This window comes from Nomascus leucogenys, chromosome 20, assembly GCF_006542625.1.
Source record: "Nomascus leucogenys isolate Asia chromosome 20, Asia_NLE_v1, whole genome shotgun sequence".
Classification (NCBI taxonomy): Eukaryota; Metazoa; Chordata; class Mammalia; order Primates; family Hylobatidae; genus Nomascus; species Nomascus leucogenys.
This window is the reverse complement of record NC_044400.1, coordinates 33,912,640-34,056,818: the sequence shown is the minus strand read 5'-3', so window position 1 is coordinate 34,056,818 and position 144,179 is coordinate 33,912,640. Positions and strand designations below refer to the sequence as shown.

Here is a 144,179-nt window from a genome sequence, read left to right as displayed (position 1 = left end):
AGGCAGGCGGATCACGAGGTCGGGAGTTCAAGACCAGCCTAGCTAAGATGGTGAAACCCTGTCTCTACTAAAAATACAAAAATTAGCCGGGCATGGTGGCAGGCACCTGTAATCCCAGCTACTTGGAAAGCTGAGGCAGGAGAATCACTTGAACCCGGGGGCGGAGGTTGCAGTGAGCTGAGATCGGGTCACTGCATTCCAGCCTGGGGGACAGAGCAAGACTCCATCTCAAAAAAAAAAAAAAAAAAGACAAAATGGCTGAGTACTTTCTGAATTCACACTTAGGATGTCAACACAGACTATATGTCTATAATATACTTATTATAGCTTGTGATTCAAATGCAGCCATGGATGGTTCTTACTACTGTAAAAGGTCTCCGTCAGTGGATGGTATTATGACTTGGTATATTTGATCCTATTCCCTGGAAAAAAGACTCTGGAGATGAAAAGTTTGGGAGAAGTGCTCCTGGGATCAGCTCCTGGGGAAATGTAGAAACTGGAATTGGGAAGAGAGAAAAGCTGAACTACAGTGCAGGTGCAACAGAGGGCTCAGGTTATCTCACATGGAGCTATGGAGCTGGAATAGCCACCTTGAGATAGGGTTCCATGCTTTTCTAGTGCTGCATCTACAGTAGACAGATGCAGACCATCTCTGAAGAGGAGGGATGACATTCAATCAGATGACTGAGTTGCCCTCTAGTTGAGGGCCACTTTCAGAGAGCAACTCAATAGAGAGCTTTCAGCCTCCAATATTCCCAAAAAACTAGAGAAACGAGTGCCTCCACCCTAAAGGAGAGCTATGGTTGGCATACTACAACATCCACCAATGTGCCCCTTTTTTCACTTAGATGCACTTTTTCACATAATAAGTTTTGGAATAGCTCTTCCAGGATTCTGATGGGTCTCTCTTCTAGAACAAACTTTCAAGAGGAAGACTAGTAGAAAAAGATACAGCTCCTACCATTGTAACTAGTCTCAAGGTCACAAGTGACGCTCATGTTTTCCTGCTTTCCTTCTGGATTCCTCAACCTGAGCTAGCACCTCTGCTGGTCTAAGTGATTTACCTTGCGGGTGACCCAGAACTCCATCTCTAAGGGGTCTGAACCCCTATCATCATCATGCTCTTCTCAGAGATGGCTGTTCAATTTGTCCATTTACCATCAAAATTGGGCAAAGCATACAAAAGAAACACAGTAGGTGACCTAACTGCAAACATAGTCTTCCCTGCCCCATGATGTGACAAAAGCCCTGATAAACAGCCCTCGTGATTATCAGAGTCAAGCACTTCTGCCAGGACAGTGACTTCAATCCTAGCCTGCTGGTCTCTTGACAAGAAGGGCTTGAAGTGAGTGGGCGGCAGTCACTGCTTAAATGTTAATCTCACAGAGAATTCTGGAGTTAGGATGTCCTTCAGAATGATCGTACTTTGGGTCACAGGGGCCAGGCTGCTACAGTCAACATAAATCAGTCATTAGATGCAGGCTGCATGAAGGGAGAGGATATGACCTTGAGGAAGACCCTCTAATTGGATGAGGCCGACTAATGGAGAGAGACTCAGTGAAAGTTGTTAACCACTGACACTCCGAGCAGTGAGAAAATGAGTGCCTCCACTCTGAAGGGTGATCTGAATGGCACATCACAGAATCCACTACACTTGATCACAAGTCCTTTAATTTGTTCTGTGAAGGCTATTGCTATGAATGCTTTAAAAATTATTTTATGGCCAGGCATGGTGGCTCATGCCTGTAATCCCAGCACTTTGGGAGGCCAAGGTAGGCAGATCACCTGAGGTCAGGGTATTTGAGACCAGCCTGGCCAACATGGCAAAACCCCAGTCTCTGCTAAAAATACAAAAATTAGCCAGGTGTGGTGGCAGGTGCCTGTAATCCCAGCTAGTTGGGAGGGTGAGGCAGGAAAATCGCTTGAACCCGGAAGGTGGAGGTTGCAGTGAGCCAAGATCGAGCCACTGTGCTCCAGTCTAGGCAACAGAGTGAGACTCAAAAAAAAAAAAAAAAAAACTTACCACCTGCCCTCTATTTGCCTGAAATTGCCACCATAGATTCTCTTCTGTCTTCAAACCCCAGTGCAGGCCAGGTGAGGTGGCTCACACCTGTAATCCCAGCACTTTGGGAGGCCAAGGCGGGCAGATCACGATGTCAGGAGTTCAAGACCAGCCTGGCCAACACAGTGAAACCCCGTCTCTACTAAAAATACAAAAATTAACTGGGCATGGTGGCACGTGCCTATAATCCCAGCTACTCTGGAGGCTGAGGCAGGAGAATTGCTTAAACTAGGACCCAGGAGCTGGAGGTTGCAGTGAGCTGAGATTGCGCCACTGCACTCCAGTCTGGGCTACAAAGAGAGACTGTCTCAAAAAAAAAAAAAAAGGTGAGTCATGAATGTTTTGTGATGCCATGAAATAAAGTAGTGCATGAATAAATATGGGAGAATCTCAAAAGGACACAGAGCCAACCAAAGTAGTACTCAATGCCCAAATCCAGACCAATCTGAGAAATGAACTAAACAATGAGAGTAATGGATAATCACACATAGAATTTTTTTAAAGTCCATGATTACATGCTGATATGAATAAATAATTGAATAAATAAATTAATAGGAGAGATATGAAGGAAGAAACAGCCCTGCCTTGTGGAAGAATACCAATTATAAATGTAGAAGGGGCTGGGCACCGTGGCTCGCACCTGTAATCCTTGTTCTATGGGAGGCCAAGGTGGGCGGATCACCTGAGGTCAGGAGTTTGAGGCCAGCCTGGCCAACATGGCGAAACCCCGTCTCTACTAAAAACACAAAATTCAGCCAGGCATGGTAGCGCACGCCTGTAATCCCAGCTACTCAGGAGGCTGAGACAGGAGAATTGGTTGAACCCAGGAGGCGGAGGTTGCAGTGAGCTGAAATCACACCACTGCACTCCAGCCTGGGTGACAGCGCAAGACTCCGTCTCAAAAAAAATGTAGAAAGAATAAGAGAAATGTAAAATAACCATGGTCCAAAAGATCCTCCCACCTCCACCTCCGGAGTAGCTGGGATTACAGGTATGCACCGCCATCCCCAACTTTTTTTCTTTTAGAGACAGGGGTCTTGCTATGTTGTACAGGCTGGTCTCTGACTGTTGGGCTCCCACCCAAGCCTCCCAAAGTGTTGGGATTACAGATGTGAGCCGCTGTGCCTGGCCAAAAAATAGTGTTTTACATTGGAAACACCCAGCAGATACTACCTGAAACAAGAGATGAAGATTGACCTCCCACAGCTCCCCTTGTGCGTGCTCCTGCATAACTCACACTAAAGAACCATGAGCAAAAGAGATCTTTAAAGGATTTTTAGAAGCTGAATATGTGGGCAGTTTGGGAGCATATTTTTTGTTTAATTAGATGAACAGAAGCCACAATTTCAGGCAAATAATGAGCAAGAAATTTCCCATCATTTTGGAAGTTTATTACAAATCCACTGAACAGTCTGAAATATGTGGAATTGAAACTGCCTTTGCAAAAATTGTAACAGTGAGAAAAGTGTGGCAGTGACAGAGACCTCACCTAACCAACACTATCTTGCTTCTGACCTCCAAGCTGCCCTTGTTCATTCCTGGGCGTAGGACAAACTAACTTTGGGAGGAACTTAGTTTACAGTTTAACTTTCAAACCAAGATGGTAACAGCCCTTTCCCCAGACAAACCTCCTTTTTGCCTGGGGACCAGATGGCCTTCGTAGAACTAACAAATTAGCCACAAGTTTTGCAACTTCCTGCTGGGCGGGGTGGCTCATGCCTGTAATCCCAGCACTTTGGGAGGCCGAGGCGGGTGGATCACCTGAGGTCAGGAGTTCGAGACCAGCCCGGCCAACATGGTGAAACCTCATCTCTACTAAAAAATACGAAAAAAATGAGCCAGGCCTGGTAGCAGGCACCTGTGATCCCAGCTACTTGGGAGACTGAGGCAGGAGAATCGCTTGAACCCGGGAGACAGAGGTTGCCATGAGCCGAGATCACACCAATGCACTCCAGCCTGGGTAACAGAGCAAGACTCCATCTCAAAATAAATAAATAAATAAATAAATAAATAATGCAATTGGAATTTTTTTTTTTGAGACGGGGGTCTCGCACTGTTGCCCAGGCTGGAGTGCAGTGGCCCAATCTCAGCTCACTGCAAGCTCCGCCTCCCGGGTTCAAGCCATTCTCCTGCCTCAGCCTCCCAAGTAGCTGGGACTACAGGCGCCCGCCACCACACCGGCTAATTTTTTGTATTTTTAGTAGAGATGGGGTTTCACCACGTTAGCCAGGATAGTCTCGATCTCCTGACCTCATCATGTACCCTCCTCAGCCTCCCAAAGTGCTGGGATTACAGGCGTGAGCCACCGTGCCCAGCCGCAATTGGAATTTCAATTTACAATAATCCATTATCCTCTCAAAATCATTTTTTTTGCACAGAATAGGTAAATGAAGTGGGGAATCACTAATTCCACATCTTTGTGTTCTTTAATGGTGATATGAATCTCTGAAATTTCCCAAGGGATGCTATATTGCTTTTGAAGGGGTGTGGGGGCAATTGCAGGCCTTCCACTTAGCACTTCCTACCATAACAGCAGCCTTCCTTCCATGGGTTAGAAAGCCAATGTGAGGATTTTACCAGTTATTGAGTATAGAAAAAAAAAATACAGAGTGGGTTCACAGACCGCTAGACTTACTGTGGGATGAACTTAGCCGATAACTCCATTTATCATGACTCCGAAAGTCGCCACTTTGACTAGTGTGGAGACCCTAGTGACTCCATCTTGGACGCTAATTTCCATGTTGACTTCTGATTAACCCACGTCCTGGGAATGCCTCCAGGATTTCCACTTTATTTACTGTCTTTAGTGTAAGAGCATGTCAACCTTGATGTTATCAGACAAATTACAGGCTATGACTCATACACTCTCCTTGGAGGGTTGCCTTCAACTGTCCTGCACTTTTTTTTTTTTTTTTTTTTTTTGAGATGGAGTCTCGCTCTGTCACCCAGGCTGGAGTGCGATGGGGTGATCTCGGCTCACTGCAACCTCCACCTCCCAGGTTCAAGTGATTTTCCTGCCTCAGCCTCCCGAGTAGCTGGGATTACAGGCATGCGCCACCACACCCGGCTAATTTTGTATTTTTAGTAGAGACAGGGTTTCTCCGTGTTGGTCAGGCTGGTCTCAAACACCCGACCTCAGGTGATCCGCCCTCCTCAGCCTCCCAAAGTGCTGGGATTACAGGCGTGAGCCACTGCGCCCAGCCAACAAGTTGATTTTTTTTAAGAGATGGGGTCTCATTATGTTGCCCAGGCTGATCTCGAACTCCTGGACTCAAGCAGTCATCCCACCTTGGCCTCTCAAAATACTAGAATTACCAGTGTGAGTCAACATGCACAGTGCCTACAGCCCTTTCAGGAAACAATTAGAATTTGAAGTCTTACAGTTTTGGAGGTCAGGAGTTTAAAACGGGTTGACCAGCTGCATTCTTTTTGGAGGCTCTAGGGAAGAGTCTGTTTTCTTGCCTTTTCCAGCTTCTAGAGGTTGTCCGCATTGCTTGGATCATGGCCTCACACGCTCCAATCTCTCCTTTGTTGTCACATGTCCTTCTCTCTCTGACCTTCCTGACTCCCTCTCATGAGGACCTTTGCGATCACGTTGGCTCCACATGGATGATCCAGGATAATCCCCCCATCTAAGATCCTCAGCTTAATGACATCTGCCAAGCCACAGATTCCCGGTTTCTACTCCAGGGAGTAGGAAGTGGACTACATTGGATTCCTCAGGACATAGCATCAGTTAAGAGACAGTATCCAGCAATCCCTGACAATTCTGGATATTTTCCTTTCTACAATACATAATCACTATGGTAAAAGGCCACAGATCTCCCGTGGCAAGGCAAGGAAGAAGAGGCCATTTGTCTGTGTGGCCACGCTGCAGGGTCATTCTCCCCGGGGCTTTTCCTCCCCTTTATTCAAGCAGCGCTAAGTCTATAAACTGGCTCAGGTGTGAGAATTGGATGAGCGATAATGACCCTACAATCAGGTCTGGGGACTCCATAATTATAACATTTGCACTTATTCAGCCAGGTGCGGTGGCTCATCCCTGTAATTTAAGCCCTCTGGGAGGTCAAGTTGAGTGAATCGCTTGAGCTCAAGAGTTAAAGACCAGGCCTGAGCAACATGGCAAAACCCTGTCTCTACTGAAAAAATAAAAAAATTAGCTGAGAGTGGTGGCACATGCCTGTAGTCCCAGCTGCTCTGGAGGCCGAGGCTCTGGAGGATGGCTTGAGGCCTGGGAGGCAGAGGTTCCAAGATCATGCTACTGCACTCTAGCCTGGGTGACAGAGCGAGACCCTGTATTGGGCGGGGAGGCGGGGGGGAGAACATTTGTACTTCCTAATATCAAGTAAGGCCAGGCGCAGGGACTCACACCTGTGATCCCAGCACTTTGGGAGGCTGAGGCAGTAGGGTCACCTGAGGGTCAGGAGTTCAAGACCAGCCTGGCCAATATGGTGAAACCCCATCTCTACTAAAAATACAAAAGTTAGCTAGGCATGGTGGCACACACATGTAATACCAGCTACTCGGGAGGCTGAGACCGGAGAATTGCTTGAACTGAGGAGGCAGGGTCGCAGTGAGCCAAGATCACGCCATTGCACTCCAGAGAGAGCGAGACTGCGTCTCAAAAAACAAAACAAAACAAAAAAAGTAAGACTTTAGTGCAGTTCCCATATGTTTTATGCCTAGGGACATCACAATCAGTGAGACATCAGGGAGAATATCTTGAGTAAAGCCATTCTGATTATTGTCCATCCATGCGTACTGTCCACTATGATAATGATGACCCTATTTCTTTTTTCTGTTTCTTTTTTTGGCTAGTCAAGAGACGCAGTGGGAGTGGAGAAGGAACAAATAAATCTGTAACTGGCTGTGATCAACTGGTGGTAAACACCACTGCACATGGACCAGCAAGATGACCCTGTTTCTAATGATGCTTGGCCTGTACTTGGCCTCTGACACTCTAGAAACTAACTAGCAGCAGTCAAAACCACAGTTGCCTTTTTTGTTTTATGTGTATGTTTATTTGAGACAGGGTCTTGCCCTATCACCCAGGCTGGAGTGCAGTGATCATAGCTCACTGCAGCCTCAAACTCTTGGGCTCAAGTGATCCTCCTATCTCAGCCTCCCAAGTAGATGGGACTATAGGCGTGTGTCACCATGTAAAGGTAATTTTTTTTTTTCGTAGATACAAGGTTTTGCTATGCTGCTCAGGCTAGTCTTGATCTGCTGGGCTCAAGCCATCCACCTAACTTGGCCTCCCAAAGTGCGGACATTACAGGCATGAGCCACCGCGCCTGGCCAAGGAGCTCCTTCTTTACACTGTCAGGTACCAGGGCTCTGCCTTTTGGAGTGATTTCAACCACCAAGTCATAAACAGTAATGTGCTCCAGTCCTTTCTCTTTAATTACTTTTACAGTTCCAGCCACATTCAACTAATTTAGCTCTCAGCAACTCTTTGAGGTGTTTTCTTTCTGCAGTTTCTATCGACTTTTGGTTAACTGCTGCTTTCATCTGCACATCTTTTTTTTTTTTTAAATGGAGTCTTGCTCTGTTGCCCAGGCTGGACTGGAGTGTGATGGCACAATCTCGGGTCACTGCAACCTCCACCTCCCAGGTTCAAGCAATTCTCCTGTCTCAGCCTCCAAGTAACTGGGATTACAGGCGTCCACCACCACACTGGGCTAATTTTTTGTATTTTTAGTAGAGATGAGGGTTCACCATGTTGGCCAGGCTGGTTTCGAACTCTTGACCTCAAGTGAACCACCCGCCTTGTCCTCCCAAAGTGTTAGGAGCACAGGCATCAGCCACTTCGCTGGCTCATCTGCACATCTTTATCTTGCTAACCATATACTCTTTGGCGGACTGGACTAAGACCCTCACTCTAGTCACATGCTTTTATTTATTTATTTATTTATTTATTTTGAGATGGAGCCTCGCTCTGTCACCCAGGCTGGAGTGCAATGGCATGATCTTGGCTCACTGCAAGCTCTGCCTCCTGGGTTCAAGCAATTCTCCTGCCTCAGCCTCCCGAATAGCTGGGACTACAGATGTGTCCCACCATGCCTGGCTAATTTTTTATATTTTTAGTAGAGATGGGATTTCACAGTGTTAGCCAGGATGGTCTCGATCTCCTGATCTCGTGATCTGCCTGCCCCGGCCTCCCAAAGTGCTGGGATTACAGGTGTGAGCCACCATGCCCAGCCTTATTTTTATTTTTATTTTTATTTTTGAAAAGGAGTCTCGCTCTGTCTCCCAGGCTGGAATGCAGTGGCTCAATCTTGACTCACAGCAACTTCCGCCTCCTGGCTTCAAGCGATTCTCCCACCCCAGCCTCCCAAGTAGCTGGGATTACAGGCGCCTGCCACCATGCCCGGCTAATTTTTGTATTTTTAGTAGCTGGTTTCACCATATTGGTTGGCCAGGCTGGCCTTGAACTCTTGATCTCAGGTAATCTGCCCGCCTCAGCCTCCCAAAGTGCTGGGATTAGAGGCGTGAGCCACCACGCCCAGCTCTTCTGCACATCTTTACCTTGCTAACCATGGTCTTTGGCTGCGTGGACTTAGACCCTCATTCTAGTTACATGCTTTTAAAGTATTGTTGGAAACGTGCAGAACAGCATATATAATGTGCTACTGTTTCTGTAACGAAAGGGAACCATATATATACACAGATTTGCTTGTAAGCATGTCGGCAACCTTGGGAATGACACACTAGAGCTGGTAAGATTGGTTTCCTCCAGAGAGAAGTAAGAAAGCAAGAGACAGAAGTGGGAGGACTTTGCCATGTACACACATTTATAATGTGTGAATGCAAGGCCTATTTTTTGTTTGTTTTGTTTTGAGACAGAGTCTCACTCTGTCACCCAGGCTGGAGTGCAGTGGTGCAATCTCGGCTCACCACAACCTCCGCCTCCCTGGTTCAAGCGACTCTCCAGCCTCAGCCCCCCGAGTAGCTGGGACTATAGGCACAAACCACTGCGTCTGGCTAATTTTTTAATTTTTTTTTTTTTTTAAGTAGAGATCGGGTTTCATCATGTTGGCTAGGCTGGTCTTGAACTCCTTACCTCAGGTGATCTGCCCGCCCTGGCCTCCCAAAGTGTGCTGGGATTACAGGTGTAAGCCATCATGCCTGGCCTTTTTTTTTTTTCTTTTTGAGACAGAGTCTCACTCTGTCACCTAGGCTGGAGTGCAGTGGCACGATCTCGGCTCACTGCAACCTCTGCCTCCTGGGTTCAAGCAATTCTTCCTTAGCCTCCCAAAGTAGCTGGGATTACAGGCATGCGCCACCACACCCGACTAATTTTTGAATTTTTAGTAGAGGCGAGGTTTCACCATGTCGGCCAGACTGGTCTCGAACTCCTGACCTCAAGTGATCTACCCACCTCAGCCTCCCAAAGTGCGGGGATTACAGGCATGAGCCACTGCGCCCGGCCGCAAGTCCTGTTGAAAAAGAATAAAATGTGAAACATAAAATAGAGGGATTACTGGGTTTTTTGTTCCTGGAAAGCCTGGGCTCTGATTGGCCTCTTAATGAGAATCAGGACTAGGCCCCACCGAACCATTAAAAGACAGGTTCAATGGTGGCCCTTGGGAACAGCTGGAGGCAACAGCCTGGCACTGGGTGCCTGCCTGCCCCTACTGATCCATCTGCTGAGAAGCCACCTGGGGGGATAATGGAATAATAAAGGACCCAGCTTCTCTGGGGACCCTGGAGCTCATTGTAGCAAGTTAGTGTTGGAGAAAATTATCCCTCTTAGGGGATGCTTACTGAAGTATTTTATAGTGAAGTAACTATGCCTGAACGTATATTCAGTTCAGCGGAAAAAAGTGGGTGTATACAAATGTACACAATTATATACATGTATAGGGGGATGACTGAGGGCACAAGAAACGCAGATGTCCAAAATATTAAAAATGGTTGAACCGGCCAGGCGTGGTGACTCACACCTGTAATCTCAGTACTCTGGGAGGCCGAGGCAGGAGGACCACTTGAAGCCAGGAGTTTGAGACCAGCCTGGGCAAAAAAAAAAAAAAAAAGTGAGACCCCATCTTTACAAAAAACAAACAAACAAATGATCAGGTGTGGTGGCATGGACTCTGTAATCCCAGCTACTTGGGAGGCTGAGACAGGAAGATCTTTTGAGCCCAGGAGTTTGAGGCTGCAGTGAGCTGTGATTGTACCACTGCACTCCAGCCTAGCCTAGGTAACAGAAACTGTCTCAAAAAAAAAAAGGTTGAATCTAGGTGGATGGAATATAGCAGGTCATTATACTTTTTTTCATCTCTTCTGTGATGTTTGAAAATTTCAAAATAAGATGGAAAAATAAAAATATTTTAAGTACTTCTGACAGTAAGTTTAAAGGACAAAGTCAAAACTAAACATAATGCAGGACACTGTTTCATCCTAGGGAGAAGCCTAGATAAGACTGGATATGTACATTTGCCCATTTGCCCATTTGCTCAGACTGGTTGCTTTCTAGATATACCCACTGTAACTGTTTGTCAAACTCTGGGTTTTGTTTTGGTTTTTTTTGTTTTTTTGAGATGGAGTCTCACTCTGTCACCCAGACTGGAGTGCAGTGGCATGATCTCAGCTCACTGCAACCACCTCCCAGGTTCAAGTGATTCTCCTGCCTCAGCCTCCTGAGTAGCTGGGATTACAGGCATGCGCCACTACACCTGGCTAATTTTTGTACTTTTAGTAGAGACAAGGGTTCACCATGTTGGCCAGACTGGTCTCGAACTCCTGACCTCAGGTGATCCACCCGCGTGGGCCTTCCAAAGTGCTGGGATTACACAGGCGTGAGCCACTGCGCCTGACCAAACTCTGGAGTCTCCATTAAGGAAGTGCTTGGGTACTGATGGTGAGGCCAGGCTCAGCCTAAGCAGTCATAGATGAATGTTGCCAGTGGCCAGAGAGAAAAAACAGACCAGGCAGGGTAAATCAGGTAGGACATGCTTGCCCAAAGGATACCAAAGGACATCAGTGCATTTAGAGATACGGTCAAGACATGAGCTCCCTTTTCCAGGACAGCTGATGATTTAAGCTCCTGGACCCCCACTCTGTGACAGTGTGGCGCCTCCTTCTCTTCCTCGTTCTTGGAGATCCCTCTAGAGGCCAGAGTGTGCCACTGACACACAGGGAGTGCAGGAGCTGAGCTGCACAGAGTTCTCTCTGGGATGACCTCTCCTACAAATGGGGTTGGTTGGTTGGAGATTTAGGAGTGGTTGTTTCCTACCAACTGAAGGTATCATTCTGGTCTTATGGGAGCATGGAATTGCTCCAAATGTTGAGCAGGTGCCAGAGTGGGAATGCTAAGGAAAACCAAGGGAGTGGCGAACCTAATTACTGGAAACTGGCAGACGGGCTCTGCAAGGATGCACTGCGGGAGGTGGATGTGTTCCATATGGCCACTGACGGGGTTAAGTGAGCGATGGAAATGCGGACATCTTCGATCTAGAAGGCCATGTGTGGCACTACAAACGCAGGTCATGAGCCAGGCGTCAAAATATGGAATGATATGGTCAGGGAAGCCACAGAAGTGGGGCCAAAACCCTCAGGAGGCAGGAATATGTCCACGGGACGTGAGACTGCAGGAATTCCCATTCTGTACTGCTGATGCTATTAGCTGTTTTTCTTTTTCTTTTTTTTTTTTTTGAGACAGAGTCATGCTGTGTCCCCCAAAGCAGTACAGTGGCACAATCTTGGCTCACTGCAACCTCCACCTCCCAGGTTCAAGCTATTCTCCTGCCTCAGCCTCCCTCTTGCCACCATGCCTGGCTAATTTTTTGTGTATTTTTTTTAGTAAAGACAGGGTTTCACCATGTTGGCCAGGCTGGTTTCAAACTCCTGACCTCAAGTGATCCACCCGCCTCGGCCTCTCAAATTGCTAGGATTACAGGCATGAGCCACTGCTCCCGGCCTGATGCTATTAGCTGTTTTTCTAAGGGCGATCGGCTTCTTGGGTGGCCTTGTGGCCTTGGGTGGCTAACATGCCTTCTGGCTGGTGCAAGGCAGTCCTGAAGTCACGGCACTGTGGGTCATTGCCTGGGCCACGTGCCAGAGTAGGACCACTACGCTTGAGCTGCACTGCCAGAGCAGAGATGGAAAATGAAGAGGCAGCCTCAGGAAGATATCAAGTCAATGTTAGGACCAAAGAAGTACTCAGTTAAGAGACTGGTCAGAAGGAGAGTCCTGGTAGTCACCAAAAGGAGGGAAGCTGGAAGAAGCAGATAAGACAAGAATCAAGGTGAAGCACAGAGGAGGCAGGGCCTGAGTCTCTAAGAATGGAGCTGTAGAGATGTCCTTAACCTTTTATTTGCCACAGACCACCTTTGACAGTCTTAAGAAGCCTAGTCATCCTTCTCAGAAAAATGTCCTAGGCTGGGTGCAGTGGCTCACACCTATAATCTCAGCACTTTGGGAGGTCAAGGCGGGCGGAGCACAAGGTCAGGAGTTCGAGACCAGCCTGGCCAACATGGTGAAACCCCGTCTCTACTAAAAATACAAAATATCCGGGCATGGTAGCAGATGCCTGTAGTCCCAGCTACTCGCAAGGCTGAGGCAGGAGAATCGCTTGAACCCTGGAGGTGGAGGTTGCAGTGAGCCAAGACTGAGCCACTGCACTCCAGCCTGGGTGACAGAGCGAGACTGTGTCTCAAGACGAGAAAGAAAGAAAGAAAGAAAGAGAGAGAGAGAGAGGGAGGGAGGGAGGGAGGGAGGGAGGGAGATGTCCTTGAGTGTGTAAGACAAAATATATAGGGCTCCAAAGGGAACAAATTATATACACACATGTTTATTATCAAAATGTATGAAAAACAAATCTGGGTTAGGCACAGTGGCTCATGTCTGTAATCTCCGCACTTTGGGAGGCTGAGGCGGGTGGATCACTTGAGCCCAGGAGTTCAAGATCAGTTTGGGCAACATGATGAGACCCTATCTCTACAAAAAAAAATTTAAAATTAGCTGGGCACAGTGGCTCACACCTGTAATCCCAGCACTTTGAGAGGCCAAGGCGGGTGGATCACCTGAGGTCAGGAGTTCGAGACCAGCCTGGCCAACATGGTGAAACCCCGTCTCTACTGAAATCCAAAAATTAGCTGGATGTGGTGGCGCATACCTGTAGACCCAGCTACTTGGGAGGCTGAGGCAGGAGGATTGCTTGAGCCGGGAGGTGGAGGTTGCAGTGAGCCAGTGTCGCTTCACTGCACTCCAGTCTGGGTGGCAGAGGGAGCCCCTGTCTCAAAGAAAGAGAAAAGAAGAGAGGAGAGGAGAGGAGAGGAGAGGAGAGGAGAGGAGAGGAGAGGAGAGGAGAAGAGAAGAGAAGAGAAGGAAAAAGGAAAGAAAAGAAAAAAGAAAGGAAAGAAAGGAAAGGAAAGGAAAGGAAAGGAAAGGAGAAAGGAAAGGAAAGGAAAGGAAAGGAAAGGAAAGGAAAGGAAAGGAAAGGAAAGGAAAGGAAAGGAAAGGAAAGAAAGGAAAGGCAAATCTGTGCATAGTAATACCTATGCTTCTTTATCAATTTTTTTTTTTTTGAGATGGAGTCTCATTCTGTTGCCCAGGCTGGAGTGCAGTGGTGCGATCTCAGCCCTCTGCAACCTCCGTCTCCCAGAGACAATTCAAGTGATTCTCCTGCCTCAGCCTCCTGAGTAGCTGGGATTACAGATGCGCGCCACCAAGTCCAGGTAATCTTTTTTGTATTTTTTTTTGTAGAGATGGGGTTTCACCATGTTGGTCAGGCTGATCTTGAACTCCTGACCTCGTGATTTGCCCACCTCGGCCTCCCAAAGTGCTGGGATTACAGGCATGAGCCACCAAACCTGGCCCTTTATCAATGTTTTAAGGAGCAAACTCTATCAGTAAATCTAATAACCAATATACCTCCAATATAGTGATGATTCCAATTTGTATTTTGACACAGAGTTTGTGCAATGTGATTTGAAAACACATGTAATTTCTATGGGTGACAACGTTACAGGTACTGCTAATATTACCAAAATCTGTTCTTGTATTTATAATGGAAGGAAACGGCAATTTTCAGAGACATTGATGAAAATTAATATGAACTTTTTTGCCATCCAAGTTCACAGACCCAGTTGATCCTATCTCGACTCCTCCACTTTAGAACAGTGCTCTAGAGTCTTTAACCTACAGAACCCAAAGCCATAGAGGCCGTTTCTTTTTCTTAGTCCTTCCCTGGGAAATGTGGGACCAGGGTTCCTCTAAGTATGCCTTGTGGAAGGTTGTACTTCAACTGTCTTGCTTCAGAGGGAGAGGCAGAAGCTTTCCTTTTTCTAGCTCAGTATTTTTCAAACATTTTGACCTATACCCCATAATAAGAAATGCGTCTTGGCTGGGCGTGGTGGTTCACGTCTGTAATCCCAGCATTTTTGGAGGCCGAGGCAGGCAGATTATTTGGGTCAGCAGTTTGAGACCAGCCTGGCCAACATAGTGAAACCCCGTTTCTACTAAAAGTACAAAAATTAGCTGGGCGTCATGGCACATGCCTGTAGTCCCAGCTACTTGGGAGGCTGAGGCAGGAGAATGGCTTGAACCCGGAGGCGGAGGTTGCAGTGAGCCAAGATCGTGCCATTGCACTCCAGCCTGGGCGACACAGTGAGACTCCATCTCAAAAAAAAGATAAAGATAAAAAGAAATGAATCTTGTATTGACACCCAGTACACATACTCACAACTGAAATTGCAATTTCAGAAAATAATATTCTACTCCATATAGCACATTAATTTGCTAGTGTTGTCATAACAAAATGCCACAGACTAGGGGGCTTAAGTAACAGAAATTTGTTTTCTCATAGTTCTGCAGGCTGGAAGTTCTAGATCAAAGTCTCAGCACAGTTGGTTTCTTCGCCTCTGTCCTTGTGGTAGCCACTTCCTCGCATGATCTTTCCTCCATGTAGTTGGATGCTCCTGAAGTTGCTCTATGTCCAAACTTCCTCTTCCTATAAAGACATGGTCAAACCGGGGAGGCAGAGGTTGCGGTGAGCCGAGATCGCAGCATTGCCCCAGCCCGGGCAACAAGAGCAAAACTCCGTCTCAAAGAAAAAAAAGACACCAGTTAGATTCTATTAGGGCTTCCCCTAATGACCTCATTTTAACTTAATCAGCTAAAAGCTCTGCCTCCAAATACGGTCATATTCTGACGTCCTGGGGCTAGGACTTCAACATATGAATTTAGGGGGAACATCATCCTACCCATAACATATAGTAAGGAAAACAACTATATTTACATAAATATATATATATATATATTTTTTTTTTTGAGACGGAGTCTCGCTCTGTCACCAGGCTGGAGTGCAGTGGCACAATCTCGGCTCACTGCAGGTTCTGCCTCCCGGGTTCACGCCATTCTCCTGCCTCAGCCTCCTGAGTAGCTGGGACTACAGGCGCCCGCCACCAAGCTGGGCTAATTTTTGTATTTTTAGTAGAGACAGGGTTTCACCGTGTTAGCCAGGATGGTCTCGATCTCCTGACCTTGTGATCCGCCCACCTTGGCCTCCCAAAGTGCTGGGATTACAGGCGTGAGCCATCACGCCCGGCCTAAAAATATTCTTTTTTTTTTTTTTTTGAGACCGAGTCTCGCCCTATAGCCCAGGCTGCCATGCAGTGGCATGATCTCGGCTCACTACAACCTCTGCCTCCTGGGTTCTAGCAATTCTCCTACCTCAGCCTCCCAAGTAGATGGGATTACAGGTACCCACAACCACACCTGGCTAATTTTTTTGTATTTTTAGTAGAGATGAGGTTTCACCATGTTGGCCACACTGGTCTCGAACTGCTGACCTCAAGTGATCTGCCCGCCTCGGCCTCCCAAACTGCTAGGATTACGGGCATGAGACTCCATACTCGGCCACATTCTTCTTTTTTTTTTTTTTTTTTTGAAGAGCCTCACTCTGTTGCCCAGGCTGGAGTGCAGTGGTGTGATCTTGACTCAGTGCAACCTCTGCCTCCCAGGTTTAAGCAATTCCCCTGCCTCAGCCTCCCGAGTAGCTGGGACTACAGGCGTATGCTGCCACATCCATCTAATTTTTTGTATTTTAGTAGAGACGAAGTTTCGCCTTGTTACCCAGGCTGGTCTTGAACTCTTGAGCTCAGGCAGTCTGCCCACCTCAGCCTCCCAAAGTGCTAGCATTACAGACGTCGCCCAGGCTGGAGTGCAGTGGCGCTATCTCAGCTCACTGCAAGCTCCACCCCCCGGGTTCACGCCATTCTCCTGCCTCAGCCTCCCGAGTGGCTGGGATTACAGGCGCCTGCCACCACGCCCAGCTAATTTTTTTGTATTTTTAGTAGAGACGGGGTTTCACCGTGTTAGCCAGGATGGTCTCGACCTCCTGTCCTCATAATCCACCCACCTCGGCCTCCCAAAGTGCTGGGATTACAGGCGTGAGCCACCATGCCCAGCCCAAAATATTCTTTAAATACAGCAGTGTCTTAGTCCATTTGGGCCACTATAACAGAATGCCATAGACTGGGTGGCTTGAAAAACAGACTTAAAAAAAAAAAAAGACAGGGTCTTGGCTGGGCTGTTGGCTCTCGCCTATAATCCCAGCACTTTGGGAGGCCAAGGTGAGTGGATTGTTTGAGGTCAGGAGTTTGGAGTTTGAGACTAGCCTTGCCAACAAGGCAAAACCCCGTCTCCACAAAAAATACAAAAAAATTAGCCGGGCTGATGGCATGTGCCTGTAGTCCCAGCTACTCGTTAGGCTGAGTTGGGAGGATCACTTGAACCCGGGAAGTTGAGGCTGCAGTGAGCCGTGATGCTGCCACTGTCTCAAAATAACAAACAAAGAGACAGGCTCTCTCTACATTGCCTAGGCTGGAGTACAGCGGCTATTCACAGGCATGACCATAACACACTGCAGCCTGGAACTCCTAGACTCCTGCCCCAGTAGTAGCTTGAGACTACAGGTGCACGCCACCACACGTGGCTAACAACAGACATTTATTTCTCACAGTTCTGGAGGCTGGAAGTCCAGGATCAAGTCGTTAGCAAATGCAGTGTCTCCTAAGGGTGCTCTTCCTGGTTTGCAAATGCCATCTGCTCCTTGTATCCTCAAATGGTAGAGAGAGAGATGGATCATCTGTCTTATGACTCTTTTATAAGGGATCTAATCCCATAATAAGGGCTCTGCACTCATGACCTCATTATCTCCCAAAGGCCCCCCTCTGAATCCCATCACAACGGGACATAGGAATGTGAGGAGACACACAACCATTCAGTACATAACAAACGGATAAATCCACTCTCTTCCACTGGGAAAAAAACGTTTCTTATATATTTTATAGTTATATATTAATGTATATATTACAATATATTTTCTATATATATTGTAATGAGTGTCCTTGCTTCTTGATACATTCAGTACAGCCTGAAACACATGGACAATACACCATGCACAAGAGCCAGGACTCGCTTTTGACTTTAATCAGGTCAGGGTCGCCTTTGTATTTGACTTGGAAGGTCACTGGAAACAGTGATAATAATAACACTAAAATCTTTCTACTTGAGAGTTACATTTTTTCATCTTAATGTTTCATAATCATTCTTCAATGTAAATAAGAAATCCGCTTGTTCTTCAGGCTCCACATTTAATTCAATTATCAACACGTGGATACTTTATCTCAATATTTTTCTTTAATGTTTCACATTTTTCTTGTGGAATGGCAAGAGCCAAAGTTAAAGACAGATAATGTGAGATGTAACAATACCTCCCATTTTGTTTATTCAACCTATCTTCATTGTAATATTTTCTTCATATTGTAGCTAAGGCAATCATCATTTTATTTTTTTTTTGTAACTTAGTGTAACAATAATGTCCTTTGAGCCCTTAAATATCCTGAATATGATAAATCATGCTTCCCGGCCCTGTGTGGTATGTTGCAATGGTGCATGCCTGTAGTCCCAGCTACTCTGGAAGCTGAGGCAAGAGAAACGTTTGAACCCAGGAGGCCAAGGCTGCAGTGAGCCCAGATGGCGCGCTACTGCACTCCAGCCTGGGCAACATCTCAAAAAAAACAAACAAACAAACAAAAACAAAAAAAGGCAATTGTTTAGAACAAGAGATCTTGCTAAAATCTTTTTTTTTTTAATTTAAGGGTCTTTCTAATTGATAGGATTCATCTTTTGGCCACTGGTTATTAAAATTTCCCATGGTGTACTCATTCCAATAGTGACTCAATTCAATAAACTTCTTCATGGAAAACATAGAGATAGTTTTCCTGGTTTAGCATAAGTTTTTACCATGTAAACTAGGTGTTTCCTGGAGAGGGTATCAAAGAGGCAGTCCTGATGATCCAACCCCCCCCACTTCAAGAAATTCATTCCCAGGAATAGGCTAAGATGGCAAAAGACTTGTTGCCACAAAAGGTTAAGGATGGTGCTTGTGCACACAATACCTCTAGTACCCCAATTTGTGGAGGGCCACCAGTCACGGACCCATTAATCTATGACACCCCGTAGGTCCTCCTAGGCTTGGACTTCCCCAGGACTAACCAGGAAATAAGAGTTGAGATGACAGACTCTTACGGATTGGAACAAAGAGTGTGCTGGTTAAAATCTTACATGTCTTGGCCGGGCACGGTGGCTCACGCCTGTAATCCCAGCACTTTGGGAGGCTGAAGTGGGCAGATCACGAGGTCAGGGGATCGAGACCATCCTGGCTAACACGGTGAAACCCCGTCTCTACTAAAAATACAAAAAATTAGCCAGGCATGGCGGCGGGTGCCTGTAGTCCCAGCTACTCGGGAGGCTGAGGCGGGAGAATGGCGTGAACCCGGGAGGTGGACCTTGCAGTGAGCCGAGATCTTGCCACTGCACTCCAGCCTGGGCAACAGAGTGAGACTCCGTCTCAAAAAAAAAAAAAAAAAAAAAATCTTACATGTCTCCAGGTTCTCAGCCATTTTTAGATTGGCCACCTGACATCACCCAAAAATTATACCTTTCAGATGGTGGAGAGCAAGAGAGTGTTCCCACTTGGTCACAAGTCAAATTCTCAAGGACCTAAAACAAGATGAGACTTTTCATTTTGAGGACCACCAACAAAGTTTATCTAAATAGATGCCAGTGTGGTCAGAACCACAAAACTGACCAGTGTGCAAAGCCACCTGGAATAATGGGGTTACGGGGTTTTAGGCCATGTTCTACCCCCATCATATCCCTCTTTATGACAGAACAACACAGAAAGACTATGGCAAATGACAAGACTATTTCTGGGAGGAAAAGGGTCAGACAATAAGAATATTCATACCAAAAATATCCAGTCTCTATACCCAACTAGTCACACAAACCTTTTTCTCCCATCTGTAAATCAAAGAAAATGACTGAGGTAAGTCTGAATATTTTAGGAGGCTTACTTGCCAAAGTTAAGGACACTCCCAGGAAAGACCTTAGGTCCACAGGAAAAACTGTGGTCCATGCTTTTTCCAAAAAGAGTCTAAGGGGTCTCGATATTTAAAGGGAAAACGGAGAGTATTGGAGAGAGAAGAAGTAATTTTTAAAAGGATATGCGTAGGTTAAGAGGCAAGTGCCTGCATCCTTTTGAGTCTTTGATCAGCCTTTTTGTTGTTGTTGTTTTTTTGAGACAGAGTCGCTCTGTCACCCAGGATGCAGTAGAAGTGGAGTGGCATGATCTCGGCTCACTGCAATCTCCATCTCCTGGCTTCAAGCAATTCTCCTGCCTCAGCCTCCCAAGTAACTGGGATTATGGGCATGTGCCATCATACCCAGCTAATTTTGTATTTTTAGTAGAGACGCGGTTTCTCCATATTGGTCAGGCTGGTCTCGAACTTTGAACCTCAGGTGATCTGCCCGCCACGGCCTCCCAAAGTGCTGGGATGACAGGCAGGAGCCACCGTGCCCGGCTGTACCTACCCTTCTTCATAGGGGAGGGAGGACATGGGAATGTACACAATTCTTTTGAAGGGCAGTAAATGATGATTAGGGAGAATGAATGGACAAGGGAGATAAAAATTAACTTACAAATGATTCTGTTTGGAGTTTGAATGAGCCTCAGAGGCACGCGTTAATCTTGTGAAAAAGTGTATCCAGGTATAGGTTGGTGCAAAAGTAGTTGCGGTTTTGGACCATGAATTTTAAATTATTATAACTAAGCTCAAACACATCTTTATTAATCAAAATAGGAACCATTACAATCAACACGTATTTGTCAATGAGAAACAATTTTGTTTATTCCTGTAGCATAAAAATCCATGCTTCAGGGCCAGGCGCGGTGGCTCATGCCTGTAATCTCAGCACTTTCGGAGGCCAAGGTGGGTGGATCACCTGAGGCTGGGAGATCGAGACCAGCCTGACCAACATGGAGAAACCTCCTCTTTACTAAAAATACAAAATTAGCCTGACGTGGTGGTGCATGCCTGTAATACCAGCTACTTGGGAGGCTGAGGCAGGAGAATGGCTTGAACCGAGGAGGCAGAGGTTGCGGTGAGCCAAGATGGCACCATTGCACTCCAGCCTGGGTAACGAGCAAAACTCCATCTCAAAAAAAAAAGTTCATGATTCTTAGAAAGCATTTTCTGCATCCTGCTGGTTATGGAAGCATTTTCCTGCAAAAAGTTGTCAAGATGCTTGAAGAAGTGGTAGTCAGTTGGCAAGAAGTCAGGGTAATGTGGCAGATGAAACAAAACTTTATAGCCCAATTTGTTCAACTTTTGAAGCCTTGGTTGTGCGACATGAGGTCGGGCATTGTCATGGAGAATTGGACCCTTTCTGTTGATCAATGCTGGCTGCAGGCGTGGCAGTTTTCGGTGCGTCTCATTGACTTGCTGAGCATTCTTCTCAGACCTAACGGTTTCGCCGGGATTCAGAAAGCTGTGATGAATAAAAAAATAATAGATGTTGAGCTGGGGCTGGATCATGGCGGATGGGAGGGAGGACTAGATTGCAGCCCTGGACACAGCAGTGTGTGGAAGCTTGCACTGTGAATTTTAGCTCCAGATCCACTGCAAGAACAGACCAGCAATCCTGAGAGGACCCACAGACCCTCTGAAGGAAGTGGACTGCTCCTGCAGGACCTGGGAGACACCCCAATACTGTGAGTGCCCCAATCCCAACCACAGAAGAGGGAAAGGGAGACCCCCCCACTCTCCTGAATATACACCCCCTACTGGAGAAGCTGAAGGTCTGTTTGCAGGAGAAGTTCCCGACTTTACCTGGAGCTGAGTCAAGTTAGAGCCAAGCTGAGTGAAACACAGGGGTAGAGGAAGCAGCAGAAAGGCCCTGGTAGCTCGCTGGGTCCCCAAGCAGCCCATTCCTGCCTGGCACCATAGGGATCCATTAGGAGGGTGACCAGAGGAGCAAGTGAGAGGTAAAGCCAGCTGGACTTCTGGGTTGAGTGGGGACTTGGAGGACTTTTTTGTCTTACAAGAGGATTGTAAAATGTACCAATCAGCACTGTGTAGCTAGGATTGTAAAATGCATCAATCAGCGTTCTGTAGCTAGCTAGAGGTTTGTAAAATGCACCAATCAGTGCTCTGTAAAAGCGCACCAATCAGCGCTCTGTGGCTAGCTAGAGGTTTTTTAAATGGACCAATCAGCATTCTGTAAAATGGACCAATCAACACTCTGTAAAATGGACCAATCAGCAGGACGTGGGTGAGGACAAATAAGGGAATAAAAGCTGGCCACCCCCCGCCCCTCAGCCAGCAGCAGTAACCCACTCAGAAGCTTTGTTCTTTTGCTCCTCACAATAAATCTTGCTGCTGCTCACTCTCTGGGTCCATGCCACCTTTAAGAGCTGTAACACTCACTGTGAAGGTCTGTGACTTCGTTCTTGAAGTCAGCAAGACCAAGAACCCACTGGAAGGAACCAACTCCGGACACAAAGGGGGTAAAACTCCACAGGGAGAAGGGATTCTCTAGCTGAACTTAGTAACAATTTGAACCGGGCGAGAAGCCTCCTGGCCAGAACTGGGGTGGCGGGTGGAGGGGGCGGGTAGGGTGTGAATCTGGCAGAATTCACAGGCAGAGGAAGAACTAAAGCCCAATTCTTTCACAATTGGGAGGTGGGAAGCCATGGGCAAATTTTCAAGCCCATTTTACCCTCCACCTGGAAACAGACTTGGGGCTATTGCAGGGGGCACAGTGAGAGTGAGACTGGCCCTTCGGTTTGCGTGGGACCAGGGTGAGGCCTGTGACTGCTGGCTTTCCCCAACTTCCCTGACAACCTGCATGGCACAGCAGAGACAGCCATAATCCTCCTGGGTACACAACTCCAGTGACCTGGGAGCCTCACCTCCATGCCCTACAGCAGCTGCAGCAAGAACCGCCCAAGGACAGTCTGAGCTCAGACGTGCCTAGCCCTGTCCCCACCTGATGGTCCTTCCCTACCCACCCTGGTAGTGGAAGACAAAGGGCATATAATCTTGGGAGTTCTAGGACGCTGCCTACCACTGGTCCCTCTCCACACTGCTACAGCTGATGCTTTCTAGAAAACGCCACCTCCTAACAGGAGGCCAACCAGCACAAAAATAGAGCATTAAACCACCAAAGCTAAGGACCTTCCCAGAGTCCACTGCACTCCCCCGCCACCTACACCGGAATAGGCACTAGTATCTATGGCTCAGAGACCCATAGACAGTTCACATTACAGAACTCTGTGCAGACAATCCCCAGTACCAGTCCCGGACCCTGATAGACTTGCTGGGAGGCAGACCCAGAAGAGAGACAACAATCACTGCAGTTTGGCTCACAGGAAGCCACATCCATAGGAAAAGGGGGAGAGCGCTACCTAAAGGGAACACCCCGTGGGTCAAAAAAATCTGAACAACAGCCTTCAGCCCTGGACCTTCCCTCTGACAGAGCCTACCCAAATAAGAAGGAACCAGAAAACCAACCCTGGTAATATGATAAAACAAGGCTCGTCAACACCCCCCCAAAAATCGCACTAGTTCACCAGCAGTGGCTCCAAACCAAGAAGAAATCCCTGATTTACCTGAAAAATAATTCAGGAGGTTAGTTATTAAGCTAATCAGGGAAGGACCAGAGAAAGGTGAAGCCTTATGCAAGGAAATCCAAAAAATGACACAAGAAGTAAAGGGAGAAATATTCAATGAAATTGATAGCTTAGGCTGGGCGCGGTGGCTCACGCTTGTAATCCCAGCACTTTGGGAGGCCGAGGCGGGCGGATCATGAGGTCAGGAGATCGAGACCATCCTGGCTAACATGGTGAAACCCCGTCTCTACTAAAAATACAAAAAATTACCCGGGCATGGTGGCGGGCGCCTGTAGTCCCAGCTACTAGGAGAGGCTGAGGCAGGAGAATGGCGTGAACCCAGGAGGCGGAGCTTGCAGTGAGCCGAGATTGCGCCACTGCACTCCAGCCTGGGTGACAGAGCGAGACTCCATCTCAAAAAAAAAAAAAAAAAAAAAGAAATTGATAGCTTAAAGAAAAGACAATAAAAAATTCAGGAAACTTTGGACACACTTTTAGAAATGCAAAATGCTCTGGAAAATCTCAACAATAGAACTGAATGAATAGAAGAAAGAAATTCAGAGCTCAAACACAAAGTCTTCCAATTAACCCAATCCAACACAGACAAAGAAGAATAAGAGCATATAAACAAAGCCTCCAAGAAGTCTGGGATTATGTTAAATGACCAAACTAAGAAAAATCGGTGTTCCTGAGGAAGGAGACAATTCTAAAAGCTTAGAAAACATATTTGCAAAATAATCGAGGAAAACATCCCCAGTCTTGCTATAGACCTAGACATCCAAATACAAGAAGCACAAAGAACACCCGGTAAATTCATCCAAAAAAGATCTTCACCTAGGCACATTGTCATCAGGTTATCCAAAGTTAAGATAAAGGAAAGAATCTTAAGAGCTGTGAGACAGAAGGAAGCACTGGGTACCACATAAAGGAAAACCTATCAGATTCACTGCAGATTTCTCAGCAGAAACCCCATAAGCTAGAAGGGACTGGGGCCCTATCTTCAGCCTCCTCAAACAAAATAATCATCAGCCAAGAATTTTGTATCCAGTGAAACTAAGCATCATATATGAAGGAAAGATATAGTTGTTTTCAGACAAACAAATGCTGAGATAATTTGCCATTACCAAGCCATCACTACAAGAACTCTAAAAGGAGCTCTAAATCTTGAAACAAGTCCTGAAAACACATCAAAATCTATCTCTTTAAAGCATACATCACACAGGACCTATAAAACAAAAATACAAGTTAAAAAACAAAAACAAAAAACTAAGTACACAGGCCAACAAAGAGCATGATGAATGCAACAGTACCTCACATTTCTATACTAATACTGAATGCAAATGGCCTAAATGCTCCACTTAAATGATACAGATGGCTGGGCATGGTGGCTCACACCTGTAATCCCAGCACTTTGGGAGGCCGAGGCGGGTAGAGGGAATGTTGAACACCTGAGGTCAGGAGTCCGAGACCAGACTGACCAACATGGTGAAACTCCGTCTCTACTAAAAATAGAAAAATTATCCGGGCTTGGTGGCACACATCTGCAATCTCAGCTACTAGGGAGGCTGAGGCAGGAGAATCTCTTGAACTCAGGAGGCAGAAGTTACACTGAGCTGAGATCATGCCATTGCACTCCAGCCTGGACAACAAGAGCAAAACTCCATCACACACACACAAAAAAAGATACAGAACAGCAGAATGGATAAGAACTCACCAACCAACTATCTGCTTTCTTCAGAAAACTCACCTAACACGTAAGGACTCATATAAACTTAAAGTAAAGGGGCGGGAAAAGGCACTTCATGCAAATGGACACCAAAAGAGAGTAGGGGTAGTTATTCTTATATCAAGCAAAACAAACTTTAAAGCAACAGCAGTTAAAAGAAACAAAGAGGGCCAGACTCGGTGGCTCACACCTGTAATTCCGGCACTTTGGGAGGCCAAGGTGGGCAGATCACCTGAGGTCAAGAGTTTGAGACAAAGCAAACAAAAACATAAAGTGGGGAAAGGACACCCTTTTCAACAAATAGTGCTGGGATAATTGGTTAGCCACATGTAGGAAAATGAAACAGGATTCTCATCTTTCACCTTATACAAAAAGCAACTGAAAATGGATTAAGGGCTTAAACATAAGACCTGAAACTATAAAAATTCTAGAAGATAACATTGGAAAACCCCTTCTAGACATTGGCTTAGGCAAGGATTTCATGACTAAAAACCCAAAAGCAAGTGCAATAAAAAGAAAGATAAATAGCTGGGACCTAATTAAGCTAAAGAGCTTTTGCATGGCAAAAGGAACAGTCAGCAGAGTAAACCGACAACCCACAGAGTGGGAGAAAATCTTCACAATCTGTACATCTGACAAGGGACTAATAACCAGAATCTACAATGAACTCAAACAAATCAGTAAGGAAAAAACCATCCCATCGAAAAGTGTGCTAAGGACGTGAATAGACAATTCTCAAAAGAAGATATACAAATGGCCAACAAACATATGAAAAAATGGCCACCATCACTAATGATCAGGGAAATGCAAATCAAAACTACAATGCAATACCACCTTACTCCTGCAAGAATGGCCATAATCAAAAAATCAAAAAACAGTAGATGTTGGCGTGGATGTGGTGGTCAGGGAACACTTCTGTACTGCTGGAGGGAATGTAAACTAGTACAGTCACTAGGGAAAACAGTGTGGAGATTCCTTAAAGAACTAAAAGTAGAACTACCATTTGATCCAGCAATCCCACTACTGGGTATCTACCCAGAGGAAAAGAAGTAATTATATGAAAAAGAAACTTGCACATGCATGTTTATAGCAGCACAATTCACACCTGCAAAATTCTGGAACCAACCCAAATGCCCATCAATCAATGAGTGGATAAAGAACTGTGATATATATATATATGATGGAATACTACTCACCCGTAAAAAGGAATGAATTAATAGCATTTGCAATGACCTAGATGGACTGGAGACTATTATTCTAAGTGAAGTAACTCGGGAATAGAAAACCAAACATTGTATGTTCTCACTGATACATGGGAGCTAAGCTATGAGGACGCAAAGGCATAAGAATGATACAATGGACTTTGAGGACTTGGGGGGAAGAGCGGGAGGGGGACAAGGGATAAAAGACAACATATATGGTGCAGTGTATACTGCTCGGGTAATGGATGTGCACCAGGATCTCACAAATCACTACTAAAGAACTTACTTGGGCCAGGCGCGGTGGCTCAAGCCTGTAATCCCAGCACTTTGGGAGACTGAGGCGGGTGGATCACGAGGTCAGGAGATCGAGACCATCCTGGCTAACACGGTGAAACCCCATCTCTACTAAAAATACAAAAAATTAGCTGGGTGTGGTGGCAGGTGCCTGTAGTCCCAGCTACTCGGGAGGCTGAGGCAGGAGAATGGCGTGAACCCAGGAGGGGGAGCTTGCAGTGAGCCAAGATCATGCCACTGCACTCTAGCCTGGGCGACAGAGCAAGACTCCGTCTCAAAAAAAAAAGAACTTACTCATGTAACCAAATACCACCTATACCCCAATAACTTACGGAAAAAAATAATAATGAAAAGATAACTGAAAAAAAATAGATGTTGGCATGGCTGTGGTGAACAGGGAACACTTCTACACTGCTGGTGGGAATCTACACTAGTACAACCACTGTGGAAAACAGTGTGGAGATTCCTTAAATAACTAAAAGTAGAACTACCATTTGATCCAGCAATCCCACTACTGCATATCTACCCAGAGGAAAAGGAGTCATTATATGAAAAAGATACTTGCACATGCATGTTTATAGCAGCAAAATTTGCAATTGCAAAAACGTGGAACCAAATAAAATGCCCATCAATCAATAAGTGGATAAAGAAACTGTGGTATATATGGCTGGGCACAGTGACTCACAGCTGTAATCCCAGCACTTTGGGAGGCTGAGGCAGGCAGATTGCATGAGGTCAGGAGTTCAAGACCAGCCTGGCCAGCATGGTGAAACCCCGTCTCTACTAAAAATACAAAAATTAGCTGGGCGTGGTGGCAGGCGCCTATAATCCCAGCTACTCGGGAAGCTGAGGCAGGAGAATTGCTTGAACCTGGGAGGCAGAGGTTGCGGTGAGCCAAGATCATGCCATTGCACTCCAGCCTGGGCAACAGAGCGAGACTCCGTCAAAAAAAAAAGAAGAAAGAAACTGTGGTGTAAACATAGACAATGGAATACTACTCAGCCATAAAATGGAATGAATTGGCTGGATGTGGTGGCTCAGGCCTGTAATCCCAGTACTTTGGGAGGCTGAGGTGGGCAGATCACAAGGTCAGGAGATCAAGACCATCCTGGCCAACATGCCGAAACCCTGTCTCTACTAAAAATACAAAAATTAGGCTGGGCACAGTGGCTCACGCCTGTAATCCCAGCACTTTGGGAGGCCGATGCAGGAGGATCATGAGGTCAGGAGATCGAGACCATCCTGGCTAATATGGTGAAACCCCCATCCCTACTAAAAAAAAACAAAAAATTAGCCAGGCATGGTGGCAGATGCCTGTAGTTCCAGCTACTCAGGAGGCTGAGACAGGAGAATCGCATGAATTTGAGAGGCAGAGGTTGCAGTGAGCCAAGATCATGCCACTGTACTCCAGTCTAGGCAACAGAGCAAGACTCTGTCTCAAAAAAAAAAAAAAAAAAAAAAAAAAGGAATGAATTAATGGCATTTGCAGTGACCTGAATGAGATTGGAGACTATTCGTCTTTTTTTTTTTTCTTTTTTTTGAGATGGGGTTTTGCACTTGTTGCCCAGGCTAGAGTGCAGTGGTGCAATCTCGGCTCACTGCAACCTCCACCTCCCAGGTTCAAGCAATTCTCCTGCCTCAGCCTCCCAAATAGCTGGGATGACAGACATGTGCTACCACTCCCAGCTAATTTTGTATTTTTAGTAGAGATGAGGTTTCTCCATGTTGGTCAGTCTAGTCTCAAACTCCCGACCTCAGGTGATCCACTCACCTCAGCCTCCCAAAGTGCTGGGATTAAAGGCATGAGCCACCACTCCTGGCCTCTGGAGACTATTATTCTAAGTGAATTAACTCAGGAATGGAAAACCAAACATTGTATGTTCTCACTCATATGTGGGAGCTAAGCTATGAGGATGCAAAGGCATAAGAAAGACACAATGGACTTTGCAGTCTCGGGGGAAAGGGTGGGAAGAGAGTGAGGGATAAAAGACCACAAATTAGGTGCAGTGTATACTGCTCGGGTGATGGGTGCACCAAAACCTCACAAATCACCACCAAAGAACTTACTCATGTAACCAAACACCACCTGTTCCCCAATAACCTATGGAAATAAAAAATAATAATTAAAAAGAAAGAAAGAAAGCTATAGTGGATCAGACTGGCAGAAGACCACCAAAGAGTGACCATGACCTTTTTTTGGTGCAAGTTTGGCTTTGAGAAGTGCTTTGGAGCTTCTTCTCGGTCCAACCACTGAGCTGGTTATCACTGGTCATTGCATAAAGTCCACTTTTCTTTCTTTTTTTTTTTTTTTTTTTGAGAGGGATTTTCACTCTTGTTGCCCAGGCTGGAGTGCAATGGCTTGATCTGGGCTCACCGCAACATCCGCCTCCTGGGTTCAAGCAATCCTCCTGCCTCAGCCTCCCAAGTAGCTGGGATTACAGGCATGTGCCACCATGCCCAGCTAATTTTGTACTTTTAGTAGAGACGAGGTTTCTTCATGGTGGTCAGGCTGGTCTCAAACTCCTGACCTCAAGTGATCTAAACTCCAATTTTTACTGTCATAATTGAATTGAGAAATGGTTCACCACAGTTGCATAGAATAAGAAAAGATGACACTTCAAAACGACAGTTTTTTTAATTTTCCCTCAGCTCGAGAGGCACCCATTTACTGAGCTTTTTCACCTTTCCAATTTGCTACAAATGCTGAACAACCATAGAATGTTCAATGTTGAGTTCTTCGGCAACTTTTCGAGTAGCTGTGAGAGAATCAGCTTCAATGAGTGCTCTTAACTGGTCATTGTCAACTTCTGATGACCGGCCACTATGCTCCTCATCTTCAAGGCTCTCATCTCCTTTGCAAAACTTCTTGAACCACCACTGCGCTGTTCATTAGCAGTTCCTGGGCCAAATGCATTGCTGACATTGTGAGTTGTCTCCATTACTTTACAATCCATTTTGAAATCAAATAAGAAAATCACTCAAGTTTGCTTTTTGTCTAACATTATTTCCACAGTCTAAAATAAACATAAAATAAGCAGCAAGTAATAAGTCATTAGCAAAAAAATGAAGCGAGAAATGTGTGCTAAAATGATGCATAACATAACTATATTTATTTATTCATTTATTTATTTATCAAGACAGAGTCTCCCTCTGTTGCCCAGGCTGGAGTGCAATAGCACAATCTCAGCTCACTGCAACCTCTGCCTCCTGGGCTCAAGCAATGCTCCAGCCTCAGCCTCCTGAGCAGCTGGGCTTACAGGCACCCACCACCACACCTTTTTGTGTTTTTAGTAGAGGCAAGATTTCACCATGTTGGTCAGGCTGGTCTCAAACTCCTGACCTCAAGTGATCCACCCAACTCGGCCTCCCAAAGTGCTGGGATTACAGGCATGAGCCACCATGCCAAGCCTATAACCACATTTATTTAAGAATGAATTCCAATATCAAATGGCAAATTCCAAAAATGCAAAAACTGCAATTACTTTTGCACCTAGGAATTCAAACATCCCTAGGTCTGAAATGAGATTTCAGTAAGGGGTTTAGAAGGCAATTGTGTTTCTTTTGACAAGAAGCTTTTTTAGTTTAGATAAGAAAATTTCAGAGAGAGTTCCTCTGTGCACTTTGGGGGAGAGGAGGGGAGAAAGAACAATACAAGATTAGAGGGTCCTTGACAAATGGGATCTAATTAAACTAAAGAGCTTCTGCACAGCAAAAGAAACTACCATCAGAGTGAACAGGCAACCTACAAAATGGGAGAAAATTTTTGCAACCTTCTCATCTGACAAAGGGCTAATATCCAGAATCTATAATGAACTCAAACAAACTTACAAGAAAAAAAAAAACAACTCCATCAAAAAGTGGGTGAAGGACATGAACAGACACTTCTCAAAAGAAGACATTTATGCAGCCAAAAAACACATGAAAAAATGCTCATCATCACTGCATCAGAGAAATGCAAATCAAAACCACAATGAGATACTATCTCACACCAGTTAGAATGGCCATCAGTAAAAAGTCAGGAAACAACAGGTGCTGGAGAGGATGTGGAGAAATAGGAACACTTTTACACTGTTGGTGGGACTGTAAACTAGTTCAACCATTGTGGAAGTCAGTGTGGCGATTCCTCAGGGATCTAGAACTAGAAATACCATTTGACCCAGCCATCCCATTATTGGGTATATACCCAAAGGACTATCAATCATGCTGCTATAAAGACACATGCACATGTATGTTTATTGCAGCACTATTCACAACAGCAAAGACTTGGAACCAACCCAAATGTCCAACAACGATAGACTGGATTAAGAAAATGTGGCACATATACACCATGGAATACTATGCAGCCATAAAAAAGGATGAGTTCATGTCCTTTGTAGGGACATGGATGAAACTGGAAACCATCATTCTCAGTAAACTATCGCAAGGACAAAAAACCAAACACCGCATGTTCTCACTCATAGGTGGGAATTGAACAATGAGAACACATGGACACAGGAAGGGGAACATCACACTCCAGGGACTGTTGTGGGGTGGGGGAAGGGGGGAGGGACAGCATTAGGAGATATACCTAATGCTAAATGACGAGTTAATGGGTGCAGCACACCAACATGGCACATGGATACATATGTAACAAACCAGCACATTGTGCACATGTACCCTAAAACTTAAAGTATAATAATAATAATTTTAAAAAATTACCTCTAACAAAAAAAAATAGACATGTATATACCTACGTATTTACAAAAACTAGAATATACTTATTAATAAATAAGTAGGTATGGTTGTGTTCTAACAAAACTTTATTTACAAAATTTGACATATTGGGTCCATAGGCCATAGATTGCAAAACCCTGCTATAGACCAATTTGGGAAAACTGACATAAACAATATCTAGTCTCTCAATCCATGAACATCATTCCCAATTTATTTAGGTATTGCTTAATTTCTCTCAGTAATGTTTTATAGATTTCATTGTACAGATCTTAGATATATTTTTAAAAATTTATTCTTACATGTTTTGTGCTTTGGGATACTACTATAAATAGTATTCAAAAAATTTTACTTTCTAATTGTTCATTTTAATATATAGAAATACAACTGATTTTTGTATATTGAAAAAAATTTCAAAATAAAATGTTGGGAGAAAAAAAAAAAAAGATTAGAGGGTCCTTGATTCTGGGGCTTATTTCTGAGGCACTTCAATTTTCAGAAATACTCAGCATGCCCAAGAGCCATATTTTAGAGAATCATTTCTGCATTTCTGCATGCCAACATCCGGCTTTTCACGTATTCTGATGCCTCCTCTTCCCCAGAGGAGTCCTCTGCTGTGTTTCTGCTTCGCCTTAGTCTTTGTTTTTTTATGGAGCCAGAGACGGGGCTGGGAAGTTGTCAGAGTTGAAGAATAAAGAGAGACTAGAAGAGCATCAAGGATATTTAGCAGGTGGCAGGGGGATTGAAGACTGAGCTAGTGTTAGAAACAAGTTTTGGTGCCACAAAAGAAATAGCACTCGAACAGAAATTTTCTCAGCAAGGCAAATGTACTTCTGCAGAAGGGTGCAGCTTGCATCAGTCATGATCACAAGAGCACACTGAGCAGGGTAGGGCAGGGGTTTTTATCCCTAATGAAATTGGTTCCTACTGCTGTGTTCTTTCTTCATTGGCTGGGGTTGGACTGCATAGTCTAAACTAACCCAATTGGCTAATGTTTGAAATTGAACACAGCTATCCAGGTGGGAAGGGGAAGGCTATCCATTATGCATGTCTAGGCATATCTGAAGGCATATCCAGGCTTCTCAGGGCATGTCAGGGCACGGCAAGGGTGGGAAGGGTTGTTTAACAGCATGGGTAACTACAGAAACTAAAGAAACAAAGAAATGGAAGAACAGGGAATTAAAACCTTTTGAAGAGGAATTTATCATCTCTGCCAACTTCCTCCTCTAGATTTTATAGTTTTTCCTCTTCAAAATGCCTTAGCATATCTCAGCTCTGTTGTTCTTCTTGGGCATCTAGAAGGAAGAGTTTATCTGAATAAGGTGGGGGTGAACTAAGGGAGGTTTTGGTGAGAGCTGTTTCTATAATTTTTGCACTAAACCATGAATACAGTATATGATACAGCATCCTACAAGAATGAGCACACCTATAATGATTACAAGGGAAGTGAGTATTGAGGTCATAATTCCTTTCCATTTTCCGAACCATTTTTCCATGAGGCTTGTAAAGGGGTCATTTATTCTAGAATTTTTAATCTAACTAATTTGATAAGGAGGTAAGACCTTGTAAGGCTTTTTTTATTGTTCCATTGGGGATGGTGTTATTAGGAATAAAAGTACAACAATGGACTCCAAACATGACACAACCCCCACCTTTTTCAGCTAATATCATGTCACGGGCTATTCTGTTTTCCCAGGCCATTTAGCTGGTAGGACCTAATTGTTCAACTATTCCTTTAACAGCATCTCTAGTATAATTAACAAAGCGTTGTTGATTATAATAGATATAATTTATCTAAGCTATATTCTTGTTTACAGTTGACCACCAGAACAATATAGACTCAAATCCTGCAGCTATTTGATTTCAGGATTTGAATTCATCTGGTATCCCTCATGGTATTCTGGTAGTGTCTATATAAATATGAGGATCAAATGATCCGTGAGAGACATCTCTCTTTTTATGATATTCTGTTTTCAACTTTCTTGGTTAATGAAATGTCAAGGTGAAAGGGATAGCCAATTGAATTAGAGTGTAAGTGCCACTCCAGTTACTTGGCAGAGTACCCGGCAATAGTCCCCCGCAATACCACCATGTACCTGCTTGGGGATGAACAAGGGCAGACTGCTTGGTAAGCTCTTGAAAAGGCTTGGTTTCACTGCACCCTGTTAAGTCTCCAAGGAATTCTAACATTTCCCACTGCCATGAAAGGCATGAGGTGAAGTTAACATTAAGGGCTGGAGGCCAGATGGCCCTCAGGGCTGACCCACACGGCTCTTGACCTCAGGAAACAACAGTGAAAGACTCTTGCATGACTCATCACCCCAGGCTGCGGGGTTCTGGAAGAGAGCTACCATACAGCTCATGCCTGGTCATGACAGTCCGTGAGTGGACAACCCAAGTGGAAAGGGGACAATTTGGGTCTCTGGCCTGCCTGTCACACAAGCATAACAGTCGCTTTTGTTTAGCTTGCGAACAGAATATTTAATCCATTCCAGACAAGCATTTGCATCCTGATACCCTGTTTCAATTGCTATAATCTGTTTTAAATCTTTAACCACTACAACAGCAACTTTGGTTTTATCATTGGATATATAACGAGAAAAGGTTTGGTTAGCAGAGAACTTAGGAGAGGGAGAAGGGGGTGCAGAAGGTGGGGAAGCAATGAAGCACATTTCAAAGGATCCTATGGGGTCCTTCCCTGAGACTTCTGCTCCTATATCATAAAAATGGCTTAATGAAGGGGAAGAACTCTGGGGAGCAGAGATGGTAATCTGTGCTGGATTACATTGGTTCAGCTGACAATTGGGAGGGGTAATTCCTTTAGTAAAATGAATATATAGTTTTAAGAAACTGCAAGTACTAGTTGGGGTGGTTCATACTTGCTCTTTAGTATTTCAGAGAACATTGAACCAACTTCAGCAGAGAAGCTCTGCTCTAAGAGGACAAGATTCCTGGTTCACACTGGAATCTTCATCAAACTTTTCCCTAACTTATCCCAGTTAACAAATGCCCAATCTGAGGAGAGCCAGGAAGGACAGAGATACTTTTCTGAGGTGGAGAGTTGCTTTTGACTTGTCAAATCTCTGTGGGGTATAACAAGGCAAGCATCAAAGGTAATAGTTTGGGGTGAGCTTGACTCGGTTACTTTAATGATAAGGGGACTAGCGATGGTGGGGCGCAGGGAAGGAAAGAAATACAGAATAAGAGGGTTAAACCTGCTTTAGACTTAGTTTGGAAAGAGTTGGTCCTGGAACAATGGTCCATGATTCTGGGAAGGGTGGTGCCTGCTTAACTTGAGTTAAGTTGCTCTTCTCGGTGGTCCAAACTGCTCTCTCAGTTGTTAAGAGCACTAAATAAGGTCCTTCCCAAGTGGGCTCAAGCTTCCCTTCTTTCCAACTCCTGATGAGGACGTGATCTCTAGGCTGGTGTTGGTGAACTGGAAATTCAAGAGGTGGAGTCTGGGCTAGAATGCCTTGGGTCTTAAGGGAGGAAAGGGCAGAAGGCAGACCTAATATATAGTTTTTGAGAAATTGAGTGAGGGTTTTCTCACTCCAAGGCAAATAGGTCTCGGCTGTCCTCTGCTATTGAACAAGCCCAGAAGGCATCTTTTAAATCTATTACTGTAAGCCACTGGTGACTGTATGGGATCCTACTGATAACAGTATAAGGATTGGGAACAACAGTGTGTGTAGTTTGGACTATCTGATTAATAGCTCTAAGGTCTTGCACTAACCGGTATGACCCGTCTGGCTTCTTTACAGGCAGTATTGGAGTGTTATAGGGAGACATACAGGGTTCAAGAAGCCCATCACGGAGAAGACCTTTAATTATAGGTTTTAAATTTACCCTGGCTTCTAAAGGAATAGGGTATTGCTTTCACTTTACTACTTCCCCAGGGGTTTTTAATTTAACAAGAATTGGAGGAATCTGTAACTTTCCTCTATTCCCGTCTTTTGACCATACCTCGGGATGAATGTGTTCTTCATCTGCAGTGGTGAGCAAGTTTAGGGAGGGGAGGAATTTTCCATGATTGATTTGGAGGCCTAAGCATAATTTTAGCATGAAATCCCTTCCTAATAGATTTGTCCCTGCTTCTGGAATTAATAGAAATTTGATACTAGCTGATCGGTTTTTATATTTCACTTGTGTCTCCTACTTACTGTTTCCTTCTTTAAATCCATATTTTCATTCCTGGTTGTTATGTCTCCCGCCATCTCTCTCAGCCCATATGTCCTACCCAGGACAAAGCACTATTAGTTGGCCTAGCAGAGAGGAGCTGAGCTGCTGGCAGGAGTGTGCTGATGGTCCTAATAGGCCCTGACCGCAGCCAGCCACACCTTTGCAGGGAATCTGGTTGCCGTAAACACACAGCTGGGCTGAAGTGGGCAATGCCAGGCGCAAGAGCCCTCCAGAGTGGTCCCTCAGCCAACATGTCCCAGCCACCCAGCTTGCAGCCGAACTTGCCTTTCTTCCTCTTTCCTCGCCAGCTTCACAGTCGTGCCGGGATGGGGTAAAATGATAAGCTTTTATCCACTTTAAACAGTCATGCCACACTGCCAACAGTTTTCAAAGCATTATAGCCTTCAAAGAGATCCTTTCTTCCTTTTCTAATTTTAAGTTCGAAGGCTTTGCTTTTTGGTGCTCTTTATATGGCTTGGAAAGTGGGGGCCTAGGCTCTTTATAGGTTCTCAGCCCGAGTACTTTGTTGTATGGTTGACGCAGAAGTCTTGCCTTCTGCTTTTGTTTTTTGTTTCTTTTCACCCCTTCTTATGTACACTTTTGAGCCTCCCTAAGAAGTTTACTCATGGGACAGTTTTTCCAATTTTCTGTCTTTTGTAATTTCTTTGAAATATCTGTCCAACTGTTAGTAACAAAATGAAGTTTTAACATTCCCTGCCCAAGAGGATCCTCGAGATCTAGACCAGCATACTTTCTCATTTGTTCCTTTAATCTGTCTAAAAATTCTATAGGCCCTTTAGCTTTCCCTTGTTGAATATGAAATGCTTGGGTAAGATTCTGGGTTCAGGGTACTGATTTTTAGTTCCTTTTATCATCATTTCCCTAAGGTCTTGCATATTTTCTTGGTGGACTGCATTGTTATTGTCCAACCAGGGATCTTGGGAGGGGAATTTTTGATCTGCTGCAGGAACGTTTTGGCCAGGAGGGTGTTCACGTTCCCAGACTACCATAGCAGCTCTACAGATGATGCTTCTTTCTTCTCCTGAGAAGAAGTTGCCTAGGATGGACATTAGCTCAGCCTAAGTATATAACTGTGGTCCTAGAAATTGGTCAGTTCGGTTTGCTACCCCGTAAGGGTTGTCTAATAGTGGCTCAAGCTCTCTTTTTAGGGCCGGGCGCGGTGGCTCCCAGCACTTTGGGAGGCCGAGGCGGGCAGATCACGAGGTCAGGAGATCGAGACCATCCTGGCTAACACGGTGAAACCCCGTCTCTACTAAAAATACAAAAAAAATTAGCTGGGCGTGGTGGCTGGTGCCTGTAGTCCCAACTACTCGGGAGGCTGAGGGAGGAGAATGGCGTGAACCCGGGAGGTGGAGCTTGCAGTGAGCCGAGATAGCGCCATTGCACTCCAGCTTGGGCGACAGAGCAAGACTTCGCCTCAAAAAATAACAAAAAAACAAAGCTCTCTTTTTAGGTTTTGTACTTCTGAGCTGGTTAAAGGAGCATTTACAAAGCCAATGCCTCCTCCTCCTAGGGGCACCTCCCTCAATGGGAAGAGAGCTGGAGCTAATTCCCCTGAGGTAGAGGGGAAGGGGAAGTTTAGGGAAGTTTTGAATATCTTTTTTACATTTCTGTATTTCACGTTGAAGTCCCTTTAGGGAGGGGTACTTAGGCTGGTAGTAAGTGGGCTCTTGGGATGATTCCCAAGAGGCAGGGTTATAAGGAGGGGGAACAACGGGGGTAAGAGAAGGGTCTGGGACAGCAGCTGCTTGAGGGGGAGGAAAGTTAGGAGTGTTTAGTGGGGGAAGGTGATTCAGCAGGTCCAAGGTGTAGATTGCTTGGAATTAAGAGTTTCAGTTTCCTTAGGGGAAACATTCTCTGGCTTATGCTTATCTTTCAGAGTTTTGGGGTGTAGAGAAGAACAGGTCCTTGCCACCAACACAGGCATAATCTGTCTCTTCTTGGGAAACAGGACTCTTGTTATTAACATGTTCTATTAGAAGCTGACAAATCCAATACTCATTTGACCCAAATTTTGGCTAGAAAACTGAGGGTTTGAGGATTGGTTCCTGGGTCCAAATAAAACAACAATATTTTATCATTTGTTGCTTTTTCTTATGCTTACTCCTTTATTATCCTTCAAATACTTTAACATGAGACCTAGGGGACTATCAAGGGGAATATCATTGCTGTTAGGTTTATCCTTTTTACTCCCTGTCTTACTTGGGGTATTTCCAATCTTGATGGTTTTGGAGTGAACCTTAACTTCCCCTACTGGAAATTTTTTTGCCTTCCCTAATACTAGAGGTTTGTGTGAGGCTCAGTGCCCCCTACTGGAGATTTCTCACCTTTCCTTTCTTCTAGAGGCTCAATGCCTCGTATTAGGGATTTCTTGCCTTCCTTTTCTCTAGAGGCTCAACCCTCCCTGGTGGAGGCTTCTTGCACTCTTTTTCTTTTGTTTCATCCTGTCTGGCCACTTCCCCAAAGGGAACATCAGGTCCCTCTTAACGTTGGCGGGTCAGTATAAACCCCTGATGGGACCCTCAAAAGGCCACCATATGAGGTGACCATCGAACCACAGACTGAACTCACTCACTCTGCGCACCAATAGTGCTTATTCACACACTTTCAGCTTTCAACCTCCAAGATGTCCCAACAACCAAGGAAATACGTTGTCAACCCAGTGATGTTTCTTACCTTGGTCTGTGCACAGTTACCTGGTTGCCATGGTATATGATGATCTTTTTCTTTTTTTTTCCCAGTTGTTGGTCTGTTTTTTCCTGCATTGCTGAGAGTCCAGGTTTATTTGTCACACCAGATGGGTCTCGATTCCTTACCCCTGAGGCCACCACAACGAGGCAGCAGGGCACACCTCCTCACAGGAGAGGACTGGACCCTTCCCCAGAGGAGAATGGGAATCCCAGATGAGCCCACAAATTTGTTAGAAACAAGTTTCAGTGCTGCAAAAGAAATAGCATTCAAAGAGAAATTGTCTCAGCAAGGCAAATTTAGTTCCGCAGAAGTGTGCAGCTTGCACCAGTCACGATTGCAAGAGCACACTGAGCAGGGTGGGGCGGGGTTTTTATCCCTAATGCAATTGGCTCCTACTACTGTGTTCTGTCTTCGTTGGCTGGGGTTGGACCTCGCAGTCTAAACTGACCTGATTGGCTAATGTTTGAAATTGAACACAGCTATCTAGGTGGGAAGGGGAAGGCTATCCTTTATGACATAATGCATGTCTAGGCTTGTCAGGCATGTCAGGGTGCAGCAAGGGCAGGATTCGTTGTTTACAGCATGGGCAACTATAGAAACTAGAGAAACAAAGAACTGGAAGAACAGGGAATTAAAAACTTTTGAAGAGGAATTTATCATCTCTGATGCTAGGAAGGTCAAAAGACAGTTGACCAATGTCTGAATTAGAGGTGTTACAACAAAAATGTGGATGTAAATAAAAAACAAAATTCTAAGTCCTCCAACTGACTGAATGGAGCCCCGTCTCCACCAAGGGGACCCAAAGACACCTGAAAAACTAGTTCACGCCGTGACAGGAACGGGAGGTTTGGACATGCCTCATTGTACTCTCCTTCCCTTCCAATTTGGGCACAACTGACCAGCATTAACATTGAAACAGAGATCATAAGACTGACAAAACATGCCGGGCGTGGTGGCTTACGCTTGTAATCCCAGCACCTTGGGAGGCCGAGGCGGGCAGATCATGAGATCAGGAGATCGAGACCACGGTGAAACCCTGTCTCTACTAAAAATACAAAAAAAAAAAAAATTAGCTGGGCGTAGTGGCGGACGCCTGTAGTCCCAGCTACTCGGAGAGGCTGAGGCAGGAGAATGGCATGAACCCGGGAGGCGGAGCTTGCAGTGAGCCAAGATAGCGCCATTGCACTCCAGCCTGGGTGACAGAGCAAGACTCCGTCTCCAAAAAAAAAAAAAAAAGACTGACAAAATAGATTATTTGTGGCAAGAAAATAGCAAATTCCAACCTGACTCTAGTATATCATGACATGACAAAGAAGGAAATGAAAATATTTTACCTCAAAATTATTTCTTTGCCATACTTTGAGATGACCCTGCAAAGCCATATTTTGCAGGGAGAAATTTGCATCTGTGAAAAATCTCTATTAATATAACTAGATTTTTTTCCCCTTGCAGGTCCTCCCAATCCTGAGGAGAGTAACTGAGAGTTTAGCACCCTTTAAAGGTCTAAATAAGAAGCATTTGGCCAGGCACGGTGGCTCACACCTGTAATCCCAGCACTTTGGGAGGCCAAGGCAAGTGGATCACTTGAAGTCAGGAGTTTGAGACCAGCCTGGCCAACATGGTGAAACCCTGAAACCCTGTTTACTAAAAATACAAAAAAAAAAAAAAAAAAAAAAAAAAACATTTGCCATCTCTCTCTAAGAGTGACCACCTATGTAGACTTTATCTACATAGTAAGAATCTTGATCTCCACAATCCCCGATCTTAATCCAAAGAGTCCGTTCTATTGATTCCAGGTCTTTAGATAATCACTTTTTTTGGGGGGGGAGGTGGTTGGAGGGAACAGGGTCTCGCTATGTTGCCCAGGCTGGAGTACAATGGCATGATCTTAGCTCACTGAAGCCTAGATCTCCTGGGCTCCAGTGATGCCTCCAACGCCCTCAGCCTCCTGAGTAGCTAGGACTATAGACATGCACCACCATGCCTGGCTTTTGTTTTTGTTTTTGTTTTTTTTGGTAGAAACAGGGTTTCACCATGTTGCCCAGCCAGGTCTCAATCTCTTGGGCTTTAGGGATCCTCCCACCTTGGCATACCAAAGTGCTGGAATTACAGGCATATCCCAACATGCCTGGCTAGATAATAACTTATCTCTTTCAACCAATTGCCAATCAGAAAATCTTTTAATCTGGCTGGACACAGTGGTTCATTCCTGTAATCCCAGCATGTTGGGAAGCTGAAACAGGTGGATTGCTTGAGCCCAGGGGTTCAAGACCAGCCTGGGCAACATGGCGAAAACTTGTCTCTACTGAAAATACAATAACAGCAAAAAATTAGCCAGGCATGGTTACACATGTCTGTAGTCTCAGCTACTGCAGAGGATGATGTGGGAGGATCACCTGAGACCAGGAGATTGAGGTTGCAGCAAGCCATCATCACACCACTGCAGTCCAGCCTGGGCAACAGAGTAAGACCCTGTCTCAACAACAACAAAAAGAAAATCTTTGAATCCACCTATAACCTGTAAGCACCCCTTCCCCTGCTTCAAGTTTTTCTGCCTTTCCAGATGGAACTAATGTATACATCACATGTATTGGTTGACGTCATCCGTCTCCCTAAAACACATACAACCAAGCTATAACTCAACCACCTTGGGCACACGTTCTCAGGACCACTTGAGACTGTGCCTCAGGCCATCATTACTCATATTTTGCTCAGAATAAACCTGTTTAAATATGTTACAGAGTTTGGGCCGGGTGTGGTGGCTCACACCTGTAATCCCAGCACTTTGGGAGGCCAAGGCAGGCATATCACCTGAGGTGAGGCGTTTGAGACCAGTCTGGCCAACATAGTGAAACCCTGTTTCTACTAAAAATACAAAACTAGGCCGGGTGAGGTGGCTCACGCCTGTAATCCCAGCACTTTGGGAGGCCGAGGCTGGTGGATCATGAGGTCAGGAGATCGAGACCATCCTGGCTAACATGGTGAAACCCTGTCTCTACTAAAAATACCAAAAAAAAAAAAAATTAGCTGGCCGTGGTGGCAGGCACCTGTAGTCCCAGCTACTCCAGAGGCTGAGGCAGGAGAATGGCATGAACCAGGGAGGCGGAGCTTGCAGTGAGCCAAGATCACACCACTGCACTCCAGCCTGGGTGACAGAGCAAGACTCCGTCTCAAAAACATAAAAAAAATAAAAATAAAAATAAAAACACAAAAATTAGCCAGGCATGGTGGCAGGCACCTATAATCCCAGCTACTTGGGAGGCTAAGGCAGGAGACTCACTTGAACCCGGGAGGCAGAGGTTGCAGTGAGCTGAGATGGCGCCACTGCACTCCAGCCTGGGTGACAGAGTGAAACTCTGTCTCAAAAAAATAAAAAAAATAAAAAATTTACAGAATTTGGATTTTTTTTTTTTTTTTTTTTTTTTGAGATCGAGTCTCACTCTGTCGCCCAGGCTGGAATGCAGTGGCGCCATCTCGGGTCACTGCAACCTCTGCCATTCAGGTTCAAGGGATTCTTATGCCTCAGCCTCCCCAGTAGCTGGGACTATAGGTCCACGCTGCCACATCTGGCTAATTTTTGTATTTTTTAGTAGAGACAGAGTTTCCTCATGTTGGCCAGACTGGTCTCGAACTCCTGACCTCAAGTCATCTGCCAGTCTCAGCCTCCCAAAGTGCTGGGATTACAGGCGTGAGCCACCATGCCTGGCCAAGTTTGGCTTTTTTTGTCAACATAGGTACTATGGTATATAAAAATATTATGGTAAGAAAACAAGCCAGGCACGGTGGCTCATGCCTGTAATCCCAGCATTTCAGGAGGCCGAGGTGGGAAGATTGATTGAGCATAGGAGTTCAAGACCAGATTGGGCAACATATCAAGACCCCATCTCTACAAAAAAAAAGTATGTTATATACTTTTATACAACTGGCAGAGCAGTAGTTTTGTTTGTTGTTTTGTCTTTTAAAATAGATATGACAGCCGGGTACACTGGCTCAAGCCTGTAATCCCAGCACTTTGGAAAGCTGAGGCAGGAGGATCACCTGAGGTCAGGAGTTCAAGACCAGCCTGGCCAACATGGTGAAACCCCATCTCTATTAAAAATACAAAAATTAGCCAGGCGTGGTGGTGCGCACTTGTAATCCCAGCTACTCGGGAGGCTGAGACAGGAGAATCGCTTGAACCCAGGAGGTGGAGGTTGCAGTGAGCCGAGATCACGCCACTGCACTCTAGCCTGGGTGACAGAGCAAGACTGTGTCTTGAAAAAAAAAAAATTAAAATAGATATGGCTTCTCACTATGCTGCCCAGGCTGGTCTCGAACTCCTTGGCTCAAGTGATCCTCTTGCCTCAGCCTCTCAAAGTGCTGGGATTGCAGGCATGAGCCACCACACCTGGCTCAGTAGTTTTGTTTACACCAACATTACCACAAATATATGAATAATGCTTTGCAGTAGATATTATGACAGCTAGAAGGTCACTAGATGACAGGAATTTTTCAGCTCCATTATAATCTCATGGAACTAGTCATATGTGCAGTCTGTCCTTGAGCAGAACATTGCTACGGACCACATGGCTGTATAAGTTAACATTGTACAGGAAGTGCCATCCCACCACCTCTGCCATTTGCCATCGGTTAGTAGAAAGTCGCAGGTCCTACCCACACTCAAGGCAAAGGACTGATCCCTTTGCCTTGGTTCCTACATAAGGATAAGACCACTGGGAAGAGATCATGGGGGACCATCCTAGAGTCTCCTGCCACACCTGGCATAGGTGCTGCTGGGATGGGGACAGTGGTATAGAATGTGATACCAGGAAGAGAGAGACTCTTGAGTTTGCCCAGGGTAATAAACAGATGGAAGTTATAAAAACAATGGATATGGGCAAGCTCAAAAGCAACACATCCTTTATGTGTATAGCTCATTTAATCTACACAACAAGCTGGAGATAAATAAGGGTATGCTCATGTTACACGAGTGACCTGGAAGAAACTAGGATTTCCTTGACTGGGAGGTTGAGTCAAGGGGAGTATTTGGACAGAGGGCAACTGCAGAGAGTCAGTATCATTAGACTGCTCATGCAGTAACTAAGTGAGAACCATCTGGGTCCGATGGTAAAGAGGCCCACCAAAGTGTAATTACCTGGCTGACTCTGGGCACTCTGCCTATGAGTTAGCCCTGCTCCACAATAAAAAGTTCAATAAAAAGTTGCAGGCTACTACCACCAGTTTGCCCTGGAATTCTTAAAAACAAAATTTTTTAAGAGGAAAAAAATGCAACGAAGTGTTGGATCACCTAATGGGTTCTTTCTGTCTACTGTACAGACAAAATCAATCCACTGAGACCTTGGCATTACAGCAGAGAAAGTGTTTAATTGACAGGAGGCGGACAACAGGGAAGAATTAGATTTATCACTCAAACCAGTCTCCCTGAAGGCTCAAAGCTTAGGGTTTTTATGAACAATTTGGTAAGCAGGGGGGATAGGGAATGAGTGCTACTGATTGGTTGGGGATGAAATCATAGAGGTATGGAAAACATTCCTCGTGTGCTGAGTCTGCCTCTAGGTAGGGCCACAGGACCAGTAGAGCCATGAGACACAAGTTCAGATCGGATCAGTATGAAAGATATCTCAAAAAAACAATCTTTACAACAGTGATGTTATCTATAGGAGCAATTGGGGAAGTCATAAATCTGAGACCTCTGGCCACGTGACTCCTGAGCAGTAAGGGATTACAGAAACTGACTACATTTTAGCAGAGTTCAGGCCCCTCTCATAATCCTATTCTTGTGGTCTTTTGTTGGTTTACAAAGGTGGTTTTGGCCCCCAAGCAAGGAGGGGGTTAGTTTTAGAAAGGGACTATTATCATCCTTGCTTTCAAGTTAAACTATAAATTCTGAAACACAGCTTGGTCTATACCCAGGAATAACCAAAGACAGCATGGAGGTCAGAAGTAGGATGGAGTCAACCATGTTAGATAACTCTCACTGTCACGATTTTGCGAAAGTGGTTTCAATCACATCACCAAGTCTCAGGGACCATTCGCTGACATCTGACTGACTTCCACAGAACACTGACATAGAGAATCTGCTTTTCTCTAGAAAATCACCAAGCAGATATGATGCCTGTTGTATCTTTGCTGAATCCATTCAAAAGATCATGGGTGGACAACACTTTTTTTTAAATTTTTTATTTTTTGAGACTGAGTCTTGCTTTGTCGCCCAGGCTGCAGTGTAGTGGTGCAGTCTTTGTTCACTGCAACCTCCGCCTCCCAAGTTCAATGATTCTCCTGCCTCAGCCTCCCATGTAGCTGGGATTAATTTTTGTACTTGTTGTACTTTTAGTAGAGATGGAGTTTCACCCTGTTGGCTAGGCTGGTCTCGAACTCCTGACTTCAAGTGATCTGTCTGGCTTAGCCTCCCAAAGTGCTGGGATTACAGGTGTGAGCCACCGCACCTGGACAATTTTCCAGAACTTCAAATACTAATAAGCTCCTGAAACTGGCATAGAGCTTGAATACTTGAGGAGTGTAGAAGGTTCAGTCTGGCTGGGGCACAAGGTGTGTTTTCTGCACACCAAGCTCAGTTGATGGGAATTCTAAACCATAGTGATAAAAGATGGGTGAAGCACCTGTTTTCCTTTAAGTGTCCACTATGTGCAGGACCAGAGACATGGATGAATAAAGCCGTAGCTGCTGTCCCAAGTAACTCAGGAAAACTCCAATTTCAATCATATAATAACGCCGATGTGTTTGTGATTATATTTAGCAAACATTTATTGAATGCTTCCTGGATCTAAAACCCTGTTGACAGGAGATATAAAGATAAATAATTTCTCTCTTTGCCGACTCCAGGAGGAATATGGGCAGACACAGATCAGTGCTCTAAGAGAGGTACTGAGGAAGTTCTATGGAAATATTCTAGAGGGTGGGGAAAAGAGAGGAATTGGAGGAAGGCTTCCTGCAGAAGAGAAACGGTTTTCTTTCCGGTTAGGCATTATAGAATTGGCAGAACTCTTCTAGATGATTGCTGAGCATCCTAGCCTATTAGAAGACACTTCAGGCCAGAGCAAAATGCTGGAAGCCAAACTGCGCAGATAACTAGTAGAAACTGTTGTTGGCAGAGTATCGAGTTTTTGGAGAGGTAGGAGAGACTAAATTATTAAGGCCTTTGAATAATGGGCATAGGGATTTGGAATATATTCTGAAGATACGGAAACACCATGTACGGGAAAGATAGATCCAGATTAGTGATTTAGAAAAAGAATTCTGGAGGACATAGTGGGTGTAGGAATAGATTTCAGTGGGGGCAGCAGCATTGCTGCAATTCAGATAAATAATGACAGCTTGAGCCACAGCTATGGAAACAATATAAAAGGAGGCAGAAGTGCATATCAATGTAATATGGTGGCTGTGGGAGATGGAAGAGCGTGAAACAACATATATGAAGCTGAAGACAGAAAGCATGGTGATGCCAGTAAGTAAACCCAGGTATCAAGGGGAGTACATAGGTGAGGCAAATCAATAAAGGTGTTCAATACATTAACTTTGAGGGGCTTGTAAGGCTTCTGTGCGGATTGGCTCATCAGGCGGAAATACAGGTATACAACTCAGAGAGGTCACCTATGCATAGGTAACATTTTCAAAGATATTTGAGGCTGGGTGTAGTGGCTCATGCCTATAATGCCAGCACATTGGGAGGCCGAGGTGGGCAGATCGCTTAAGCCCAGGAGTTCGAGACCAGCCTGGGCCTATGGTGGAACTCTGTCTCTACAAAAAAAAAAAAAAATATATATATATATATATATACACACACATATACACACACACGTAATATACATATATATACACACACATATATACATATATACACATACAATTCCATCTCAAAAATATATATTATATATATAAAATATATTCATATATAAATATATAAATATATATTTTTGAGACAGAGTTTCGCTCTTGCTGCCCAGGCTGGAGTGCAATGGCTCGATCTGGGCTCACAGCAACTTCTGCTTCCCAGGTTCAAGCGACTTTCCTGCCTTAGCCTCCCGAGTAGCTGGGATTACAGGAATTTGCCACCACTCCCAGCTAATTTTGTATCTTTAGTAGAGACGGGGTTTTTCCATGTTGGTCAGGCTGGTCTCAAACTCCCAACCTCAGGTGATCCGCCTGCCTCGGCCTCCCAAAGTGCTGGGATTACAGGCGTCAGCCATGTGCCCGGCATATATATACACACATATGTTTAGCGGGGTGTGGTGGCATGCACCTGCAGTCCTGGCTACTCAGGAGGCTGAGGCAAGAGGTTAGTTGAGCCCAGGAAGTCAAGGCTGCAATGAGCTGTGATCACGCCACTGGACTTCAGCTTGGGCTGAACTGAGAACCCGTCTCAAGAAAACAAAAAACAAAAAGGATGACATTTGAAACTGTGGAAATACATTAAACCATTTAGGAAGGCAGTACAGCATTAGCGTGCTGGAGCCCTGAAGAATGCTGTATTTATGAGAAAGAGGAGGTATAATGGAGCTTGAGATAGGAGTAGAAGCAGGAGACAGCCTAGTTCTAGAGGCCACGGGAAGATATGAGGAGGAATTACTACTGGTCAGTAAGCTAAACAAGATGAGATCTAAGTGAGGACCTATGGGTTTGAAGTTGAGTAGGTGTTGGCAACTTTTGGGGAGCAGTCTGAGAAGAGTGGCAACTCCAAAAGGGATAAGGACTGCCTAGGCGGAGAGGAGGCTGAAGTCTATCACAGCAGTCACTCTTCAGAAGTTTGAGAATGAAGGGAAGAAGGTGGAAAAGGAAAGTGGCTTGAAGAGGAGGAGTATCTGAGACTCATCCCTGGGCTATAGCTAGGAGCTACTCTCTTCTAACCAAGCAGTTGTCTTACACAGCTGTGCATGATAGGAAGAGGGGGGTCTGAGCCCCATTTATTTCCTAACTAACCACAAAACTCCAGGCCTAAATTACCATCTGGTAAGGGAAGAGGGAGACTTAATCTCTTATCAGACGCAAATATGGCCTCAAAAGATATGGCTAAGTCTTCTACAGGTGCATAAACTCCAACCCTGAACCCCAAACAAAATGACAAAACTGCCCCCTTCAGCTCCTTTATAATCTGGAAAGCGCGCGCAGGTGCGCCCCGGCCGCCTAGAGCCCTGCGCCCTGCCGGCCTGCTTTCACAGAGCCGCACCCGCGCTGCGCCTGGCGGCTCCCGCCGCGCGTAGGCTGTGCCGACCGCGGTCCCCGGTGGGGACACCGAGTCCCACTCGCGGCATAGGGAGGCGGGCACCGTCACGACACTGGCCCGGCCCGCGGATCCCTTGGCCGCCGCAGTTGGCCTCCATTACCCTTTCCCGAGCCGCGCCTCCCCCCGGGGAAAATGAAACCCAGTGCCCTCAGGTTAAGGCACAGGGTGGGATCCACTGTCTTCTCACTTAGCCAAGAGAAAACGCAGAACCGACTTCAGACAGCAAAGGGGTGTGTTGCCCTGGCCGGGTCGCCTGCGGCCCCGCCCCGGCGCTCTCCACCTCCTTCGCGGCCCGCCCTCCTGGCTCCCGCGACTACATTTCCCAGAGGACGCCGCGGCTCAGAGGGGCGGGCCCGTCCGCTCTCCCGCTCATGACCACCGGCGACTGGCTGACTCGGCAGGGGACGGGGCCTGCGCCAGCCAATAGACGGGAGGCTCGTTACGGCGGCGGAAGCAGCGGCGCTGGAGTGAGGGGTGGGGGGCAGAGTGCTAGCTCCCCGGCGGTGGCTGCGAGTCCGGAGCCTGGGGACGTCGGCCCCTCAGACGGAGAGCGCGCGGGAGCGAGCTCAAGGCGGCGCGACGGCCACTGGGCGCAGCATTCAGGTAATGGCGGGACGGGCGCCCGGGAGGGAAGGGGAGGAGACGAGGGGGCGGGGCGGCCGAGCCGGGCTGCAGCGTCCGTCCCGTTGCGCGTCCCCGGGGAAGGGCAGAGGATCCTCGTCTCCTGTGGCTCGGACCGCGGCTCTTTCGCGAGCTGGGCACAGCGGTTGGGCCGGCGACAGGGGCTGGGTGTCCTGTGGCTAGGAAGGGAGAGGCACCGGGAGGGGTGGGCTGACCCGGGCGTGGGGGCGTGGCGGGCGTGGGCCTTGGCGGGGAAGCAGAGCGGCCGGGGTAGCGCGGGCGGGCGGGCGGCCCAGGGAGTTTGGCTCCTAGAGCAGTTTAAAGTGACTCTCCACATCCGGGCCCTGCGCCCGCCGCTTTCAGACCCTGGCCGAGGCGGGGCCTCCCCGCTCCCCGCCCCCCTCGCCGGGGGCGGCTGTCTTTCTCTGCCATTGGCTCAGCCTCGAGGGGTTTGGGCCGCCCCGGCCAGGCTCGCGCCTGATTGGCTGGCGGTCGGCGGGAGGGTGGGGCGGGCTCTGAGCGTGCAGGTCGCTGTGGATTGGTCCTGGGCCTCCACTGACGCGCCGGGCGTGGGGCCAATGGGCGGGCGGGGGAGGCAGGGGCAGGTTTTCGGGGGAAGAGGACTGCGAGCACAGCGGCGGCCGGGTGGCGGGGGTGAGTGGGGCCAGCGGGGCTGGACAGCGGCGGGTCCCGGGCGCCGCCGCCGCCATCCCTCCCCGCGCCCGCCGAGCACATCGCCGCCGCCGAGATGGGCCCTCCGCGGCACCCCCAGGCCGGCGAGATAGAAGCGGGCGGTGCGGGCGGCGGGCGGCGGCTACAGGTAAAGAGGCACAGTGCTCGTCTTGTGGTCGGGTCCCCAGATCGCCCGTCCGCACCCCCACCCCGGAGACGGGGGGTCTCACACTCCGAGGTGTCTGGAAACCGGCGTCCTCCGGTCTCAGCGGGGGCTTCGCGGTGGGGTGGGGTTGCGGGCGAATCAGGAGAGATCGCTTGGCTCCTGAGAGAAAAGCGGGGGGCGATTTTAGGGAAGATGGAGAAGGTGTAGGGTCCTCTGGCTCTGTGAGGGGGTCTGTGAAAGGGAAAGAAAAGGAAATCCGTAAATGGAGGCCTTTGCCGAAAAGCACTGGAGAATTCCTTTTGCATCAGGTCTGGATGTAAGATATCCGATCCTTTCTTAGGGCTGGATATCTTCCTCCGAATGTTCCTATGACATACTAATCACAGTTCTGTTCACCTTGTTGTGAGATTTGAGTGTTTCAAAGAGACATGCCATTTTCCATAAAACTTTACACAGAGAAATACACATGCATTGTGGTAATACCTGTCATGTGACTCTTGTACAGGATTCAATGGTGATTTTTTTAGCATAGCAATCCACAAGTATTTATGGAGGGTCATAGTACCCGCCAGCTCCGTATAAACAGTATTGGTAGAAAACTTAGGTAGTTTAGATAATGTCTGCATTTATATTGATCCGAAGTTATTGTTTTTAAATAAATGATGCAGCGTTTGCTTTTCCAAGGGACTATCTCATAGGTACTAAAGATGCTTTAATTTCTCAGTATTGATTCAGATCTCAGAATCTAGTAATAACCATATAACTGTATGTACTACAGGTGGAAATGAGTTCTCAACAGTTTCCTCGGTTAGGAGCCCCTTCTACTGGGCTGAGCCAGGCCCCTTCTCAGATTGCAAACAGTGGTTCTGCTGGATTGATAAACCCAGCTGCTACAGGTGAGATATGTAATATTCTAATATATTTCTTCCTACTTTAAGAATATTACCAGTTTTCTAACTTAAAAATTAGCAGATTCCTTCTAGGATTTTAGTAAATTCTTGTTTCTTGAGTTTGAAGAAAGGGTATATTACTATTCTAATTTAAACAAGGCTTTTTTTCCTTCCTGTTTTAGTCACTTCATTCACATAGAGTACACATGCAACTTACAGCAAAGCGTGCCTATAAGAACTATTTTTGAAATGCATTAATATATTCTTGTTTAATTAATGTCCAGGAGTATAGCATTAGTGCTGTGAGGGAACCCAGAGGTGTTTAAGGAACAGATCTGGCCTTTTAGGAGTTTATTATCTAGGAAAAGAAGTGGAAAACAAAGGATATGCGGTTTCCCTGTGGTGTCTGTGGGGGATTGTTTCCAGGACCCACCTCAGATACCAAAATCCATGATGCTCCACTTTCTGATGTAAAATGGTATAGTGTTTGCATATTACCTATACCTATCCTCCAGTATATTTTAAATCATCTCTAGATTACTTGTAATACCTACTACAACATAAATGGTATATAAATAGTTGTTATACTGTATTGCTAAGGGAATAATGACAAGAGAAAAAAGTCTGTGTGTGCTTAGTACAGATGCAACCAGGTTTTTTTTTCCCCCCTGAATATTTAACATCCAAAGTTGGTTGAATTCACATCAGGGAATCCATGGATACAGAGGGCTGATTGTATACACATAGATAAAACTTGGTTTTTAGTCTTAACACCCTTTGAGTGGTAGAAATTAGTGGTTCTCAGTGACGGGTGTTTGGGGAGGTGATTTTTCCTCCAGGGGAATACTTGGCAATATCTAAAGACGGTTTGGTTGTCACAACTAAAGAGTACTATTGGCATCTGATAGGTGGAGGCCAGGGATACTGCTTAACATCCTACACGGTAATGGGAAGCCCCCCACAACAGAGAAGTATCCAGTCCAGTCAGCAGTGCTGAAGTTGAGGAATTCCTTCAAATACTCTTTTTCTCTATGTATTAAGTAAATATATGACATTGCAAAGTGAAATAAATGCTTTTCTATTCCTTTTTCTTCACCACTCGATTCTGGTGTTCCTTATGGTAAATGATACCACTGTCTACTCATTTCTCAAACCAGTAGCTGAGGCCTTTTTTTTTTTTTTTTGTGCAACAGGGTCTCACTCTGTCACTCAAGCGGGAGTACAGTGGGATAATCACAGCTCACTGCAGCCTTGATCTTTTGGGCTGCCCAGCTAATTTTATTTTTTTTAAATTTTTTGAGACAGAGTGTCACTCTGTGGCCCAGGCTGGAGTGCAGTGGCGCGATCTCAGCTCACTGCAGTCTGTGCCTCCTGGGTTTAAGTGATTCTCATGCTTCAGCCTCTGAGTAGCTGGGATTACAGGCATGCGCTACCATGCCTGGGTAATTTTTTTTTTTTTTTTTTTTTGTATTTTTAGTAGAGACAGGGTTTCACCATGTTGGCCAGGCTAATCTCGGACTCCAGACCTCAAGTGATCCACCCTCCTTGGCCTCCCAAAGTGCTGGGATTACAGGCATGAGCCACCACACCCAGCCACATGTTCAGCTAATTTTAAATTTTTTTGTAAAGAGGGGATCTCACAATGTTGCCCAAACTGGTCTCAAACTCCTGGACTCAAGTAATCCTCCGTTCTCAGCCTCCCAAAGTGTTAGGATCACAGGTATGAGTCACTGTGCTGGGCTGGAGGCATCTTTAATTGCTCCGCGTTTTCTTATGAGCTGTGGCCCTTGTCTAATGTTCCAGCCTCATTTCTCACTATTTAGCCTTCCTCCTGCCAACTTAATTTTTTTTTTTCCAATGGAGATGGAGTCTTGCTATGTTGACCAGGCTTGTTTCAAACTCCCGGCCTCGGGGTATCCCCCCGCCTAGGCCTCCCAAAATTCTGGGATTACCGGTGTGAGCCGCTTGCGTGGCCGCCAACTTAGTTTTTGATATAAATTTATTTTAGTTCTCTTTAGACTTGAAGTGACTTTAAGCTACTTTATGACTCCTGCTCGATGGTATCTACTCGTATTTCTAAATAAATGATTTAAAAGTTCCCAATTTCATGACTTTGGGACTTTGCACATTCTTTTCCTTTTGCCATAGTCCTCCTTCTTCCTTTCCATATACTTACTTATTTGGCTAATTCCTTCTTTTTTCAAGTTTCAACTTTGATGTTATTTTCTCTAGAAGAAAATTATTATTATTATTCTCTAGAATAACAGAAGACTGTCTTCCACAAAAACTCAGGTAGAGGATCTAGAAATAGAACCAGATATATATAGCCAATTGATTTTTGATAAAAGTTCCTAAGTAATTCAATAGGGAAATGATAGTCTTCTTTTTTTTTTTTGAAACGGAGTCTCGCTCTGTCTCCCAGGCTGGAGTGCAGTAGCGTGATCTCGGCTCACTGCAAGCTCCGCCTCCCAGGTTCACGCCATTCTCCTCCCTCAGCCTCCTGAGTAACTGGGACTACAGGCACCCGCCACCGTGCCTGGCTAATTTTTTGTATTTTTTAGTAGAGACGGCGTTTCACTGTGTTAGCCAGGATGGTCTCAATCTGACCTCTTAATCTGCCCATCTCGGCCTCCCAAAGTGCTGAGATTACAGGCATGAGCCACCGCCCCTGATAGTCTTTTCAGTAAAATGGTGCTGGAAGATCATAACATCTTTATGGGGGAAGAAAGGCTGGGTGTGGTAGGCTCATGCCTGTTACCCCAGCACCATGGGAGGCCAAGGCAGGTGTATCGCTTTGAGCTCAGGAGTTTGAGATAAGCCTGGGCAACCTGGCAAATCCCCATTTCTAAAACAAATACAAAAATTAGCCGAGGCCAGGCTAATTTTACAGTGGCTCATGCCTGTAATCCTAGCACTTTGGGAGGCTGAGGTGGGCAGATCACCTGAGGGCGGGAGTTTGAGACCAGCTTGGCCAACGTGGTGAAACCTGTCTCTACTAAAAATACAAAAATTAGCTGGGCGTGGTGGTGGGTGCCGGTAATCCCGGCTAATCGGGAGGCTGAGGCAGGACAATCACTTGAACTTGGGAGGCAGAGCTTGCAGTGAGCCAAGATCGTGCCACTGCACTTCAGCCTGGGCAACAGAGCAAGATTCCGTCTCAAAAAAAAAAAAAAAAAAAAATTAGCCGGGTGTGATGGCTCATGCCTATAGTCCCAGCTACTTGAGAGACTAAGGTGGGAGGATCACTTGAGCCTGGGAAGCGGAGGTTGCAGTGACCTGAGATGTTACCACTGCACCCTAGCCTGGGTGACGGAGTGAGATCCTGTCTCCAGGGGAAAAAAAAAAGAACTTATAACGCAGTAGTAAAAAGACAAACAACCTGATTTTTTTTTAAAACGGGAAAATATTTGAGTAGATACAGAAGAGCTAGATAAATCCCAAAGAAGCACATGAGAAGATGCTCACCATTATTAATCCTCAGGGCAGTGCAAATTAAAACCACTGTGAGAAACTACTGCACATCCAGTAGAAAGACTGAAATTACAAAGACTGACAATACCAAGTGTTGGTATGGTTGTGGCACAAATAGAACTCATACTTTATTGTTGGGAATGCAAAATGGCTAGCCACTTCAAGAAACAATTTGGCAACATCTTATAAAATTAAATGTACACTTACCACACCACTGAGCAATCTCATTCCATAGGTATTTATCAAAGGTAAATGAAAATGTATGTTTATACAAGGACTTATATTCACATGTTCATAGAAACTGTATTCATAATAGCCAAAACAGGGTTCTCACCAAATGTGTATCAGATGGTGACTGGATAAGCAAATTGTTGTGTGTCCATCCGTGCAGTGGAATACTATTTGGCAATAAAAAGGACCAGACTACCAATACACATAACATTATAGATAACCCTCAGTAACATTACACTAAGGAGAGAATCCAGATACATAGGACTACAGATGGTATGATTGTGTTATATGAAATTCCAGAAAAGACTATGCCATAGTGACAGAAAGCAGATCAGTGGTTTCTGGAGAATAGAGGTTGGGGGGAGGGAATTGACTACAAAGGGGTATAAATGAACTTATTGGAGTAACAGGAAATGATCTGTATCATGATTGTGTTATACCGCTGTATACTTTTGCGAACATTTATCTAATATTACACAAAGAATTAGTGAATTTTATATGTAAATTGTACCTCAGTAAAGCTAATTGATTAAAATGGACAAAAACAAGCACGTCACTAAAGAAGATATATATGAATGGGCTGGGATCACATAAAAAGATGTTCAATATTACTAGTCATCATGGAAATGCTAATTAAAACTACAGTGAGACACAGACTACAACCCACTAGAATGGCTGTATATGAAGCATGAGTAAGGAAGAGAAGCAGCTGGAACTCTTGTATACTCTAATGGGAACAGACAATGCTACAACCACTTTGGAAATGACTTCGGCAAAGTTAAACATATGCTTACCATTTGACCCAACCATTCTGCTCCTTGGTGTTACTGAGGATATTTGTAAAAAAATTATTGAACTTTTCTTGTAAACCAGTGGTGTTATTCTATGTAATTTATTCCCCAATAAAGAGGTTTTATAGATCAAAATTTTTAAAATTCTGAATGACCTGGGAGAAAAGTCAATATATAGTGAAAAAGAAAATGTATATCAGTCTTTTCTTTCCTCTCTGTTTTTTTGTTTTTTGTTTTGTGTTTTTTTTTTTTTTTGAGATGGAGTCTCGCTGTTTTGCCCACGCTGGAGTGCAGTGGCGCGATGTCGGCTCACTGCAACCTCCACCTTCCAGGTTCCAGCAATTCTGCTGCCTCAGCCTCCCCAGTAGCTGGGACTATAGGCGCCCACCACCATGCCCGGCTAATTTTTGTATTTTTAGTAGAGACAGAGTTTCACCATATTGGCCAGGCTGGTCTCAAACTCCTGACCTTGTGATCCGCCCACCTTGGCCTCCCAAAGTGCTGGGATTACAGGCTTGAGCCACCGTGCCCAGCCACATCAGTCTTTTCATCCAGCACTTGTACTTTTAGAAATTTTTTCCTGAAGAGATCACTGGACAAGATTGTTGATAAAAGCAAAAATTTGGAAATAACCTAAAAGCCCATCAATGATACAGTGATTTTAAAAGCTATAGTACATCTATACAATAGAATCCCATTTCACTTTTTTTTTTTTTTTTTTTTTTGAGACAGAGTCTTGCTTCGTTGCCCAGGCTGGAGTGCACAGTCTTGGCTCGCCGCAACCTCTGCCTCCTGGGTTCAAGCGATTCTTCCGCCTCAGCCTCCCGAGTAGGTGGGATTACAGGCAACCGCCATCATGCCCGACTAATTTTTGTATTTTTGTGGAGACGGGGTTTCACCATGTTGGATGATGGTCTTGAACTCCTGACCTCAGGTGATCTACCTGCCTCAGCCTCCCAAAGTGCTGGGATTATAGGCGTGAGCCACTGTGCCCGGCTCCATTTCACCTTTAAAAAATCATGCAGTATTCTCTACTCAGTAGTTCCACTCCTAGGTATATATTGAGTAGAAGTGATACATATGTTCACCAAAAGACATGTACAAGAACATTACTAGCACTATTCAAAATAGGAAAAAACTGAAAACTAAAGTGCCTCTGAAGAGTCAGATGGATAATTTGTACGTTACTCATGTGTCGTACTATATACAGCATTGAGAATGAAAGATCTACAGCTGTGTACGCTAATGTGGATGAATCTCATACCTGTAAGTGAAAGAGGCAAAGCACAATAAGGGTGTATTTGTTATGAGTCTGTTTATGTAAAGTTCAAAAGCAGACAGTACTAATCTATAGTGTTACAAGGTAGAAGATTGATTTCCTTGGGAGGATAGTGGCTAGAATAGGGCCAAACTAATTTGGGTCTCTGGGGGACGAATAATGTTTTCTGTCTTGAGCTGGGTGCTATTTACTCAGGTTTATTCAGTTTATGAAAGTCCATTGAGCTGCACAGCTAACATTTGTGCACTTATCTTTATGAAAATCATACTTCAAGGAAAAAAAGTCAAATGAATAAAAACCCAAAATTTAAGAGGCGAGAACTGTCACCAAAACTTTAAGTGTTGGTGCATTTGTGGGGTAAGTTTGGGGGCAACATTACTTTGTTTATGGTACTCCAAATAATTTAAATTCTCTACGTAAGTAAATATTATCTTTATGCTCAGAGAAAATATTATTATTTTGGAAAAGTTATAGACAAATATGAGTTAGTAGTTTCACAAGCTCTTCCTTTATTACATTAGTATTGTTCTCTTGATTTTTTTCCACTTAATTTTTTTTTTTTTTTTTTTGACACAGAGTCTTGCTCTTGTCCCCCAGGCTGGAGTGCAGCGGCAGGATCTCCCAACCTCTGCCTCCTGGGCTCAAGCAATTCTCTGGCCTCAGCCTCCTGAGTATCTGGGATTACAGGTGTGCACCATCACACCTGGCTATTTTTTGTATTTTTAGTAGACACAGGGTTTCACCATGTTGGCCAGGCTGATCTCAAACTCCTGACCTCAAGTGATCTCCCCGCCTTGGCCTCCCAAAGTGCTGGGTTTACAGACATGAGCCACCACGCCCAGCCTCCACTGAATTTTTAAATACTTAATTTTTAAATAGGCCAGGTGCAGTGGCTCACACCTGTAATCTCAGCACTTTGGGAGGCCAGAGGTGGGAGGAACACTTGATCCCAGGTATTCAAGACCAGACCAGGCAACATAGTGGAACTCTGTCTTCATAAAAAAATAGCCAGGCGTGGTGGCGTGCACCTGTAGTCTTAGCTGCTTGGGCAGCTGAAGCAGAGGATCACTTGAGTCCAGGAGTTCGAAGCTGCAGTGAGCTGATATCCTGCCACTGCATTACAGCCTGGGAGACAGAGCAAGACTTTGTCTCAAAAAAAATTTTTTTTTAAAAATTCTGGTAGTCCAAAACACCAAAAGAAAAAGAGTGTACAGTGGAAAATATCTCTCCTATCTCTGTCCCTCAGTTTTGAAAAATTGTATGTTCTTAAAGTTAGGAACTGTACTTAAAATATCTTTTTTTTTTTCTTTTTTTTGAGACGGAGCCTCACTCTGTTACCCAGGCAGGAGTGCAGTGGCGCAATCTCAGCTCACTGCAACCTCCCATCTCCCGGGTTTAAGTGATTCTCCTGCCTCATCTTCCCTAGTAGCTGAGATTATAGGCGTGTACCACCATGCCCGGCTAATTTTTTTGTATTTTTAGTAGAGACAGGGTTTCACCATGTTGGTCAGGCTGGTCTGGAACTCCTGACCTCAAATGATCCGCCTGCCTTGGCTTCCCAAAGTGCCAGGATTACAGGCGTGAGCTGCTGTGCTCAATCCCCCACCACCTTGTTTTTTTTTTTTTTTTTTTTTTTTTTTGAGACAGAGTCTCACTGTGTCATCCAAGCTGGAGTGCAGTGGCACAATCTTGGCTAGGCTCACTGCAGCCTTGACCTCCCAGGGTTAAGTGAGCCTCCTCCCTCTGCCTCCAGTATAGCTGGGATTACGGGTGCATGCCACCATTCCCATTTAATTTTTAAATTTTTTACAGAGATGGAGTCTTACTGTGTTGCCAAGGCTGGTCTTGAACTCCTGGGTTCAAGGGATCTGCTTGGCCTCTCAAAATGCTAGGATTGCAGGTGCAAGCCACTACACCAGCCATACTGGGGTTTTTTTTGTTTTTTTTTGTTTTTTTTTTTTTTTTGGAGACAGTCTTCTCTCTCGCCCAGGCTAGAGTGCAGTGATGCAATCTTGGCTCACTGCAACCTCCGCCTTTTGGGCTCAGGCAATCCTCCCACCTTAGCCTCCCAAGTAGCTGGGATTACAAAAAGTGGTTTTTGTTTTGTATTTTTAGTAGAGATAGGGTTTTGCCATGTTGGCCAGCATAAAATATCTTTTTAATGTCAGGCTTTTATAACTTTTTCAGAGGATGTTTGAAATGAAATTGTCTTACATCCTGTATTGTACTTTTAACTATTTCGGCTCATTTTAGATGGTTTTCAGATAGTTTATTCATAAGGCTACAATATCCAGAATAAATTCTATATTTCACAGTTGTAGCTCTTTTGTCTGATGTCCATCAGGAGAATCCAGTGCCCACATTGACCTTGTTAAGAAAACACAAGGAAATGGCCACTTTGTCAATCCTGAGATTTAACTTCAGGTGCCACTCTTGTCTGTGCTGCTATCTTACACTGGGAGACTGTGACATACTGTCTCACTCTTAATGTCTTTACTAGTCAATGATGAATCTGGTCGAGATTCTGAAGTCAGTGCCAGGGAGCACATGAGTTCCAGCAGCTCCCTCCAGTCCCGGGAGGAGAAGCAAGAGCCTGTTGTGGTAAGGCCCTATCCACAGGTGCAGATGTTGTCGACACACCATGCTGTCGCATCAGCCACACCTGTTGCAGTGACAGCCCCGCCAGCACACCTGACGCCAGCAGTGCCACTTTCATTTTCGGAGGGACTTATGAAGGTAATGGAGAGGGTTAAAACTTCACACCGAACCAGAGCTCAAGACTGGCTGTTTGTAACAATTTGTACGAAATCTTAAGCTGTATCTTAGGATCATATTTCATTTTTTCTTTATGACCTATGAGTTCAGCTCCTTTCTGTAACTCAGCCCTGATTTTCTGCAGTGCCTTGTCTTGTGCTGCTAGGCAGTTGGCATCATAGGATCTTTGCTGTTATCTATTTTGGTATTGATATTATTCAACTTATGGGCATGTTAAGTTAGATATAATCTTGAAGGGACCCTCTTTTTTTTTTTTAAGCCAGTCAGATTTAGCAGTGGGGGCTTAATGACACTAATGTTTTGTTTTTGTTTTTGTTTGAGACGGAGTCTTTCTCTGTCATCTAGGCTGGAGTGCAGTGGTGTGATCTCAGCTCACTGCAACTTCCACCTCCAAGGTTCAAGCAGTTCTCCAGCCTCAGCCTCCCAAGTAGCTGGGATTACAGGCGCACGTCACCACGCCTGGCTAATTTTTGTATTTTTAGTAGAGATGGGGTTTCACCATGTTGGCCAGGCTGGTCTCAAACTCCTGGCCTCAAGTGATCTGCCCGCCTTAGCTTCCCAGATTGCTGGGATTACAGTCGTGAGCCACTGTGCCCAGCTGACAGTAATGTTATAAGTTCAGATAACCCAGTACCATGGGACCAAGTGGAGTGGCACTCTTCTTTAAGGTTTGTTTTAATAACTGGTTAATTTGGGGGTTTCTGAGAATATTGCCTGTGTATTACCCTGGGGTTATGTTTCAGTTACTGGGAGTTTTGTTCAATCCACCCAAACTTGGGAGGCAGCATCATGTAGAAGAAAGGGTGTGGGCTGTGAGCCATACAGCTCTGGGCTTTATTCCCAGTTCTACTTCTTACTGTGTGTGTGGCTTTGAGCAAGTCAGTTAGCCTTGCTTTGTATGTTTCTTTATCTGTGAAATAGAAATGCTAGTACTTTAATGGAAACACTGTGATGCTAATAGATAAAATGTATAAAGCTTATGGCATCTTTCGTGGCACTTTCCAGGTTCGATTTGTGTACTTTTAATTGTGGATTGAAACGCATCACCAGTATGAGGCCATTGATAAGTTTTGTGTGGTTTTCTGTTTGCAGCCGCCCCCGAAGCCCACCATGCCTAGCCGTCCCATTGCTCCTGCTCCACCTTCTACCCTGTCACTTCCCCCCAAGGTTCCAGGGCAGGTTACCGTTACCATGGAGAGTAGCATCCCTCAAGCTTCAGCCATTCCTGTGGCAACAATCAGTGGACAACAGGTTTTTCCTTCCTTTTAATTTGCTGATTTTCGAACTGAAATGCCAAACTGTTGATCATGATTTATTGAATGCTAGCAGTACATTAGGCACGGTAATAAAAAAAGATTAAACAGTCACTGATACCTGCAAGTGAAGATAGTAGGTTTGAGAGAGAAGGATAACTGTAAAGGGAGTAGAAGCCAGTATCCATAGTGGTTATTTAGTCAGAATTTATTGAGTAGCTACTAGATGCTCGATTCGACCCTCAGTGTGATATATAAATCTAGATAAAACAGTCTGTGTCCTTGAGGAGTCTGGAGTCCAGTTCATGTTTGGTTTTAGTGTCAAGAACCTCCTCCCGGGGGTAGGCAGTGCTGCTCTGTGGTTTCTCTGAGGAGAGCACATGTGCATCTCTTGGGATAGGTTACCTCAAGCAGCTCTCTAGTTGCAAACTTTTTTTTTTTCTTTTTTTTTGAGACAGAATCTCACGGTGTCACCCAGGCTGGAGTGCAGTGGTGCAATCTTGGCTCGCTGCAACCTCCACCTCCGGTGTTCAAGCGATTCTCTTGCCTCAGCCTCCTGAGTAGCTGGGATTACAAGTGTGCGCCACCACGCCCAGCTAATTTTTTTATTTTAATAGAGATGGGGTTTCACCATGTTGGCCAGGCTGGTCTCCAACTCCTGACCTCAAATGATCCACCCGCCTCGGCCTCCCAAAGTGCTGGGATTACAGGCATGAGCCACCGCACCCAGCCTTAGTTGCAAACATTTATTTTGAAGTCTTCTGTTTTAAGGTTTTTTTGTGAAATTTTGCAATCCTACTCTGCTGTGTACTTGATTAATTATTTTACATTTTTTACCTGGGGAAAAAACTAAATCTAAAAACTTTCCCTTCACATTTTCAAGAAAAATTTATATCCCAAAGAGGTGTACTGTGTTTTTTCCTTTTGTCATACTGCTGAGTACTCTCAGAAGTACCAGAACCCTTAGCTGAGAAGCCCTGACCTCTGTGGTTTGGGAGAATGTAAGGGACATTTCAGGGTTGAACTGAAGAACTGGTAGGGGAGCACCTGTTGGATACTAACTGACATTTACTTAGAAACGACAAAGCTTAAAGAATGGATGGATGCAGTGGTATGTAAAGGAAATAGTGAGAATGGGAAAAAAAATAAGCATTTGGCCAGGACAGAGAAAACAAGTGTGAAAGGTAATATTACAGATGAGAGTTTCTAAACGTAGATATCAAAGCATATTATCTGTTATTATGTGGGCCTGCAGCAGTTGTGGGGTCCTCATACTTCTCACATGCCTGTTAGCACCATTCATAGTATGGTATGGCATTAAAAGTAGCTCAAGCTGAATGTCCTTAGCCCTTTCCCTTGGGATACTCGCTATCTAAAAGAAACAACCTGACCCACATTTGGAGGCAGGTGACTTCCTAAAGGCAATGGCTAAGACCAAACATGTAAAAATAACGTTCTATCCTCTTTCTTTCAGGGCCATCCCAGTAACCTGCATCACATCATGACTACAAATGTGCAAATGTCTATCATCCGCAGCAATGCTCCTGGGCCCCCTCTTCACATTGGAGCTTCTCATTTACCTCGAGGTAACGACTTGCAAGTTTTGTTCAAACTCTCAAAATGCAGTAGTAGATACACGTTTGGTAAAATATATAACATGGAATGTATCTAGAATCAGCTTGTTAAAGTTGCAGGACAACAGTCTGCAGAACCGTGAACCAAATAAACAAAAGAAAAAAAGGCCAGGTGCTGTGGTTCATGTCTATAAACCCAACACTTTGGGAGGCTGAGGTGGTAGGTTCACTTGAGTCCAGGAATTTGAGACCAGCCTGGGCAACATGGCGAAACCCTGTCTCTACAAAAATACAAAAAATTAGCCAGGTGTGGTGGCATGCGTCTGTAGTCCCAGCTACTCAGGAGGCTGAGATGGGAGGATGGCACTCAGGAGGCTGAGATGGGAGGTTGGCACTCAGGAGGCTGAGATGGGAGGTTGGCACTCAGGAGGCTGAGATGGGAGGATGGCACTCAGGAGGCTGAGATGGGAGGTTGGCACTCGAGGCTGAGATGGGAGGATGGCACTCGAGGCTGAGATGGGAGGATGGCACTCAGGAGGCTGAGATGGGAGGATGGCACTCAGGAGGCTGAGATGGGAGGATGGCTTGAGCCCGGGAGGCAGAGGTTGAAATGAGTTGAGATTGCGCTGCTGCACTCCAGCCTGGGCAACAGAGCGAGAACCTGTCTCAAGAAAAAGAAAAAAAAAAATGGCAAGACAGTAGAAATAAACTTAGAGCAATCCATGTTTTTAGCATGGCTTAATATGTGCTTATTATAGTTGTATTACAAGTGTGTATACTTATGCAATTAAAATGTTTAATATGGTCTAAAATTGTCCTTTGTATTGAGGAACTGCCCAAGCTTTGATAAGCTCAACATGGTCTTTATTATTAGACTGCTTATGTGCAACATGGTCTTCATTTTTAATACATAAGTCACAAATATTAATACTGAATATTTTTAAAGTTCAATGATGATCTTTACTCAGTTTTTTAACTTACGTAACAATAAAATGATGATGATGATAATTATTTTTTGAGACGGGGTCTCACTGTGTTACCCAGGCTGGTCTCAGATTTCTTGGGCACAAGTGATCTTCCCACTTTAGCCTCCTGAGTGGCTGGGACTACCACACTGGCTAAGATTAATTTATTTTTACACTTTAAGTTCTAATAGGTTGTGAGGTAATAAATTAAATGAGTTTTGACTAGAAATTTTTACCTTTTATTGGAGACTGTACAACAGTTGGAGATTGTTGGCAAAATCAAGTTAGCAAACGCAAGACCAGGTTTGCTTGGTTATAGCATAACTCAGCGGTTCTCCCAATGTGGTTCACAGGCCCTTATGGGGGTCTGCAGGGTGAAAAGTGCACGGTTAGGGTAAAGGTTAGGGTTCATAATGTGTCCCTTTCGCAATGTTGACATCTGCTCTAATGGAACAAATACTGGAAGGCAAAGTGCCCGAGCCCTCGTCAGAGCTGAGACAGTGGCATCACACTGCTGTTCCCTGTGTGCTTTACCACTGTGCACACTTGCAGTTAACAGAAACAAAAAACAGCAGCTAGTTTCACTTAAGGTTGTCTGTGAAGAGGCAATATAAATTATTATTAAATCTCTTGAATACACATTTTCTTTGTTTTCTCTGTGATGAAATGGGAAGTATACATACCATACTTCAGCTCAATACTGACATGCTATCTGAGTTTTAGGAAACATACTGATTATTTTCCTAGGGAATATAACTAGAATAAATATAATAAACACTTTTTTTTTTTCAGGTGCAGCTGCTGCTGCTGTGATGTCCAGTTCTAAAGTAACCACAGTCCTGAGGCCGACCTCACAGCTGCCAAATGCTGCTACTGCTCAGCCAGCAGTACAGCACATCATTCACCAACCAATCCAGGCATGTCGGAGCCTGGGGTGCATTAAGGGCCTCATTGGAGTTACTCACTCTGCCAGGCACCAGGGACTTTCCATCTAGTTGCCAAGACATAGGGAAGTTTGAAAGATGCACAGTGTCATGTGGCAAGCTGTAAGAATGCAGAGGAAAGATGGTGGGAAGCCTTCCTGTTGGAAAGGCTGTGCTAATGAGGAATCAGAGAAGTGAAGGGGGAAATGGACAGTGGCAAGGAAGGGAGTGATGGTTGTAGACAGCAGTTAGTAAAGGCTAGCTAGGATTGAGGGATTTTAATTTGGATTGGGGGGATCTGTGGACTCCTAAAAGTTATGCATATATCTATGTATGTTCCAAGGACATGGTCCATGCCGTTCAGCTTTTTTTTTTTTTTTTAAGGAAATCTATGACCTCATTACTACTGAAGTATAATATATTTACAGGAAATATAGTATCTATAAATTGGGTTCTCTAGGATATGGAGTATAAACTAGACTTTATATACAGTAGAGAGCCACTGCGTTTTTTTCTTTGTTTGTTTTTGTTTTTCGAGACAGAGTCTCACTCTGTTGCCCAGGCTGAAGTGCAGTGGTGTGATCCCAGCTCACTGCAACCTCCTCTTCCTGGGTTCAAGCGATTCTCCTGCCTCAGCCTCCCAAGTACTTGGGACTACAGGCGTGCACCACCATGCCCGGCTAATTTTTATGCTTTTAGTAGAGACAGAGTTTCACCCTGTTGGCCAGGCTGGTCTCGAACTCCTGACCTCAAGTGATCTGCCTGCCTCGGCCTCCTAAAGTGCTAAGATTACAGGCGTGAGCCACTGTCCCCGGCCAAAAATCATTTTTGTCTTTTTAACACAATGGCTCTGTGTATCATTGAAGTAATACTGTTGAAAGATGAGATTAGGCCAGGCGCAGTGGCTCACACCTGCAATTCCCAGCATTTTGGGAGGCCAAGGCGGGCGGATTGTCTGAGATCAGGAGTTTGAAACCATCTTGGGCAACATGGTGAAACCCTGCCTCTACTAAAATGCCAAAAAATTAGCTGGGCATGGTGGCGCGCGCCTGTAATCCCAGCTACCTGGGAGGCTGAGGTGGGAGAATCACTTGAGTCCGAGAGGCAGAGGTTGCAGTGAGCCAAGATCGTGCCAGTGCACTCTAGCTAGGGCGACAGTGAGACTCCATCTCACAAAAAAATAAGAAAGAGAAGATTAATCTAGCCAAATCACATACAGGAGGTCTGTCCCCTTAAGCACTTTCAGGGGATAGACAGATGTATGAAACAACTGGGTTTAAGATAATAAGGAAGAGTCTTGATTATGATACTGGGTAGTATCTGTCTAGCCTACAGCTTTCAAGATAAAATACTTTTCTGGCCAAGAAAACAGAGTCGGAGGAATATTAGGCCTCTGGTAATATATGTGATACATCTGAAGGGATAGAGGAAGACGAGAACCAAGACAAGGAGCTCCCGAGTGAGGAAGCTGGTGCTGTAGCCCTAGTGTGAGACACGCACCTGCATATGGTAGGAGCGGCAGGTGAAAGGGCTGCAGATGAAAAGCAAGGATGAGGAATGGGCGGAGTTCGGCCATTTAGATGCATGTTTCAGAGTTAAGAGCAAGGGAAGAATCAGAACTCAGATGATTCGAAGAATAATGGTGGATACGTGGATGAAGCCCAGTGTGGAACTTATTTTTCAGAGGAAGATTTCACACATAAGTGTGATAAGGGCACTCTGTCCATGTGAAAACATCCAGAACGCATGTGGGCACCCTGAACAATTACCTAGAAAAGAATACTATTACCTTGAGTTGCCCTTGTACTCACTAACGTAGATGGCCTGAGAGCCAACAGCTCTATTCAGCAGCTGAGTAGGCCCTCTGTGGAGGTGCTGGGTTGGATGGCAGCATAAAATGTCTACACCAGGACCAACAACAGATCTGTGGCAACTCTAGATTGAAGGGTGAGATCCCAGTGGCACCAATAGTAGGGCAGAATTTTGACTCCAATCACATTTGCACAGGAGGGACTCATGTACTGTTCAATCAAAATGGGATTTTTTTTTTTTTTTCAAACACTTGTCAATGGTATCTTAATAAGGGATTTTTTTTTTATAATTCTGACTTAGTCTTTTTTTTTTTTTTTAATTTCTATTTTTTCAAGACGGAGCTTCGCTCTTGTTGCTCAAGCTGGAGTACAGTGGTGCGGTCTTGGCTCACTGCAACCTCTGCCTCCCAGGTTCAAGCAATTCTCCTGCCTCAACCTCCTGAGTAACTGGGATTACAGGCACGTGCCACCACACCTGGCTAATTTTTTTTGTATTTTTAGTCGAGACAGGGTTTTACTGTGTTAGCCAGGCTGGTCTTTAACTCCTGACCTCAGTTGATCTGCCCACCTCAGCCTCCCAAAGTGCTGGGAATTACAGGCGTGAGCCACTGCGCCCAGCCTGGCTCTTGGTCTTATAACAACCTATCTGAAAAGAGAATTCCTTAATTGGAATGGTGAGAATTTATTTTTACTTGGGCAGAAACATACTTATCTGTAGGCTCAAGTTTCAAATTACACATTTAATATTTGGCTTCCTATATTTTATTTTTCTTTTAAATGAACTGTTTTTTCTCTTTTGGTAGTCTCGGCCACCTGTGACCACCTCCAATGCCATCCCTCCTGCTGTGGTAGCAACTGTCTCAGCCACCAGAGCTCAGTCTCCAGTCATCACTACGACAGCAGCACATGCTACTGATTCAGCACTTAGGTATACACGGGGAGTATGACGTTTGAACCTTCCTGCCATCCTCCTCCTTCACTCTTTTTTCTTTCATTACTTCATTTAAGTAAATATTTATTGAGTGGCTTTTTTTTTTTATCATGAGCTATGTAGTGTTCTAAATCCTGGGGCTAAAGCTGTGAACAAAGAAATTCCTGCCCTCAAAGAGCTTCTGTTTTTATGGGCTGGAGACACAATAAATATGTAGCTTTTTAGATGGTGAAAAGTGCTTTGGAAAAAAATAAGGGTAAAAGGGATTGGGAGTGACAGGGTGGGTGGTGCAGGGGGCTTACAGTTTCATGTAATGTGGTCGGAGAGGGCTTTGTTGATAAGAATACATTTCAGTAGGAAATGACAAGATACAATGAAGTGAGTGAGCTATATGATTATCTGAGAGAAGAGTATTCTAGGCAGTGGGAACAGTAAGTGCAAAGGCTGTGAGACAGGATTGTGTTTGCCACTTATAAGGACCACCAATGAGGCCAAGGTGGCAAGAGTTAGTTTTGGGGAGGTAGCAGGGTCTCCAGATCACATAGGCCCTTAGGAGCCACACTAAGGATGTGGACTCGGCTGGGGCATGATGGAAAGCCTTAGTGGAGTTTTTAAGCAGAGCGATGCAATGATCTGAAGTTTCAGTTGGTTCAGCCTGGTTGCTGGATAGAATAGGCTCTGGAGAGGCCAAGTTAGAAGCAGAGGTGGGTAGAAGGGTATAGCCGGCATGTAGGAGAGATGAAGATGGATGTAGAAAGACATGATTAGATTCTGGGTAGATTATTATTATTTTTTGGAGACAGGGTCTCACTCTGTCGCCCAGGCTCGAGTATAGTGGCACGATCATGGCTCACTGCAGCCTCAAACTCTCAGGCTCAAGTGATTCTCTTGCCTCAGCCTCCCAAGTAGCTGGAACTCCAGATATGCACCACCATGGCTAACTTTTTTTATTTTCTTGTAGAGACAGGTTCTCACTTTGTTGCCCAGGTTGGTCTTGAACTCCTGGGCTCAAGTGATCCTCCTGTCGCCCTAAGTGCTGGGATTACAGGCATGGGCCACCACACCTGGCCCTGGGTAGATTTTGAAGGACAGAGTCAAGAAGATTTCTGAGGAATCATTGGGGCAGTGGGTGGGGGTGTGGAAGTGTGAAAGAAGGAGAGGAGTCAGGATTATTTGCCAGTGCTAGTTGACCTGTACACCTAACAGGGTGGAGGAGAGTGGGAGGTTTGGGAAAGGAGTTTTATACTTTGATTTTAGGCATTTTAAGGTTGTGATGGCAAGATATAATGGCTCGTGCATGTAATCTCAGCACTTTGGGAGGCTGAAGCAGGAGGATCACTGGAGTCCAGAGGTTTGAGACCAGACTGGGCAACATAGGGAGATCCCATCTCTTTAAAAAATGAAAAAGTAGCCAGGCGTGGTGTGTACCTATGGTCCCAGCTACATGGGAAGCTGAGGTGGGAGGATGACTTGAGCCCTGGAGGTTGAGTCTATAGTGAGCTGTGATCGTGTCACTGCATTCCAGCTGGGGCAACAGAGCGAGACCCCATCATCTCCACCAAAAAAAAAAAAAAATAGGGAAAGAATTTAGGCTAGGTGCAGTGGCTCGTGCCTGTAACCCCAGTGCTTTTGGAGGCCAAGGTGGGAGAATCACTTGAGGCCAGGAATGCAAGACCAGCCTCAGCAACATACCAAGATCCCATTTCAACAAATTTAAAAAAAAAATAGATAAGCGTGGTGGCATGTACCTATAGCCCTAGGTACTTGGAGACGGAGGTGGGAGGATCATGTGACCACAGGAGTTTGAGATGACTGAGCTATGATTGTGCCACTACTCTCTAGCCTGGGCAACAGAGTGAGATCCTGTCTCTAAAAAAAAAGAAGCAAGAAAGATTTGTAGAGCCATACAGGGATAAAGTCTGGTTGATGAGGGATGATCTTAAAGGCTTTTTGTGAGTGACACAATCAGGGATGACATCATGCTGTTTTTCCTCATGATCTCCAAGTCACATTACAGGGAGGTTGGGGAGGGCAGTTGATTCTTGCCATTGGTTATATTGAGGGAAGGGAGCCTTTGGCAATAGTGCAGACAAGAAGGGATTCACTGAATCAAAGCAAGGATAGTAGGTGTGGAGAGAGGAATTGTTAGAAGCTAGCGGGGCACCACTAGGACCTGTCAGCTGGAAGCAGGGCAGAGTGGCAAGGAAGAAAGAGGAATCAGAGATGCCTCTTTGATTTCCTCCTTACTTGACCTAGCAAATGAAAAGGAAAACAAGGCAAGGAAAGCAGGTTTTAGAAAAGCTTGAGCTTTGGGATACTGAGTTTATCTGTGTGACAACCAACTGGCTGTTGTCAGTATGTGGTTGAAGAGATGTCTGTGCTAGAGATAATGGGTTTAGGAGTGATCAATGCGTGGGCCACAGTGAAAGCCTTCAGGTGTCTATCCAAGGGTACTAGAGAGGGAGAAGACGACCTAGAACAGAACTCTGAAGAAAATTATATTTAAATGAACAGCAATACCTGGAACTTACCTTTAGCCATTAGCTCTATTATCTATTTGTGTGACATTAAGCAGGTTTTCAACTCCCCCGATCCTTGTTCTCTCTTCAATAAAAGGGATTCTTTACTTTGTGGCAGTTATTAATAAATATGTTGCCTGAGGTACAAAGAGACAGAACTACCCAACATAAAATAGACTATTTGTTGTTGCTCATTTTAACTTTATAAAAGTTAATACGTTCAGATGGTATGAGGAAATTCACAAGGTATAAATGGATATACAGTCATCTCTATCTATGGGGTCTTGGCTCCAGGAGCCCCTGCAGATGCTGAAATCCAAGGATGCTCAAGTTCCTTCATACAAAGTAGCATAGTATTTGCATATAACCTACGCACCTCCTCCCATGTATTTTAAATCATCTCCAGGTTACTTAGAGTGCCTATTATGATGCCTACACATCACTTCATTCATGTGGATTCCATGTAGTACTTGGTGATCAGCTAATTCAAGTTTTGCTTTTTGGAATTTGGGGAAATTGTTTTCCCCCTTGAATATTTTCAGTCCATGCTTGGTTGAATCCATAGATGTGGCACCTATGGATACTGAGGGCCAACTGTATGATGAAAACTAGGAGTAGGCTTTTTATTTTTAATCGTTTTGTCAAAGTATCTTTTCCATTGTGTTGAATGTTTTAATAAAACCTGGATATTGAATTTTGTTGAATGCATTTTTAGCATTCACTCATATAACACTAGCAATATACTACAAGTAGTGAATTAAACAGACAAAAACCCTAATCAGATGATTTTTCTCTTTATATCTACAATTACAATAAATTCCTAATGTCTAACTTTTTTTGAATTAAGATAGAAATTTTTCAACAGACCAATTTCCTAAGAAGAAATATAAAAAAATTTTAAGTACTATCTCTCACAAAAGCACCAGATCAGCTGGTTTCATAGAATTCTTTTTTGAGACAAGGTCTTGCTCCGCCAGCCAGGTTGGAGAACAGTGGCTCGATCATGGCTCACTGCAGCCTCGACCTTCTAGGCCCAAGTGATCCTTCTACCTCAGCCTCCCAAAGCTGGGACTATGGGCACGTGCCACCATGCACCATGCCTGGCTAATTTTAAAATGTTTTGTAGAGACAGGGTCCCTCTATGTTGCCCAGGCTGGTGTCAAACTCCTGGGCTCAAGCAGTCCATCTGCCTCAGCCTCCCAAAGTGCTGGGATTACAACTGTGAGCCACCACACCCAGCCTTGGTTTCATAGAATTCTACCAAACCTTCAAAGGGGCCAGATAAACAGTGATAATGAAATTGGTTCAGGGTATGGAAGAAAAAGTAAAATTCCAGAAAAATATAAGTCATATCTTAATTTTTCTGCTAAATACATTCAATCTGTCAGTTCTTTGACCCTTGTCTTTTCAGTCATTACTTGGTTGAATGAAATTTATTTTCTATCACTTTCTTCAAAAAGGGCATATTTTAAAGCACGAATATTTTGAAAGTTTACATGCTGAGAATCATTTCCCATTTATACTTAGGCAATAGTTTGGCTGATTGTTTTATTGTTTCTATATTCTTTCCATGATTATTTAATGGGTAATTTTTCCCCCGTCTTCTAGATCTGGATGTTACTGCACACAGTCTGTTTTTTTTTTTTTTTTTTTTTTTTAACTGCTTACAAAGGCCTTGGTCTTTTTGCCTCATTGCCTGATTCTTTTTCGTTGAATATCAGCAAATTTAATAGCATTTATTTTGTAATGACCATTATTTATGGTTTTGTTCTAAACATGGTGTGCCTTTTCAATCTGTAGCATAAAACTATTTATTGGCCAGGCGTGGTGGCTCATACCTGTAATCCCAGCACTCTGGGAGGCTGAGGCAGGCAGATCACTTGAGGTCAGGAGTTTGAGACCAGCCTGGCCAACATGGTGAAACCCTGTCTGTCATCTGGGCATGGGGCTGGACACCTGTAATCCCAGCTACTTGGGAAGCTGAGGCGGGAGAATCGCTTGAACCCTGGAGGCGGAGGTTGCAGTGAGCCGAGATCGCGCCACTGCACTCCAGCCTGGGCAACAGAGCGAGACACCGTCTCAAAAAAAAAAGAAAAAGAAAAACTATATTTATGAACAGTTTGGTTTTTTTTTTCTTTTGAGACCTAGTCTTGCTCTGTCTTCCAGGCTAGAGTGCAGTGGCGCAGTCTCGGCTCACTGCAGTCTCCACCCCCCGGGTTCAAGCGATTCTCTTGCCTCAGCCTTCCGAGTAGCTGGGATTACAGATATCCACCACCACCCCCGGCTAATTTTTGTATTTTTAGTAGACGGGGGTTTGCCATGTTGGCCAGGCTGGTCTCGAACTCCTGACCTCAGGTGATTTGCCCACCTCAGCCTCCCAGAGTGTTGGGATTACAGGCGATTCCCAAGTGTTGAATCTTTTTGCACTCCTGTGTAATTTTTTTAACTGTTCCCTTTAATGTTGCTTTCGTACTCTTCTCCGTCCTTGACTGCATTTTCAGCATTGTCTCTCATGTTCCACTTCTAATTTTGCCTTCATTCTTGAAACTGCTGAGCAGTTGCCTTCTGTTTCTCTCTTGAGCTTTGCCCATATATTTTGTCTTCTGTTGTTCTCTCATAATTTCCACTGAGTTCTTATGTCTTTGCTTTGTGTTTCCATTTCATAGAAGCAGTTACTTCATTAAGTTTTTAAATTCATGGTACAGCGTTCATCTGCATAGTGAAAGTACTTCTGGTGTGTTTCGTTCCACCTTTTGTCTTTTAGCATCTTTAAATAGATCCTGTTTTGGGTCCTTTCTGAGTATTCATCTTGATTGGCTTGGCTTTATTCTGGATCCCCTATTTGTAATTGGTTCTTACTGTAGCCTGGACTATATACTGGGTTTGGATAAATTTTCCAAATGACTCAGTGTCCTGTGTTTGAATTTTGTTGGCCATTACCACTCCTGTCAGTGCAGATAGACCACTTAAAATGGCAAAGCCTCTCTTCCCTAGGTCCCCCGCACACTGTTCCCCACAGATGGGGCTTATCTGTGTCTGTGTGATTCCTGGTTTAACCCTAGATCTTTTGCTTTTTAACCCTTGAAACTGGTCCAAATGCTCCTTCACTGCCAGCTTCATTCCCACTGTTACACAAAAGATTTTGGTTTTCTCTGTCAGTTTGTGCTCCTCATTTTGAAGCATTATACTTCATTACTGGATTTTATCCCCAGAATTATAGCCCCAGAAATTCTCTCTTTAGGCTGGGCAGGGTGGCTTATGTCTGTAATCCTACACTTTGGGAGGCTGAGGCAGGAGGATTGTCTGAGCCCAGGAGTTCAAGACCAGCCTGGGCAACAGTGAGAACATAGTGAGAATCTATCTCTTTAAAAAAAAATAAAATAAAATAAAGGAAAGAAAGCAGTCCTCCCTTCATTGGCTCCTGAGTCCCTGTTTGGTTGTCCCTACCTTTGGCAGTTCTTCTGTCCCGTGGTTTGAGATTTCAGATGTCTCCTAATTTTGCGAAAGGAGGATACTGTATTTCTCTTTTTTGTTTTCCTTACTATTCTCTGAGAGGAGAAGGAGAAAATACCACACTGGTAGTCTCTGCCTACTTGTCCTCCAAATAAGCCAGTCATACAAGGACCCATCTGAACACTGGAGGATAATCACAAGTCCATTTATCATTTAACCCCCATATTTTCTGTAGATGTCAGATCACTGAATTGGGGCTCTATCCTTGGAGTTGCCTTTCAGGCTGTTAACACACACACAAAAAAAAGCTGATCTGTGGGAGAACTACACAGCTGGGTATCCCTAAACTAAAATCCATAATATGCCAAAATCTGAAATTGTTTGAGCACAGACATGACACTCAAAGGAAATGTTCCTTGAAGCATTTCTGCATTTTGGATTGGGGATGCTGAGTCTGTAAGTATATAATTCCAAAATCTGAAACACTTCTCATCCCAAATGTTTTAGATAAGGTATACTCAATCTGTAATATGGTGATTAAGACAACAGATTAGGGAGCACCTTCTGAATGACCTTACTTACTCCCTCTGACTGTTTTTGGTATGTGTGGGTGAGTCACTATGGACCTGTCGATGTTAAATATTCAGACTGAATTTTTTTTGTTGTCGTTCTTGAGACAACGTCTCACTCTGTCACCTAGGCTGAATCACATCTTGACGCCCACCTGTAGTCCCAGGTACTCAGGAGGCTGAGGTAGGAGGAGACCTTGAACCCCAGAAGTCAAGGTTGCAGTGGCGCAATCACAGCTCACTGCAATCTTAACCTCTGTGCTTAAAGCTATCCTCCCGCCTCAGCCTCCTGAGTACCTGGGAGGTATGCCAAGATGCCTGGTTAATTGTTTTATTTTTCATAGAGACCGCGCCTTGCCATGTTGCTCAGGCTGGTCTCAAATTCCTGGGCTCAAGCAGTCCTCCTGCCTCAGCTCCCAAAGTGCTAGGGCTTACAGGTGTGAGCCACTGTGCCCAGCCTCAAAATGTTTTAATCAAAGTCTCTTTCTTTTGCTCCCAGTGCCCCAAATTGGGCTAGTGAGAACCCCTTTGAGCTGGCTCAAGTGTCTTTTCTTTTTTTTTTTTTTTTTTTTTTTTTTGAGACCTTCTCATGTGTCGCCCAGGCTGGAGTGCAGTGGCACAGTCTCAGCTCACTGTAACCTCTGCCTCCTGGGCTCTCAAGTGATCCTCCCGCTTTGGTCTCCCAAGTAGCTGAGACTACAGGTATGTGCTACCATGCCCAGCTAATTTTTCTATTTTTAGTAGAGGTGGAATTTTGCCATGTTGCCTAGGCCAGTCTTGAACTCCTGGACTCAAGCAATCTGCCTGCCTTGGCCTCCCAAAGTGCTGGGATTACAAGCATGAGCCACTGTACCAGGCCTGGCCCAAGTTTCCTTTTGATGGCTCCTGTTAGCCTTTGAGTGCTTTATTGTTTTTGCTACACAATGTCTCATGCTTTCTCCTGTTTGTTTTTTTTTTGTTTGTTTTGTTTTTAGTTTTCAAATAAGCTAATTCTCCTTGGTTCTTTTTAGTGGAGAGTAGTATTTATAACCCAAGTTCTCGGTGTTAGAAGTGTTCATTGTTTCTGGTGTGTCATTGCTTTTGGGCTCTTTCTGGGGACAGAGGTACTCAGTGTAGTAAAGATAGTCATGTCTTTCTGCTGATATTTTCCTCTTTTTTTTTATTTTATTTTATTTATTTTTTCAAGGCAGACTCTTGCTCTGTCACCCCGGCTAGAGTGCAGTGGTACAATCTCGGCTCACTGCAGCCTCTGCCTCCCAGGTTCAAGCGATTCTCCTCCCTCAGCCTCTACTGTGAAGTAACTAACTTCACAGTTCTTTTTGTCCTCCAGCTAGATCCCACTAACCAGAGTGGCAATGTGTTTGAATGTCACAGTGATTCTTTTGTATTTTATTTTATTTTATTGGAGACAGGGTCTCACTCTGTTGCCCAGGCTAGAGTGCAGTGGTGTGATCACAGCTCACTTTAGCCTTGGCCTCCCAGGCTTAAGCAGTCCTCCTGCTGGGATTACTGGTGTGAGCTGCCGTGTGTGGCCTCGCCTTGATTTGAATAGCCAACTCTGTTATATTGTCAAATTTTCTTGCCAGTGTTGCCGTTTCAGTAGCTTGCTACCAATTAATTTGGCATTCTGTGTTGATTTCCCTTCCAATCCTGAGGCAGTCATAACTAACTTTTTATCATTTTAGGAGTGTTCTTACATTTGCTAAGGAATGATGTAAAATTAGGGGGAAGGTCCATGCTTCTAGGGTCATAGTTTAAGCTGCTGTTAATCCAAATTGTCTCTGATCTTTCTTCAGGAAGTTTGTCAAAAACTTATAGCATGTAAATTTATAGTATATTTTCAGATTTATCCATAGAGTTAAGTGCAATTATTTTATGTTATTTTTTATGTAGACAAGGTCTTACTCTGTCCCCCAGGCTGGAGTACAGTGGCACAGTCATCATTCACTGTAACTTTGACTTCCTGGGCACAGGCTTTCCTCCAGCCTTTGTGCCCCCCAAAAGCACTATGTCTACAGGTGTGAGCCACTGCACCTGACCTGAAGTGCAATTATTATAATGATATTAACTCAAGTTTGTTACGGAGTGTTGATTAACTACATCAAGGATACTGAGAACAACTAAGGGTTAATTTCTTCAGTTTGTGGTACAAATTGATGCCTTTTAAAACGAGACAAACTCAGTGCACCTTTTGCCACATTGGTGTGATTAAAGACCAAGTATTGATTTAACTCTGAACTTCATAGACCTATGAAAAAGTATAACTTGCACGACTGTAACCTAGCAGAAGATTGTAAATGACCTTGCCTGTCTGCATTGTGTCTTTGTTATCTGTTCAGTAGGCCAACTTTGTCTATCCAGCATCCACCATCTGCAGCAATCAGTATTCAGCGTCCTGCCCAGTCACGAGATGTCACAACAAGAATCACACTACCATCTCACCCTGCATTAGGGACGCCAAAACAGCAGCTTCATACAATGGCTCAGGTAAAACCAAAGGTGGAGAACCACCTGTGTACTTTGTTGGGTAAAACCAAAAGTGGGCAAAATGTGCTGAGGGCCTGGTGATACTGAAGGCATTGATTGCGTTTACCCTGGATGCAGTGGGTAATGTTCTTATAACTGTGTTGTGGGGTTTCCCTCACAGAAAACAATCTTCAGTACTGGCACACCAGTGGCTGCAGCCACAGTAGCACCTATTTTGGCAACCAACACCATTCCTTCAGCGACCACAGCTGGTAAGTCCATGACCCTCCTCTTCCTTCTACTGGGGAAAAAGGAGGCAAGAGTAGTGGGTTAATTTTTCATTTCTCACCTTCAGTCAGAGAAAAACAACGGGCTAGAAAAATTCTCTTAACTTTTTCCAAGAGATTTCCCAGGTTTTTGAGAATCTGTAACGTGTGCAGAGAAGTTCTTGTTAAAGAATTTCCTTTTTTCCCCTATTTCAGGATCTGTGTCACACACGCAAGCTCCCACGAGTACCATTGTTACCATGACAGTGCCCTCCCATTCCTCCCATGCTACTGCTGTGACCACCTCAAACATCCCAGTCGGTAAGTGGCATGCTGCTTTCGGACAGAAGCTTACCAGGAGTGCTGTAACCCCTCAGACTAGGCCTTCATGGTGATGGCTAGTATTGATTTTTACAATTGTTGATTTCCTTTTTTTTTTTTTTCTTTTTCTTTCCTTAAATCTCACTCTATTGCCCAAGCTGGAGTGCAGTGACGCGATCTCAACTCACTGCAATCTCCACCTCCCAGGTTCAAGCAATTCTCCTGCCTCAGCCTCCCGAGTAGCTGAGACTACAGGCACACATCACCATGCTAATTTTTGGCTAATTTTTTTGTATTTTTAGTAGAGACGGGGTTTCGCTACGTTGGCCAGGCTGGTCTTGAGCTCGTGATCTGCCCGCCTCAGCCTTCCAAAGTGCTGGGATTATAGGCATGAGCCATTGCGCCCGGCCCAATTGTTTATTTTCAAAGCAACACTGAATATGACTTGTAATATTATGTATCATACAGACTTGGCATTGATGGTAGGGGAAAAAGACTATAACAGTTCTTGAGTACTCAAACTTTAGTTTTGACTTCCTTTCTTATCAAACTATACCTTTTATAAAAATAAGCAATACTGACATAGACAAAAACAATAGGAGAAGCAAAGATCTGGAATGGGGAAAACTTGTATACTTTGACAGATTGTTCAGGGAAAGTTTCTCAGTGACACAATAGTGGGAAGAACACCAAAGCTCAAGCGTGTTCCCCAGGTTTTCATGTGAGTGCTGCCCCCTAGTACATCACACCCATCCTAGAATTTCTTCTAGGCTTTCTTTATTCTCTAAGTATACGTATACTTTGAATTTTTTAAAAATCCCTGGAAAGTTTTTGGCAGTTCAACTTCAGTCATCAAGATCAGGGATTTGCACACTTTCTATAAACATTTTAGGCTTTGCAGACCACGTAGGTGTGTGTCACCACTGCTCAACTCTGTGTCGTGAAAGTAACTGTGGACAGTATGTAAACAGATGGGTGTGACCGTGCGCCAATGAGACTCTGCTTATGGATGGAGAAATTTGATTTCTTTTTTTTTTTTTTTAAGAGAAAGGGTCTTGCTGTCATCCAGGCTTGAGTACAGTGGCATAGTCATAGCTCACTGTAACTGGGGCTCAAGCTATCCTTATGCCTCAGCTTCCCCATTAGCTGGGACTACAGGTACATGCCACCATACTTGACTAATTTTTTTTTTTTTTTGAGACGGAGTCTCACTCTGTTGTCCAGGCTGGAGTGCAGTGGCACGATTTCAGCTCACTGCAACCTCTGCCTCCTGGGTTCAAGCAATTCTCCTGCCTCAGCCTCCTGAGTAGCTGGGATTACAGGTGTATGCCACCACGCCTGGCTAATTTTTGTATTTTCAGTAGAGACAGGACTTCACCATATTGGTCAGGCTGGTCTTGAACTTCTGACCTCATGATCTGCCCACCTCGGCCTCCCAAAGTGCTGGGATTACAGGTGTGAGCCACCACGCCCGGCCTCTGGCTAATTTTTAAAAATTTTTTGTAGGCTGGGAGCAGTGGCTCACACCTGTAATCCCAGCACTTTGGGAGGCTGAGGCAGGGTGATCACTTGAGGTCAGGAGTTCGAGACCAGTCTGACCAACGTGGTGAAACCCCATCCCTACTAAAAATAAAAATAAAAAAAGAAATTGGCTGGGTGTGGTGGCACATGCCTCTGTATTCCCAGCTACTCGGGGGGCTGAGGCAGAAGAATTGCTTGAACTTGGGAGGCGGAAGTCGCAGTGAGCTGAAATCGTGCCACTGCACTCCAATCTGGGTGACAGAGGGAGACTCCGTCTCAAGAAGAAAATTTTTTTTTTTTTTGTGGAAAGAAGGTTTTGCTGTGTTGCCCAAGCTGCTCTCAAACTGCTGGCCTCAAGGAGTCCTTCCACTCTCAGCCTCTCAGAGTGCTGGGATTATAGGTGCGAGACACTGATCCTGGCCTGAATTTCATATCATTTTCGTGAGTCACAAAATATTCTTTTGATCTTTTTGCCCTCATCCATTTAAAAGTGTTAACTTATTCTTAGTTCATGAGACAGCAGGCTGGATTGGCCTATAGACCATAGGTTGCCGACACCTATGCAGGGGACTGATATCTCACTGCCATAGCATCCGAAGCAGGGACTGTGGCCTCCGAGGCAGAACACAGCTTTCATTAGCCTGCCAGCTATAGGCTTTATTAATAGTTTCTAGTATTGTCTCTGCCTTGCTTTTATAGTGAAGAGCATGTCATCTTATTGTTCTCTACTCTCAAAAGATACATACAGGACAGCTGCCATAGCATCCACTTAGAGATAAGACTGCTTTTTTTTTCCCCCGAGACAGAGTCTTGCTCTGTCACCCAGGCTGTAGTGCAGTGGTGCGATCTCGGCTCACTGCAAGCTCCGCCTCCCAGGTTCACGCCATTCTCCTGCCTCAGTCTCCTGAGTAGCTGGGACTACAGGCACCCACCACCACGCCCGGCTAATTTTTGTATTTTTTTTGGTAGAGACGGGGTTTCACCATGTTAGGCAGGATGGTCTCGATCTCCTGACCTTGTGATCCGCCCGCCTCAGCCTCCCAAAATGCTGGGATTACATAGGTGTGAGCCACCGCACTCAGCCGAGATAAGACTGCTTTTTGTGAAGAGGACACCCTGACATACTGGTGACTGGACATAAAGTGTGGGTTCCAGCCCCTCTGAGCAAACTTTGAAGCCCATTTTCTGGAATAATGGTAGTACCCAGGAAGTCCCTACTCCTGTTCTAGGGTGACTAGCCTACACCAGCCCTTAAGTAGGTGCTCAGCCTCACGGAAGTCTTTTAGCACAGAGGGTGCTGCTACTGGGTCTTTTCTGCATCACTGCTCACTATGACTTGCCATTGGAGAGACCAAATTTTTCCCGTAACCTTCTGAATTTAATTCATATTTGTCAAAAGAATTTTTTTTGTATCTGTTTAGCATTAACACCTGTTGAAAAGGTAGTAAATTGTCCATATTGCCACTTCAGCCCATTTCCTTCCTCTGCCTGCGTCATCAGCTCTCCTGAGTGCTATCATGGCAGAGCCAAGCCCAGACGCTTAACCTTTATCAAGTCAGGAGCCTCACTCGGGTATTTGTATCTATGATCGAAAGTCAGACCAATAAAGAGGGGCCATTGTGGCCCAGAGGGACTGTCTAGTTTCCTCCTGACCCTCCACCATGAAGAATATTTTAGAGATTGGTTCTTGTGAATGTCCTTCTATCTTCCTGAGAGATCCCACTGTGGAAGTAGACTCACTAAAAAGTACCAGGAAACGTACATACAGGTATTCTATGTTCCATGGGGTTTATGCTGTCATTTTGTTTTTCTCTTTTATGCTAACCCCATTATTTCTGAATTATAATAGGATCTCTCTAAGAAAGGTAGCTCAGTTGAGAAGGGAAACCTGATATAACCCTAGACCACTGATTTTCAAGTTGGGAAGTAAAACATACATATTAAAATCACCTAAGTGACTTTTTCCAAGTGAGCTTACCCTCTCCAGGTGATATTAAATCCAAATTCAGCTATTCTTATTAGGAATATGTTGACTCAGAAAAAAAGCCTAATAAATCACAAGTATAAGGTTTTTGCCTCTATTCCAATAGAATACCATTCTTATTTTCTTCATGTTCTGATCAACATATGATCATGTTCTCAGGATTATAGAAAGCAAAATCTGTTTATCACATTATTCAGAAAATAGGGATAAGTTTTGAAGATAACATTATGACAGACTTAATGTTTTCTGTGCTATAGTTCCTTGGTTTTTATTTAATTATTGAGAATGTATGGTTTTTTCTATTTTTTGAGATGGAGTCTCACTCCATTATGCAGGCTGGAGTGCAGTGGCATGATCTCAGCTCACTGCAGTCTCCCAGGTTCAAGTAATTCTCCTGCCTCAGCCTTCCGAGTAGCTGGGATCACAGGCACGCACCACCACGCCTGGCTGATTTTTGTCTTTTTAGTAGAAACAGGGTTTCACCATGTTGGCCAGGCTGGTCTCAAACTCCTGACCTCAATTGATCCGCTCGCCTCGGCCTCCCAAAGTGTTGGGATTACAGGCATGAGCCACCGCACCCAGCCTTTATGGCTTTCTAAATTAGAAAACAAGTAAAGATTTAAATTAATGGCTGAGTGGTGGGGTGTGTCTGGTTACCAACCACTGGTTAGCTACTCTGTCACATGGCAGCTTCATTCCTACTGGAAGCATCATTTTCTCCCACCTTTCATGGGGCTCAGTGAAAAACCAAGGCTTAGTTGCTCCCTGCTCACCATCCCCACTGCTTACCTCCCTGGTGGAAAACCCTATCATGCCAACTTCTCTTTGCATTGGCCAATAGATGCGATCTTCAGTGGTCAGATGGGCATTCCTGTTATCACCCTCCAAAAACTTCTCCAGCTGCCTCCCACAGGAGCTGGCTGGGCATCACAGTGGGTCTGTGCAGCTTACCTTTGGTGTTAAATGCTCTGCATTTAGGGTAATATGTTGGCATCCTCCTAGTCTAGTCTCTTTGTTAATGTGCCTCTCACTGGTGTAACGGGTTTTTACACAGATGGAAGCTGTCTGTCTATATTTCTGATATAGATCACGGCTTTTCTTTCTGAATTCCCAGGCATACTGTTAATAGATAGATCTATAAAAAATAGTGTCAAATATATTCTAGTTCAGCTATACCTTCCAAACAAAATTGGATTGCAAGTTTTAAAGGAGTACACATTTGGAGCCTCAGATTGAATTTGAAAACTCTATGGTCATTGATTGTGATTTTGCTCTAAAGTATTATATAAAATCGTAGGCCATTCAAAGGACCTTAGAAATTATTAAGTGATCTAGAGAAGGTGTCCTTATAGGTAAAGAAACAGACTTGGGAATTAAAGTGGTCTTCTCATTGCTAATTAGCTGCATTTTTAAATTATGGACCTAGAGTAGAATCTAAGGTTTTTGAGTTTTTTTCCATTTTTTAATCCAAAATTGTGTTTATTTATTTTGAGAGAGGGTCTCAGTCTGTGAGTGAGGCTGGAGCATAGTGGTGCAGTCACGGCTCACTGTAGCCTTGAACTCCTGAACTCAAGCGATCCTCCCGCCTCAGCCTCCCACAGTGCTGACATGACAGATGTGAGCCACCGCGCCTGGCCTATTTACTTTTTAAACAGTTTACCCCTTTTAAAAACAGGTCATTAAAAAGCCAGGTTGGGAGAAAAGAGCCTGGTCACTTCTATCTTTGTTTCAGTATTAATGTTGAACCCTGCTTTAATAACAGTAGGAATATATCAGTGAATGATAGGATTGAAATAATTCTGTTAAACTTTATACTTATTTTTCATTTTTTATTTTGATTAAAAATCCAGGCTTATTTTAATTGTTTGCTTTCCTAAGATTGCTGCTAGCCAAGAATGTTTTGGCATGCCAAAAAAAAGTGTAGAATGGTCATGGAATTGGCGTTTACTGTTTGCAGCCAAGGTGGTGCCCCAGCAGATCACGCACACTTCTCCTCGGATCCAGCCAGACTACCCTGCCGAGAGGAGCAGCCTGATTCCCATCTCCGGGCATCGGGCCTCTCCCAATCCTGTGGCCATGGAAACCCGAAGTGACAACAGGTAGGAGGCCGCGTGTCAGTTATTCTGCCTCACTGTCATTAATCGTTCTGCTTTATCAGCATAAAACAAAGTGTCCCACAAATATGGCCTATGTTTATTACTCATGTTTTCAGATTTTCCCCCAAAAGTAACACTTCGTATAATTCCTTTTTTATGTGCGATTTTTTTCAAGCCAGTCTCCTTTTGATGGATGTTTTCCTAGTATCCATTTTTTGGGGTTTGTGTGTTTAATATTTTTTGGCCATTTTGAGAGTAAGGGTTGCAGCATTATGACCATTTATCCATAAGTACCTCCATTTGTAGCACAGAAGAGTAAAGACATTCTTTGACGTCACCGCGGTACAGCTATCTAAAAGGATTCCGAGCTCTCCCTTCTCTTTTTGAAGAGTGTGGAGAGGCCGGTTGTTTTGGGGAATTAGATACTGTCACATTGTTTCTTCATGGTTACATTCAGGTTATACCAGGTAAGCAGTGTGTTCTTCCCATTGCATCAGAGAGCTCATGCTGTCTGTTTTTCCCGTATTGGTTATGTTAACATTCATTACTTAGTGAAGGTGATGTTTGCCGGTTTTTTCTACTGGAAAAGCATGTTTTACACTTGATCTTAGCCAAAAGGCCGAGAAGCGATAAAAGCATGTTTTTATATGAAAATATCTGAGTATAAATATCCTGTTATCCAGTAAACGTTCATTCAATAGTTGTAGATCTATTATTAATTCCTGGCTGAATCAATTATTAATATGATAGTTGCAAAATAGTGAGTTTTTCTAACACGTTGTCTATATATATTACCTGGCATTCTGATGTAAAGAAACTTTCTCTTATCCACCCCCATTTATTTATTATGTTGAGCATTTTATTGTTTTTTAATTGGCTCAGCCTTGTAGATTTGCTTTTATTCGTTATTAGAATCCATTGCTATCATCTATTTTGGTGCTCACATGATCTCATTTGGTCCTTGGGGGTTCTTTCTGTCTGCTTCTGTGGATTTCGCCACATCCCCTCTATTCTAGCCTTTCCTTATTTTCCAATGATGAGATATTCTAGATTCCTATTGAACTTTATCTGTCTGGCTCTGAAATCTGCTGTTTCTCCAAGGAGCCCTTTGTCATTTACAAACCAAGATCTGGGCATTAGCCCTGCTTGTTGCTATGGGTTGTCATTCTTCTAGGCCCTTTGAGCAGGCAGAGGTAGAAAGTATATAATATTTTAAGAACATTTGAGTTCATGCTGATACCTCTAGTTCAACCCCATCGCTTCCCCCATTCCATGTTTGTATCTGCGTCTCCCATAAAGAACCCTATACAGTATGCACAAAGTAATTTCAAAAGCAAGTTATTGTTAAGTGTTCTAATTTGATCATTTGTGTCTAGGAATGCTTACAGATTTTGATACATTGATATGTCCATCCACCTTGTTGAATACTCCTATCAGCTCTAAATGTTTATAGATTCTCTAAATAATTCTTTAAATTATTAGCTCTAAATGTTTATAGATTTATAAATTTCCTATGTACATGTTTATTTTGCCTACAAATAAGGACAGTTTGAGGGGAAAGCAAGAGGGTCTTATCATTTTCATTTGTTTTTTTGTTTTGTTTTTGAGACAGGGTCTTGCTGTGTTGCCCAGGCTGGAGTGCAGTGGCACCATCATAACTCACTGCAGCCTCGACTTCCGGGCTCAAATGATCCTCCCACCTCAGCCTCCCGAGTAGCTGGGACTACAGGCACATGCGATCATGCCTGGCTAAGTTTTTTTATTTTTTGTAGAGATGAGGTCTCACACTGTTGCCCAGGCTGTAGTGCAGTGGTGCAGTCTCGGCTCTTGCAATCCCTGCCTCCCAGGTTCAAGTGATTCTCGTGCCTCAGCCTCCTGAGTAACTGAGATTATAGGCGTGTGCCACCACACCTGGCTAATTTTTGTATTTTTAGTAGAAGACGGAGTTTCGCCATGTTGGCCAGGCTGGTCTTGAACTTCTGGCCTCAAGTAATCTGCCTGCCTCAGCCTCCCAGAGTGCTCAGGCTGCTCAGGCTGGTCTCGAACTCCTGAGCTCAAGTGATTCACCTGCCTCAGTCTCCCAAAGTGCTAGGATAGCAGGCATGAGCCACTGTGCCTGGCCTACTTTTATTTTCTTAGGCATTTATATCATGAATAACTATTGACTGCTGTCGAATATTTTTATCTTTTATGTTTTAAATTATTGTTCTCTTTTAATTTTTAAAATTTATCTAAAACGTGAATAGACACTTTGATGTTGAAGCATTTCTCTCCCTATGATAAACTTTATTCGATCATGATGTATTTAACTTTATATGGTACTTAATTCAATTTTATGTAGGATTTTTTTGTTGTTGTAGTGAGATTTGTTTATAATCTTTCTTTTGTCATATTCTCCCATTCCAATATTAGTATCAAGGCTATGTCTGTAGTCCCAGAATTCAGGCAGCTGAGGCAGGAGGCTTGATTGAACCTAGGAGTTCAAGGTTATAGTGTGCCATGATTGTACTGGTGAATAACCACTATGCTCCAGCCTGGGCAACATAGCAAGACCCTGTCTCTAAAAAAATAAAAATAAATTGGATCCCATTTCTTCTTTCCATTGTTTCTGAAGCAGTTCGAATGAAATTGGGATTATTTGTTTTTTGTATTTTTAATGAAATTGGCCAGTAAAACCAATTTGAGTTGAGTGTAGTTCATGAGGAATTGAGCAGGGAATTTTTGATTACCGAGTTTTTGTGAATTGGTTTTCAGACTTATTCTCAAAAATCACCCATAGAATATTATCTATGTTTTTACATGTATTGATATAGTTATTTATAGTATCCACTTTTTTTTTTTTATTTTTTAAGTTTTGCATTCTTGGTGTGTGTCCTGTGATGTAAGAGTTTGTTTGGGACACAATTTGAGCAAAGCTCGTTTGACAGTTCTGAAGGATACAAAGAGGAGCGGGGGTACAGGATCATTTGAAAGTGAAAAAGAAAATGACTATTTTGTTTGCTATCATCTGTTCTGTCTCTAGACCGTCTGTTCCCGTTCAGTTCCAGTATTTTTTGCCAACTTACCCCCCTTCTGCATACCCACTGGCGGCACATACCTACACCCCAATCACCAGTTCTGTGTCCACTATCCGACAGTATCCAGGTATGAGCCCTGCTTTTTAGATGACTTTTCAGTTTAACTTTTGCCAACAATAACGTAGAAATTGATGAGGGGTTATTTTTAGTATGGGATTAATTATTTCAGCTTCTGTTTTCAGATTGAGATAAAACGTGAAGCTTGAAGGTCTTAAATAATCATCTTTGTGATCTATAAAATGTTGTTACTCAGTGATATTTGCATAGTATTATGCTACCCTGAGGATACTCATGTTAACAATTTTTGTTACTCCTTAAAATGACAGTAGTTACAATGAATAGAGCTGCACTTTTATAGGGTTTCCATTGTTTTATGCAAATTTTGACTGTATTTTTAAAAAATTTATAAAGGTTTGTTTATAATAACTTTTACTTTAGGTTCCATGGTACTTTGTGCAGGTTTGTTATATTGATAAATTGCATGTCACAGGGATTTGGTGTACCAGTTCTATGTTTTTTAGTTCGGTTATGCTCTCCTCTCACCATCATGACCTGTGAATAGTGTTCTTTTTGCTAATCCAGGAAAAACAATCGTTAAATGTCAGAGTCTGTGTAGTCTTTTCCTGTGGGACCCTCAGGTCACTCTGGGCATCAGAAAGCCTTATTTCCAGCCAGGCGCAGTGGCTCATGCCTGTAATCCCAGCACTTTGGGAGGCAGAGGCAGGGCAGGCAGATCACTTGAGGTCAGGAGTTCGAGACCAGCCTGGCCAACATGGAGAAACCCCATCTCTACTAAAAATACAAAATTAGCCAGGCATGGTGGCACATGCCTATAATCCCAGCTACTTGGGAGGGTAAAGCAGGAAAATCGCTTGAACTTCGGAGGCAGAGGCTGCTGCAGTGAGCCACGATTGTGCCGCTGCACTCCAGTCTGGGTGACAGAGTGAAACTATCTCAAAAAAAAAAAAAGCCTTATTACCTGGGGCCAGGCGCTGTGGCTGATGCCTGTAATCCCAGCACTTTGGGAGGCCATGGTGGGCAGATCACTTGAGCCCAGAAGTTTGAGACCAGCCTGGGCAATATAGGGAGACCCTATCTCTACAAAAAATTAAAAAATTAGGCAGGCATGGTGGTGTGTGCCTCTAGTCCCAACTACTAAGGAAGCTGAGGTAGGAGGATTGCCTGAGCCTAGGAGGTTGAAGCTGCAGTGAGCCATGATGGCGCCACTGCACTCTAGCCTAGGTAACAAAGTGAGAGCCTGTCTCAAAAAGCAAAAAGACAAAAGAAAGTGTTATTGTTGCCTGGATTGTGGACATTGCCCTCCTGCCACACGGTGCTGTATGGCAGCCAGCGGCATGTGTGGCCACAGAGCACTTGAAGTAGGTTAGTACATGAAAACCTCGATTGTTAATTTTGTTTAATTTCGAGAAATTTCAAGTATGTTTGGAACAACTTAGCAATGCAAAACTACTTTTTCAGTTGTAGGCTTTGTGAAATCAAAATATAGATTAAGCATTTCTGATAAAAATTCGTGAGATGCACTCGAAGAGTAAAATATACCCTAGATTTTGAAGACATAATATAGAAAAGAGGATGTAAAATATCTTGTTAAGAATTTTTAGGCCAGGCACAGTGGCTCACGCCTGTAACCCTAACACTTTGGGAGGCTGAGGAGGAAGGTCGCTTGAAATCAAGCTAGATGAGACCTAGTCTCTACCAAAAATAGAAAAATTAGCCAGGCATGGTGGTGCATGCTGTAGTCCCAGCTGCTTGGGAGGCTGAGGCAGGAGGATTGCTTGACCCCAGGAGGTTGAGAATGCAGTGAGCCATGTTGTTTGCGTCACCGCACTCAAGTCTAGGCAAGAAAGCGAGACCCTTGTCTCAAAAAAAATGTTTATTAATGACATATTGAAATGGTAATATTTTTAATATATTGGGTTAAATAAAATGTATGATCAAAATTAATTTGGTCTGTCTCTTTTTTTTTTTTTGAGACAGAGTTTCACTCTGTTGCCCAGGCTGAAGTGTAGTGGTGTGATCTTGGCTCACTGCAACCTCCACCTCCCAGCTTCAAGCGATTCTCCTGCTTCACTGTCCCCAGTGGATCGTATTATAGGCATGCGCCACCACACCCAGCTAATTTTTGTGTTTTTAGTAGAGATGGGGTTTCACCCTGTTGACCAGGCTGGTTTTGAACTCCTGCTCTCAAATGATCACCTGCCTCAGCCTCCCAAAGTGCTGGGATTACAGACGTGAGCCACCGTGCCTGGCCTGTTTCTTTTACTTTTTTTTTTTTTTTTTTGAGGCAGAGTCTCGCTCTGTCGCCCAGGCTGGAGTGCAGTGGCGCAATCTCTGCTCACTGCAGGCTCCGCCCCCCGGGGTTCACGCCATTCTCCTGCCTCAGCCTCTCCGAGTAGCTGGGACTACAGGCGCCCGCCACCACGCCCGGCTAATTTTTTGTATTTTTATTAGAGACGGGGTTTCACCATGCTAGCCAGGATGGTCTTGATCTCCTGACCTCGTGATCCACCCGCCTCAGCCTCCCAAAGTGCTGGGATTACAGGCGTGAGCCACCGCACCCGGCCTTCTTTTACTTTTTTTTTTTGAGACAGTCTTTCTCTGTCACTCAGGGTGGGGTGCAGTGGTGCAATCATACCTCACTGCCTCCTCAATTTCCTAAGTTCAAGGGAATCCTCCCATCTCAATCTCCTAAGTAGCTGGAACCACAGGCATGTGTTATGATGCCAAGCTAATTCTTTAATTTTTTTATGGAGATGGGGTCTTGCCATGTTGCCCAGGCTGGTCTCCAACTCCTGGGTTCAAGCATTCCTCATACCTCAGTCTCCATTGAGATCATAGGCACAAATCACCACACCGGACTCTTTCTACTTTTGTATTGTAGCCACTGGCAAATTTAAAGTTGTGGGGGTGACCCACTATGCCATTGAACAGTGCTGGTCTAAAATTTCAAACATTATAAGATACTTGTTTATTTAGGGAAAAGGCAGTTTATAAGTGTAAGATATTTAAATAGCTTTGAAAACAAGTTCCTACATCTCTGGATTGGTTTGATGACTGAGGAAAAAGTCCTCTGTGTTTATTTTCTTTCCAAAGATAGTGAGAAATTCCTCCTTTTTTGTTGCTTTCTGTGAATGCTCTTGTTTTCTTTTTTTTTTTTTTAATATACACAGTAGATGGGGCGTTTGCCTTGTAGGACACAGGACACTTGCTTGTTCTCTCTTTCTGGTGGATACGTGCCATTTGAAATTCATAACTACTGTATTTCAAAACCGCCTGTGATAGTGGCTCCATCAATTAAAGCAGAGGTTGTTGACCTGGGACCTCTGGTTGTATTTCTGACGTTTTATATTAATTATTTAGCACAGTTGCCTGGCTAAGATTTGCAATTTAATAGCTGATTGCCTTTTTTCTTGTTTTAATCATATTTCTAGTAATCTTTAGAAAGACAACATCATATTGGTAGGAAGTGAAAGGAAATAACAATCCCAAGTATATTAAGTTTCAAGTAACAGTGTTTATTTTTTTTCAAACCATGGATTTAGATCTTATACAGTGGAAGAAATCTGTTTTTATTTTAATGTTTTTCTCTTTATGTGGGCTGTGTGGAATGAAGCTAACCTTCTTGTAGTTACCTTTTGCATCATTTTTAGTTTCAGCTCAGGCTCCAAACTCTGCCATCACAGCTCAGACTGGTGTGGGGGTAGCGTCTACCGTCCACCTAAACCCCATGCAGTTGATGACAGTGGATGCATCGCATGCTCGACATATTCAAGGGATCCAGCCAGCACCCATCAGTACCCAGGGCATCCAGCCGGCCCCCATCGGGACCCCAGGGATACAACCCGCACCACTTGGCACACAGGGAATTCACTCAGCAACCCCAATCAACACACAAGGGCTTCAGCCTGCACCAATGGGTACTCAACAGCCTCAGCCTGAAGGAAAGACTTCAGGTAATTTTAAATTTTTGCACAGAAGGTGGTTTGGACAAAAGAAATACATTTGGGTTTAAATCCTTTCTCTGCCACTGGCTTTGTCGTCTTATAATTTCTCTAGGCATTCGTTTCTTCTTTGTATTAATAATATGAGTTGCTTAGAACTTACAGTTTCAGGGTCACTGTAAATGTTAGAAATAATATACCTCACTGTAATCCCAGCACTTTGGGAGGCCGAGGCGGGTGGATCACGAGGTCAGGAGATCAAGACCATCCTGGCTAACGTGGTAAAACCCCACCTCTACTAAAAATACAAAAACATTAGCCAGGCGTGGTGGTGGGCGCCTGTAGTCCCAGCTACTCAGGAGGCTGAGGCGGGAGAATGGCGTGAACCTGGGATGCGGAGCTTGCAGTGAGCTGAGATCGCGCCACTGCACTCCAGCCTGGGCGACAGAGTGAGACTCTGTCTCAAAAAAAAAAAAAAAAAGATACATCAACAGCCCTAGTATTCATTTGCACATAATGAGAAGTGTTATCTTTTTTAAAAGCTCCTAGTTGTGTAAAAAAAATTCACCTTATAAGTAGTATTCTCATTGAAGATTTTCTTCAGAGTTGTACATAAAGCTGTAAAATCTTATGCTGATGTTAGCTAATATTATGAATTCTTAAAAAGAAATACTAGTGGAATAACATTTTGAAAAATGGAATAAGTCACTGTATTTAGATCTTTTTGAGACAGAGTCTCACTCTGTCACCCAGGCTAGAGTGCAGTGGTGTGTGATCTTGGCTCACCACAGCCTCAACCTCCTGGGCTCAAGTGATCCTCCCACCTCAGCCGCCTGAGTAACTGGGACTATAGGTGCAAGCTACCATGCCTGGCTAATTGTTGTATTTTTAATAGAGACACAGTTTTGCCATGTTGCCCAGGCTGGTCTCAAACTCCTGGGCTCAAGTAATCTACTCACCTTGGCCTCCCAAAGTGCTGGGATTACAAGCATGAGTCATTACACCAGCTAGGTTATTTTTTTTTTCGGCTGAATTTAAGATTCCATGTACTTGGATTATTATTAATTAGCCACTTCTCTGATGTAGTTTAAAAAAACAAAATGGCTGTTTCTCAGCCAAGGCACTGATTTTTTTTTTTTTTTTTTTTTTTTTTTTCTTTTAAAGACAAGGTCTCACTCACTCTGTTGCCCAGCTGGAGTACAGTGGTACCATCATGGCTCACTGTAGCCTTGACCTTCTGGGCTCAAGCAGTCCTTATGCCTCAGACGCCCGTGTAGCAAGGACTACAAGTGCATGTCACTACACCTGGCTAATTATTTTTGATTTTTTATAGAAACAGGATATTGCTTGTTGCCCAGGCTGGTCTCGAACTCCAGAGTTCAAGCTATCCTTCAGCCTTGTCCTCCCAAAGTGCTGTGATTACAGGCATGAGCCACTGCGCCTGGCTGGAGCTATGAATTTTAATTGTTCTGTAGACCTTGAATTCAACTATTTAATCAAAGTCTCTCTGATTTTTTATTACTAAACTACATGTCTATGATAGAGATGCAGTTTACCCATAATGACCCACCTGGTAGGATGTTGTACTACATGTTTAAGGGCACCTGCCAGAAAACTCATGATATTAAGTTGACTCCTATGAAATTGCCATTTTTATAGGTCAAAAACTGTCAAACACGGGTATTTTCTGATTATGATCTCATGCTCACCAGTATTTTGTTGCTAACTTTAAGTGTATAGTTAAAATATCTGTTAGTTGAATGTGTTTCTAAAGATAGACTGGGGAGGGTACCATTATTGAGGGTTGAGAGAGATTGGTATTTTACAAAAACTGAATGACTACATTTCTTGAAGTGTACATTGGAGCATGCTATCAGGCTGGTAGATGGTGTTTTCTATTTGTGGCTCTTGTATTAAGCCTTTCTTATCTGTCAGTTTTCTTATCTCTAAAATGGGAATTACAATGATGGTAAGAATTATATCAGTAAAAAATATAAAGTAGTAGAGTGAGAGACTATACTAGATACTATATACTTTGTTCACCTTATCTCATTTATTAGTAACTGTGATTATAGAGCAAAGAAAAAATAATGGTATGGACCAGGCGTGGTGGCTCACGCCTGTAATCCCAGCACTTTGGGAGGCCAAGGTGGGTGGATCACTTAAGGTCAGGAATTCGAGACTAGCCTGGCCAACATGGTGAAACCCCATCTCTACTAAAAAATACAAAAATTATCCAGGTGTGGTGGTGCACGCCTGTAATCCCAGCTACTCTGGTGGTTAAGGCAGGAGAATCACTTGAACCTGGGGGGTGAAGGTTGCAGTGAGCTGAGATTGCACCACTGTACTCCAGCCTGGGCAACAGAGCAAGACTCTTTCAAACAAAGAAAAAGAAAAAATAATGGTATGGATCATGCATCAGTAGACTTAGTAACTGCTCCCATTTAGCTATCTGCTCTTTGTCGGATGAACATTGTGCTCCTGTCCCTTGTCAGTTTGAAATTGGACAGTTAGAACATGGATACCTAATTCTAGTGGTCTCATCATTTTTATTTATGTCTTCTGTGGCATTTTGTTTCCCTCTCTTCAATGGTCTTTCCTGTTGCCTCTCTCCTCTAGCAGTGGTGTTGGCAGATGGAGCCACAATTGTGGCCAACCCTATTAGCAATCCATTCAGTGCTGCTCCAGCAGCAACAACCGTGGTGCAGACCCACAGCCAGAGTGCTAGCACCAACGCTCCCGCCCAGGGCTCATCACCACGGCCAAGCATACTCCGGAAGAAACCTGCCACAGATGGGTGAGTAGACCTGGTAGTGCCAAATGACACCTCTGGTTCTGGATATAACTGGTATACATAATAGTCACTCTTATCTAATGCTGGTATCAAACTCATCTCTCATTTTCTGTGGCGTGTTAAAATTTCCTCCAAAACAACTTGACCACAGGATTATTCAGTAGAGCCTTACCCAGCTGAGACTGTAAGATCTTAACAAATCCTGGAGTCAGTGAGGTGTTAGTTTGTAAGCATCTGTTGCATACTGCTTTAATTCTCTCTAGTTCTGGAACTTCAATCATAGAACTTTTAAAGTAGTTTATAAGTAACTCTTGGGCTTGTGTAGGTAGTTACATTAACTCATACTATATACTTCATTCAGCATGAATCGTTGCTGTTGAAATGGGAAAAGTTCCCTTGTCCCCCTCGCAGGGCGTGCAACAATGGGAGTGGCTCGCTTCTTCATTGCCCTGCTGCTCAAACCTCTAGGGGAGCATACAGATGGGCAGGCTGTGGCGTTCCAACCCTGCAGCAGTGTCTAGAGGTGAATGTTTAACAGCTGAAACCCCAGTGGGCATGTGTCACAGGGTGCTCTTTTAGTTTAGCCATCCATAGATGGCTTGTATTAACCAGCTCAATTAGACCCCTGCCTTATGGCAAGGACAGAGAGCTTTCTGTATCCCAGGGTTCTTGCCTTGGTGTATTGGAAGAATGGGATCACACGTGGGCTTGGAGAATGAGTGTAGGGTTTTACTGAGTAGAAGTAGCTCTCAGCAGATGGGGGAGCCAGAAGGGAGATGGAGCGGCCCCAGCTCTCTGACTGCCCTGGCCAAACTGCGTCGTTCCGCTGGTCGGTGGCCTGCTGGCATGCCAGCGTCTATCATGTGCTCTTGCACCGGCATGCTCCCCTTGCCGTCCTCTCGCCGTCCAGCTGCCTTTGTCTTTTGCCAATGTGTTCCTCTTGACGTCCAGCCACTTGTGTGCCTGTCTGCTAGGGTCTCGAAGGTTTTTATAGGCACAGGATCAGGGCGTAGCAGGCCAGGGTGGTCTGGGGGAAATGCAACATTTGGGCAGGAAAACAAAAATGCCTGTCCTCACCTAGATCCGTGGGCACAGGCCGGGGATGGAGCCCTCACCAGGGACCCGCCCCTTCCCAGCACTTCCCTGCTCCCCTTCTATATCACTGTGGGCAAACAAATTCTGAAGTGTAGTAAGGGTCATATTTGGTAGCAGATAGTGTTTTGTGTTGCCATGTAAGCTTCTCAGTTCATGGATCATAGGCAGGAAGGTATGTGCTGTGCTGTTTGACTTAAACGTTCTGGAGGTGGGAGATGAGCAGACATGTTTCAGAGAGCAGAGTTTCTGTGGCTCAGCTGAGCTAATAGCGTCAACATCAAAAGATTAAAGCAAGTGCAAACTTAAATTGCTGGGACTAGGGTCCATGCAGGGTTTTTATTTGCACAGAGCTGTGCATAGACCGGAGTCCCTATCTTTGCTGTTTATGAATACTTTGTACTTTTTTAAAGGATAAGTCAGTCCATGACAAAGTTACCTTATTAGTAAAAACACAAGGCAAAGCTTGTGGTTAAGATGACAGATTGATTACACACATCTAAAATCTCTCCATCTCATAACCCTATATAACTGTTTTTCAAAAAAGTTGTAAACACGCAAGGATGAGGAGAACAGGAGAGGACACAGTAGCAACTGAAGCTGGGAAGCAGACCATCACGCGATGGCGTCCTGGCTCTGAGAAAGCTAAATGTGAAGCTTGCGTAGGGGAAAATTGAGAACCATCCTCTTTTAAAATTGGATAATCTTCAGAAGGACCAACAACAGGCAGATCCTGGGGGCGAAAGAAGGGGCTCTCTCCTTTAAGGAGGATAAGTTAAAACCTTTGAGTTTGAAAAGTGTTAAAGTTAGAGCCCAGAATCCCATTTTCTACCTATGCCAAGTGGTGTACTGCCCCTTCCCGACTTTAGCAGAAGCCTGAAAGTTCAAACTCTGCAGATGGTCCGCTAGGGTCGCCCAGCACTATGGAGGTCATGAGTATTTTACCAGAAAGAGATTGTGACTCACCGTGCGCATATGGAATGCTGAACACTTCCCAGTCCACTCTCTGCTTTCAGCTGATAGACCTCTGGCAGGTGAACTTGATTCTAGATAGAAAATGAGAAGAGGACTCTACTTTCCTTCTGGGGAGTCTATCCAGCCCAGGGGGAAGCTCTAAAGATACTGACACTAGGGCTTCCCTAAGGACAGGGTTAGATTACCCTACAGTGAACCTCATAGTACACATGCCCTTCCAAAGCTTAGAGCTCCCAGCCAGCATTTCAGTCCCTCTCCCCGACTCTTAATCATGAACATACAACCAAAGATAGGCACATATCTGAGGGGACCTCTAACGGTGGAAGACAGAAACCACAATAAATACATGCCCAAAGCACCTTGGAAGATGTAGAGGCCTGGCAGGGAGAATAAAACACAAAACAAATGAACAAAGATAAGCAAACACTATCCGTGATGCCTTCAGAAAGACAAAAGAAAAGGTTGCATCCACGAAACAGTAACAGTGCTATGCAAAAAGAACATTCAGAGGAGAAAACAACCGGTCCTGAAATAAGATAGCAGAAATTGAAAGATCAGTAGAAGAGTTGGAAGAAAAAATTGAAGAACTCTCAAACGTGGAACAAAAAGACAAGAAAATTGGAGAAAAAGACAGGAGAAAATTTAAAACAACAATAAAAAGAACCAGTTCAGGAAATCCAGCCTCCAGGTAACGGGTTTCAACAAGAGAGATCAGAGAAAAGGAACAGGGATTACAAAGTAAGGAGTTATAAAGTAATAGAGAATTACCAAAACTGAAAGAAATGAGTTTCCTGGTTACAGAAATGCTCTGCATGGTATTCAATGGATGCAATAAACTCAGGCTAGTATTTTGAAATTTTGCAGCACTGGAGACAAAGAGATGTGCCTGCTTCTCCTATACTTCCTCCCAAAGACCCTTGTACTGTGCCCTCTAATTCACAGCCTGTCATCACGTGACACTCCAACCTCCACCCCAGTGCCCTTGTCTCTTCTCTCCACGCCTTGCTTTAAACCTGGCTCTTCCTCAGGGACTCAACTTGCCCTGCAGCTGTCTAAAGTGGTCCCTGCCTCTCTTCCACATCCTTGCTGTCACTCAGCCTGGAGGTAGGCAAGGTGTCCTTGTCATGCCTCACCGCCATTTTCAGACCATTTCTCCTCAAAAGCATTTGATCTGTATTTAGATTTCATAAAATGTACAGTTGAAAAAGTAGTTTCACATAGCCAAGTTTTTCCAGACAATAAAAAGTTTATCAATAACTGGATCGAGTATCCATTATAAAATTCAAATTAATTAAAATGAAATGACATTAAAAATTTTGTTCCTGAGTTGCACTTGCCACATTTCAGGTGCTCAGTAGTACCATATGGCCTTCTTGTTGGGCAGGGCAGATCTACAGGCTGAGAGTCAAGTTAGATTTTGCAGGTATATCTGTATGCCCTTTGGAAGGACATGATGTCTGGCACTTTTTAGTGATAGTGAAACCCTCTCTTCACCTTTAATGATCAGAAATTATTTTCCAGCTCCCTGGCCCCTCAGGTGCTTGAGTGCTTCTCCTGCCTCCACCCTCCCCACCAGTGTGGGCACTTAGCACATAAGCTCAGTAAGCCTTCCTGACTTTGTCTCTGTGCTCCCATGCCCCTAGCCCACCTTCTTTCTTCCCACCTCCCTCCCAACGGAACTTCAGCTCCAGAGGGACCCCAGCAGCCTCCAGTCCATTGATCCACCTTTTCATGTTCCTCACTGCCTCTCATGGCCTCTTTCTCTGCTCTTCCTTATTCAGAGTCTGTGGTCACTTGCAGCCATTTCCTTACCCCCCACCCCACTTCGCTTTGTCAAAACCAGACTTAAATCCAACTTTCTGCTTCATTTATGCTGGCACATGTACAGCAGATTGTGGCAGGGAAAGCCACCTTGCCAACTGGTCTTGCTTAGCCTCACAGATGCACTAAGGTCTTAAAGCAGCCCATCAAAGTATATTCTCCTGCACCACTCCAGATAAGTATTCTACGTTTCCTTCTTTCAAAACTCCCAGGCTTCTTCCGTCTTCACTATTAGTCGACAAATTCCTCCTTTTTTGAGAAAAAGAAAATCGAAAGACAACTTCCACAGTCTGCAGCTATCACATCTATAATACTTACTGTGGCAGTACCCCGTGTCCTGCATCTGTCTGTTCCTCTAGACGAGCTCTCTGGGCTCCTCTCCAACGTGCCCTATCTCCTCCTCTCTTGCCTATTCAGGAATGATGCTCTAGTTCTTCTCCCCCTGTCTCCTACAGCCTCAGCTTTTTCTTGTTAGTAGATCATTCACATAAACAGTATAAACATGCTGTCAATTCTTCTGTCTGAAATATCCTTCTGTTGAGCTCACTTGGCTCTACTATCTACCACCCTAAATTTTTTTTTTTTTTGCTCTTCTTTGTAAAAAGAAATTGTCTATGTTTGCTGTGTCCAGTTCTTTTGTCAGTCTTTTTTTCATAATTTTCATGGAAGTATATAGAAAATGTCACAGATAATGCATGTATAGTCTCAAAATAAACAGTGTCCAACCACTGTATAGGTCAAGAAACAATGTTACTGTAAGGTCAGCCAAGAGAAAGGATGAGGAGACCCGAAGTCAGGCCAGCAAGCTTTATCGAGCTGCTTGGCTGCTGCACCACAGTTAGAGGAGGCAGCCCCCCTTTCAGACTAGCAGGGTTTCATAGGGCCAGAACTGGGTCGGGGTCGGGGAGCTGAGTCAAGGGTGCAAGAGGACTGAGTCGGGGTGAGGGAGCTGAGTCGGGGGTACAAGAGGACTGGGTCGGGGTGGGAGAGCTGAGTCAGGGGTGCAGGAGGACTGGGTCGGGGTGGGAGAGCTGAGTCAGGGGTGCAAGAGGACTGGGTCGGGGTGAGGGAGCTGAGTCGGGGGTGCAGGAGGACTGGGTCAGGGTGGGGGAGCTGAGTCGGGGGTGTAGGAGGACTGGGTCAGGGTGGGGGAGCTGAGTCGGGGGTGCAGGAGGACTGGGTCGGGGTGAGGGAGCTGAGTCGGGGGTGCAGGAGGACTGGGTCGGGGTGAGGGAGCTGAGTCGGGGGTGCAGGAGGACTGGGTCAGGGTGGGGGAGCTGAGTCGGGGGTGCAGGAGGACTGGGTCAGGGTGGGGGAGCTGAGTCGGGGGTGCAGGAGGACTGGGTCGGGGTGGGAGAGCTGAGTCGGGGGTGCAGGAGGACTGGGTCGGGGTGGGAGAGCTGAGTCGGGTACAGGTGTCTTTACCTGCATCCTGGAGATGTTTTTTGCCAGCTTTGTTATGCAAGGTGAACAGACATGTTAACCGCATCCTGTAACTGTCTGGACAGTTACTGGAGGGGTCAACGAAGGGTGGGGCGGGGGTTTGTCTTTTGCCCTGGGGTAGCTGTGAGGAGAGTGCAACGGACTGTATTGTAAAGCCTGTGGGAGGGGAAGGGAATGGTCTGGTCGTGGTGACCTTAACAGTTACCAGCATCTTTTCCCAAAGGTAACTAACCAATGGATAGATACAGTCATATGTTGTGCATTTTTTTGTGTGAGTCTGACTTTCATCACTCGGTTTTATGTAATTCATCTGCATTATTGTATATGATTTTTTTTTTTTTTTTTTTTTTTGAGATGGGGTCTCACTCTGTCTCCCAGGTTGGACTATAGTGGCGCGATCACAGCTTACTGCAGCATTTACCTCCCCAGGCTCAGGTGATCCTCCCACCTCAGTTTTTGTATTTTTAGTAGAGTTGGGATTTCACCATGTTGCCCCGGCTGGTCTCGAACTCCTGGGCTCAAGCATTCCACCTGGTTCAGCCTCCCAAAGTGCTAGGATTACATGCGTGAGCACCTGGCCTTGATTGTAATTTTTTAATTGTTGTATAAAATACCATGTATAACAGTACTGTGTTTTATCCATGGTTATTTGGGTTGCTTCCATGTTTTCCTGTAATGATACCCTGAACATTTTTGTGCATGACTTTTGATTCATGCATGGGTACATTTCTGTTAAATACTGAGGGATTTGCTATGTCATAGGGTGTGCTTGTTTTAAACTTTCATGGATCATGGTTTTCTGTGTGGTTTTACCCATTTACACTCTCACCAGGAGTAATCATTGTTTCATCCTCACCAACACTTGTTCTGGACAGTCTTTGTGAGTTTGGTCATTCTGTCGGTTTATAGTGATGTTTCTCATTAGGTTCTTTTTTAAAATTTGTTTTTGGTTTCGTTAGTTTTTGGCCAGTGTTGGGGGTGGGAGGGGTGGCAGCAATGCAGTTGGTCTTGCTTTTTTAACTTTTATTCTTATTTTTATTATGGAAAAGTTCAAACATAAGAAAATTCTGTGGCCGGGCACGGTGGGTCACGCCTGTAATCCCAGCACTTCGGGAGGCCTAGGCGGGCGGATCATCTGAGGTCAGGAGATTGAGACCAGCCTGGCCAACATGGTAAAACCCCATCTCTACTAATAATGCAAAAATTAGCTAGGGCATGGTGGCAGGCACCTATAATCCCAGCTACTCGGAGGGCTGAGGCGGGAGAATCACTTGAACCCAGGGGGCGGAGATTGCAGTGAGCTGAGATCGTGCCACCACACTCCAGCCTGGACAACAGAGCGAGACTCTGTGTCAAAAAAAAAGAAAGAAAGAAAGAAAGAAATTATGAACATACGAATATGTGCCTGTCACCCAACTTTAGTTCTCAGCTTATCAGCTCTTGGCCAATTTTGCTTCACCTATATGCTTACCTACCCACTCGTATCATATTATTTTGAAGCAAATCCTAGATACCATGTCATTTCATTTGTGTGTGTTTCAGCATATTCCTATGGAGAGACACATAACATTAAAAACCAATAACCCCTTAGTATCAAATAGCCAGTCATTGTTCAGGTTTCCAGTGGTCTGAAATGTCACACGATTTGTTATATTTTATATTATTTATTTGAATGAGTATTCTGATAAGATGCATACATTGTGATTAGTTAATATGCCTTTAAAAGCCATTTTATTATTGAGGTTTCCTCTATCTTTTTTTTTTTTTTCCTGCAGTTTATTTGTTGAAGAAACTTGGTCTTCTGGGCCATACCCCTTCTGGATTTTGTTGATGGCATCCCCAGTGTATTCATTTCCTAGGGCTGCTGTAACAAACTACCATAAGTCTTCTGGCTTAAGGCAACAGACATGTATTATCTTATAGTTCCAGTAGCTAGAAATCTGAAATGAAGGTGTCATCAGGGTCAGTTCCCCCTGGAGGTTCTCGGGGAGAATCCACTCGTGCTGGCTACCAGTGGCTGCTGTTGATCTTTGTGTTCCTTGGCTTGCAGGCACAGCACCCCAATCTCTGGCTCCGTCGTCACATGGCCTTGCCCTTGTACTTGTGTCTCAAATCTCCCTTCCCTTTCTGTTACTAGGATACTTGTCACTGGAGCTTAAACTCAACTCTACATCCAGAACTCTACATCAAAATGTAATTAAGGATCTCTTATCTTGAGATCCTTAATTACATTTGCAAAGGCCCTTTTTCAAGTAAGGTCACATTCACAGTTACTGAAGATTGGGATTTACATATATCTTCTTAAAGAACTCAGTTCAACTGACTGCACCCGTAGTATAATTTCACTTGTTCTATCCTCCACATTTTCTGTAAGTTGTTACTTGACTCAGAAGGTTTGATCTGATTTTTCTTTTCTTTTTTTTTTTTATTGCTTCTTATGGCAAGACTACTTCATAGTTTGGTGATTTAGTCTCTTACCAGAAGACACATGATGTCTGATGCTCACCGTTTTTGAGATGTTAGTGGCTCTGAAGATCAGTACCCAGATCCATTAGTGATTAAGTGTTGTAAACTGGTATATTCTTGTCTAGTTATTTTCTCTCAGATCCACTCTCAACTGGTATTTGTTCCCACCACTCTATCAAAACTAAAAGTGTCAAGATTGCTCATGTTTTCATAGTGCTAACCTGATGGGTAATTCTCTGTCAGAGCCTTACGTGGCCTCTCTGCTGCACAGCACAATTGATCTCCAACTCTTCCTGGAGCAGGTTTTTTCACTTGGCTTCCAGGTCTTTATAAACACCATAGGCATAATAATAATTGTAAACACTTAATATGGATGTCAGTGTTAATAACATTAAGTAGAAAGGAGATGTGGCATGCTAGAAGCAGCGGCTAAAAGAGTCACAATGGTTGCTTCCTGGAGGGAGCCTGACAGGAAGTGAGCAGGAATGGGGAAGGGACCTGCTCTTTTTTTTTTTTAAGATTTTGTGTACTATTTGGGTTTTTTGGTAATGTGTCTGTGGTATCTGAGAAAATGAAAATCCATTTTAAAAATACTTAGTCAATGTAGGGCTTTTATTTTGTCCTAGGTATGCCTGGCAAATGTGCATCTTGTATTTCTTAGCCTCGAATGCCCTTGGACTGCTGTTCTCCGGGTTTGTCTCTTGTCTCTTTCAGAATGGCAGTTCGGAAAACCCTCATTCCTCCTCAGCCTCCTGATGTTGCTAGTCCTCGAGTGGAAAGCTCTATGCGGAGTACATCTGGGTCACCTAGGCCTGCAGGGTGAGCACCTACGTGTTCTTAGCACTCTTGCTTTTACCCACACATCGTTGCAGTTGGGGGGAGTCTAATATTCCTGCGTGACATAGTCTTGTTAGGTTCTATTGCCCAGGCTGGAGTGCAGTGGCTATTCTCAGCCGCCGTCATAGAAAATCGTAACATAGGACAGCCTTGAACTCCTGGGCTCAAGTGATCAGCCTCAGCCTCCTGAGTAGCTGGGACTATAGGCATGTGCCACCACTCCCAACTTATATCCACTTTCTAGTTGCATGACCTGAACACGGTTTTCAACCTCTCTGATTCCCATTTGCCTCATTTATAAAGTGGGCATTGAGCATTCATATAACATCTACCTCATAGAATTTTTGTGTATTTAAACAAAATCATACTTTTAAAACACTTTGTATGTGCCTTATAGCAAACACCCAGTTGCTATGGCATTCAAAGATGACATCGTGACAGTATTCATTTTTGTTTTTTCTGTTTTTGAGACAGAGTTTTGCTCTGTTGCCCAGGCTGGAGTGCAGTGGCACTATCTCAGCTCACTGCAACTTCAGCCTCCCATGTTCAAGCGATTCTCCTGCCTCAGCCTCCAGAGTAGATGGGATTGCAGGCATGTGCCACCACACCTGGCTTTTTTTTTTTTTTTTTTTTTTTTTTTAAGTAGAGACAGGATTTCGTCATGTTGGCCAGGCTGGTCTCAAACTCCTGACCTCAATTGATTCACGTGCCTCAGCCTCCCAAAGTGCTGGGATTATAAGCATGAACCACCATGCCGGGCCTTATGACAGTATTTGTTCTTTCTCTTCTTAATTCCACAAGTAATATTATATTGGAAAAAGTAATTAGATAATATAAAAATACTTAAAGTGAAAATTATTGTCTCATTCTCTACCCACATTGCCAATCCCACTTCCTAGAATAATGTTGACTGGTAACAGTTTTGGGGTTTTGTTTGTTTGTTTGTTTCCTGTAGACTTCCTCTATGATCAAGATAATAGTTCTGATAAGTATCTTTCTACGTCTTTTTCTGCATACACATGTAGATAGATTGATAGATTCTTTTTGTTTGTTTGTTTGTTTTGAGACAGAGTCTTGCTCTGTCACCAGGCTGGAGTGCAGTGGCATTCACTGCAACCTCCACCTCCCAGGTTCAAGTGATTCTCCTACCTCAGCCTCCTGAGTAGCTGGGACTACAGGAGCGTGCCACCACACCCAGCTAATTTTTGTATTTTTAGTAGAGACGGAGTTTCACCATGTTGGCCAGGATGGTCTCTATCTCCTCATGAACCGCCTACCTTGGCCTCCCAAAGTGTTGGGATTACAGGCGTGAGCCACCGTGCCCAGCCCCAATTGATAGATTCTTAAAAGAGATCTTACTGATTATATTGTTTTATGTCTTGCACTTTTACTTGTATCAGTAATAGTTTGCCATGTTAGTATATTTAGATCTACTTCTTCATAAAACTGCATTTGAGAAAAAAAAAATTGTGAATGCCTTGTTTGTGCCAGGTATTACTTTAGGATGTGGGGCTATAGAGCAGTCACAAAAATAGATGTAATGTGTCCATTCCCTTTCAGTTTACTTTCTAGTGGATGTGAGAAAATAATAAATGTAGGAAGAAAGGGAGACAGAGTAAAGGGAATAAAAAGTAATGGGAGGAAGAGGTGATGATTTATAGAAAAAGCCTTCTCTGAGAAGAGTATGAAGTAATAAGCCATGTGCTCCTTGATGCTGGAATGTGTCAGGGTCAGGCAGAGGAAAGAGGAACCAAGGCTTTGATATAAGGATACTTATATCCTTATTTGCACATTAGTGCAGTAACATAAAAATGACCATAAAAAAATGACCAGCCGGTTGCAGTGGCTCACGCCTGTAATCCCAGCACTTTGGGAGGCCAAGGCGGCCAGATCACGAGGTTAGGAGATCAAGACCATCCTGGGCTAACATGGTGAAACCCTGTCTCTACTAAAAACAATTAGCTGGGCGTGGTGGCAGGTGCTTGTAGTCCCAGCTACTCAGGAGGCTGAGGCAGGAGAATGGCATGAACCCAGGAGGCAGAGCTTGCAGTGAGCCAAGGTGGCACCACTGCACTCCAGCCTGGGTGACAGTGTTGTGGAACATCTCCAAGACTTCATTAAATGTGAAGGTTTTTGCCAGCGTAACTTCTGAGACCTCTTCATCCTTTTCCTCAAAACCACTTTGCCTTCACTTCTCCTTGGACTCAGGGTACACACTTTATAGCACCATCTTTCTGTGTGATGGCAGTTAGCTGATTCACTCAACACCACTCATAGTCATATTGACTTCTGAAATGCTAAAACCAGCCTTCACTATCAGTAATTCATTTTCCTAATTACCATTTTCTTTCAGTGTGGCAGCTAACTTCAGTGCTTCAGCCTTGAATAATTGTAATTTTTTTTGGTTATTACTATTGTCAATCCAAAATAGAAATTAACTATTTCTGCCATAGGTGGCTTTCCTGGTGCAGTTTAAACTGAAAGATGATATTAAAGCTACTTTACCTTCCTTTTTATATTCACTAGACTTTTTTAATATGGTCCGTAAAGCTTTTTACAAGTCTAGGTCTTACCCTTTTTTCTCTTTGCTGGACCATTTTGAAATCTTCAAATCACATACAATTTCACTTCTGGCCTTATCCCTTTTTGGTCTTTTGCTGCATTTTCATCTTGGTTGACCCATTCTCACATTCAGTCTTCCATTTTCTTAAAATTTCACGTTGGTTTATCACTAGGATGCCAGAGCAACACAACTACATGCTTTGTTTTCTTTATGAACTGTTTATGGTCAGTGATTCATCATTACCAGACTTAAGAAGTGATATGATTGGTTACTGATCATGATGGGCATCTGTTAGTTACATGGTGATTTGGGGACCGTAGAGCTAGCCGCATAACAATGGGGATACATTCTGAGAGATACATCGGTAGGCAATTTCATTGTTGTGTGAACATCATGAGTGTCCTTGTACAAACTTAGATGGGATGGCCTACTGCATACCTAGACTATATGGTACCACCTATTGCTCCTAGGCTAAAAACCTGTACAGGACTTTACTGTACTGAATACTATAGGCAGTGGTAACACAGTGGTACATATTTGTGTATCTAAACATAGAAATTATAATCTTTATTTATTTATTTTTGAGACAGAGTTTCACTCTTGCTGCCCAGGCTAGAGTGCAGTAACTCAGTCTCGGCTCCCCATAACCTCTGCCTCCCGGGTTCAACCGATTCTCCTGCCTCAACCTCCCGAGTAGCTGGGATTACAGGCATGCACCACCATGTCTGGCTGATTTTGTATTTTTAGTAGAGACAGGGTTTCTCCATGTTGGTCAGGCTGATCTCGAACTCCCGATCTCAGGTGATCCGCCCGCCTTGGCCTCCCCAAGTGCCGGGATTACAGGCGTGCACCACCGCGCCTGGCCAGAAATTACAATCTTATGGGACCACTGTCATATGTGTGGTCCCTTGTTCATTGAAACATCCTTATGTGCTGCATGACTATATCTGATATTTACATGTGTGAGCTTCGTGCTCAGTGAGGACTGCCTGTATATTAGGAATCACAGGACCAGCAAGGGAGACTAGCCTGGCACCAGAGGGGAGAGTTGTACAAGATGGCTTAGAGATGAGATTGAGAGCTAGATTATTTAGGGCCTTGTGGGCTATTCAGAAGCCTTTGGATTTTATTCTAAGACGAAGAGCCATTGAAGGGTTAAGGCATAGGAGTGACATGATCTGACTTATTTTAAAAGAATCACTCTGGCTACTGTGCTGAGAATAAACTGCAGTAGAGCAAGGGTGGAAGCAGGAAGACCAAGTGAGAGCTGATAAAATCATTAACTATCTTCATGGCTTGAACCTGCATGGAGGTAGTGTGTGTTTGTTTGTTTGTTTGTTTGTTTGTTTGTTTGTTTAATGAAATAGGGTCTCACTCTGTCACCCAGGCTGGAGTGTAGTGGTACAATCTCAGCTCACTGCAACCTTAACCTCCTGAGTAGTTAGGACTACTTAAGAGCCACCATACCCAGCTCATTTTTGTATTTTTTTGTCGAAACAGGGTTTCGCCATGTTGCCCAGGCTTGTCTGGAACTCCTGGGCTCAAGCAGTATTCCCACCTCAGCCTCACAAAGTGCTGGTATTACAGGCATGAGCACCACACCCTGCTCATATGTCTTAACAAGTGTTTGGATTCTTGATATGATTTGAAGGTACAGCTGACAAAATTTTCTGATGGAATGGAGAGAAAGAGAGGAGTCAAGGATAGCTCCCAAATTTTACCTGAGCATTCTAAAATGAGGAAAGCTATGAGAATAGCAGGAAAAAAATCAGGTTAGTTTCAGTCATTTTACTTTTGCAATATCTAGGTGGTTGGACACCCAAGTGGAGATGTCAAATAGACAGAAAATTCTGAAGGAGGCCGGGCGCAGGGGCTCACGCCTGGAATCCCAGCACTTTGGGAGGCCGAGGCGGGCGGATCACCCGAGGTCAGGAGTTTGAGACTAGCCTGACCAACGTGGAGAAACCCCCTCTCTACTAAACATACAAAATTAGCCGGGCGTGTTGGCGCATGCCTATAATCCCAGCTGCTCGGGAGGCTGAAGCAGGAGAATCTCTTGAACCCGGGAGGCGGAGGTTGCAGTAAGCAGAGATCACACCGTTGCACTCCAGCCTGGGCAACGAGAGCGAAAGTTTGTCTCAACAACAACAACAACAAAATTCTGAAGTAATACAGCTCTAGAATTGAAGATAGAAGTCCATGCTGGTGATAGAGATTTGGGAATTATAAGCAGATAGATGTTCTTTAGAGCTGTGAGAGTGGAAGGTAGTATAAATAGAGAACAGAAGTGGTGCAAGGACCAGGCTTGAGGACATAGCATCTTTAGAGGTCAGGAAAATGAAAAACCAGAAAAAGTGACTGTTTCCCGGTACTGTGTGATGTTCTGAGGTGTGTTGTTGCCACAATTAGTCTTCAGCTAATGAACACTTTGGGTTTTTGTTTGCTTATTTTTGTTTTATTTTTAGAGGCAGGGTCTTGCCCAGTCACCCCAGCTGGAGTGCAGTGGCGTGATCATAGCTCACTGCAGCCTTGAACTCCTGGGCTCAAGGATCCTCCCACCTTAGCCTCCTGAGTAGCTGGGACTGCAGGTAGGCATCATTATGCCCAGCTATTTTTATTTTTTTTATTTTTTATTTTTAGGCAGAGTCTCACTCTGTTGCCCAGGCCGGAGTGCACTGGCACCATGTTGGCTCAGAACAACCTCTGCCTCCCAGGCTCAGGTGATTCTCCTGCCTCAGCCTCCCAAGTAACTGGGATTAAAGGCACCCACCATCACGCCTGGCTAATTTTTGTGTTTTTAGTTGAGACAGGGTTTTACCGTGTTGGCCAGGCTGGTCTCAAATTCCTGACCTCAAGTGATCCACCCACCTTGGCCGTCCCAAAGTGCTGGGATTACAGGGGTGAGCCACCAAGCCCAGCCTGCTAAGCTGATTTTCATATTGTTTTTGTAGAGATGGCAGTCTCACTGTGTAGCCCAGGCTGGTCTTGAACTCCTGGCCTCAACTGATCTTCCCACTTTGGCCTCCCAGAATATTGGGATTACAGGCATCAGCCACTGCACCCGGCCTGTTTTTGTTTTTGTCTTTTTCAAAACAAAGTCTCATATGGACTTAGTTTTCAAGGGTTGGTCCTGAAGGTGAAGAACCTGCCATGAGGTACCAAAGTCTCCCTGTGAGCAACAGCAGGTGCAGAAATAGGGTGATCAGGGGCTATTTTTTAGACTCTTCTGGGATTTGGTGTGCTTCAGAGAAGTTGTGGAGGTAGGGCCCACACAGGCACTCAGACTGGCTTTATTTGCAGTAGTCAATCTGTGGCACCTGAAAGAAGAGAGCATTTGGATTGTGAAGAAATAACTAGCTGGAAGAATAAACCCCCCACACTCCCACACCCAAGTAAAAGTAATCTCATATAAATGGCTGTTTTAGAAATAGCCAACTCCATTCACTGATGAGTAACAAAAAAGGATTAATATGAAGATAATTAAAATTAAGACGTAGGAAAGGAAGAACAAAGTATACCAATCTGTTCCCTAAGACACTGACCAAAAAATGTTGACAGGGGACAGATGAAATTTATGATGAAACATGCCACCATAAATTTAAATAGCATAACAAAATAACCACCTCTGTGAAGGAAAACACAAAGTTCAAATACAAAAGACTCCTGGAGTAAATGGCAAAACGTGAAGTGATGACACAGGAGTTGACAGGACTCAGTAGAGAACTAATGAAGATACCACAGAAGGAAGGCAAAATTAAAACTGCACAAGAGAGTATTTATTGGCCGTAGAAGATAGAAATGAAAAAGTGGATAAAATAAAAAGAAAGATAGTCATGTGTCATGGCTCATGCCTGTAATTCTAGCACCTTAGGAGGCCGAGGTCAACAGATGGGGGGAGCCCAGGAGTTCGAGATAAGCCTGGGCAATATGGCAAAACCTGAGCTCTAAAAAAAATTTCAAAAATTGGCCGGGTGTGGTGGTATGGGCCTGTAGTCCCAGCTACACAGGGAGGATCACTTGAGCCTGGCAAGTTGAGTTTATAGTTAATTGTGTTCATGTCACTCTACTACAGCCTGGGTGACAGAGTAAGAACCTGTCTAAAAAAAAGAGAAAGAGAAAGATAAAAGAAAAACCATACAGAGCATACTGTGATAGAAGTAAGACCAAGCATGCGTCATATCATGTCATGTCAGTGGCTTCGTTGTGGGTTGAGTTGTGTCCCCCAAAAGTCAACTCCCAGTACCTCGGAATGCAGCCTTATTTGGAAACAGGGTCATTGCAGATGTGGTTAGTCAAGATGAAGCCCTGCTGGAGTAGGGTGAATCCTGAATTCAATATGACTGGTCTTCTTCTTTTTTTTTTTTTTTTTTTTTTTTTTTGGAGATAGTGTCTTGCTCTGTTACCTAAGCTGGAGTACAGTGAGCGGTGTGATCTAGGCTCCAGTAATCCTCCCACATTAGCCTCCCGAGTACCTGGGACTCCAGGCATGCATCACCATGCCCAGCTAATTTTTTTTTTTTTTTTTTTTTTAGACAGAGTCTTGCTCTCTGTCGCCAGGCTGGAGTGCAGTGGTGCGATCTCGGCTCACTGCAACCTCCAGCATCCTGGTTCGAGCTATTCTCCTGCCTCAGCCTCCTGAGTAGCTGGGATTACAGGCACGCACCACCATGCCCAGCTAATTTTTGTATTTTTAGTAGAGACAGGGTTTCACCATGTTGGCCAGGATGGTCTCGATCTCTTGACCTCATGATCCACCCACCTCGGCCTCCCAAAGTGCTGGGATTACAGGCGTGAGCCACCGTGCCCGGCCCATGCCCAGCTAATTTAAATAATTTTTTTTTTTTTTTTTTTTTTTTTTTTGAGACAGAGTCTCGCTCTCTCACCCAGGCTGGAGTGCAGTGGCGTAATCTCAGCTCACTGCAACCTCTGCCTCCTGGGTTCAAGAGATTCTCCTGCCTCAGCCTCCCGAGTAGCTGCGACTACAGGTGCAAGCCACCACACCCAGCTAATTTTTGTGTTGTTTTTTTTTTTTTTGAGACGGAGTCTCGCTCTGTCGCCCAGGCTGGAGTGCAGTGGCGCAATCTCGGCTCACTGCAAGCTCCGCCTCCCGGGTTCACGCCATTCTCCTGCCTCAGCCTCTCCGAGTAGCTGGGACTACCGGTGCCCGCCACCATGCCCGGCTAATTTTTTTTTTGTAGTTTTAGTAGAGAAGGGGTTTCACTGTGGTCTCGATCTCCTGACCTCGTGAGCCACTGCGCCCGGCCAATTTTTGTATTTTTAGTAGAGACAGGGTTTCACCATGTTGGCCAGGATGGTCTCGATCTCTTGACCTCGTGATCCACCCACCTCGGTCTCCCAAAGTGCTGGTATTACAGGCGTGAGCCACTGCGCCTGGCCTAAATAAATTTTTTTAGTAGAGACAAGGTCTGGTCTCAACCTCCTGGCTTCAAGTGATCCTCTTGCCTTGGCCTCCCAAAATGCTGGGATTACAGGCATGAGCCACCATACCTGACCCATGACTAGTATTCTTAGAAAAAGGGGAAATTAGGACACAAATACATTATGTGAACATGAAGGCAGAGATTGGGAAGGTGCCGAAGAGTAACAAAGATTTCCAGCAAAGCCACCAGAAGCTGGGAGAGGAGGCATGGAATAGTCTGTCCTTCAAGCCCACAGAAAGAACCAGCCCTGCTGACGCTTCGATCTCAGACTTCTGGCTCCAGAACTGTGAGACAAGCTACTTCTGTTTAAGCCACACAGTTTGTGATGATTTGTTGTGGTAGCTCTAGCAATCTAATACAGGTCTTAACTCGCCTGTTTCCAGATTGCATTGCAAAGCAGAACCCACCTCTGCTCTGCCTTGTATACAGAGGCAGGCCAAACACAAAGTGATTCAGGAAGGTCAAAATGAAACATTAGGTAAAGGGATGCTGAACTTGACTTGTGCTAACTCACAAGAGTAGATTGATACATTATCAGGAATTTTATGAGGCAGGTGTTAGACACAGCCATTGAAAAAATTATAATCCTGGGTAAAAACTCATAATTAAATTAAAATACCCAGTACTTCCTAATTCAACTACATTTTATCCTTCTTCCCGTGGAATAATTATGTAGAATGGTGTGCTGTTTCACGTCCCCCCCTCCCCCTGCCAACCTCCACCCCACTCCACACTGAGTCATTTAGTATTGGCAGCTTGAAATTGGCCCGGGTGGGAGCACTTGTTCCACAGAAATTATCAATGGCACTTTGTTTACTGTTTTGTTGATCATCTAAGCAGAGATTGGTAAGCGTTTTCAGTAAGGGGAAAAATAAATAGTAAGTTATTTTAGGATTGTGAGTCGCATAGTCTCTGTCATGAGTCCTCATGTCTGGTGTAGCTGTATTGAAAGATTTCATCGGCAAAACTGATGTTGGGCTGGGATATAGTTTGTCAACGCCTGGTCTAGACATAAGAAAGTAATGGAGAAAACGTTAGTCATACCCAACTTGAAAGTGCTTGTCAGGCCAGGCACAGTGCCCTCGCGCCAGTAATCCCAGCACTTTGGGAGGCTGAGGCAGGTGGGTTACTTGAGGTCAGGAGTTTGAGACTAGCCTGGCCAACATGGTGAAACCCTGTCTGTACTAAAAATACAAAAATTAGCCGGGTGTGGTGGTGCACCTGTTGTCCCAGCTACTCGGGAGGTGGGAGATTTGCTTGAGCCCGGGAGGTGGATCTCTGCAGTGAGCCGAGATCACACCACTGCACTCCAGCCTGGACGACAGAGTGAGACCCTGTCTTTTTTTTGTTTGTTTTTGAGATGGAGTTTTGCTCTGTCGCCCAGGCTGGAGTGCAGTGGTGCAATCTCTGCTCACTGCAACCTCCTCCACCCAAGACCCTGTCTTTAAAAAAAAAACAAAAAAACCACTCTGGGCATGGTGGCTCACATCTGTAATCTCAACACTTTGGGAGGCCAAGGCGGACAGATCACCTAAGGCCAGGATTTCGAGACCAGCCTGGCCAACATGACGAAACCTGTCTCTAATAAAAATACAAAAAATTAGCCGGACGTGGTGGGGGCCACCTGTAATCCCAGCTACTGCGGAGGCTGAGGCAGGAGAATCGCTTGAACCTGGGAGGCGGAGGCTGCAGTGAGCTGAGATGGTGCCATTGCACTCCAGTTTGGGCAATAAGAGTGAAACTCTGTCTTAAAAAAAAAAAAAAAAAATGCTTTACTATAGCTGTTACATTATGAAGACGCCAAAAATTTAAGGAAGTGTTCTTGTTCTGCATATGTTCAAAACCATTACCTGACTCGGGGAAGAAGTCTCACCTGTCATTGTGAATTTTTCCATTTTCCCTCACTGATTTTTTAGGTTCCATTGTAGTTGGAAAAGATCTTTTGTTTGGGTACAGACTTTATAAATTTTTTGAAATTTAAATTTTGACCTAACGTGTGGTCTATCCTGGAGAATGTCCCATGTGCCCTTGAGAAGAATGTACGATCACTGTTGTTGGGTGGAGTATTCTATATATCTGTTAGGTCTAGTTTGTTTAGTGTTCCAGTCCTCTGTGTCCTTGCCAAGTTTCTGTCTGGATGTTTCATCCATTATTGAAAATGGGGTATTGAAATCTCCAGCTATGGCCGGGCGCAGTGGCTCACGCCTGTAATCCCAGCACTTTGGGAGGCCGAGGGGGGTGGATCACAAGGTCAGGAGTTCAAGACCAGCTTGGCCAAGTTGGTGAAACCCATCTCTACTAAAAATACAAAAATTAGCTGGGCATGGTGGCGGATACCTGTAATCCCAGCTACTCGGGAGGCTAAGGCAGAGAATTACTTGAAACCCGGAGGCAGAGTTTGCCATGAGCTGAGACTGCGCCACTGCACTCCAGCCTGGGTGACAGAGCGAGACTCCGTCTCAAAGAAAAAAAGGAAAGAAAAGAAATTTCCAGCTATTCTTGTCATCCTATCTGTCTCTCTCTTTAATTCTGTCAGTATCTCCTTTATTCTGTTACATGGGGCACCATTCTTTGATGTGCGAAGGTTTATAATTGCTGTATCTTTTTCTCTTTATTGTGGTATGAACACTTAACATGAGATCTGCCCTGGTAGGGAGAAGTTTAAATGTACATTGTTGTTCATTGTAGGCACAGTGTCACACAGCAGAGCTCTAGAACGTCTTCATTTTGCTTAACTGAAACTTTATGCCCTTTAATTGGTAACTGCTCATTTCTCCAAATTCTTTGATCTTCTTGATGAATCTTTTATTAATATAGTATGTCCTTTGTCTTGTTTTGGATTTAACGTCCATTTTCTCTGATATTGATAGAGGCCCGCAGCTTGCTTTCACTTACTGTTTTCATGAAGTATCTTTTTCCATCCTTTCACATTTTGTATGTTATTGAAGTTAAGTTGGTATCAATGCAAACTAGATTGATAGGAATTTAGAATGTTGATTGTAATCCCATGGTAACCAGTTTTAAAATACCAATGAAAAAAGATAATGTCATCTGAGGACTCAAATTACACACACAAATATTTTTTCAAAAGATTTATCAAGCAAAGGTAAACAAATTGAAATCTTATCAGAAAAGGTAGAATTCAGCTTAAAAGCAAAACACAGAGGGTCCCTTTTTTTTCTTTTCATGAGACGGCATTTCACTCCTGTTGCCCAGGTTGGAGTACAGTGGCGCAATCTCAGCTTACTGCCACCTCCGCCTCCTGGGTTCAAGCGATTCTCCTGCCTCAGCCTCCTGAGTAGCTGGGATTACAGGCACATGCCACCACACCCAGCTAATTTTTGTATTTTTAGTAGAGACAGGGTTTCACCATGTTGGCCGGGCTTGTGTCGAACTCCTGACCTCAGATGATCTGCCCACCTCGGCCTCCCAGAGTGCTGGAGTTACAGGTGTGAGCCATCGCACCTGGCCCACAGAGGGTCCTTTATAATGCTGAAGAATCTACTTTACAATGAAGTTTGTTTTATTTATTTTTATTTTTTTGAGATGGAGTCTCGCTCTGTCACCCAGGCTGGAGTACGATGGCACGATCTTGGCTCACTGCAACCTCCACCCCCCAGGTTCAAGCGAGAATCTCCTGCCTCAGCCTCCTGAGTAGCTGGGATTACAGGCGCAGCCACCATGCCTGGCTTATTTTTTTGTATTTTTAGTAGAGACGGGGTTTCACCATGTTGGTCAGGCTGGTCTTGAACTCCTGACCTCATGATCTGCCCGCCTCAGCCTCCCAAAGTGCTGTGACTACAGATGTGAGCCACCACACCTGGCCTACAGTGAAGTTTTAACAGTTAAGAATATCTGTGTACCAAATAATGTAGCATTAAGACTCATAAAGCAGAATTTACAAGAAGTAGGAGGAGAGTTTCAAAGAGCAGCTTAGGAGCAAAAGGGCTTTAATTCACGTTTTTCAGGCCTCATCAGTTCTAGCAGACAACAAATAAATAGGATATAATAATAAATCGAAATAATAATAAGGGGAAATAGATACTATTAAATTCCGTGTGTTAATTACACGTTTTTTTTTCTCTCTCTCTCTTTTTTGAGACAGTCTTGCTCTGTCGCCCAGGCTGGAGTGCAGTGGCATGATCTCGGCTCACTGTAATCTTCACCTCCCTGGTTCAAGCAATTCTCGTGCCTTTGCTTCCCGAGTGGCTGAGATTACACGCGTGTGCCACTGTGCCCAGCTAATTTTTGTATTTTTAGTAGAGACAGGGTTTTCCCATATTGGTTAGGCTGGTCTCAAACTCCTAATCTCAAATGATCCACTTGCCTCGGCCTCCCAAAGTGCTGGGATTACAGGCATAAGCCGCTGTACCCGTTCCCTGCCCCGCCGCCCCCCCCCACCTCTCGCTTTTTTTGTTTTTGAGACAGTATCTCACTGTGTCACTCAAGCTAGAGTGCAGTGGCACAATCCTGGCTTGGCTCACTGCAGCCTTGACCTCCCAGGCTTGAGTGATCCTCCCTGTTCTGCCTCCAAAGTAGCTGCGACTACTTGAGTTAGTGTTAGTCTGGGTTTTTCTGTTCGTTTTGCTTTGTTTAGAGACGGAGTCTCGCTCGGTTGCCAGGCTGGAGTGCAGTGGTACGATCTCGGCTCACCACAACCTCTGCCTCCCAGGTTCAAGCGATTCTCCTGCCTCAGCCTCCCGAGTAGCTGGGACTACAGGTGCACACCACCATGCCCAGCTAATTTATTTGTATTTTTAGTAGAGATGGGGTTTTACCATGTTGGCCAGGATGGTCTCGATCTCCTGACCTCGCGATCTGCCCACCTTGTTCTCCCAAAGTGCTGGGATTACAGGCGTGAGCTATCACACCTAGCCTGTTTTTTGTTGTTGTTGTTGTTGTTTGTGTTTTTTTTTTGTTTTTTTGAGACAGAGTCTCATTCTGTCACCCAGGCTGGAGTGCAGTGGCGTGTTCTCAGTTCACTGCAACCTCCGCCTCCTGGGTTCAAATGATTCTTGTGTCTCAGCCTCCTGAGTAGCTGGGATCACAGGCTTGTGCCACCAAACGTGGCTAATTTTTGAATTTTCAGTAGAGACAGAGTTTCAAAATGTTGGCCAGGCTGGTCTCGAAATTCTGGCCTCAGGTGATCCATCCACCTCAGCCTTCCAAAGTGTTGGCATTACAGGCATGAGCCACCATGCCCAGCCAGTGTTAGTCTGTTTTCTAAGTTATTAGTTTCTGATTTTATATTTATTGTTTCCTTTTTTGTTTGTTTGTTTGTTTTCTAGTTTTTCAGCTGACAGTTTTCGATATTTAAGGCTATGAACTTTCTTCTAAATAATGCTTTCATTGCAGCCCACTGATTCTGCTATATAATGCTTTCATTGTGGCTTTTTTTATTTACTTTTTTTTTTTTTTGAGATGGAGTTTCGCTCTTGTCGCCCAGGCTGGAGTGCAGTGACACAATCTCAGCTCACTGCAAACTCCACCTCCTGGATTCAAGTGATTCTCCTGCCTCAGCCTCCCGAGTAGCTGGGATTACAGGCATCCACCAACATGCCCAGCTAATTTTTGTATTTTTAGTAGAGGCAGGGTTTTACCATCTTGGCCAGGCTGGTCTCGAACTCCTGACCTCAAGTGTTCTGCCTGCCTTGGCCTCCCAAAGTGCTGGGATTACAGGTGTGAGCCACTGCGCCCAAACTAAATTTCCTTATTTTTTAGATGAGGTCTCACTGTGTCATCCAGACTGGAGTGCAGTGGGTGTGAACAGTTCACTGAACCCTTGAACTCCTCGGCTCAGGTCATCGTCCTGCCTCAGGCTCCTGAGTAGGGGACCACAGGCACATACCACTATGCCCAGCTCTCAGAGAACATTTTAAAATGGGTAAAAAGGGCTTTCTGTTTTCTCCTTTCATTCCTATTTCTAGTTTGCCTGCCTAACACTATCCCAATCGAGATAAACCATAAAAATATTAAAAAGGAGTTTTTTACATTGAACTTATGTAGTTATATGCAAATAATGATAGAAAAAACCATGGATAAATGTATGTGGCTGGGGAGGCCCCACATTCATGGCAGAAGGCAAGGAGGAGCAAGTCACATCTTATGTGGATGGTGGCAGGCAAAGAGAGTGCTTGTGCAGGGAAACTCTCCCTTTTTGAAACCATCAGATCTCATGAGACTTAGTTACTATCACGAGAACGGCACAAGAAAGACCCGCCCCCATGATTCAGTCATCTCCCACAGGGTCCCTCTCATAACACATGGGAATCATGGGAGCTACAAGATGAGATTTGTGTGGGGACACAGAGCCAAACCGTAACACATTATGACTCAAAATTCAGAATCTATAAAAAGAAAGTTTTGGGAAATTTGACTCAGGGCTGGTTATGGTGGCTGACACCTGTAATCCCAGCAATTTGGGAGGCCAAGGTGGGCAGATTGCTTCTAACCCAGGAGTTCAAGACCAGCTTGGGCAACATGGCCAAACTCCATCTCTACAAAAGATACAAAAATGAGCTGGGCATGGTGGCACGCACCTGTGGTCCTGGCTACTCAGGAGGCTTAGGTGGGAGGATTGCTTGAGTCTGGGAGGTCGAGGCTACAGTGAGCCAGCATCGTGCCACTGTATTCCAGTCTTGGTGATAGAGTGAGACCCTGTCTTTAATAAGAGAGAGAGAAATTTGAGTCAGTAAAAATTATTTAAAAAACAAACTACTTTTGTCAAGAAAAAACTTGATAAGCAAAGTGGAAGACAAATGATGAATTGGGAAGATATATTTCCAACTCATATCACAGTCTAACGGCTAATCTTCATAGTATGTAAATAACTGCCAGAAATGAAGAATAAAGAAGTAAGTCCAGTAGAAAAATGAACAACCTTTTTGAACAATTTTAGTTCACAGGTAAAGAAGTATCAGTGGTCCATAACATGTGGAATAATGCTTTATATCAAGGGATGAGCAAACTGAGAGCACACTGAGTCACCATCGTTTACCTTTCATACTGGCAAAATCCCAGGAGTTTGAACTATGCTGTTGGAAGAGCTGTGGGTAATTGGGTGCTTTTATTCTTGGTGAGAATGCAAACTGTATAACCCTTATGGAAAGGCAACTTGGCAATATTTACCAAAATTACAGAGGCATTTTTCTTTCCCACGTATGTGTGGTAATTTATTATTCGGATACACTAGCACACGTATCAGATGACCGAGGTGTCAACGTGCTGAGAGCTAACACGCCAGAGTTGGAAGGGCTCTGTTGAAACATAGCTGGCTTGCTGCTCCCTGGACAGCTCCACTCTGAAATGCAGCTCTCCTGAACAGTCAGCACCAGAGCTCACAAGCACCTCCTCCCACCCCTGTAGTTTTCATGCCACCGTCACGTTCCCCAAATTCCTTAGGGTAGAGAAGCAAGGAAGCAACATACTTTGGGAAGTCTGACTCTGACAGCAAGTGGTTTGTGTCAGCATGTGGCTGGGCATTGCATTTCTTGGTAGGATGGAGAGCCTGGGGAATTGTGTGCATTCCGCTCACCTTCTGCCTCCAAATATTCCCAGTTAAATTTGTAGTTTTTTAGTCTGTTGAATGTTGTTATCTGTATTGGTCTTTATACTCTACTCCACAAACAGGGGACTGGGTAAATAAAATATAGTTACAAGTCAAAAAAGCAACCCAATTGAGTCAAAAAAAAAAAAAAAAAAAAAGCAAGGTATGAGGTATATGCTATGACAGTTTTGAAATAAGCAGGGAGGTTGGGTAAGAAAATAACATTTGGGCCAGGTGCAGTGGCTCACACTTGTAATCTCAGCATTTTGGGAGGCCAAGAGGGGAGGATCACTTGAGCTCAGGAGTTCGAGACCAGCCTGGGCAACATAGCAAGACCTTGCCTCTACTAAAATATAAAAAAAAAAAAAAATTAGCTGGGCATGGTGGTACACCCCTGTAGTCTCAGCTGCTAGAGGGGTTGGGGAGGGGAGGCTGAGGTGGGTGGATCGCTTGAGCCCAGGAGTTTGAGACTAGCCTGGACAACATGGCAAAACTCTATCTCTGCGAAAAATACAAAAATTAGTCGGGTGTGGTGGTGCACACCTCTGGTCCCAAGCTACTGGGAGGCTGAGGTGGAAGGATTACTTGAGCCTGGGAGGTCGAGGCTGCAGTGAGTCCTGATCGTGCCACTGTACTCCAGTCTGGGCAACAGAGCCAGACCCTGTCTCAAAAAAAAAAAAAAGAAGAGAAAGAAAAAACATCTGTATTTGCTTATGTCTCATTCATAAGTACTCTAAGGTCATACAAGAAATTATTATATTTCATTGATTGTGATAAACAAGGTTTTAAAACCATAGCATCTCTAAAATCAGTATCTTAAAACTGATGACATCTTAATATTCTAGAATTCAGTTATTGCATTTTTAAGTATGCACAAAATAATGGTTCATTTTATAACTGTTGCCGTCTTAGAGTCAGTGGAATGCTGAGGTATAGTGATATTGTGTGGAAGATAATAGTAGATGGGTTAGAAGAAGGGAGCTTTCTTGATATATCATTTGAAACATGTGAATGCATTACTAATTCAAAACAAACAAAACTTTTAAGGAAAATTAAGATATTGAAAAATATAAAATAGATTAAAAAAGGAAATCCAATAGCTGTCAATATAAGTAAATTTAATTTTTTTAAGTTATGTAGTACTACAAGGCTTATAATGTTTGTGTAGGTTTTTCTAGGTATCACTAGTTTATCTTCAAACTTTCTACCAAACCTACAGAACTGCTCTAAATGAGTTAAACCTGTCAGATCTCTGTCATTTGTGCTTTTGCTTGATCATATCTCTCCTTGAAGCCCTGCTTCTGCCTGCCCCAGTCTGTATCGGTGCCTGTCTGGACTCGGTGCCCAGCTGTTGTTCCTGGTGCCTCCTTTCTCCGCCAGGCTCTGATTTCCCTTCACCTTGTCACCTGGAGCTTGTATGCTTCCTTTTTCTTGATTTACCCACTTGATTTGTAAGAGCACCTCTTCAGTAGTAGTGACAGAATGCCCAAGATGTCAGTTTTTCATACTTGGCATATCAGAAAACATCTTTATTCTGTCCACACTCTTCAGTCTGTTTTCTCTATATTGTTCAGATTAGGCTAATTATACTGATCTGTCTTCGGCCTCATTGATTCTAAGGCAGATGCGATGGCTCTTACCTGTATAGTCCCAGCTACTCAGGAGGCTGAGGAGGGAGGATCATTTGAGGCCAAGAGTTGGAGGCTATGGTGCTCAATGATCATGCCTGTGAAGAGCCACTGCACTCCAGCCTCACCAACACAGCAAGACCATCTTATTTCAGTTATTATATTTTTTATTTCTTTAATTTCTATTTGGTTCCAAAATTTTTATAACTTTGGTTTTTTTACTAAGATTTTTCTATTTTTTTCATTCATTTCAAGTGAATTTGTAATTGCATATTAACACATATTTATGATATCTGCTTTAAAGTCCTTGTCAGATAATTCCTTCATCATTCTTATTCAAGTTGTTATTTTCCTGTTTCTTAATGAGTGATTTTCCGTTTGGAACTGGACATTTTAAGTGTTAAGTTATAAGACTGGATTTATATGTAGGTTATACTTCAGCAGGCCTCCTTTCAAACTACCCCAGCAGGGAAGAGGGGGCATTGCCTTGTTACTGCCAGGTGATCAGTGAAGGCCAAGTTCCCAGTTGGCCTCTGATGATACCGCATGAGTAGTGGGATGGGGAGGAGATTGAAGCCTCTCATTACAACCTGGCTAGGGAAGTCTAGACTCTTCTCAGCCTTTGCCAGGGCCGCAGTTGTTTTCTGTGACGTTTCACTGGAGTACAGCAATTATTGTCTACAGGATTTTCATCATGCCAAGCCACCCCTTTTTGTTGGTTCTTGGGCTAGACAGAGTAGGCTTTTCTTGGGACTTTTTTTTGTCTCTGCTCTTTGGCATTTCCATGTTATCAGCTTCTCCAGCGCCCTGTCCAGGGCACACAAGGCAAAAAGCAAATCCAGGGAACTGACTGCCATGCCGTTCCTGGGGTCCTGAGGTCCCTAGACAATGTGCCTTTTTCTCCTCACTTTTCAGCAGCTCGTTGTGCTTGGTTTATATTATAACACTCACAATTTTCAGCTATACTTTGTGGGAAGAATAGGAAAAAGTATGTCTACTCCATCATTCCTGAAACACAACTCCTCACTCTTAAATGCTAGAATGGCAGGCAGAATTTTAGATGGGAAATCATTGCTCTTTAAAAATATTAGCCGGGTGTGGTGGCTCACCCCAGAGCTTCAGGAAACCAAGGCAGGCAGATTGCTTGAGTCCAGGAGTACGAGACCAGCCTGGTCAATATGGCGAAACCCCGCCTCTACAAAAAATACAAAACTTAGCCATGATGGCACATACCTTTAGTCCCAGCTACTGAGGCTGAGGCAGGAGGATCACCTGAGTCTGGGAGTTTAAGGCCGCAGTGAGCCGTGATCATGCCACTGCACTCCAGCCTAGGCAACACAGTGAGAGAGTCTCTCTCTCTCTCTCTCTCTCTCTATCTCTGTCATCTGTCTCACTCATATATATGAGAGAGTGTGACATACATATAAAGGTATTACTCTGTTGTCTTCTACATTTTGTTTTTACTTTTGAAAACCCAGATTTTTGAGTGCTGATCTTTATATCTTATGTGTTCATTTCTTTCTGAACGCTTTAATGATCTTTGTTCTCAGTGTTCAAAAACTTGACAGTAGAATTTGGGTTGGTTGTTTTTTGAGACGGAGTCTCGCCCTGTCGCCCAGGTTGGAGTGCAGTGGAGTGATCTCAGCTCACTGCAACCTCTGCCTCCTGGGTTCAAGTGATTCTCCTGCCTCAGCCTCCTGAGTAGCTGGGATTACAGGTGCTCACCACTGCGCCCCACTAATTTTTTGTATCTTTAGTAGAGACGGTTTCACCATGTTAGCCAGGCTGGTCTCGAACTCCTGACCTCGTGATCCTTCTACCTCGGCCTCCCAAAGTGCTGGGATTACAGGCGTGAGCCACTGTGCCCGGCCTTTTTTTATACTTTAAGTTCTGGGATACATGTGCAGAACGTGCAGGTTTGTTACATAGGTATACATGTGCCATGGTGGTTTGTTGTACCAGTTGGTTGTTTTTATATGTGCTGGATACTCAGTGGTCTCTTCAGTCTGAAAACTTGTATTGGTCGATACAGGGAAATCTTGATGTATTATTTCTTTCGTAATTTGTTTTCTGCTACTCAATTTTCATCTCCTCCCTTTTTTGGGGGAACTCTTATTTGTCAGGTGAACTTCTGGAATTGATTTTTTTTTATTTTTTCTCTCATTTATTTATCTCTCTTTTCTCTTTTTCTTTCTAGATATCTTCAACTTTGTCTTAAAGCCTTCTCAATATGAAAATCTGTAAATATCTGGGAAAATAGAGAAAATAATAGTAATCAAACAGTGTAACTGTTTTAATATTTTGTCGTAATTTATCTTTTTTTTTTAAGAGACAGGGTCTCGCTCTGTTGTGGCTGAAGTTCAGTGGTGCCATCATAACTCATTGCAGCCTCAACCTCCCAGGCTCAAGCAGTCCTCCTGCTCTTCAGCCTCCAGAGTCGCTAGGACCACAGGCACACACCACCACGCCCAGCTCATGTTTGTGTTTTTGTAGTTTTGGAGTTTCCCTACGTTAACTAGGCTAGTCTCGAATTCCTGGGCTTAAGCGATCTTCCTGCCATGGCCTCCCAAAGCACTGGGATTATAGGCGTGAGCCACCACGCCTAGCCAGTTCTTTCTTATACCTATTCAAACATGCAGTTCAGACTCTCTAGTGTCTTTTCTTTTTTTTCCCCTTTCAGTGTTTACACTTTTATATTCCAGAACTTCTAGTCCCTCTGTTGCGCAGGCTGGAGTGCCAGTGTTACAGTTACAGCTCATTGCAACTTCAGACTCCTGGGCACTCAGCGTCCTTAGTAGCTGGAACTACAGGTGTATGCCAGTGCACCTGGCAAATTAAAAAAAAATTTTTTTTTAAGAAATGGGGTCTTACTATTTTGCCCAGGCTGGTCTCGATCTCCTGGCCTCAGATGATTCTTCTGCCTCACCTTCCCAAACTGCTGGGAATTTATAGGCATGAGCCACTGTGCCCAACTCAATATTTTCATTTCTATGGGTTAAAAATCCCAAGTATACAATTGCTCATCTGAGAATATAGGAGTAAAAACCAAAGTGTTTTTGTTTTTGTCTTCTCTCATTCAACAACAACACAGAAACTTATGTGACCTTTGGTTAGTAAGAAGTGGGGGAGGATTTTTCCCCGGCAACCAACCAATCAGTTTTGCAGAAGACACCAGGTGGGTGCCCTCTAATTCAATTATGACACTTGGAGATAGTGTCAGATCTCACAGGTTGAGGGCTCAGTCCCACAAGACTGCACCTAACTTTCTTTTTTTTTTTTAATTTTTTTTTTTTTAATTATACTTTAAGTTCTAGGGTACATGTGCACAAGGTGCAGGTTTGTTACATATGTATACATGCACCATGTTGGTGTGCAGCACCCATTAACTTGTCGTTTACATTAGATATATCTCCTAATGCTGTCCCTCCCCCCTCCCCCCACCCCATGACAGGCGCCGGTGTGTGATGTTCCCCTTCCTGTGTCCAAGTGTTCTCATTGTTCAATTCCTACCTATGAGTGAGAACATGTGGAAGACTGCACCCAACTTTCAATGCCAAATGCAAGCCCCAGGTGGTTTTACTTGTTCTTCTGACCAGCTAGTTCCCATGCATAAGTTTGATTAATTTGCTAGAACAGCACACAGAACTCAGGAAAACACTTCACGTACATTAACCTATTTTCATAAAGGCTATTACAGAGGATGCAGATGACCAACCAAATGGAACAGACGCATAAGGCCTGGGAGAAGGGATGTGAAGCTTCCATGGCCTCTCCAGGCACGCCTGCCCTCCAAGAATTTCCATGTGCTAGCTATCCCAGAAGCTCCTGAACCCAGTCTTTTTGAGTTTTTATGGAAATTCAATTTATACAGGAATGGTTGATTAGGCATTGGCCATTAGTAATCAGCTCAACCTCAGCCCCTCTCAATTACAACTGTAGCTAAAGAAAAAAAAAAGAAAAATAACCACTCCAAAGACAACATATATATTACAGAATTCTGGGAGAAAAGGTACATTAATATTATGAAAATTGGTTGTGCTATGACGATACGACTTTGAGTGAGTTCTTTAAAGTGTTATTTTCTTAGTTAATTTTATTACTGCTTATAGAAACTTGGGAGCAGGACGTACAGTATATCTTTAAAACCTGATTTCCATTTAAAATTGCTTCGTTAAACTTTAAAGTCAAGAAATAGAGTATTAGAGCTGGGCACAGTGGCTCACACCTGTAATCCCAGCACTTTGGGAGGCCGAGGCAGGTGGATCACTTGAGCTCAGGAGTTGGAGATCAGCCTGGGCAACATGGTGAAACCTCATCTCCACAAAAAAATAACAAAAATTAGCCTGGCATGGTGGCACACACCTGTAGTCCCGGCTACTCAGGAGGATGAGGGGGGAGAATCCCTTGAGCCCAGAAGACAGAAGTTGCAGTGAGCCAAGACCACGCCACTGCACTCCAGCATGGGTAACAGAGTGAGACCCTGTCTCAAAATTTTTTTTTAATTAAAAATTTTAAAAAAGGAAATAGAGTATAAATTGTACAGTGTGCTGGACAGAAATAATTGGACAAATACTCATCCTCTGAGATGTTGTAGATGAAGGCAGTTTTTTTCTTATTTGCTACTGTGCTTTTCTTTTGTGTTTTAGTGCCAAACCCAAGTCTGAAATTCACGTGTCTATGGCCACTCCCGTCACTGTGTCCATGGAGACTGTATCCAATCAAAATAATGATCAGCCTACCATTGCCGTCCCTCCAACTGCCCAGCAGCCCCCACCGACCATTCCAACTATGATTGCAGCAGCCAGTCCCCCGTCACAACCAGCTGTTGCCCTTTCAACCATTCCTGGAGCGGTCCCCATCACTCCACCCGTCACCACCATTGCAGCTGCACCACCTCCATCAGTCACTGTGGGTAGCAGTCTCTCCTCCGTCTTGGGCCCTCCTGTTCCTGAAATTAAAGTGAAAGAAGAAGTAGAACCAATGGATATCATGAGGCCAGTTTCTGGTAAGTCCGTCCATAGAATACTCTCCATTGGCAATTGCCTCTTCCCCTTCCCTAATTCTCCTCCAGCATCCAGATTCTTCTGTAACCCTCAGCCAAGACTCCCGGATACCCATTTTAGATGTTGCATGTCATGAGTTTTTGATAAGTAGAAGAAAGCAATAAACTCATTGTGAAAACTAAAACTACTTTGCTTCCCTTTTGTAATTAAGTTTAATTTCTGGCCAAAATCATGAAAGAGATTAATATTTCCCCATGGATATCCTTCAACATAGTTTCCTTGCGTGCATTAAGAAAATGCTACTATGTAAAAGGGGTCACAATATGGCTTTAGTACTATTTATTCCAAGTTTCATTGCCTTGTTATGCAATCAAGTAAGATTTATGTTGCTGAAAAACCTATATGTGATTAGTAAAATCTTAAAACAATTCATTTCTCCTTTACCACTTCATCTTAACTCTAAACTTCCGGTTTGAGAAAGTCAAATCACTCGAGAGGTTTTCTTTTTCTCTTTTTTTTCTTTTCTTTTTTTTTAATAATTTATGTAGAATTTTGTATTTCCTACAAAAGTAACATATTCAGTATACAAATTGTGTGAAGTATAAACAAATCCAAAGAAGCAAGCAAGTTATTTGTGCTCTGGTACCCAGTATTACCTACTATTTCAGTGAGAAGGCCTCCATTTCTTTCTCATGTCGTTTGCCCGATAGAGGTGTGATTGTGCTATGTCTATAGTTTTTTTTAATGTACTGTTTATTTACTCATCTGTTTATTTATTCTGCCATGAGATCTCTTTCTGCGGGTATATTTACCCTTGGCACTTTCTTTGAAAGATACCATGAGTAATCCAGAAGGGAAAATGAAGCACCCTCAGTTATGCTACTCATCTGCTCTTTTTGGCTGGTTCCTTTTACCACTCTATGCTAGAAAACTGCCTGTAGTCCTACCTCAACCTATAGGGGTCTATTCCAGGAATTGTTCTGGGCACTGACAATGCAACTTTGTGTAAGACAAATGCAACCTTATCCTCTTAGATCTTACATTCTAGTGAGGGAGACAAAAGCAAAAATATGACTAAATTATATATGTATGTATGTGTGTATATGTATGTTTGGGTGATAAGTTCTATGGAGAAACAAAGCAGGGACAAAATATAAGGGAAAGTTGTAGCCAGGGCTGGAATTTGTATAAAGGGTTTTAGGAGAAAGCCTCACTGAGGAAGTGACCATTGAGTAGAGACATTAAAGAAATGAAGTTGCTGGCCATGAGGATATCCGGGGAAAGGGTATTCCAGGCCAGAGAGCAGTAAGTACAAAAATCTTGAGATAGGAGCATGCGTGATGTGCTCAAAATATAGCAAAGAACCAAAGGTCGCTGGAGCTAAGTAATACGGGGAGTGGCAGGCAGCAGGATCAGATCATGGTTGAACAGGGCCCACAGGCTATTGTAAAGGCTTTGGCTTTGCTGGGGTTGGCAGGGAGCTGTTGGAGCAGAGCAGGGAGTGTGAGCAGAGCAGTGCCAAGCGCTCACTTAGGACTGAAGATAAACACTCTGGCTGCTGGGGAAAGAACAGACTCTGGGAGCAGGGATGGAATTGAGGAGACCTGTCAAGCGGCTGTTACATTAATTGCCAGGAACAATGAAGGCTCAACCAGGGTGGTAGTAGTGGAAGTGGTGTGAGGTGGTAGGATTCTGTTTATGTTTTTAAGGTAGAGCTAAGAGTGTTTAATGATTGGATGTTGAGTGTGAGCGAACAGTATCTGGGACAACTTCCAAGATTTTTGGCCTTAGCAGCTGGAAGCCATAGAGTTGCCATTGGCTGAATTAGGAAAGCCTGCTGGAGGACCATGTTTTGTAGGGAAAGATTAGGAGTTTAGTTTTTGATAGGGTAAGTTTCAGATGTCTGTTAGACATTTCAAATGTAGACATCAAATAAATAGTTGGATCTATGAGGCTGGCTTTTGGAATAGAAAATGAAGTTGCAGATATAAATTTGGGAGTTGTCATTATATATATAAATTGTGTTTAAAGTCATGAGCCTGGATGAGTGGTTCAAATCACTTAGGGAATGAATGTTGATAAAGACAGAAGCAGTCCATGATCTAGTCTTAGGATAGTGCACTATCATGAGATGGGGGAGGAAGTAAAGTCCAGCAAAGGAGGCTGAACGGAGGGAACACAGGGTAGGAATATCACTTATAGTATGTGGTGTCCTGGAAGTTGCAAGAACAAAAATATTTCACGGAGGAGAGAATGATCAGGTGGATCACATGCTCTTCAGAGATGAAGGAAGATGAGGTCTGAGCAGTGACCTTTGGATTTGGCAAACAGAGGTCACAGAGGTCTTGAGAAAAGCAGTTTTTGTGTAATGATGGGGTAAAAGCATGACTGGGGGCAAGTTCAGGAGAAAGCCGGGAGAGATGGAGACATTATATATAAACAGCACATTTGAGGCATTTGTTCTAAAGGAAGAGAAAAAAGGTGTTTGAAGTGACATGATGTCAAGAAGAAGATTTTTTTTTTTTTTTAGATGGAGTTGTGTTCTTTCGCCCAGGATAGAGTGCAGTGGCGTGATCTTGGCTCACTGCAACCTCTGCCTTCTGGTTTCAAGCAGTTCTTCTGCCTCAGCCTCCTGAGTAGCAGGGATTACAGGCACCTGCCACCACACCTGGCTAATTTTTATATTTTTAGTAGAGATGGGGTTTCACCGTGTTGGCCAGGCTGGTCTTGAACTCCTGACCTTATGATCTGCCTGCCTGCCTTAGCCTCCCAAAGTGCTAGGATTACGTGAGCCCCCATGCTTGGCCAAGAAGAAGATTTTTTTAAGATGGGACAAATAAGAGTTTTGTATGTTAATGGGAATGATCCAGTAGAGTGAGAAGAATTGATGATGCAGGAGAAAGTTGTGAATTCCTGGAGCATTGTTTGAGGAGGCGAGAGTGGGTGGGATATGTGTGTACCTGAAGAGGTTGGCCTTTGCTGAAAGCATGGAGAGAAGGAGAATATAGGGACACAGTGGAGATGGAGAGATGAGGTGGTGGGACTTGATGGACATGTTCTTGTGATTGCATCTATCTTTTTCAGTAAAATAGAAAGCAAGGCCATCCACTGAGAGTACAGATGGTGGAGGAGGCATCGAGTGTTTGAGGGAGAAGAAGGTGTGAAGTAGTCATCCCGAGAGAGACTGGACTTAGTAGATAGGGTTGTCCAAGTGAGGCCAGTCAGCATGGTAGCGTGTCTCCCTCTGGTGACATTCAGTTGCGTAGGTGCAGACTAGTTGGAGAATAGGATTTAACCTCTTGTCCTTTTGCTAAGTGAACACAGTAAAGCAAGAAAAAGAAGGGACAATGAAGGAAGAAAAGGAATACAGTGATTATAGGGTTCAGACCTGGTGATGGGGGAGGATAGACATAAGAGGGATGAGTGACTTGCAGGAGCGTGGTCTGATGAACAGGTTCCTTGTAGGCCTAAGGAGTACTGGAGGCTGAGTACTGAGGGGAGGAACCTGGAAAGAGAGTTGGATTTACCTAGGGAGTTGGATGCTAGAAATTGAGATTGGGTGTGAGGCAGTTTCTATTTAATGGTGACAGGAAAGTTTAGGGTATGACTGTTGGAGTGGGCAGCAGAGTGGGTAGAGGAAAATAGGGCAAGTATGTGGCAGAGTGAAAATAAGAGTTTAGGTGAGCCCTTAACATGATTTTTAAATTCCTAGATGTATGATTCATACAAGCTCAAGCAAATGTTTACGTCCTCACAACACATGCTTTTTATCTGGAGGTAGCACACTGTGGTCGGTGAGAGTCCAAGCTCTGAAGCCAGACTGCCTCTGTCAGTCCCAGCTTGCCCACTTCATACTTGTGTGACTTGTGCCATATTTTCTCATTTGTGAATTGGAGGATAATAATAATGCCTACTTATTCAGATGATTTTTACGATAATGAGTTAATAGGTTACCTGCTAGACATTTATGTTTAAAAAGTGTGAAAAATAGTAGCTTCACTCATAAGGTCCTGTTATCTCCTTTGGAGCAAGTCCTGAGGCAAACAGTTCAGGGATGGTGTGTGGACTTCATCAAATTATTAGAAAGCCAGGCTCCTTCCACCTCTTTGCCCCACCACCCCTAGGATTTGACCTTCATGCTCTTGATTCAGGACAGCTGCTGATGCTGCAGCCATCTCATCTGAGTTCCAGGATCACAGAAGGAAGACAAGGAGTAGATCACGCCTGCTCTCTCTCTCCCTCCTGGAAATTTGCTAAAAGTGCTACAAAACACTTCTACTTCCATCTTAGATGACCACACCTATAATGGAGGCTAGGAAGTACATTCTTTAGCTGACTATCATTGTGCCCTTGTCAAAGGGAGGTCCTGGAACCAAGGAAGATGAAGATATGGGCTATTAGGGAGGAGTTTGCAGCTTCTGCCCAGAGTGCTTAGCACAGTGCCAGACACATAGGAAGACTCAATAAATGTTGGTGCTCTGTGCTGTCTTCTTAATCGTTGTCTTTGTTGGAAGGAAGTAAGTAAAACTTTCTGTTATGTTTGAGTTCTTACAGATATGTGTGCTCCTTTTCCTATGACAGCAGTTCCTCCGCTGGCTACCAACACTGTGTCTCCATCTCTTGCATTGCTGGCAAACAACCTGTCCATGCCTACAAGTGACCTACCACCTGGTGCCTCCCCAAGGAAAAAGCCTCGAAAGCAACAGCATGTGATCTCAACAGAAGAAGGTGACATGATGGAGACAAACAGCACTGATGATGAGAAGTCCACTGCCAAGAGTCTTCTGGTGAAGGCTGAGAAGCGCAAGTCTCCTCCCAAGGAGTATATTGGTAATGGTCAACAGGCTGACTTGTGTTATGACGCTTCCCAATAAAGTCAGAGTGCAACCCAGAGGCTCGTTACATAGTCAGCCTCACTCATACCTCACTTACTGGAATTGAACTTTGAGGATTGTTGACAATGTTACTAAGTTGTTTAATGTCTTCTCTTTAATAGATGAGGAAGGTGTGAGGTATGTCCCAGTGCGTCCAAGACCCCCCATTACTTTGCTTCGTCACTATCGGAACCCCTGGAAAGCTGCTTACCACCACTTTCAGAGGTACAGTGACGTCCGGGTCAAAGGTTAGTTTCCCCAGAAACATTTGATATTAATGCATGAAATTGGTATAAACTTAATTAAAATAGAAGAGAAAAACAGAATCACAATTTTCCGGTTTCAAAAAAACCATAAATTTTTGTTACAAAATCTTGAGGCTCTAGTGTTTAAGTATGTCCCGTAGAATATAAAACCTAGAAAATTACCCTTTGCCGTAGCAAGCTGTGTGTATTTATTGGAATTGCAGTTTAATGGTTAAGTAACAGCCTTGGTTTTTGTAAAACCCACGTGTTAACAGCTCCCAGAGTACTGATGGATGATACCTGTGGCTTCCAGAGTCATTGTGGAAGAGCTGTACTGGGTTACTGTGTAACACAGTTCTTAGTCCACAGTAGTTCCTAAGATGCTAAAATATACATGCATTGTAAGCATTTCTGCCAAAAGATCTTTTAACAAATATACAAAGCTCTTGGAGTGGTCTAGGGTAAGCCGTCAATGAATGTTTTGTTGTTCTGGTGGAACCTGAGAATAACCTTTTAATAAACCCACATATGATTGAAAATGCTGATCGTACTTTGCAAGTACCTGCAAATATTTCTACTGATGGACTTTAAGTGCCATTAGTCTCAAATATAATATATGTACAAAGAAATGTGAGTCTCTAGATAATTAGTCACATTTCCCATTCTCTTACATAAATTCCATTTGGAAACTGCGCTAAGGGTTTTCTTGAAGGCTCAAGATGAGTCCAACTTGGATGGAGTACTGACTAATTAAGCAGAGGTGGAGATGCTAACAGTTCAGTCTCTGAATGGAAGTACAGAGGCGGCTACATTTCCCAGCTTTTCTTCCTCACAAGTGTACTCTGAGGTTTGGAAAGAAGGTGAGATTTCCAGAGGTCAAGAAGTGTTGCCTTTTAGGGGAAGTAGGATATGAACCACTAAACATCTCTTCACGCCACAAGAATTCCATAGAAAAAATATTTAGGAATTTGCCTGGTAGCATTTCAAGCCACACTACAAGAGTCTAAATGCTTATTGAGACTTGCTCTTCAAAAACTATCTCAAGAAAGGTAACTTGACAGCTGAAAGGTTTATGATCCCTAAACCTTCTGTTTCAGTGTATTCATACTAACCTCCTTTACACAGTGCCTCTTGACTATGAAAGTTTAGTGTAGCTATTTTGCCTCAGCTATAAAATAACATATAAATTATATACATAAATACATCAAGATAGACTAAAACTCACAGGAGGCCAGGCGCGGTGACTCACGCCTGCAATCCCAGCACTTTGGGAGGCCGAGGCAGGTGGATCACTGGAGGTCAGGAGTTCAAAATCAGCCTAGCCAACATGGTAAAAACCCTGTCTCTACTAAAAATACAAAAAAATTCGCCAGGCGTGATGGCGGGCGCCTGTAATCCCAGCTACTCAGGAGGCTGAGGCAGGAGAATCTTTTGAATCCCAGCTACTCAGGAGGCTGATGCAGGAGAATCTCTTGAACCCGGGAGGCAGAGGTTGCAGTGAGCCAAGATCGCACCACCGCTACCACACTCCAGCCTGGGTGACAGAGCAAGACTCTGTCTCAAAAAAAAAAAACTCACAGGAAAGAAAAGAGAAACAAAAAAGAAGTACAGAAAACACATAGTAATGTGCCAGACCTAAGTCTTACATACTAGTTATTGTAATAAATGTAAATAATCTAAACATACCAATTAAACACAGATTGGCAGAATCAATGAGAAAAAACCGTCCAACTATGTGCTGTGTACAAGAAACTCACTTTGAATACAGTGGCATAGGTAGATTGACAGTAAAAGGCTGGAAAAATACATACAGGCCAGGCATGGTGACTCACGCCTGTAATCCCAGCACTTTGGGAGGCCAAGGTGGGTGGATCACCTGAGGTCAGGAGTTCAAGACCAGCCTGGCCAACATGGTGAAACCTCGTCCCTACTGAAAATACAAAAATTAGCCAGTCATGGTGGTGCACACCTGTAATTTCAACTATTCAGGAGGCTGAGGCAGGAGAATCGCGTGAATCCCCGGGAAGTGGAGGTTTGCAGTGAGCCGGGATCATGCCACTGCTCTTCAGCCTAGGCAACAAAGTGAGACTCCGTCTCAAAGAAATAAATAAATAAATAAATAAACACACAATATGAAATTCACACAATATGAAATTAATTTACAGAAAAGCAGGAGTGGCTATATTAATGTCACGTAGAGTAAAATTCTGAGGAAAGAAAATTGCTAGAGACACAGAGGGACATTACAGACTGATAAGATAATCAGCTGACCAGGTAATGATCCATTTCTCTACAGTGTCTTTTAAAATATAGGCAAGGACATTCCAAATTTATTTTATGAAGCCAATATTTTCATGCTATCAAAACCAGACAGTGTACAAATATAGAAAATGACAGATCAATATTCCTCATGAATATAGATATAAAAATGCATTAATAAAATATTAACAAATCAAATCCAGCAGTATATACCTTGACCAAGTAGAATTTATTCTTGCTGTACAAAGCTGGTTCAACATTTGAAAACCAAAGTAATCTACCCTATTAACTGGCCTTATTAATTTCCTAGGGTTGCCATAACAAAGTACTGTGAACTGGGTGGCATAAAACAGTACAAATTATTCTCTCATGGTTCTGGGGGCTAGAAGTCCAGAATAAAGGTCTGATAGGATCATGCTCTCTGTGAAAGCAGTAGAGGAGAATCCTTCCTTGCCTCTGTGGTTTCTTGTGATTGCCAGCAATCTTTGGTGTTCCTGGCTTGCACGTGCACCACTCCAGTCCCTGCCTCCAACTTTAAATGGCATTCTTCTCTGTCTCTCTCTGCCTCTCCCATCCTCCTTTCTCTCTCTCTCTCTCCTTCTCTCCCCTTCCTTTTCTCTCTCTCTCTCTACTTCTGTCTCTCCCTCCCTCCTTGTATGGACACCAGTCATTGGACTTACAGCTCACCTTAATCTAGTATGACTTCTTAACCAAATTACCTTTTTTTGTTGTTTTTTCTTGTGATGGAGTCTTGCTCTGTCCCCCAGGCTGGAGTACAATGGTGCAATCTTAGCTCACTGCAACCTCTGCCTCCCGGGTTCAAGCAATTCTCCTGCCTCAGCCTCCTGAGTAGCTGGGATTACAGGCGCCCACCACCACACATGGCTAATTTTTTGTATTTTTAGTAGAGACAGGGTTTCACCATGTTGGCCAGGCTGGTCTCGAACTCCTGACCTCAAGTGATCCACCTGCCTCAGCTTCCCAAAGTGCTGGGATTACACGTCTGAGCCACTGTGGTCAGCCTACGTTACATTCTAATATAGTCACAGGTACCAAGGGACTTCAACATATCTTTTGGGGGGTAAACCATTCAACCCACAACAAAAGCTAAAGAAGAAAAATCACATGATTGTATCAATCAATGTAGAAAATTTGACAGAATTATTGGTCTATTCAGAGATTCAACTTCTTCCTGATTTAGTCTTGGGAGGGTGTATGTGTCGAGGAATTTATCCATTTCTTCTAGATTTTCTAGTTTATTTGCGTAGAGGTGTTTGTAGTTTTCTCTGATGGTAGTTTGTATTTCTGTGGGATCAGTGGTGATATCCCCTTTATCATTTTTTATTGTGTCTATTTGATTCTTCTCTCTTTTCTTCTTTATTAGTCTTGCTAGCGGTCTATCGATTTTGTTGATCTTTTCAAAAAAACCAGCTCCTGGATTCATTAATTTTTTGAAGGGTTTTTTGTGTCTCTGTTTCCTTCAGTTCTGCTCTGATTTTAGTTGTTTCTTGCCTTCTGCTAGCTTTTGAATGTGTTTGCTCTTGCTTTTCTAGTTCTTTTAATTGTGATGTTAGGGTGTCAGTTTTGGATCTTTCCTGCTTTCTCTTTTGGGCATTTAGTGCTATAAATTTCCCTCTACACACTGCTTTGAATGTGTCCCAGAGATTCTAGTATGTTGTGTCTTTGTTCTCATTGGTTTCAAAGAACATCTTTATTTCTGCCTTCATTCCGTTATGTACCCAGTAGTCATTCAGGAGCAGGTTGTTCAGTTTCCATGTAGTTGAGCGGTTTTGAGTGAGTTTCTTAATCCTGAGTTCTAGTTTGATCGCACTGTGGTCTGAAATTGTGGCAATGATCAGTAGCTTACCAACCAAAAAAAGTCCAGGACCAGATGGATTCACAGCCGAATTCTACCAGAGGTACAAGGAGGAGCTGGTACCATTCCTTCTGAAAATATTCCAATCAATACAAAAAGAGGGAATCCTCCCTAACTCATTTTATGAGGCCAGCATCATCCTGATACCAAAGCCTGGCAGAGACACAACCAAAAAAGAGAATTTTAGACCAATATCTTTGATGAACATTGATGCAAAAATCCTCAATAAAATACTGGCAAAACAAATCCAGCAGCACATCAAAAAGCTTATCTACCATGATCAAGCGGGCTTCATCCCTGGGATGCAAGGGTGGTTCAACATATGCAAATCAATAAATGTAATCCAGCATATAAACAGAACCAAAGACAAAAACCACATGATTATCTCAATAGATGCAGAAAAGGCCTTTGACAAAATTCAACAACGCTTCATGCTAAAAACTCTCAATAAATTAGGTATTGATGGGATGTATCTCAAAATAATAAAAGCTATCTATGACAAACCCACAGCCAATATCATACTGAATGGGCAAAAACTGGAAGCATTCCCTTTGAAAACTGGCACAAGACAGGGATGCCCTCTCTCACCACTCCTATTCAACATAGTGTTGGAAGTCTGGCCAGGGCAATCAGGCAGGAGAAGGAAATAAAGGGTATTCAATTAGGAAAAGAGGAAGTCAAATTGTCCCTGTTTGCAGATGACATGATTGTATATTTAGAAAACCCCATTGTCTCAGCCCAAAATCTCCTTAAGCTGATAAGCAACTTCAGCAAAGTCTCAGGATACAAAATCAATGTACAAAAATCACAAGCATTCTTATACACCAATAACAGACAAACAGCCAAATCATGAGTGAACTCCCATTCACAGTTGCTTCAAAGAGAATAAAATACCTAGGAATCCAACTTACAAGGGATGTGAAGGACCTCTTCAAGGAGAACTACAGACCACTGCTCAATGAAATAAAAGAGGATACAAACAAATGGAAGAACATTCCATGCTCATGGGTAGGAAGAATCAATATCATGAAAATGGCCATACTGCCCAAGGTAATTTATAGATTCAATGCCATCCCCATCAAGCTACCAATGACTTTCTTCACAGAATTGGAAAAAACTACTTTAAAGTTCATATGGAACCAAAAAAGAGCCCGCATCACCAAGTCAATCCTAAGCCAAAAGAACAAAGCCAGAGGCATCACGCTACGTGACTTCAAACTATACTACAAGGCTACAGTAACCAAAACAGCATGGTACTGGTACCAAAACAGAGATATAGATCAGTGGAACAGAACAGAGCCCTCAGAAATAATGCCGCATATCTACAACCATCTGATCTTTGACAAACCTGACAAAAACAAGCAATGGGGAAAGGATTCCCTATTTAATAAATGGTGATGGGAAAACTGGCTAGCCATATGTAGAAAGCTGAAACTGGATCCCTTCCTTACACCTTATACAAAAATTAATTCAAGATGGATTAAAGACTTACATGTTAGACCTAAAACCATAAAAACCCTAGAAGAAAACCTAGGCAATACCATTCAGGACGTAGGCATGGGCAAGGACTTCATGTCTAAAACACCAAAAGTAATGGCAGCAAAAGCCAGAATTGACAAATGGGATCTAATTATACTAAAGAGCTTCTGCATAGCAAAAGAAACTACCATCAGAGTGAACAGGCAGCTTACAAAATGGGAGAAAATTTTCACAACCTACTCATCTGACAAAGGGCTAATATCCAGAATCTACAGTGAACTCAAATTTACAAGAAAACAACAAACAACCCCATCAAAAAGTGGGCAAAGGATATGAACAGACACTTCTCAAAAGACATTTATGCAGCTAAAAAACACATGAAAAAATGCTCATCATCACTGGCCATCAGAGAAATGCAAATCAAAACCACAATGAGATACCATCTCACACCAGTTAGAATGACGATCATTAAAAAGTCAGGAAACAACAGTTGCTGGAGAGGATGTGGAGAAATAGGAACACTTTTACACTGTTGATGAGACTGTAAACTAGTTCAACCATTGTGGAATTCAGTGTGGCAATTCCTCAAGGATCTAGAACTAGAAATACCATTTGACCCAGCCATCCCATTACTGGGTATATACCCAAAGGATTATAAATCACGCTGCAATAAAGACACATGCACACGTATGTTTATTGCGGCACTATTCACAATAGCAAAGACTTGGAACCAACCCAAATGTCCAACAACGATAGACTGGATTAAGAAAATGTGGCACATATACACCATGGAATACTATGCAGCCATAAAAAATGATGAGTTCATGTCCTTTGTAGGGACATGGATGAAACTGGAAACCATCATTCTCAGCAAACTATCGCAAGGACAAAAAACCAAACACTGCATGTTCTTACTCGTAGGTGGGAATTGAACAGTGAGAACACATGGACACAGGAAGGGGAACATCACACTCCAGGGACTATTGTGGGGTGGGGGGAGGGGGAGGGATAGCATTAGGAGATATACCTAATGATAAATGACGAGTTAATGGGTGCAGCACACAAACATGGCACATGGATACATATGTAACAAACCTGCACATTGTGCACATGTACCCTAAAACTTAAAGTATAATAATAATAAAATAAAGAAAATTTGACAAAATTAAACACCTTTTCATGATAAACAATGTTCAAAACATTCAAAAACATTGTTCAAAAAGAAGGGCTCTTCCTTGATTTGATAAAGTTGTTCTGTCCTTGGAAAGGCTCCCCCAGCTGTCTTAGGCTTTGTTCTGTCCTTCAAACCAGCCTGCACATAGTCTAGGCTGTATCTTCATTAGTTCCACAAGTCTCCCCCAATTCCCTTCGCCACAGCCTCCACTGTTCTTGGGAACACCTTTAGGTTTGAACTTCTTCACACTCTTGCAAATGGACTCACTTCCTTCAGGAAGAAATTAGAAGGTTTCTGTTTTATAGCCCACTTCTTCCAGCAAAACGTTTGATCCAGGGCCTTAGAGATGGGGGAGGCCCTGGCTTGACATGTGGCAAGCTTCTCTCTGAGTGACAGCCCTGCTTTAGGAGGTAGCACTTAGTGGAGGGGAAGGAGGGGAGTAAGCAGCCTGGGGTCCTCTTGGCTTGCCTCTCCTAGATGAAACCATTACCTCAAATAAAAAAGTTCTTATGGCCAGGTATGGCGGCTCATGCCTGTAATCCCAACACTTTGGGAGGCCAAGGCAGGCAAATTGCTTGAGCCCAGGAGTTCAAGACCAACCTGGGCAACATAGCAAGACCTCATCTCTACAAAAAATACAAAAGTGAGCCCAGCATGGTGGTGCACACCTGTAGTCCCAGCTACTTGGGAGGCTGAAGTGGGAGAATCGTTTGAGCCTAGGAGGCAGGGGTTGCGGTGACCCGAGATTGTACCACTGCTCTCCAGCCTGGGTGACAGAGCCAGACACTGTCTCAAAAAAAAAATAAAATTCTTGTTAAAATAATGGCATTTATGCTGCTCGAACACAAATCATTTACCTTTTTAAACACTGACATACACGTATTTTTATTTTTTATGGTTCCAGAGGAGAAGAAAGCTATGCTGCAGGAAATAGCTAATCAGAAAGGAGTATCCTGTCGTGCTCAAGGCTGGAAAGTCCATCTCTGTGCCGCCCAGTTACTACAGCTGGTAGGTGGAGTTCTAGCCCTTGTTCATCACGCTGAAGAGAGGAGAAGACACTTCAGATAGCTGAGTTCATAGAACTTTTTAAAAGTAACTCTGAAGCATTCCCAGCTAACGGTTATGGTAGAATTTTTATGTGTGCTATATAATATCACACTGTGTCAGTTACATGTGATTAAAATTGAAATATATCTGAGTTCTGGTATCCAGATCCAAAATACATGGAACAACTGTGGTATAAGACCTAAATTTAAGATTCAGTGTTATGTGACGTTGTGACATCTGAAATAGGGGGAGCCTCAAACGGCCTGAGAGTCCCTTCTCCCACCTCTGCTCCCTCAGATGAAGTCTCCTAGGCAAACAACCCTTCATACCACAGGGACCAGGCACACAATTCCTGCTCCTGGCTGAGTAGTAGGCTCCAGTTGCCTGCCAGCTTCCAATATTCCAGTATTACTCAGATAAGCCAGTCACACACATCATCATTCAGAGACCAGGGCATACCTCTCCCTCTTTCCTGTTCGTTTTTTTGTTTTTGTTTTGTTTTGGTTTTGGGGTTTTTTTTTTTTTTGAGACAGGGTCTTGCCCTTTTACCCAGGTTGGAGTGCAGTGGCACGACCATGGCTTACTACAGCCATGATCAACCTGCTGGGCTTAAGTAATCCTCTCACCTCAGCGCCCCCCAAACAGCTGGGACTTACAGGTATGACCCATTGCACCCAGCTGATTTTTAAAAATTTTTTGTAGAGGCCGGGCACAGTGGCTCACACCTGTAATCCCAACACTTTGGGAGGCCAAGGTGGCCAGATCACGAGGTCAGGAGTTTGAGACCATGGCCAACATGGTGAAACCCCCGTCTCTACTAAAAATACAAAAATAAGCTGGGCGTGGTGGCAGGCGCCTGTAATGTCAGCTACTCGGGACGCTGAGGCAGGAGAATGGCTTGAAACCAGAAGGTGGAGGTTGCAGTGAGCGGAGATCATGCCATTGCACTCAAGCCTGGGTGAAAGAGCAAAACTCCCTCTCAGGGAAAAAAAAAAAAAAATTGTAGAGACAGGGTCTCACTGTTGCCCAGGCTGTACTGTGTCTTAATTTTTAATAAACAAGTTTAAAAAGTTAAATTTTTTTGTAATAGAAAATAAGGGGCCAGGTTCAGTGGCTCAGGCCTGTGATCCCAGTACTTTGGAAGGCTGGGGCAAGAGGATTGCTTGGACCCAGGAGTTTGAGGCCCACCTGGGCAACATAGTGGGACCCTGTCTCTACAAAAAAAAAAGTGTTTTAATTAGCCGGGTGTAGTGGTGCACACCTCTAGTCCCAGCTACCTGGGAGGCTGAGGTAGGAAGAACTCTTGAGCCCGGAAGACCAAAGCTGCCCTTAGCCGTGATCGCACCACTGCACTCCATCCTGGATAACAGAGTAAGACACTCTCAAAAAAAAGGAAGAAAACAAAGTTTATAGAATAAACATATAAAGAAAGAAAATATTTTTTGTAACCTCCCAACAGTGTCCACATTTGTCCGACAATATGTGTTTTAAGCTAAGTTTTATTGCAAAAGAGTCAAAAAATTTAAAACAATTTAAAAGTTTATAAAATAAAAAGTTACAATATGCTATGGTTAATTTGTTATTGAAGAAAGAATAATATTTTTAACAGATTTAGTGTAGCCCAAGGGCACAGCGCTTATAAAGCCTACAGTAGTGTGCAGTGATGTCTTAGACCTTCACATTCACTCACTGCTTACCCACTGGCTCACGCAGAGCAACTTAACAGTCCTGGGAGACTGCATTCATGTAAGTGCTCTTCACCATTTTTAATCTGTCATGCCGTATTTTTAGTGTACCTTTTCTATGTATAGATAGGTTTAGATACACAAATACTTAACACTATGTTTCAGTTTCCCGCACTATTCCTTGCAGTAACATGGTGTACATGTTTGTAGCCTAGGAGCAGTAGGCTCTATCATATCGTCTAATATGTGGTACTTCATAACATCTGGGTTTGTGTAAGTACATTCTGTGATGGTCACACAACAATAAAATTTCCTAAAGACATTTCTCAGAACGTATCACTGTCATTAAGCAGAGCATGACTGTATTTGTGACTCATAAACTGCTGTTAATCTTACCTGTCCAGTGTTGGATCTTATATGTTTGGCCATATAACCCTAGGGCAAGAATCCCTTCTTCACCAGCAGGTGAAGAGGAGGTGACAACCTCATAAAGTTTTTCCTTCTTTTCAGTAGCAGTGACCTGAAGAACATTGTCTGTTGTCAGTATCTAAAAAATGTAGTGCCTTGGCTACTTCTGACTTAGCAGAAATCACTTCTATGAAACTTGGAGACTTGTGTTTCAGAAGAATTGTGGATTCAAGGCAGTATTCAAAAGTTATCCTTGAAGATAGGCTCTGAACTATGGCAAATTATAATGTAAATCTTTGTTGATCAGTTTCCTTTACTGGTTTTATTTTATTTATTTTTTTATTTTTTTATTTTTTAGATGGAATTTCGCTCTTGTTGCCCAGGCTGGAGTGCAATGGCGGGATCTCAGCTCACTGCAACCTCTGCCTCCCGGGTTCAAGCGATTCTCCTGCCTCAGCCTCCCGAGTAACTGGGATTACAGGCATGCGCCACCACGCCCAGCTAATTTTGTATTTTTAATAGAGATGGGGTTTCACCTTGTTGGTCAGGCTGGTCTCCAACTCCAGACCTCAGGTGATCCACCCACCTCGACCTCCCAAAGTGCTGGGATTATAGGCTTGAGCCACCGCGCCCAGCCCCTTTACTGTTTTTAAACCTTAGTATCTTAGTCCTTAGGAGAAAGGACGTTGTCACCCAAACAACTCTTAGACAGTTTACAAAGGTGATTGAAGGTGGGTTCATTTGCCTGGGGTTGACATAGAAAAATATTTCCGAGGTTATGATATCCTCCCTTTTGTGTGTTGCAGACGAATCTAGAACATGATGTCTATGAAAGACTTACCAACCTGCAGGAAGGGATTATCCCAAAGAAAAAAGCAGCAACTGATGATGATCTCCACCGAATAAACGAACTGATACAGGTTTGAGTGAGCCCTTCCCTTCTGATCATCCACTTTATGAAGTTGCTTTCTGTAAAGCCCTACTTCTCCCGTTTCCCCCCGTCTCCCTCATATCTTCAGTAAAAACATATGTGCTTCAGCCTGCACTCCTGAGAAACAAGAAGACATTTTCTCTATTGTGGAAGCCTCAACATGGCCTCTGCCCAAAGGCAAGCAGTTATTTAAAAGCTGTACTATCCTCATGATCACTGATTGATGATGCAATGTCTTCTGTTTCAGGGAAATATGCAGAGGTGTAAACTTGTGATGGATCAAATCAGTGAAGCCAGAGACTCCATGCTTAAGGTTTTAGATCATAAAGACCGCGTCCTGAAGCTGCTTAACAAGAACGGGACTGTCAAAAAAGTGTCCAAATTGAAGCGAAAGGAAAAAGTCTAGACCCAGAGCAATCAGGAGATTGGAAGCAAATTTATGAAGAATGATGGTGGGGGTGGGGGGAGGGTTTTGGTTTTTTCCAAAGTGGAACATTGAAATAAAGGAAGTGTTCCTTAGTTCCCATGTGAAAGCAGAGGGACCCATGACATCCAGTGGCATGAAAGGATCAGAGCTGACTGGACACAGTGAGCTGCCTTCTTGCATTCGGGTGCACCCCTGTTAAACCCGCTCTGTGTCATAAGTGACTCCGGATGCATCAGTGTCCACCAGTTGGAAGCAATGACAAGGATGGCTGGCTGGTGTTTTTCAGCCTTCCGGTTTATAGACTGTATTTATCTAGTGGATTCCTGCAGGCCCCATACTGAGCCTGGACTGAAAGTATCCACTCGGACCATCTGTTCTCTCTCTACACTGAAAATAAAACCTCTTCCACCCACCCCATTCAGTTCTGCCTGACCTTCAAATGCCCACGTTGGCCTTTTACAGCAGTGCCACGGCACCAAGCGAGCTGCCACATCTCACACTCTAAAGGGTTTGAACTATTAGTTCTTGTCATTTTTTTAAAGAAACCATTCCCAAGTGAAATTGTTATATCGTCTGTCTTGCGTGTGTCAGAACTGGGTTTTTGTGGAGGTTCAGAGCAGGCAACACCGTAAGTTGCTCTCAGATCCTTGTTCTGAAGTACATTCTTGGTTATCTGTACTTCTGTAGCTGGTGTGATGCTGTTAATTGTATGTACCACACATCTCCAGACGTTAATAAAGGACTCAAAGAGGTTTTTGTACTTGCGCAGTTTGCATCTTTTTGTAAAGTGAATCAGTGCCCCACCCTGACACTCACTGAAATGTTTACCCTGCTTTGGTTTTTCACACATTGTTGGGAGCCTACTTTGTTGAAGTTATGCTGTTCGCATAGAGTTCCTCTTATCAGGGTAGTTCAGATATGCTACAGTGGTGAAACCTGTTGGACCTTGGCTCCCTTAAATACGAGCCTGTATTGTGGCCCAGTGCGGATATAAATTGGTCCGATTATAGGACTGTTAAGGCTGCAGTACTTGGGGTGGAGCTTTCGGGCGGGTGGATCCTCTCCACACGTTGCTCTTCTTCTGAACTAACCTGAATGGAAAGGTAGCTCAGATCGGCTTCCTTTGGGCACAAGACCAACCATCTCCATCTGGTCTCCATGTGAGAGACCAGGAAAGATTTTTCTCAGAGGCTTCTGCCTCTGTGGACAAGACCTGACCACCCTCCTTCCTTAGGACACCTGCTTTCAGCTACCAGGTTGGGGCTAGAGCGCTTCCCTTTGCTCTGACCTGAACAGATTTGAGATGGGCCATGTTCCATTTCTGCCCATGCCTTTGAGACCAATGTCCTGGCTCACCTGAGACAGCCTTCCTCACAATAGAATGGTAAGCTGTCATCTGTGGGATTGGGGAGACCACCCAGGCCTGCAGAGCCTAGCCTAAAGACAGCCTGGGTGCAATCGAGGCTGCTTGACTAGAGTATTTCATGAGGATATGGAGAAAACTTAAAAAGGTTTTACTAGGTGCCCGTCTAGCGTAACTCCTAGAATAGTGTTCCTTTGCTGGAGTTTCTCATGAGTACACACATTGCCTTAGTGGTCACATGTGGTCTTTGGTTAGAGCAGGACAGGATTCAGGTATGTGGGATCCTATTATAGACACATTCTCTATGGCTTTTTTTTTTTTTTTTTTTTTTTTTTTGAGACTGGATCTCACTCACCCAGGCTGGAGTGCAGTGGCTCAATCATAGTTGACTGCAGCTTCCAACTCCTGGGCTCAAGCGATTTTTCTGCCTCAGTCTCGAGTATCTGGTACTACCAGTGCTTGCCACCATACCCAGCTATTTTTTTTTTTATTTTTCTTTTTAAGAGATGGGATATCACTGTTGCTCAGGCTAGAGATTACTTTTTTGAAGAAAACTTGTCAGTACAAGCCTTGAAGTCAGTGCAGGTAAGAAAATTGTGTTTCCAGGATTTCTTCCCCTTATGAGGACAATGCAGTCAGAAGTTAGGAGAGGCAAAGGGGATGATTCTTGCCTACAAACAATGGTTTTTGAATATAGTTTTATTGGCTGGGCGCAGTGGCTCACACCTGTAATCCCAGCACTTTGGGAGGCCAAGGCAGGCAGATCACTTGAGGTCAGGAGTTCAAGACCAGCCTGGCCAACGTGGTGAAACTCTGTCTCTACTAAAAACAATAAAAATTAGCCAGGTGTAGTGACGCATGCCTGTAGTCCCAGCTACTTGGGAGGCTGAGGCAGGAGAATCACTTGAACCTGGTAGGCAGAGGCTGCAGTGAGCCAAGATCACACCACTGCACTCCAGCATGGGTGACAGAGTGAGAACCTGTCTAAAAACAAACAAAAATACAGTTTTATTAAAGAGGAATAGTGGCCCACGCCTGTAATCTCAACACTCTGGAAGGCCGAAGCAGGAAGATCTCTTGAGCCCAGGGGTTTGAGACCAGCCTAGGTAACATAGTGGGACCCCACTTCTACAAGAAAACATTTAAAAAGAAAATGCCTTATAATATTTTTGTTTTCATAACGAGTGATTTTTTTTTTTTTTTTGAGAAGGTCTTGGTGTCACTCAGGCTGGAATACAGTGAGGCAAACACAGCTCACTACAACCTCAACCTCCCGAATGCAAGCAATCTTCCTGCCTTAGTTTCCTGAGTAGCTGGGACTGCAGGTGCACACCACCGTGCCTAGCTAGTTTAATTTTTTGTAGAGGCAGGATCTTACTGTGTTGCCCAGGCCAGTCTCAAACACCTGACCTCAAGCAGTCCTCCTGCCTCAGCCTCCCAAAGTGCTGGGATCACAGGCGTGAGCCACTGCACCTGACCTACTGATTTTGTCATAGTAATAACAGAGAGTCATACAATTACAGGGTTGAATATTTATTTACAGATTATGTGGTCCAACCCAACCAATGATGAAATGGACTCCTTAAAAACAATTTTTTTCTTTTTACATTATAAAATGCCACACATCCGAAAGCCTAGTACATGAAGCAAATGCGTAGATTCATAAATTCTTAAGAACAACTTTCAAATCACCCCCATGGTAAGAAATCGAAACTTGTCAGTCATCTCCAGAAGCTCCGCCACTGCCACATCCAATCACAGCCCTCCACTGCCCCACTAACTTTTTTTCCAAATAATCATTTTTACGGTAGTATAAATAGAGTCGAATGCTCAAATCCTAATAAGATTTGTCAAAATCTTGTGTTTTGACAAATATATACACCCATTGCCAACACCCAAATAAAGATACATGATATTTCTATAATCCCAAAGGAACACCTCTTTGTAGTCAGTACCCCTCTGCCTCACCCCGCCCCCCACAAAAAAAAGGTAAATACTCATCTACCACCTGTTAACACAGATTAGTTTTGTCTGTTTGTTAACTTCATTTAATAGATTCATACAGTACACACTCGTGTCTGGCTTATTTTGCTCAACGTAATTTGAGCTTCATCCATTTGTCATGAGTATCAGTACATTGTTTCTCTTGCTGAGTGGTATTCTGTGTGAGCATGCAACAGTTCGTCCACTTCCCTATTGAAGGACCCATTGGTTTGCTTTCCATTTTTGGCTATTATGAATAAAGCTGCTATAAACATTTGTGTGCAGGTTTTTATGTGTAAATCACTTTTCAGATTGGGTAAAAACCTAGGAGTGTGATTGCTGGGTTGTAAGGTGAAAAACTGTTTAGTTTTGTAAGGAACTGCAAAACTGTCCTCTAATAGGGGTGTATCATTTTACATTGCAACCAGCAATGAATTAGAGTTCCTGTATTCGGTGTTGTCAGTGCTTTTTGGATTTTAGTCTTTCTAATAGGTGTGTAGTGGTATTTCATTTTCATTTGCAGTTCCCTGGTGATATATGATATTGAGCATTTTCATATGTTCATTTGCCTTCTTTGGTATCCTCTCAGGTGAAATATCTATTCACATCTTTGCCTTTTTTATTATTATTATTATTTTGAATTGAGACAGGGTCTCGTTCTGTTGCCCAGACTGGAGTGCAGTGGCATGATCACAGATCACTGTAACCTCGACCTCCCGGGCTCAAGCAAACCTCCCATCTCAGTCTCCTGAGTAGCTGAGACTTCAGGGATGCGCCACCACACCCAGCTCATTTTTTTATTTTTTGTAGAGATGGGATCTCACTATGTTGCCCAAGCTGGTCTCAAACTCATGGGCTGAAGGAATCTCCTACCTCAGCCTCTCAGCCTCCCAAGGTGCTAGGATTATAGCACTGTGCCTGGCCAGTAGTACCTTTTGAAGAGCAGTTTTTAATTTTAATAAAGTACAACTTTTTAATTTTTTCTTTCATGAATTGTGCTTTGGACATTAAAGATATTGCTAAACCTAAGGCACCTAGATTTTCTCCTGTTTTCTTTTTTTTTTTTTTTTTTTTTTTGAGATGGAGTCTCCCTCTGCGCCCAGGCTGGAGTGCAGTGGCGCAATCTCGGCTCACTGCAAGCTCCGCCTCCCGGGTTCACGCCATTCTCCTGCCTCAGCCTCTCCGAGTAGCTGGGACTACAGGCGCCCGCCACCACGCCCGGCTAATTTTTTGTATTTTTAGTAGAGACGGGGTTTCACCGTGGTCTCGATCTCCTGACCTCGTGATCCGCCCGCCTCGGCCTCCCAAAGTGCTGGGATTACAAGCATGAGCCACCGCGCCTGGCCTATTTTCTCCTGTTTTCTATGAATTTTATAGTTTTATGTTTTATATTTAGGTTTATGACCCATTTTGAGTTGATTTCTGTGAAAGATGTAAGGTCTGTCAATGATTTTTTTTTTTTTTTTTTGAGACAGGGTCTCGCTTTCTCACCCAGGCTGGAGTGTAGTGGCATGATCATGGCTCACTGCAGCCTCAATATTCTGGACCTAAGCGATCCTCCCATCTCAGCCTCCAAAGTGTCTGGGACTACAGGTGCATGCCACCATGTCCAGCTAATTTTTGCATTTTTTGTAGAGATAGCATTTCACCATGTCTTCCAGGCTGGTCCTAAACTCCTGAGCTCAAACAATCCACCCTCCTCTGCCTCCCAAAGTGTTGGGATTACAGGCATGAGCCACTGCGCCCAGCCAGGGTTTTTGTGTTTTGGTTTGTCATATGAACATCCAGTTGTGTTCCAGCACCATTTGTTGAAAAGCCTCTCCTTGCTCCATTGAAATCCTAATAAGATTTCTCTTTGAAGCCTTTGCTAATAAGCCTTTGCTCCCTTGTCGGAGATCAATTGACTGTATTTGTGCAGCTTTCTCTTCTGTTCCATGGATCCACTTCCTTGATGAATAGCACATTAGTGTAGTTTTATAGGAAGTCCTAAAGTTGGGCAGTTGTTCTTCATCTTTGTCCTTCATTCTTGTGTTGGCTATTCAGGTCTTTTGTCTTTTCTTGTAAATTATAGACTCTTGACATCTACAGAATAGTTTGCTGAGGCTTTGATTAGCATTATGTAGACTTTGTAGATCAAGTTGGAAATAATTGATAACAGTGTTGTGTGTTCTAATTCACAAATATGAACTATCCCTTCATTTATCTATATCTTTGATTTCTTTCACTAGAGTTTTTGCAGTTTTCCTCATATACATCCTATACATATTTCACTAAGATTTGTAAGTGTTTGTTTTTTGGTACTATTGTAAATGGCACTATGTTTTTAGTTTCAAATTCCAGTTGCTCACTGGCGGTATATAGAAAAAGCAATTGATATATATATATATATATATATGTATTTTTTTTTTTTTTTTGAGACAGAGCCTCACTCTGTCTAGCCAGGCTGGAGTGCAGTAGTGCAGTCTCGGCTCACTGCAACCTCCGCCTCCTGGGTTTAAGCAATTCTCCTGCCTCAGCCTCCCGAGTAGCTGGGATTACAGGCTCACGCCACCATGCCCAGCTAATTTTTGTATTTTTAGTAAAGACAGGGTTTCACTATGTTGGCCAGGCTGGTCTCGAACTCCTGACCTCTCATGATCCATCTGCCTCGGCCTCCCAAAGTGCTGGGATTATAGGCGTGAGCCACCGCACCTGGCAGCGATTGGCATTTCTGTGTTATTAACCTTGGGTGCTGCATGTTGCAGTATTTGCAGAAGTTTTTTGTTTTGTTTTGTTTTGGTGGCCTTTATTGTCAATTCTTAGAGATTTTCTACAGAATCAATCATTCCATCTGTGAACACATAGTTTTATTTCTTCTTTCCCTATCTGTATAACTTGTATTTCCTTTTCCTGACAATACATTACCTAGGACTTCCAGAAAGATGTTGAATAGGAATGGAGAGAGGGCAAATTCTTGCCTTCTTTCTAATCCTAAGGGTAAGGTGTTCAGTTTCTCACTATTAACTGTGATGTTAACTGTAGGGTTTTTTGTAGATTTATTTTATCAAGTTGAGGAAGCTCCCTGCTATTCCTCCTTTGCTAAGAGTTTTCAACCATTGAATAGATGGTAGATTTTGGCAAATGCTTTTTTACATCAACTGATAT

At 44.0% G+C, this 144,179-nt stretch overlaps 1 protein-coding gene across 11 annotated transcripts; it reads left to right on the top strand.

Moving 5' to 3' along the window:
• Nucleotides 1-47,510: 47,510 nt before the first annotated feature.
• Nucleotides 47,511-138,449, top strand: SAP130 (Sin3A associated protein 130). Of its 11 annotated transcripts, none has more exons than XM_030801086.1 (21): nucleotides 47,511-47,691; nucleotides 49,326-49,443; nucleotides 57,710-57,945; nucleotides 59,077-59,235; nucleotides 60,712-60,823; nucleotides 62,569-62,693; nucleotides 65,314-65,438; nucleotides 74,325-74,469; nucleotides 74,630-74,720; nucleotides 74,931-75,035; nucleotides 80,498-80,639; nucleotides 83,659-83,780; nucleotides 87,385-87,687; nucleotides 90,295-90,472; nucleotides 98,981-99,085; nucleotides 120,928-121,286; nucleotides 125,866-126,114; nucleotides 126,281-126,406; nucleotides 134,096-134,199; nucleotides 137,138-137,251; nucleotides 137,510-138,449. In XM_030801086.1, exons 2-21 carry the CDS (start codon nucleotides 49,332-49,334, stop codon nucleotides 137,666-137,668), a joined length of 3,171 nt encoding a protein of 1,056 aa, XP_030656946.1. In that variant the 5' UTR covers nucleotides 47,511-47,691; nucleotides 49,326-49,331; the 3' UTR covers nucleotides 137,669-138,449. The 11 variants fall into 11 exon arrangements, with proteins under 11 accessions (XP_030656946.1, XP_030656945.1, XP_030656943.1 ...); XM_030801085.1 differs by having other exon boundaries at nucleotides 74,322-74,469; nucleotides 90,298-90,472; XM_030801083.1 differs by having other exon boundaries at nucleotides 74,322-74,469.
• Nucleotides 138,450-144,179: the final 5,730 nt, after the last annotated feature.

Coding starts and splice junctions, on each gene's coding strand:
- SAP130 (XM_003278145.2), top strand. CDS start 48,458: ATGGGCCCTCCGCGGCACCCCCAGGCCGGCGAGATAGAAGCGGGCGGT. Junction 80,640..83,658: donor GAAACCCGAAGTGACAACAG/GTAGGAGGCCGC, acceptor TTCTGTCTCTAG/ACCGTCTGTTCCCGTTCAGT. Junction 137,252..137,509: donor GAATAAACGAACTGATACAG/GTTTGAGTGAGC, acceptor CTTCTGTTTCAG/GGAAATATGCAGAGGTGTAA.